This window comes from Vulpes vulpes, chromosome 2 (assembly GCF_048418805.1).
Source record: "Vulpes vulpes isolate BD-2025 chromosome 2, VulVul3, whole genome shotgun sequence".
Classification (NCBI taxonomy): Eukaryota; Metazoa; Chordata; class Mammalia; order Carnivora; family Canidae; genus Vulpes; species Vulpes vulpes.
Genome location: NC_132781.1, coordinates 30541404 through 30685582, shown reverse-complemented (window position 1 = coordinate 30685582; position 144179 = coordinate 30541404). Strand labels below are relative to the sequence as shown.

Below are 144179 nucleotides of genomic sequence, written 5' to 3'. Positions count from 1 at the left end.
TTCCCTATGGATTTTCCTGTTCTGGACGTTTCATACAAATGGAATGATATAATACATTATCCTTTGTGACTGACTTCTGTTACTTAACATAATGTTTTCCAGGTTCGTCCATGCTGTAGCACCTATAGTTCACTTCACTTTATTGTTGAATATATGCCATGATGCCATTGTGTGGATCTCTTCATCTCTTTTTATTGTTTAATATTATTATTCCATTGTGTCGTTATACCATATAATTTTAATTATTCATTCATCACTTATCAAAAATGTGGATTGTTTCCTTTATTTGGTTATTATGAATAATGCTGCTATCAACATTCACGTACAAGATATTTTGAACCTTCATACCTCTTGGGGAGATCTTATGGTGATCTTAACTGCTATCAACATTCATGTACAAGTTATGTGTGAACCTTCATATCTCTTGGGGAGATCTTCTGGTAATGTTAACTCCATGTTTAACCTTTTGAGGAACTACAGACGTTCCCAAAGTGGATGCACCATTTTAAAGTCCCTTGACAGGATATGAAGATCTGATTTCTTTCCATTCTACCAATACTTGTAATTGTCTTTTTCATTATAGCCATTCTAGTGGTCATCAGGCAGTACTTCACTGTGGTTTCGATTTGCATTTTCCCAATGGCTAATGATGTTCAGCTTCTTTTATGTGCTAATTGGATATTTGTATATCTTCTCTGGGTAAATGTCTATTCAGATCAATTTCTATTTTTAATTGGTTTTTATGTATCTTTATAATTGAGTTGGAGATAGTCTTTATATTTTTTAGATATAATCTCCTATCATATACATGACTTGCAAAGACTCCTTCCCATTCTATGGGTTATCTTTTCACTTTCTTGATGGTGTTCTTTGAAGCAGAAAATGTATTGTTTTGATGAAGTCTAGTTTATCTATTTTTCCTTTTGTTGCTTATGCTTCTCATGTCAAATCCAACATTATGAAGATTTTTCCTATATTGTCTTCTAAGCATTTTATAGTTTTAGCTCCTACATTTATTCTTGGATCTATTTTGAAATAATTTTTATATAAGTTGTGACACTGGAGTAGTCCAACTTCATTCTTTTGTATGTGGATAGCCAGTTGCTCCAGCACCGTTTGTTGATAAGGTCATACCTCCCCCATTGAATTTTTTGGTACTGCTTGTGGAAAATAAGTTGATCATAAATGAGTTTTATTTCTGATTCTTGATACTAGTCCACTGATCTACATGTTAATCTCATGCCAGTACCACACTGTCTTGGATCAATGTTGATTTGTAGTAAGTTTTGAAATCAGAAACTATGAATCTTCCAAACTTTTCCTTCTGTTTCAAGATTGTTTTTCCATAAATAAGATCATATCACCTGCAAATAAAGACAGTTTTATGTCTTCCTTTCCAAACTGGATGCCCTCTATTTCTTTTTCTTACCTAACTGCCCTGACCAGAACCTCCAGTACAATTTCTCAATAGAGGCTGCAAGAGCAGATAACCTTGTCTTAGGCTGGATCTTAGAGGAAAAGCTTTTAGCCCTTCATCATTAAGAATGATGTTCACTGTGGGTTGTTCACAGATGCTCTCTTTCAGGTTGAGGAAGTCTCCTATTCCTAGTTTGATGAATGTTTTTATCATAAAGGGTGTTATTGTTATTACACAAAAATGCAGCTGTTCTCTCCTTTCCCTTTTTTCCTCTCTTCTTTCCCTCTTTTGATTTCTTTCCAGAGCCTGGTAGGACACCAGGATGACATCAGGGAAGCGGAAACCATAGGCTGCTGTGCATCCATTCCCCGAAGTGCTCTATGAGCAAGCATCTGCCACCTCCTCCCTCCTGTCTGCACTCCTGACCTAGATAGGTGCCCTTGTTGTTCTGGCACAAGTTGCTTCCCTTCCACTTTGGCCTGCTTTGCTGGCCCACTGCGTTCTGATTCTAGGTGACTGGCTTCCTGTCACTCTTCTTCAGGGTTCAGATCCCTGTCTACCTCATTACAGGTGTCCTAGACTACTTTGGCAGCCAATCGTATTTGGAAAGCTAAAGGCTATTTTCCAGGCAGTAGAATTTCCTTTTTATTCCATACCACTTTGATTCCATGAATATATCATGAGAACTTTTTAATGCCAAGTATTGAGCTTGTTTGATCCTAATATTAACAATAACTCCATCATGTTGTTTTTACTTTGCTCCCACTTTACAGAACAGAAAGCTGAGGCTCCATGTGGCCGGCCAATTTGTCTGAGGTTACATACATAGTAAGTGGCAGAGCCAGAATTTGATGACATTTCTGTCTGGGTGGAGCAAAAGAGAGGAACATGCATCTAGTTGTAATGGCTAAGACAAAACTCAGGGCATTAGTTGCCATATTGGAATAGCTAGGAACTAGGAAAGTGGTACACCTCATTCCAAATACAAGGCTTCTGTTGCTCCTGTGTGCCAACATGTCCAGACTTATCTTGCAAAAACATATGCCCACCCATCCAAGACACGCTGAACCACATCATGCTATCTCTACTGCTGCACCTTCCATATGCTATTATCTCTGCCTCAAAAACACTCTCTTTTACTCAACTGCCAACATTTAGATGCCTGACTAATTTCTATTCATACTTCAAGACCCAATACAAGAATCACTTTCCCTGGGAACTCCTTCTGATCCACACCAGACTGTGTTTTGTTATATCCCATACATACCTTTGCTATAGACTCACCACCTTTTCCTCTCTCCCCCTCAACAAATTACCAGTAAACCATGAGCACCTTCAAGGTGGGGCCATGGTTAGTTCTCTTCTGTCTCCCAGGAGAGTTCCTGGCCCTATGTTTTTTCAAATAACTAACTGAATCTTAAGGATGAGCCCCTATAAACAGATGCCATCTCTGGTAGAAGGTTTAAAGCATCTCTCAATAAACCAACCCAAATAAATGAATATTTGGGACTTTTTGTTCTCTTCTATTATGGAGAATCTGATTCTTAAAACAAGGGTTCAGGCCTATGAAATTTGAACCTAAAACAGTAAAACCACCTTCCCACTTTGCAAATACAACTCACAGTCACCAGATCACCAAGAGGAAGACCTCAGAAAAGAGGATAATAGAGGAGGATATAAAGGTTCTCACTTTAAGAACAGAACAAGATCACTCTCATGTTCTTAGGCACTTCTCAATACCTAGGGATCCACTGTCAGAGCCAGAGATCGCTTTCAGATTAAATGGTACAAGCCATCCATTTCTTCAGCTTCTAAACAAAATGAGAATTTTATTTCTGACTCAAGTCAGCTCAGGGAAAAGATGCCAGCTACAAGGTGTTTAGGGGGGCTCTCTGTGGCAACTCTGAGAGCAAAGCTTTAATGTGCCACCTTTTACTTTCTCTCTAAGAGAAAACTGTGAGGTCAGGCCCAAGATGACAATGCCAAACAGCTCCCAAAAGGCTCTTGATATTATTCCTTGCCAAATTCCCCTCAAGCCCTGGCACATCTTGGGCTAAAGGCACACATGTTATTTTCATTTAGGCATGAATGCTGAAGCATGGGGTATTTTTTTTTTTTCTGGGCTTTCTGTTAACTGTCTACAAAATGTGGTTTTAAGATATATTACCCCTGGTCATTTATCTAACAGACCATACTGCGATCTGTAAGCTCCATCCTTCTTGCAGCTTTCACATTCTATTAAAATGGGATCTTTTACCAGGAAATTTACTTAGACAGGGGAGTTCATTTGAGGTTGAAACTGTAAAGTGGCCAATTATCTCTCCGCCATTGGGTGCATACGATCTTTACCCCAAGCTTTGGAAATAAAGACAACATTTAGCAAACGTTCTGCTCCAAAGCTAATGTTTTGGAAAGAATAACAGCATGTTGGGAATAAATTACATGGTCTTTAGTGCATTTTAGTGTTATTGCCTGTTAACACACAGTGTGGTGTGCCAACTCATGAGAGAACTCCAGTCTTCTAAGGAATCGATTTCTGAATTGTTGAGTTTATGGTGTCCGAGTGATATCGTTGAACAGACTGGGAGTACAGGAGACCATGTCTGTGCAATCTGACCTAGGGGAAGCTATGAATCATAGGTTGTCCTTCCGTCTGATAATATCCAGACCATCAGCACACTCTGGGTAATGACATTTGAGGCTTTTCATCCAGAACTATCCAGTTTCCTACTTCATGGGTTATACTGATCCTAGGACCAGGTAATCTAATATACCTAATATAAGTAACAATTTAACTTTACTCAAAGTCCTACTAGGTAGAAGGTCTTTGCCAGCCTCTGTGGAAGAACAGCAGGATGCTTAACTAGATCTTTGATTCCATTTATATGTAATGTCCTGGATAGGCAAACTCAGAGAGGCAAAAAGTACACTCCTGGTTTCCCAGAGCTGGGAGGACGGGGCCTTGGGGAAAGCTGGCTTAAAGGATGTGGGGTTTCTTTCTAGAGGTACTGAAAAAATTAACTGTGGCAAGCGTTGCCCAAATCTGGGAATATACTAAAAACCTGTGAACTGTACACTTTAAATGGGCAAATTGTATAGTATTTGAATGATACCTTTAAAGCTGTTACAATAAAACAAACAAACAAACAACACTTGCCCTCACAAAAAGAAGAAAGACATTAATACCAGTTAGGAAACTAAAGACAGGTGCCACAGAGTGCTAAGGAAGATCCAAAACTGCTTACTTTCTTCCACCTTTGGAGGATTTTCCTTTTCCAGGGACCATCACAATCTCTCTTGGTGCATGTTTAGGTTCAGGGGGTAGGAGAGAAGGCCTTAGAGAAGAAGAGAGCTTCTGATAACTGAACAGAAATGAAACCCATGAGAGCACAGCAAAAGATGTCCTGGCCACAGAAACATCAGTCTTGGGCCTCTCAGTGGAGTCCCTATGCAACTCACTACCTCCCTCATAGTTGATCACAAGCAAGGTATTTTATTTAAAGGGGAAAAGAGAGAAGGGTGATTTTATGTCAGGCTGAGAGGTAGCTCCTGTTACTTGAGGCCTCTCCATTCTAAAGACAACTTCCAGAAGAGCACTATCCCCAACCCCATTTAGCTTCCCATGTTCCTGGGGCAAAGGGCTCTGGCATCAGGGCTGTGCACAAAGTAGATCAACCGGAACTAGTCCTGTAGTGACTTGTAAGCTAAAATATTGCTCCGTGAACAGATGAACAAACCTATTTTCCAGGCCATGCAAACGATCATGGAAGTTCTTCAGACAGAAGAAGAGAGTATATTTCATGCTATATGATTTACCTTTTATTGGAATAAGCTTACTGTATTGAAAAAGAGCCATCACCACCTTCACCTTCACTGAAGTGGCTGGCCCCTCTCTGCCACCATTTTTTCTTTGTTTGTTTATTCCCCTGATTTTCAATATTTACTAAAAAGCAAATAGGTCAAATATTTGACATATGTAATTCCAAGTATTTTTAAAGGTGACCCTTTTTAAACTAATTGAAATATTCTAAATGACAAATTGCTTTCATGGGTCACATTAAACTGCCAAGCAACATGGCATGTGAGTACTTTAAAGAAACGTTCATCAAGAGATTTTTCTACAGGAGTGTGGACGTGCATTCCACGTTTGGGTTCCTCACTAACCAGGGACCGCTGCTTCCTCACTCTGACAATAAAGACCCGTCACCATTTCTTGCTGTTCTTGGTCTCTACCTATCTTGTAGCTGGAACAAAGACTGGGCTGAGGGTGGAGTTCAAGAGATGGTGCACCACAGGCAGAGAACTCATTCTTTCCTCTCCTCTGGGAAGGGCCTGCAACTGGGTAATGGTCCTGTCAGTTCCGTACTGGAGTTCTTCAAAGCTTGTGGGGCAAACTCAGCTGCGTGGTGTGTTGCCACCCTTGCTCTTCGGATCCCCATTTCCCTGGAAGAACCAAGGAGAGAGAGCTCTCTTTTCCAGTGCAGTCCACCAGCCTCCTTCCATGACAACACAAGCATTGGCTTTGGGATGTTGCCAAGTTTCTCATGTGGGACTTGAACCCTTGGCCTCCCACCCCAAAGTAATGATGCTACCAGCCGAGTGACACAGGCCTATTTCCTGAGTCAATGGACTGAACAGGTCCAAAGGTATGCAAGGCATTTCTCTCCCCCTGGCCTCACCCAGCCTTGGCATGGCTGCTGGCATCGCCAGAGCTGTCCTCCCCCGTGAGCAGTTGCTGGGCCACCGCCAAGCTTCCACAGAGCTGTTTGTCAGCTCATTAGTGCATTTCTTTGCTTTCAGATTTCCTAACTTGAAAATAACTAGAATAAAAACTCACTTTAATGAATGGTTTTGATCCTTTTTCCCTTCTCCCCTCTTCTCCTACCTAACAGCTGTTTTACTTTTAATGGGAGCCATAACTACATGGCAGGGCAAACAACTTAACATTTCCCTCGATTTTCAGGCCTTCATCCCCTAGAAAAGTTGTGAATCCACTCATACTCTAGAATGGAGATAAAAATATCAGGATATCAATGAAAAGAAGACAGGAAAATAGGCTTTTGTCCTGCAGACACTGAGTTAGCTTCTGATAACTGTGTTTAAGAAATATGGGACAACATGGAGAAACACTCTCTTTTACCATTACAGTCACATAAAAATGGACGATATATGTGGAAAGCCTAACAAGGAATAGAAAGACAGAAAGCAGAATATCAATATTCTTCTGTTGTTGTTTTATTATTATTTAGATAATGTGTATTTATTATTTATTTGTTTAATTTATTTTTAAGCAGTCTTCTTGGCCAGCATGGAGCCCAAGCAGGGCCCGAACTCACAGCCCTGAGTTCAAGAACTGAGGTGAGATCAAGAGTTGAACATTTAACCAATTGTGCCACCCTGGTGCCCCATGTCTTTTATTTTTAATGAAGGGTAAAGGAAAACAGCATAACAAGTAATACAGACACACGAATTAACCTTGCTCCTTTAGTCTGGTGTATTAATAACTGGATATAAAACTAATCCTCAATCTGCCATTTCTCTTCTTTCAATCCCTTTCTCCCTTGCCAGGCATAACTCTGTTTTCAATCACTCTGGTAGTAGTTGCCGCTCCCAGATTCAGTGGCTACCTATTCCTCTCATGCAAAGAAGTGATAACTCCCATGGCTGCAAAGGACACATGACTGACTCTCTTCCAGAAGAGGTGTCTGAGAGCTCTTACTAAACAAAGGTCCATCTCATATCTCAGTGACAGAGGTGTGGATCCCAAAAGCCTTGGCAAGGCATCTACATCTCATTCCCAGTTTACTCCTAATAATGTGGAGTGAGAACTTACTGACACAGGTAACTGGCTTGGGCGTCTGAAACTGCAGGCCAGGTAAGATCGCACCTCATTATCTCCACTGTTTGCCTCATGGTCTGTCTGCAATTTTCCTAAACCACCTTTAAGACATGGAGGTAAGAGTTGTTAATTGCAACTTGAATGGAGTCCATTGGCAATGCTGTCAGTCTGACTTATTTTTTTTTTAAGACTTTATTTATTTGTGTGTGTGTGTGTGTGTGTGTGTGAGAGAGAGAGAGAGAGAGAGAGAGAGAGAGAGGCAGAGGGAGAAGCAGGCTTCATCCAGGGAGCCCGACATGGGACTCGATCCCGGTCTCCAGGATCAGGCCCTGGGCTGAAGGCAGCACTAAACCGCTGAGCCACCCAGGCTGCCCCTATTTTTTTTTTAAGTGCTTATCTCATACTTTCTCATGAAAATCCTGGGCAGGGGCAGAATCCAACCCACTATTCCTATGTTGTACATTTACATGTAGCTATTATAACAAGCTATAGAGACAAATGCCTAGGCTCAAATCTTAGTGCTATCATTTTTTAATCTGGACTAATGATTTAACATCCTTGAGCATCTTCCTCCTTCTCTGTAACGTGGGGGAAATACTGGTGTCTACTTCATAGGATTGTCATGAGGATGAAATGAAATGGTGCTTGTAAAGTGTTCCCATGGTACCTACCCCACAGTGAGAACTCAATAAATGTTAGTAGTGATGGCTATTAGTGTCATCTTCATTATACTCACCCTCCATTCTTCACTTTATTCACCTCAAAGTGAGCTAGAAGTACCTCAATGTAGCAGCAAGAGCACAGACACTGGAGATCCACAGAAAATAGATCTCTTCCATTCTACTCAATGAGTAATGACCTTTGACAAGTTACTTTGCACATCTGAATCTGCTGCCACATCGGTAAATTCAGATAGTGACACTCACCCCCACAGGGCTACTGGGAAGATCCAATGTAATAAGATACAGGAAATATTGTGATGCATACTAAGTGCCCAGTAAATAATGGCTGAATCAGGACTTAGGTTTAGGTCACTTACCCTGCTTAGCCCTTTTTAGCTTAGGTTTGCAACTAAAGAAGGCATCCCACTCTCCTCAATGCCGCTTCCAGCAAAGAGCAGGACAGGGAGCCAAAGCATTAGCAAACTTTTGGCAGGCACTGGGCAAGGAGTGTGATCACAAGACCACCGTGCAGAACTTTGACAACTGAATGTGCAAATTATGCTATTCAAGCTGGAATATCACCCAAGTGTGTTTTGGAACCACAGTGACCACATCCCAGCTGGACTGGGGAAGTGAAGCTGTCCAGCCAAGGACTTTATTATTTTTATTTAAAAGTGTGAATCATCAGAAAAGCAACCCTCTCCAGCCAGGTGCTGTGTTCAGATTCCATATAACATCTACTTCTTTGGCAGCTGGGCAAGAAAAAGTGCCTATGAGAATTGTTCTGGGAAGGTTTCAGAGGTCAATATCTTAATGGTTCAACCAAGGTAACTTTGGAAATATCAGTTAAACTCTCTAGGACTCAGTTTCCTCATGTGTAAAATAAGATAACAGGACTAAATAAGATGTGTGAAAAATGCTTAAAAGGGAGCATCGTACATAGTTTAAGTGACGGACATGTATTTGCTATAATGATAATGATTATTGAACTAAAGCATTTGGGACTTTCCAAAGGCATCACATTCTCACCTCTGCTTCATAAGCTTATATTTTTTTTGTAGAAAAGACTTTGTAAAAGACAAATGAAATGATAATACAGAGCTGTCTGAATATATGATAAACTGAACAAGATCCCTATTGTCTGGGTGGCTGGGAATAATTCTGTGTTGGAGAAAAGCTTAGAGCTGAGCCTTGCAGGAAATTTATGGATCAAAGTCATGGACAGGAGGGAAAGAGCATTATATGAAGGGCAAATAGCTTCATAAAAACTGTCCAGCTTTCCCTGATGTCTTCAAAGAACTCTGGCAGCTTGATTGTAACTCCACCCACAAAAAGGAAAGATCCATAGTTTTCAGTTTGCTTAAACTTGATTTCACCCACTTCATGCATCAACCCTTGCTTTCACTCTCCTGACTTCTCAGCTACTAACTGCCATAGCCTAGCTACTGTTGTAACCTGGTGTTGACTGTTAGGGCAAAACATGGTTTGGTCATTAAGTTTTTTTACTCCAATTTCCCTCCTGACTATGGTTTCCTCTAGCAGACTCAGGGAATAATTCCTGCAGGTGGCTCCATGTGTCTGGAATCCAAATATTATATCCACAGGAAGCCCCTCTCATAAGCAGATTGTGGGTAAGCTGTCATGCTTGAGGGACAATAAGTAGATCAAACCCACTCCTGCAATCAAGTTAGTAGAAGGTAATAAAAGTTTGTTAGAGTCATACTCAATGAAGGAACTTCCTAGAAGCACAGATCATTCAATATTGCCCCCTTACCCCTCCCTCACCCTCTACAGCCCACTACCCCTTGTTGTGACAGTGGATGTGAAACCAGAGCTCTGGATTTCACAGATGAGTAGATTGTCACATATTCCCAGAGCTCTTCCCTGATAGCTCTCAGGTAAGTTCTACCCTTGGTTTGTACAGTGGTTCCAGCACTTAACTACGACTTTGCTTTCCACTTTGGGTAGTGTCATCTCTTTGCTAACTGGAAGGTAAATTTCTAGGTAGCAACAGTTTCATTGTTTTTTGTTTTTATGCTTCTAGAAAGCTAAACTCTGCACTTGGTGTATATGGGGAAAACACACACACACACACACACACACACACATACACACACACTACAAGAACAATAAAACTGAAACCAAAAACACTCTGAAGTTCTCTGATTTTAAAAAATAGCATGAACTCAAAAGTTGTAGGTTCTAGCTCTGGCTGCACAGCCTGCTAGCTAAGACATCGGGGTATATTACACAATTTTCTAAACTTCTTTCCACATCTACCAAATAGAGATTATAAGACTAGTCTTGTTTACCCTAAGGAGAATCAGAGTACCAAGAGGTAACAGATATAAAATAATACCTAAAGAATCTTTTCAAATAAAGGAAAAATAAGACTGAACTCAATCTCAATTTATAAAAAGTTCAGTTTTGTTTGTTTAAGGTAAAAGAAAAAAGAATTTTATGGGAGGAGGAGGGGGAAAACATGAAAAGGATAGCCACTGTTTTGAGGACTAAAAGAGAAGAATTCTACTGTTATTTTTTTCATGTCAGAATTCTATTTTCTTGTTTAGAGATAGAAAAGGAAAGAAGGTACAATATTATTTTGTAGTGTTTTTAACCCAAGATTAAAGGAGAATAGTGATGCAGCATTCAGAGTTGGCTGGGGTTCTGCTCCTTTTGTATCACCTAGATGTTTCTTAGACACTGCTGCTCATCAGGTACTGAAGGGAAATATGTTGGAGCAGTTGCCTGATATTGAATTGGCTGAAGTCCATTACTTCTAGCTGACTTCTTAGAAACTATACATTAAATGTGCCAGAGGAAAATGTGCACTCCTTTGTTCTCTCTGATGAAGTGTAAGCTTTGGCTCCTTCTAAGACTGACCTATCAGGTTCTTTGTTTATTCCTTCTCTTCAGACATCTCCTTTAGGACATTTTATTCCCCATTACTGGTGGCAGAACTAAGGTCCAGTGCAATGCTGATGAAAGCTTTGGACAGAGAGAAAAGATTGCAATTTGCTGGCTAACATGAGTGATTTGGAATAATGTGCTGATATCCAAAGTCTGTGAGTCTTGGGTTAACACGATTCTCTAACTGTCATTTGTACTCCTCATAATTAGGATAGGGCATAAGGAGTCTAGTGGCCAGTGCAGAAAACTGAACCACAAGCCAGTGAGTGCCTGTTTCTCATCAGACTTTTCTAGGCCTTCAAGGTTAAGCCACTTGATTTTTGCAACAATGCCTAAGACACATATTGTTACCTCCTTTTTTTAGGATGAGTAAACTCATGTTAAATAATTTGCTTAAAACCACATGGCTGGTAAGTGGTAGGGAGTGCTTCTCAGAGGTGAAGTTAATCCAAATTCCCGTAGAAGTGAGATGCATCACCTAAGGAGTAGGAAGGGCATTTTATGTGTGAGATTTGGCAATACCTAGGTGAAAGAGCTTGCACCAGAAGACAAAAGACTTAAATTCCAAAATGTGTTCTAACACTTACTGGCTGTGCAACCTTAAACAACTCACTTCACAACCAGGTTTTTAGTTCTTTACCTCATACTAGAACATAGGAAATTCTAATAAATTATAGTTACCATCATCATCTTCATCATCATCAAAACATTATTCTTACCAATACTAGAATTATCATTATCACTAATATCTACTTACTCTTTAGCATTTTAGGAGGATATAAAATAGTAGTTGTAAAAATATCTTGTACAAATAAAACTAGAAGCAAGTTAAAAGTGTTAGAATTTATTTTAAATCAGGAAAGTGAAAAAATATAATTTTCAAATATAGTAAATTAAATGCAAGGTAATTGCTGTGCACTTCACAACTGTCTTGATTCTAGTCTTTTTTTTTTTAAGATTTTTATTTATTTATTCATGAGAGTCACAGAGAGGAGGCAGAGACATAGGCAGAGGGAGAGGCAGGCTCCCTGCAGGGAGCTTGATGTGGGACTCGATCCCAGGACCCAGGATCATGACCCAAGCCAAAGGCAGACACTCAACCACTGAGCCACCCAGGTGCCCCCTGGTTCTAGTCTTAGCCAGAGTCTTAATTCTTAACAATGCTGAAAGATTTAAAATGAAAAAACAAATACATTTCACGTATCTCTCCAGGCCATCATATTTGCATTTATAAAGGTCAGTAATATCTATTCTTCAGTTCACTGTTAACTTCATGTGGAAGTTTTAACAGGTTCAGTTAAATTTCCTATAGGGCATTTCATTAAAAAAAGGAGGTTTTCTTAAATGTATGATTAGGGAGAAAAACAATAAGGATCCAAGGATACTTTCTATGGCCAGAGGAGATGGGAGGGGAAGAAGACAGCCCATCTCCAACTAAAATTGTCCATATGTTTCTGATACATATCACTCTTGCCAAGCCCCATGTGAAAAAGGCATAGAAGCTAAGACACCCAAAATGCTGATGACCAGTTCCTGCCAATAGAAATCTGTGAATTTTATTAGTCCTATAAATATTTCTGAGTGTTTAGGCACTGATGAACAATTAACAGCTGCTGTTAAACTTGGTGGTTTCTAAGTAGCAACCATGGTGGTGATGCTGATGATAAAAAATCACCATAACCCATCAGCATGATTTTATCACTTTAGGATTACACTATTGTTCAGCACTCATTTTTGTAGACTCCATTACGGCCTAACTCCTACATCAAAGGAAAACTCTGGAAATCAAGAGAAGACTGCCACCATCAAAATCACTATCCCCCTCATAGCTATTTTTCACATGTTCTGATATACTTTGTTTTCTTATAGATGTATATAAATTTCATGGAATTGATAAGTAAATTGAAACTCATGTCATCTCATTTCTATCCTTCTCTACCAGATGACATACAGATAATATAAATTGTGCCACCAGATAAACTGCTAAGAGAAATCTAAGTATTTCACTTCTATGTTTAAAAATCTATAGAAGTCTCCTCTTGCTTACAAAGTAAAGTAATAGCTCACTGGTTGAGTGTATAATCCAATTCTAATGGAAAATTTCATACTTATTTCTCCTTATTGACACAAGTACTCTAATCTTTTTCATGGTAACACATCTACCCTATTCTTGCATTCTGAAAGTCTCTCCTGTTTTCTTTGTTCATGCTATTACTTCTTTCTAAAATTCCCTCTCCTATTTACCATCTGCTTGTTTAACTCCTACTTATTCTTATCCTTTCTTAAACTTCTCTGGGCAGAATTAGTTCCTCCTTCCTCTGGATCTCCAAAATGCTTTTTAAAAATCTTTAACAGAGCACACAGCACTTTTTGTCAATATGTTTTTGTTTACACATATGTCTAGGAGATCATTCCAAGCAATAACTATGCCCTCACTCAATGTATAAGGCTTAGCAGGTGCTTAATTAATAAATGTTAAAAGAATAAATACAGTAGGCAACCTCTCTTTATTTTTGGAAAGTTTGGTTATTTCCCTTTAGTCATTAATTAAACAAATACATTTTTAAAAACATCTATTATGTGTTAGTCATTGAGCAACAACCATGACAGAAATCTGCCAAAGCATCACACTGTATCTAAAGCAACAGGAACCAAGTGAGAACCACTTTAAGTAGCTTTTATGCAAACATTTTAATCTGTCATGCTCCCTTCCATGGATGAGGGAACTATAAACGAAGTATTTGGCTCTCAGAGTTATGGCACAATTCTTGGCTCACTTTGATAAATATTGATCTTGTATAAATTACTCAGGAGAGGCAGTCGATGGTTCTCTGAGCAACACACACAACCCCCACTCCCCTTTATGCAAAGACATAAATCATTTATGAATAGAGCCCCACATGCTCTATGAATAAGTCCCTTGGATTCCAAGATGACTGATACTCAAGTATTTTTCTCATTTGAGTGGAGACCTAAATTTAAGCAAGCAGTCAGACTACATGAAGTTACAATGCCCTTTTGTTCACTGTAAGGTGAGAGATGCATAATAGGCTTTCAAGGGTAAACATCATATGTTTTAAAATAAACACCATTAAATGCGACTGCACATTTGTGCCTCTAATAAAGCTGATTGTGAGGGGATAGCTCTTTAGAAATATCTCATGTTACGTTCATTCAATTTTAAGTTTTAGTCACTGGTGGAAAGAGGAGGTTTAGTGCATGTATGTGTGTGGAATTGTAGAGAATTCGTTTTGACTACAGCTGAATCCAAGCCTTTGGTTTCATCTGGAAAGCTGTGAATAGCACAATAAGGGGTCTGTGTGTGGTGAGGAGTCATTAAAGTAAAGAACCAAAGGGCAGCAAACATTGGTTTTCAGGGATTCTTGTGGTAAGATTAATAATGAGAGTGTTTAACCTCGAGGGACTTTATCATTAAAGAGACAGGAGGGAGGATAAAGAGACATAGTGACAAATAGCTTCTGGTCTCTTGGCAGGAGCTAGAATTTGTCATCAGAGCTCACACAATAGGTCAGAATGCTGAAACATCTCCAGAACAATAAAGAAATGTGACTTATGTCTTTTGGTACCTTTATTTGTGTGACTTTCCCCACCTTGAATGTTTTTTGCCCTCCAAATCTAGCTTTTACACATTCTATGCATTGCTGTCAGTTTCTCTCACAATTTAAACTGCAGATAACCTATGACACAAGAGATCCCATTTTAAGCAATTGATGGACAGAAAATCTTTAATGAGTACTCAGAAACATATATTCAAGAAAGATTATTGCATTACTGTTTATGGGGGAGAATATGGAAAGTCATCTAAGTAAGTGCCAACAGAAGAAGATTGGTTAAAAAAACTATGAAAGATTATTGCATTACTGTTTATGGGGGAGAATATGGAAAGTCATCTAAGTAAGTGCCAACAGAAGAAGATTGGTTAAAAAAACTATGAAACATTCCTACAAAAGAATGAAATGCAGCAGTTACAAATGCAGGAGGTGAATATAAATGTACTGGATACCAGGTTGCCCAAGTTGTACTGAAGTTAAAAAAAAAAAAAAAAAAGAAAGGAGTATGCATAACAGTGTTTACTGTTTACAGTGTGATTGCTTTCAAACAAGTAAAGCCATATATATATATATATATATATATATATATACACACACACACACACACACACACACACACACAGAGATATGGTTTATGATGGTTATGTCTTAGGAATGTAATTAGAGTAAGAAAGGGTGAATTTTTGCTTGTTATGTTAAATATATCTATATTAGTTGAATTAATTAAAATGTGGGGATCCCTGGGTGGCTCAGTGGTTTAACACCTGCCTTCAACCCAGGGTGTGGTCCTGGAGACCCGGGATTGAGTCCCGCATGGGGCTCCCTGCATGGAGCCTGCTTCTCCCTCTGTGTCTCTGCCTCTCTCTCTCTCTCTGTCTCTCATGAATAAATAAATTTCAAAAAAATCTTTTAAATGCATAAAGGTTATTCCTTGGTTTGCTTTTGATAATAACATATTTTTTTTTAAAAAAATTAGTTGTCTTTCAAATCTAAGCTCAAGTATCAACTTATCTAGGAGTTAATTCTACCACTTCTGCAATGCAGTAGGATTTTGTACCAAATTTGTGACATTTGCTGCACACTTTGCAGCATTATGGATAGTATACTTAATTTGATAGCAGAGGTTTAAATCAATTGTGCTACTTTCTAGTGGTAGTGTAATCTTGGGAAATCATATAACTTCTAAGCCTAAATTTTCCTTTCTGCACAATGAGAAAAACAATATTATGCCCACAGGAATCTCTAGGAGTTGCAAAATAAGAGGCATTAATATACTATACACTGCATATTTTATTAATATACAACAAGAGACATTGTATGCTAATTTTGTGCATCAATGTCAACTCCAATAAGAACTGGGACCACTATGCCCATTGGTTCACATAATGCATACACAATGAGAAACTATTGTGTGTCAAACACTGGGCTAAGTTCTAGGAATACAATGAACAAGAAAGGCGGTATCTCCTCCCATGAAATGTAGTTAAGAAATCACACAAATAATCAGACAATCACCAGACAGTGCAACAAATGTTATGATAGGCGATTCAAGAAACTCTTTCTGCAGGAAGTAGTATTGTCGACTGATATCTGGAGGATGACTAAGCTTAGCAGTCAGAAAGGGTGGAGAGGATCTGAAGAGTGTGTCCAGGAGAGAGGGCAGAAAAGTGAGAACATGAGCTATGTTCCGCAAGCTGGCACTTAAAGGGTGAGAAGAGAGGAATATATATGAGATGCAGTCTCACACACACATGACATGCCTCCTTGCCTTCTGGGAGTGCTCCTCACTCTCCAGAATACTCAGTGAGGGCAAACAATATGTTTGAATTTAGAATTTAAATATCTTCAAAAGCAAGTAACTCGGCAGCTGCTAGAGGATACAGGATCTGAGACTCAAAAGAACAGCATAATCTCAGTACTTACCCAGAAACCAGGCAGACGCCTCCAGAAGACATGAATCTAATCAACCTTCTTCAAAGCGACATCACAGGACTGAAGAAATATTCTAAAGTATAGGTAATCTGGGAGATGCAGGGGATGGTAGGGTGAAAGGGATGGGGAAATGAATGTTTATTTATTTGGGGTGGGAGATAATCAGGGAATGGTTAGATATATCAATTCAGCATACCCTTGGTGCAATTAAGGGTAAAGTGTCGGGGATCCCTGGGTGGCACAATGGTTTAGTGCCTGCCTTAGGCCCAGGGCGCGATCCTGGAGACTCAGGATCGAATCCCACGTCGGGCTCCCAGTGCATGGAGCCTGCTTCTCCCTCTGCCTGTGTCTCTGCCTCTCTCTCATCTCTCTCTGTGTGACTATCATAAATAAATAAATAAATAAATAAATAAATAAATAAATAAATAAGGGTAAAGTGTCATAGAGAGGGGATGTATAAGCCTCCAAATCCTAGGTGCTTAAAAATTAAGAGCTTCTGACTATACAGAAAGCACTGGCATTAAGACAAATACCTCAAATAAAAAAGTATACCGTATGAAGACAAAGAATCATAGGATTTCAGGGCTCAAACAGGTTTCTGAAGTGACCTGGCTATCTCTTTTGTTTCATAGAAATAAACTGAGACCCAGGGATGATGAATTCTAGTCATTCATCCACGTAGGCACCCATGAATGATCTCTCACATGCGCAAAAAGAGTGCACCCAGTCTTACAGGCAGGGAACTGAAAGATGGAAGAGCTGTGTTTCTCTGGCTACATAGCCATTAATATAGTAAGCTCTCTAAGATAGTTTGAGAAATGACATGATACAGTAGAAACATCAAGAGTAAAGGACACAGTACTGAACTTGTTCTTAAAGGAAGTATAGGGTTTTCACAGGTTTGAATGGGAAGATACTGCAGACAGAGCAATCAGGACACACAGACAGTAACATAAACATACTAAGTCAAGACAGGAATTGACAACAAAGCATTTACAAAACAGCAGCAATTTCAGGCCACCTGGTCAGGATATGAATGGCACTTCCTTAACATCAATCCCACACCTGAACAAGAAGGAAAGTGCAGGTGATGGATACATTCAAATCTTCTGATCCCATATTTGCTAACCCAAAGCATCCAGTAGTGCATTATGGATTTGAGTTACGATAAATTTTATTTTCCAAAGGGCAAAGGAAGAAAAAGGCATGGATGGGTATTAACTACTTAATTCAGATTGTAAGGAAGGAAATAATGGTATGTGCAAGGTAGATGACTGAAAGACATGGTAGAAATGGGGCAGGAAGCATCTTAAATATGCTGAGTGTTTATGGACATAATTTTAGTTCGTTTTCACAACAGCAAGGGGTATGAACATGATTAACTCCATTTTAGGGATGAGAAAAATCAAGGCTCAGAGACATTAAGAGACTTGCTGGGAGCACAAAGCCAATAGGTGCTACATTCGGTTTGAGTCCTACCTAGTCCGTCAGCAATGCAAGTGTTCTTTCTATTACATGATAACTTCTCCCAAGAGCCCTGGGGGGGGGGGGGAGGCTGTGGTGTCCTGAATTATGTAAAAAGTAAAGCAATGTAAAGAATTTTAACAAGGGCTGTGTACAATTCCATGGCTGAAGACAATAAAAGAAATAGAGCTTGTGAAGGATAGGCAAGTTTTCCTTCAACAATTTATCATAAAAATTTTCAAACATACAGAAAGTTCTAAGTGAACACTCATCAGACCACCACCTAGACTCTGCAAATAACACTACACCATTTTTGCTTTATCAAGATTCATTTTTTTAAAGAAGTCAAAGTCTGGCTATACAATCACTGGCAATTATAATAATGTCTACAAATGATTATAAAACCATGGTCAAGAACCATGTTTCTTCATTTAACTCAGAATAACAAAGCTTAGCTCTTGGCACAGAGCTGGCCCTTGATAAATCTTTACTGAATAAAGGGATATCATAATCCCAGTGAGTAAAAACGGGCTTCAGTTAAAGAAGCTAGTTTAGAATGCTCTCAGATAAATGAATAATGGAGGAGAAAATGTTCTATAGATGGAAGGAGTCACTATTCACTGGGCTTCAATATATCAAAGGAATATCATTTGGTAAAGGTGAGAATAAGTTGAAGCTAGTTTTCTGTCTCCCAACACACACTGCAATAGGATGTGGAGCTTAAAACTAACATGGTAAAACTCATGAGAGATAAGTGTGAAGCCTTTCATTTTGGCGGAGGATCAATTACACAAGTAGAGGCTGGGGCAATTGCTGCTTGATACAGTTGATATATTACAATTTGAAAGGAGGGTGGAAAGGGAACTGATTATTATGAGACAATAGTGTAAATATGTGGTACGAGAAAAAAAGGTCTCCCAGACTCAGACGGCATGGGAGGAAGCACAGAATATAAGAAGTAATAGTTTAACTTTACTCTGAATATTCTACTCAACACTGGGAGCCACAGGAGTGCATTCAATCAACAGGTCTACAGGAATAGAGGCAGTGGTTTTGGTGAGAAGGGGGTCAGAAAATTATTATGGAATCAGTAAAGGAATCAGGGATATAAAGGACAGCATGGTATCCATAGTTAACACCCTGCTGTATGTCATATAGCGGGTTGTTAAAGGAGTGGATCCTGGGAGTTCCCATCCCAAGGACAAATGCTTTTTCTTTTCATTGTGCCTACGTAGATGATGGATGTTGGCTGAGCCTGTCGTGGTGGTCATTTGGAAGTCTATGTAAATCGAGCCATCACACTGTATACCTTAAACTTGTATGGTGATGTATATCCATTGTTTCCCCAAAAAGCTGAGGGAAAAAAAAACTTGGGATGTTTAGACTAAGGAGGACAGAATAAGGGAGAATATGATCATGATCTTCAAGCAGAGCCAACAGAAAAGGAAGTAGAGCTAATGGTCTCAGATGGCAGCTAAGCTGACTGACTACATATATACACACATTTATGGATATAAAATATACATAGTCATAGTTTATATTTTTATTTTATTTTATTTAAGATTTCACCCATTTATTCACAAGAGATACACACACACATACACACACACACAGAGAGAGAGAGAGAGAGAGAGAGAGAGAGGCTGAAAAACAAGCAGAGGGAGAAGCAGGCTCCATGCAGGGAGCCCGATGTGGGACTCGATCTGGGGACTCCAGGATCACACCCTGCACCGAAGGCAGGTGCTAAACCGCTGAGCCACCCAGGGATCCCCTATCTTTTTAAATACATAAAATATACATGCAGAAATACAAACATCAGAATTAAAACATAAGGATTCAAACATAAAGATTATTATGTTTCATGGTCCAAAAGCAAAGAGAAAACAGAAGAGATAAAATGCAAAGAAAGCTGGAGATCAGGCCTCACAGGAAGAAAGCATGTCAAGGATAGGGACACAAAAGGATATCCCACATTCAGAGGTAATCTGCCTCTGATATTTCCCATGACAACAGGAGAGCAGCCAGGTGGATTAACCACCACCTACCCCCCACCACCCTCTATACACACACACCCCAGAAATGGAGGAATCTGCCTCAAGATTCAATGGTGGGAGCTTGAGACAGACATACAACTAGCTCCCAGGTGCTGCTGCTGCAGGAAACCATGTGATGTCACCACAAGTCTTACCACTCTCATTGGAAACTGGTAGAGAGAGGACCAATAGCTACGGATCACACACTGCCTCTCCAGCAAGCAGAAAGCTGAATTTGAAATCTCAACTACAAAGAGGAACATAAAATAAAGAAACACTAAATATCCATGAAAAGTTTAGAGCATAAAAGTAGGCAATAAATTCATAAAATAAAACTCACACCTGATGGGATGCCTGGGTGGCTCAGTGGTTGAAAGTCAACCTTCGGCTCAAGGCGTGATCCTGGGTCTGGGGATCGACTCCCAAATCCAGCTCCCTGAGAGGAGTCTGCCTCTCCCTCTGTCTATGTCTCTGCCTCTCTCTCTGTGTCTCTCATGAATAAATAAATAAAATCTTAAAAAAATAAAATAAAATGAAAAATAAAACTTACACCTCAAGAACAGAGTTAATGGGGGCAATTAGAACTGGCTTATGGAGGAAGACTAGATAAGCTCTTCATTATTTCCAGGAGGAAAGCTAAGGCCAGTAGATGAAACTACCAGGAAGTTGGACTTCAGCAGAGTGTGAAATAAGAACTTTTCAAAAAAGTATGTTAATCCAACAATGAACCTCAATAAAGCACACACTGCTTTCACCCTGACTGCATCCTATATTACATCTTTCTCACATGCTTAAAGGCATAGAAAAATGCTTTATGAAAACAGAGCAACTTAGCTTAAAAAAATGGTTAGCCAACAGACTAAAATTAACTGGCCCTGATTCCAGAGAACAGGAATAAATAACCTATAATCACTGGGCCTGGAAAATAGTCGCCTACAATAAATATTTGTTGAATAAATGTAAGCACTAAAAGACAAATACATGTCCATCTTCTTCAAACAGGAACAAGGCGGGTATTGTCTGAATTTTCATTCTACCAGAACGTCAACAAATAAATACATAATATAAATGTTAAGTGGTCATAACTTCCATGAATAAACATATAAATGCATGAGGGGACAAAGAATTAAGTGTGATTAATATTGTTTCACTTGTTTTGTTTTGCAGCTGAGAGATTACTTCAAGGAGACATTTGAGCAGAGGCCTACATAAAGTGAAGCAGTGTATTAGTTATCTGTTGCGTGTAACAAATTACCCCAGAACTAACTGCCTTAAAATGAAACCTTTGCTATCTCGATGTTTCAGATGCCTGCACTGGTGCATGGGTTCAGCTGGTTCCAGTGTCCCTGGCTCAGCATCTCCTGCCAGGCTGCAAACAGGATGTCCTCTGGGACTGCAGTCATTGCAAAGCCCAACAGGGAGGGATCGGCTTCCAGTCTCACTCAGATGGTTGTTGGCAGGACTCAGTTTCTCCTCAGTTGTTGGAATGACTGTCTCCGTTCAGACTGGCTGTTGGCCAAGAGTCCACCTGCAGTTCTTTGTCACACCAGTCTCACCATAGGCCAGCTCACACATGGCAACTTGCTTCATTAGAACAAGTACGCCAGGAGAGCCAGAGAGAATTAAGCAAGGATGAGGTCACAGTCTTTTATAACCTAATGTCTATATGACATCCCATCACTGCTGTTACTCTTCAGAGAAAGCCTCTTCTATTCTAGTCCATTCTTTAGAAGCTAGTCATTAGGTCCAGCTCACATATGGGGAGGGGGGGAGGACTACATAAAGGTGTTACTATCAGGAGTTGGGGGCCACTGAGAGCCATGTCAGAAAGCTGCCTACCATTGGGAGAGTACTGTATACAAATCTGGGGGGACAGCATTCCAGATGTTGGGAATATCAATGCAAAGACCATAGCAGTTTTGAGGTACAGAAATGGGGCTGGACTGAAATCAGGAAAAGGAATTGGAGCTTGAAAAGTAGGCAGGGGCCTGATCCTGGGTCACTTGGAACTGTTCAGGTCCTGTTAGTTTGAATTTGATTAGGAGCAGTGAAGACAATTCCTTGGAAGGATTTGAGCAGAAGAGGCTAAACTAACCTTTCTTTAAGAAACTGGAATGATAGTAAATGGCACAGTCTATTCATTTACTTGGTTTGATCTACTTTTAATGACCTTCCTAAGGGGAAGCTGGCAATTAAATCCTTGTCAGTTGTTCTCTATATTAAAAAGTTTTATTGGTTCCTACCACCCTGAATCTGATAAGCTAGTGATCTATAAGGAAGTGATGCAAAATGATAGATTTGTTAGCATGTGGGTACCCTATGTTGCATTTGGGGAAGAAGGCTCACTAATTTATTATTATTATCATTATCATTTATTATGATTTTGTCATCATTCACTGCAATCAAATGAGCTTGTCTCATCACAACCTCAAGCAAAAGTCAGGGAACCACAGGGATTTGGATGGAAGGGAAGGTGATCCTGACTGTGTATGTGGAGCCACCAGGGAAGTTCATCCATAGCCCAGGGATGTGCAGGGAATGGAGGGGCTACTTCCTCCCAGAGAACCAACACACTTAAATTGCTAATTCCTTCTCCCTAGGCATCTGGGTCAGTTAATCCCAGCCCAGGGCCACCAGCTGAGCTCTTCCCTGGCCAAGCTGCCCTGCTTTGAAATTCTCCCCCAGGCCACCTCGCCCAATGATGTCAGCAGGGGTGAGCGCCCTGCTGGCCCTCCCCTCTCACAAGATGATGTGCAAGGGGAAATGGACACTGTCTATGCTCAGGAAACATCTGGTCGATCCGCTAGTCCTCAAGCGGGTCTCTGGCTGTTCTGTAAATTAGGGGAACAGAATAGGATGGGAAGACATGGAGCTTCAGTGATTAGCCAACCTCGACAGCAAGTTACAAGCTGAAAGGAGATGTGAGGAAACGGCCTCCCTGGCAGGCCCTCTCCAGGGACCCAGCACCACTGCCACACGGTCACATTTCCCAGCTTGTAATGGAAAACAAAGGCTGTTTACAAGAGCTTAAAGTAGCTGGAATGGGAACAGGAGCCAAGCGGTATAGTGGAGGGTGAGCTTCTACTTGGAAGCTTTCAGTGCAGTAATTATTCAGTACCAGGCCTGAAGGGCAGGCTCCTGATGAGGACTATTACTCTCTCTCCCGTGGAAAATGAAACACCACATTCACTGGTAAGCAGAATCCATGACCACGTAAAAACAGATCCAGCCCCTCGTTAGCTGTTTGACATAAAACAAAACTTGCTGTATGTCCTCCCTGAGCTCTAAGTACCCTTTTTGTCCTGCTTGGTATCCACTGGCTTTTTCTCGGTTTATGAACCACTAGAGACAAATCAGGTAAGATAGATAGGAGAAAATGGACTTGGTGTGCTGCCCTCTCTCCCACCGACCTCCCTACCTGTCCCTGGGGGAATACAGGTTTTCTGAACCTTCAGGATTCTGGCCTGCAAATGAAAAGCTCTTCTCTTCTCCTTCTGCTTTGCTTGCTGCCTCTCTCCCCTCCCCCAGTTAAATCAGTAAGACCTTTCCCGTCTGGGTTTTCAGATAGTATAAGTCTTCAAGAGAGTCGAATCAAAATGCATAGCAAAAAAGGAATTTTTTTTTTTAATTCTAGTACAAAGGAAAAACCAAGAAACCCTGAAAGACAAAGTAATTCTAGCTTTAAAACATTTCTAAAACTTCATTTGTTCTCAAAGTTCACTCTTCTGTGAGAATTAGGTGGAACACAGGATTGAGCGTACCCTTTTTGGTGCCCATCTTTCTGACATAGCGCTCAAACTGAGATCATGGGGCTTTAGGATTGTCGCTCCACCATGGAGTCATCCGTTCCTTCAGCAGATAGTTTTAATAGTTTTTGTGTTCTACATATGGAGAATATAGTTAGGAACAAGACAAGGTTCCATGCTCTCTCAGTCTTCATACATGAACAACGAGGAAATGACCTCATGTGTGCAAAGTGCTAAGCTTGTGCCTGACATTTCATAAGTGGCCGATAAATGCTGGCTATTCTTGGTTACCCCCAATTGCCCCTATCTGTCTGTTCCTCTCTCCAGCATGTGCTTTGCCTCAAAATATCCCTTCTGTCTGTGAAGACAATCCTTCCTAATTTCTGTCCAAATTCAAGATTTACCATAAGAAACTGGCTCACAGGATTATATGGGCTGAGATGTCCCAAGAACATTTGAGAGACTACTTTAAGTAGACCTATCATAAAATAGTTATTGAGGAAAAGCTCATTTATAGACTTTTGTCTTACATATATCTTACATAATTTACTTGGACATAACAATTATATTTAGATTACTCGGAAAACTTCTAGAGACATTAAATAGCTGGCCATCTAAAATTGCCTTCTGACAAATTCTGTCACAGAATTTGATGTGAACGTAACATAAGCTTATGTGACTTTTAGTAAACTGAGGAAGAATAAAAGTATTATATTTAATACTGGGAACTCTCAAGATCTCCCTGTTTCAATTAAACCAATAAACCTAAATTAGCTTTTATTTACTGAGGACTATCTAGATCATGTGAACTTGCCAAATATTTGGGTTAGTTTCTGTATCAGAGGATATTTATATAATGCTTATTTGTCTTTTAGCCAATATATAGAACACTTCATCGATTAACTTGTCAGGTGAAAAATACAACCACCCTCCAATCCAGCAATTACACTACTAGGTAATTACCCAAAGGGATACATGCACCCTGATGTTTGTAGCACCGTTATCTACAATCGCCAAATTTTGGAAATAGCCCAAGTGTCCCCGACTGATGAATGGATAAAGAAGATGTGATGTCTATATTTTAAATGGAATACTATTCAGCTATAAAAAAGAATGAAATTTTCCCATTTGCAATGACATGGATAGGGCTACAGAGTATCATGCTAAGCAAAATAAATCATAGAAAGATAAGTATTTCACTCATCTGTGGAATTTAAGAAACAAATTGAGCAGAGGGGAGAAAAAGAGAGGCAAGCTAAAAAACAGACTCAGCTATAGAGGACAAACTAATGGTTACCAGATGAGGAGGGATGTGGGGTGATGGGGAACTAGGTGATGGGGATGGAGGAGCACACTGGTTGTGATGAGCACTGGGTGTCCTGTGGAAGTGTTGGATCACTGTACTGTATACCTGAAACTAATATTACACTGCATATTAATAGGCATTTAAATAAAAATTTCAAGAAAACTAATTTTGGCAATACTAGTCAAAGGTAGGGAAAAAAAACCCAATGTATCTAGAGCATACATATATTACTATACCTAAATATACAGTTTGAACAGATCTCACTGCTTTCATTTTAAAATTTTAGTTATGAGGGGTGGCCTGGGTGGGTCCGATGGTTATGCTCTCCGCTCAGTTCATGAACCCGGAGTCCCAGGATCCAATGTGTTTACTGGTAGATGGAATAAATTTACCTACTCAGATACCTTTTAAGGTTTGTGAAAGAGACTTTAAAGATATTTCATAGACCTATTGTGCAAAATATCCTTTTCTTTTGTCCTCTCCTTGTAAAAATTACCTTGGTTCCTGGGAAAGGCTACCTAAAATACTTACATCACAATAGGCACAGAGACAAATCCAAGTTCCATGGAGAAGAACTCCTGTTCCTTCAGTCCAGATCTTAGATACCCTCTGCAAACCTTCCAGATGAATAGAGGAGGTTTGGGGACTGGTAAACCACATGAAAGGACTTTGAATAGTTTTCAGACCACATTTCTGTTCTTTTAAAGATTCGATTTATAAGGTATGCACAACTGCTTCTAATTCCTCAAAGAATTGAGCTGTAACCCCAAAAGATATGGAGACCACTCCTCCCATCCAACTACCTTATCCTGTTTGCATCTTCATAGCAGGGAAAGGACCTTCACTAGGTGAGAGTCAAAAGATTCCCCTGTTCTAGATTCAGAGCTGTGTGTCTTTGGAATGTTTTAGTAAATCCTTCCACAAAAGTTCCAGAATGTTTGTCTCTCTTTTTTGGGTCCACAGTATCATTTAGCTTAGGGAGAAAGCCTAGGACAAATTTCCTGTCAGGCGCTGAATATCAGCTTCCACTTTGGCCAAGGTCTCACCATAGAACTTCTCAAGAAAGAAGATAAGTAAAAAAGAAATCCTTTTGAGTATCTTGTCAAGTTTCAGCCTCGGACAGGCAGCAAATATTCCCAGCAGTAATGAGCAACCCCATAGGGACAAGAGGCAAAGATACTACCCCACTCCCCAAGATCCACTCCCAAAAGAAAGACATTTGCAACTTCCCTGACGTTGGAAACAGTCTCTAGGATGCCAGGCAGAAACGGAGAACCACCTACGTTTCTGCACAAGCGATACTGTGGGAGCCAACCCGGCCCTTGCCAAGCCACGTTCTCAGGACACGGAATGAGACAACCAAGAAGGCCAAAGCCATTCTTGGGAAGGGAAGGAATCGACCACCCAAGAGCACCCAAGGGCACCTTCACTAGTCACAATTCAAAGACCCTATCCTTACAAACATTTTCTTTGCCTACTCATCTGAATCTAGAAAAGTGGGGTAATGTGAAATCCTGCCCTTTTCTCTCACCCAGGCACCACACACACAGACGAAAATGGGAGCCCTACCTTTGGTAAGAATTGTTAGCTTCCAGAGGCTTGTGCTAGTTCTCGCAGGATGCCATCCGCAGGCTCTGGGCTGAGTGGGGTGTCCCAGCGGGTCTCATGCTGGCCACCAGGAATCTGACATGGAGGAAAAGTCGTTTCCCTCGACCCTTTATGGTGAGTGCTTGGCCCAGGGCTCCGGGTATTGGATGAGCTTCGGAGGGTGAGGAGCTCTCCGGGGGGGCCGCAGCAGCTCAGCCTGGCCCGCTGGGTGGGCCTCGCGCATCCCGCTCACCGCAGGCCTCTCCCTGGCCCGGGGCTTGCCCGGCCTCTCGGGTTTCTAGGCCCGACCCAGGGCGCGCCCTCGGTTAGGAAACTGCACCCGGTCGCCCCACCAGCACCTGGTCGGTTCTAAACGGAACCAGCCCGTCCCGGTCGGGTCGGGCTTCTAGGCCAGACCCCCGGCTCCAGCCCGGCTGGTTTCCGAGGCGGACCCAGAACCGCTCCTGTTCCAAGAGGGACAGAGGCCAGCGCTCGCCCGCCCGGCCCCTCCGGCGGCCGCTTCTCGGCCCGACCTCCCTGCCGGCCCTGCTAGTTTCTAAGTCAGGCCCAGGCGGGCTCCGGCCGGCATCTGGACTCCATCTGGACAGAGAAATGCTCGAGTCGAGTCTGAAAGCGCCTCCCACGAAGCTGCAGAGCCAGGATCCCAGCGCGACTCCCAACCCAGAGGCAGCAGGAAAGCTGTGGGCTCAGGGGGCGCCCCAGGTCGGTGCGCCCCAGGTCGGTGCGCTGGCGGCCCCTGCCCCTGGCGGCTGCGGAGGCTCTCCCTTCCTTTCCTCTTGGGACACCTAGACTCTCACGACATACACTGAGGCAAAACTCGATTCAACTTGGGCAGCATCCAATCCAACAGGTAGAAGGGAGCTCTGAGGAGCTGTGCAATATCAAAGACGTTGGCAGTGACTGGACAACAAAACGGGTTGGTTATTGCAAGGTCACTTTGCTTTAGGGATGGCAGGCGCTTATGAGGCAAGTGAGGTATCATGTGCTGATCGGGTGATTCCTGGCTGGAGAGGTTTCAGTTCATTTCCCAGAAGTGTGTGATTAAGTCAATTTTGTTGTTGTTGTTGTTGTTTTGTTTTGTTTGTTTGTTTTGTTTTTTTGGTGAGTGGGGTTGAGCATTAGCAATTCCATTGGGACGTTTTGTCTTAAGAGCGATTTGCCGAAAAGCTCCTGAAATACTACAGATTTTCCTTTCCTACGCCGGTGATCACCTCGTCCACTTACCATGAACTGTGCATGTATGGGATGCCCTCTCTGGACTAATTCCCTAGTGGAAGAAACTGTTCTACCTTTGTGAACTCTGCTGCCTAACACTGAACCTGACTTCTGTTAATGCCACTTAGTTGTTCCATCATTATATCCCATGAAATGGACTACATACAATGTGTATCCATGCTGACACCTACGAAAATATGCATAAAAAATATGCAATATAAATAATTTTTCTGAAGCCCTTCATTCTTGTTAGTTCTAAATTCTAAGAACCTAAACAATATCTCTGTCTTCTCAAGACAAAAATAAGTTTCTTTGTAGTTGGGGAAGAATGTGGAAAAAGCAACTTTGGGAAAGCAGACCTGCTTACGTTTTTTGGGCCTTTCCTTTTTCTCTCCCACTTCTGGATCCTGAAATGGTTCTGCTCCTGTGGGCTGCATGACACAGCCCATTGGAGGGTATGTTGTACACCAGCAGGCAATGTGCATGCATATTCCTTGCTTTTTTTCTGTTTAGACTTCAAAGGTTGATGCTCCATTTGGAAACTAGATTGGAGTGTGGGCTACTCTGCCAGTTACCTAATGGTGAAGAGGATTCCAACTGACAAGGCTGGACCCCGTGGACGTACTCTTCTTTCACCATGGAGAGAACCCATGATGGTGTTGGAGGGACTGTTAGAGATGGTGAAGGAAGAGCCATGAGGGGAAAATGAGCAGCTGGTGAGAAGGAATAAACTCATCAAGTCACTGCTGATTTTAGGTCAGCCTAATATCCTACAAAGCTTATTGGTGATCTGAGTATAAAGTCTAAAATCATAGCTCTCACAATCCCCCGTGGCCTGACTGCCTACTTCTTCAGCCACATGTGAGATGTTTTTCCTTCCAGCCCATTGCTTCAGCCATACTGGCTTTGGTAGTTCCTCACAGGTGACTGGTTCTCCTGCTGGAGGAGCTTAATGCAAATGGTTCCTTCCATGCAGAACAGTTTTCTTCTCCAACCTTCTCGCAGCCAACTACAACATGTGCTTCCCTGACCCCTCAAACTTGGTTAGTGCCCCCGTTTTTACATCTGGCACCCTTTACTTGCCCTTTGTCAAAACTCAGTCTTTCAACAGCCTGCCCACTGCTTCTTCACTAGACCATAAGCTGACACTAAATCTATGTCATTCATTGCAGGAATATCATTCATTGTGGTCTGTCCCCTTGCCAGGTGGACAACAGACCCAAGATATATCCATTAGTGAATGCATGTCTCAAAGCTTTTAAGGATAATTCCCTCAGCTGACTGGTTGGTGCTACCAGAAACATGAGAACTGAATTGGTTCTTTTGGTTTGTCTCTTCCAGATCCATCCATATGGGAAGTAGGAGGTTTGAAGGGCAGCATTGTAGACAGGGACTCTGGGTGAGGAATTTCAGCCAGGGTGCCAGGGGTAGGCCAGGACTCTCAGTGTGAAATAGGAACATTTTCAAGGGAAGCAACTCTTTGCTGGAATCCTTCAATTCCAATATGGTCAATAACTTTTCATTGTTATGCAGTGTGAATAACTCACCTGTGGAAAAAATGTAACTCCAACAGTAGTGCTACTTTTTTCATTAAAATCCTGAAATCCTGGGGCGCCTAGGTAGCTCAGTTGGTTAAGTGCCCAACTATTGATTTTGGCTCAGGTCATGATCTCAGGGTCCTAAGATGGAGCCCTGTATCAGGCTCTGCTCTGGGCGTGGAGCCTACTTAAGATTCTCTCTCTCTCCTCCCTTTGCCCCTCCCTCCTGCTCACATGCCTTCTCCGGGGGGCGGGGGGGGGGGGAAGACTAATAAAAAATAAAATAAAATATTGAAATCCTGACTAATCTCAACTGAACTCAGTCCACACTATGCCATTTCTATAACATCAAAACATAACCCAGAAATACACCAGATATGCCATCCCTTAACAAACAGAGGACTAATGAGAACCAGACAAATCTAGAACCCTTCTTCCCCCCAAAAATGATGATTTGGGAAATAATTTGGCCTGAATTAAATTACTAAATAGTACTAGTTATCATTTAATGTAATCAAATTAAGCCCCCATACCAGGATGGGTTTTACCTTCAGGTGTCATTTGGCCCATCTTCTCTAAATTATTGAGTACCTACTATTGAGTACATTCCTTTGAGTACCTACTATATAGTCCCCCAGTAATCAAAGGGAAATAACTCTTCCAATCCACAGAGATCTTAGTATGTGGAAGAGACAGACATGGAAAAAAATAAGTGTTAACCAGAGCGCTACAGGAAGGACATTTACAACTTTCAAATTCCAAATGACACCCCTAGCCCTTGTGGAGAGGCATACACTGAGGAATCAGGTGCACCCTCTAAAGCACCAGTTCTACATATTCTGCACCTCTGACATTTACCAATCGGCTCACAGGTTTTGTTTCCCACATAACCTTGTATTTTAATGCTGTGTAGACTGTCTTCTCCAAATTAGCACACAGAAATGCCAAAGAGTCAAAACTCTACTAATTATTGCAAACTTTCTGACTTTTTCTGTAACTATTTTTCCTAGAAACTCTGCAAAAGTAGTGATTTCAGAGTTCTTAGCAAATTATCAAAGGCTGTTGAAAGATATGGGTTGCATGACACCAACTGAATTTGATTCTCTACTCAAAAACTATAATTGTAGTGCTTGTGTTTCAGTGACTCTATACTTAAATTTTCAACTTGATCCTCTATTACAAGACACATTTAGATTTCATTTATCTAAAATTAAATGCCAGCTATATTACCAATAATGATATTTTAATGGTAAATTTATGAGGCATTCACTTATTTGTCTAAGTCTATCCATAAGACCACAATGACTGAGGAAGGGACTGACACATCATTGAGAGAAAAGTCATAGGATGGTTATAGGATCTACTGGAAAGAAATGCTATCTTCTTTGACTCAGCATGAGTCTGGAAAGGTATAGGTCTACCTTTTGCTGTCAGCAGTAATCCCGTCACCAGACACAGCCCAGCACCAAAGATAACCTGAAAAAGAATATACCCAAATTCTTTTTTTTTTAAATAAATTAATTTTTATTGGTGTTCAATTTACCAACATACAGAATAACACCCAGTGCTCATCCCATCGTGTCCCCCTCAGTGCCTGTCACCCATTCACCCCCACCCCCCACCCTCCTCCCCTTCCACCACCCCTAGTTCGTTTCCCCGAGTTAGGAGTCTTTATGTTCTGTCTCCCTTCCTGATATTTCCCAACATTTCTTTTCCCTTCCTTTATATTCCCTTTCACTATTATTTATATTCCCCAAATGAATGAGGACATACACTGTTTGTCCTTCTCCGATTGACTTACTGCACTCAGCATAATACCCTCCAGTTCCATCCACATTGAAGCAAATGGTGGGTATTTGTCGTTTCTAATGGCTGAGTAATATTCCATTGTATACATAGACCACATCTTCTTTATCCATTCACCTTTAGATGGACACCGAGGCTCCTTCCACAGTTTGGCTATTGTGGACATTGCTGCTAGAAACATCGGGGTGCATATACCCAAATTCTAATGTCAGTTTGAGCACCTGTATCAACCCTAACGTGAAGCCACTCTATACCTGGTCTTGCATATAAATGCACCTAAAATCCTTTTTTATACTCCAGGTCATTAGTCAGGTTGGATGTGCCTTGCAAATGTTGACACCTAACTGATTCAACCTCACAAAAAGAACATGGTAGGAAGAAAGCTGCAAACAAGACAAATATAAGTCACTCAGTATTTATTGGTATCAATCTATTTTCCCAGAGAGCAAACATACAGTCTGAGATCTCCCATTTAAATAAATCCTCTGCTTCTGTTTTCACATCCTGAATTTCTATGACCTCTAATCAAGGTTCAGTACCATAACACTGTGGTTAAAATGTTTCCCTGAGATCATGAAGGCTGTGCCTTTAGCCACAGATCATCCTGGTTTACCAAAATTCAGGAGAAAACAAGGAATTGGAAGTCTTTTGGTGGTCGAAGAGGCAGGCAACTTAGGTTGTATTCCTGAGGAAAAGGTGGAGAGTCGGTCAATCCACTAGTATTTCCTTGGCTGTGAACTATATCTGTTCAGTATCTCTAAACATTCTAGAAGGTAATTCATTTTATTGCATAGAAAGACACTTTATCACAGTGCTGTGTGCAGAGCATCTTGACTTTTGCTAACTTCCAGAGCCATCGTGATGCCTCAGTTTCCCATAAAATGCAGAATAAGCAAGGTATGTGTAGCCTCTCCCCTGGGGCATGTGGGAAACAGAAATCTAGACATGGATGATGAGAAAAAAGTGGTTATCACATTAAGTGCTTAGGCCTGTACTAGTTTTCAGAATGGTGTGAAATCAAAACAGGTCATGATCTTCCACAAGTAGGAAAGGAAGAGAGACTTACTGCATTATCACCTCACGCTGCAGCCAAATCAATACACCAAAGCGTAAGGCAAATGGACTTCAGTCCATATCATCCAGTTTGTTGCCCTGAGACTCCACTCTGAAGGGGATGGGGCTCCCAGCAGCTCCTCCTGAGCTGCAAGAAGTCACATTCTGGGAAGGAGCCAGCTCCCCGGGATCAGTTGCTCCTGCATTGTTGTCGTTCCTCCACCCACCCATCCCACTGAAATGGCACAATGGAATGATTGTGTTCTCTACTGAGGACTTCCCTTTTTAAAAATAAACAAGCAAGAGTTTCCCTATTTTGACCCATATTCAACAGTGGAAGAAGGCAGCCAGTCCCGGGGTGGGGAGACTGGGAAAGGAAGCCCGGTGTCAGGCAAACACACTCAGGGAGGAAATACTGGATAGCTTGCAGGTCTCCGAAAATGGAAAGTAAAAGGAAAGCAGAGCTTCAGGTGGCTTTAGCACTTCCAGAGAAATCATTCCATGAACATACAATCCCCATTCTTAGGTTCTCCTCTTGTACATCTGACAGGCATTGGCCATGTTATTCAAGAAGACAGGAACACTACCCTGCAAAGCAAAGGAGAACTGTTACTTCTATGTCCTCATAGACATTACTCTTGATTCCTTGGGATAGGGCAGAGGTAAACAAAGAAGGTTTTGAGAATTATAAATATGACAATAGGGCCCCTGTCCAATTTCTACAGAAACGGCCACAGACAATGTCAAAAGATCGAAGGCACAGGTGAGACTAGATAGCTGTGGATGCTGTTGTATATCTTGGCTTTGCTAGTAAAAACCAAAGATGCTTCTGAGACACTATTTTTTTAAAAGAAAAAACACAGGAAATGGGATTGGGTTGGGTTGTGGGATTCTAACCCAGATATCAGAGAAAGAACTTCTTTTACAGAATTAGGAAACAGTGAGGATGTAGAGCAAAGGACACACTAGTTATTCCTTAGTGCTTAGCACTGTGCAAGGCTTTCCCCAGACACTGCATTATTTTCACTACTCTACAGGGTCAGTAATACTCTCATTCAGAGAAAGGAAGAAATCAACAGCTTCCCTAAAATATGCAGACAGAAGCAGGGCCAGGATTCAAAGTCACATGTGTTTGACTCAAAGCCTGTGTGCTCTGCACTCTCCCAGGGAATGTGCCGAGACCTCCCACCAGTATACGGGACTCAAAGCACTGAATGGTTCTCATAGAGCCAGGTTCTCCGGCAGGACAGTCTCTAAAGATCAGGACACCTCCGTAGTTCCCTCTCCTTGCAGAGAAACAACAGTAACAAAACTGGAGGCTTCAGGCTTGGACATGTCTGGTGGTTTCTCAAGCCAGGCTGGCCTGTCCTACTCTATAAGCAGACCCAGGGCTCAAAGGCACCATTTTTCCTACAAGGATCAGGCTATTGTCTGGAGGATCCAGAGACTGATCCTGTCAGGGTCTTACTACCAAGCAGTGTCTGACATTCCAGCTAAGGATTCTTCTTTTGTCCCAGCCCCCACATCCTGGGTGTTGGCAACGTCAGTCCTAATTGTAGTCACTCAACCAAGCTGCTTCATAAAAGAGCCTCATTAGGCCTGAGACATGGCATCTCCTCAGCCTGACAGCCCTGTGGGCTAAGTCAACATTTGTCAAACACACTTCCCCCATCTGCCTCCTGGGATCTCACCTTGGCGACCCAGTTAATGAGCCAGGACGGAATTAGGCCACCCGGGTTATCGAAGTAATACATGAAAACTAGAGGGGAAAGAAAGGACAATTCAAGAGAAGGAAAAATGTTAGAAAAACAACTACAAACTCTGCAAACGTCCCGGCCCCGCACCTTCCTTCGTCAGGCAGAAAGCGAGGAGGGAGGAAACACAGGATTCCAGAGGATTCTTGTGTCTTCCCTTCCAGAATATAAATGTTTATATAAATATATTTATGAAAACATAGTCACAGGCATATTTTGCTGCTACTAACTAAATGCCTGGCAAGTGTTAGATACTTGGATATAGTCTCTCACTTAATTATTTTTCATTAATTATCTTAACAGTCCAAAGGATTTGGTAAAATTAAACCCCCACTTATAAATGACAACATGGAGACTCAGAGCAGTTAGTGGCATGTCCACGGTGACAGATCTGAAAAGCATCAGAATTAGGGTTCAGATTTTGCCTCACATGCAACTCAAGGCCACACTGATTCCAGTACAGCAAGTGGCTGTGTGCCACCACTCTGTTCACAGCTTTTCTCTGTGCAGGCTGGAACTCAAGGCAGGCAGGAGCTTCATCCTCAGAGTCAGTTCTGCCAGCCCTCTTGCCCACCCCTATGCACAAGGCCCTATGTACGTATCTCAAGTACTAGCCTGTACTGGATTTCTAAACCTTCTGGTTTGATTTCCTCTGGACAATGCAAGAGCTAAGAATGGGTTGAGTCAGATTTCAATACCCATCATGCATTCAAGTAAGTTTTGGGGGGTTAACTGAGCCTCTCCCCAGGTTTTGCGCTCTTGTTTGTTTTATACCTATGCCCATTATCTGACCTCAGGTAATAAGCATCATGTATTTTACAAGCCACACAATCAGCATGGCCTTCATAGAGTGGCCCTGCCCAGTATGCCATCATGGACCCTGCCTTTACCTTTGCTCCCCTTCTTGCCATCACTCTCGATTGCCAGGCTCTGCTTGTACTGATTCACCCGGACCACACCAGACCTCTCAGCAATCTGAGGCACAAAGGTGCTCTGGGCCAGGATCACGTGGATCTTACTCCCGTTCAAGTCCAGGTCTCGCCGCTGTCGGATATACACGTACTATATTGCCAGTCAAGGCGTGATATCAATGCCAGCATTTCAGATGGGTGGAATGAAACCTCGCAAGCCAGAAGCAATGTGAGATGATTCTATTTCTCCCCCCCTGGCATTTGCCCCCTTATACTGTTCCTTCACTTCCCTGTCCTGTCTCCCTGGGTGCATACCAAGATTGTGCCCCATACTACTTGATATTCTCATTTGACAGCACGCATTATCTACTTATAAATGATTCCTTGACGTTTTCAATTATACAACGAAAGGACTCTTCCCTTCTCTGAGAAGGCACTATGAGATAGAGGATGGATCGCTCATCAGCGGTGTGATTCTGCATTAGTTACTCAAACTTCCTGAAGCTAGGTTTCCCTCTGTAGGAAAAGGGAATCACATTGCCCAGCAGGCAGGTTTGCTCACAGCACTGGAGAAAGACTGGGGCAGAATAAGTTCTCCATAAACGTTGGGGTCATTCCACTCTGTCCTGTCCTCCTGCAAAGCGCTAGTTAGTGACGCCTATGCACGTAGGATCTTCAAGCAATGTTACTTATACCTAGTGGTCAGAGGAAGAATAATGAATACCTGAATATTTAGTACCCAGATGTCCTCACTCTGGGTTAACACTAGTTAACCACCAAGAATAACAAAGCCATTTCATCTCTGTAAACACTCACAGAACACTCACTAATGTCTAAGGTACCATTCTAGGGAAGATAATGTAATCCTAATAAACAGTGAAAGTTACCAATTTTTAAGCCCTTCCCATGAGCCTTACATATAGCATCACTTTTGATCCTGAAAAGGTCCTTGTGAGTTTGGTGTCATTATCCCCAGCCTACAGATGACAATTTTGAGACTCAGAAGTAAAGGAACTTGCCAAAGATCCCATAGCTCAACTGGAACCTGACTGCAAACCCAGATCTGCCTCCAAAACCTAATTAGACTTTCATAGCTGCTCAGGCATCAACAGAATTTTAGGTTTCACACTGAAGTAATTCAAAGCCTAAACAAACAAAAAAATCTCTAAGTATAAGGTAATATACTCATTGTAACAGCAACAACCATAGCCCCATGCCACCTCAGAGTTTCTACAGCACCCACAAGGGTCCCAGCCATCATTCAGGCAGGCACTCTGCAGGATGGGCTATTGTCCCCATGCTCTATGGACTGACAAGTAAAGTTCTTAAATGTTTTGGTGTGGAGAAATTGTGTTGCTTTGGCTCTGGCTTTCCTCCCCCAAGCCTTTTACTTTTTCCTCACAGCAGAAATTGTCCCACTGTCTCCTAAAACTTCCTCATGTCATGTGATAGATATCACCTGACATTCCATTGAGGAAAAACCAACCTGATACGTTGACTAAAACTTGGCAGAGGTCTTTAAAGGGTTGGAAGTTCCAGTGTGCCATAGAGCCTATGATCAGAGAACCACTAGTTCACTGAGGCCCAGAGAAGTGAAGGGACTTTTCCAAAGACACACAATAAATGAGAGTATGAGCCCACATTCAATCTGGGATCTCTGGCTCCAAATGAATGGTCTTTTCAACTACACTATTCTCTGTTCTCTAAAATTTAACCCCTAGTGGAGAGACATGCATATAGAAAGATTAAGAAACTCATTATGTGCTTGCATGCTATTGGAAAACCAATTAAATAGAACTTCAAGTACCCCAAGTGTCTATTCCTAGGACCTATCCCACAATGTCACAGTGAGGTCAGAGAGATGGTATCATGCCCTGGTCAAGGGCAACATCTCTGGAAACAGATGGACCTGGGTCCTGAACCTGCTCCTACCAGCCACTCTTGTGTGAACCAGAACAAAGTTCTGGACTCCTCTTTGCCTCAGTTTCCTTGACTGTGAAATGAGGATGATGGTACTTACTTTGCACAGCTGCTAGAAGGATCGGGAAAAACCATATAAAATCTAAGCGATTATGTAATCCACAATTTGTTGAAGTGCATACCATATGTGTACAAACTACCTAGCAGTATGTGAGCAAGTAATAAACCCTTATGGAGTTTTTTTTATTATCTGAGGCCAAAGAAAGCACATAGACACAAAAACACACACAAACAATATACATAAAATACAGCCACATGTCCTTCATTTTCTAGAGAATAATTATTTAGGAACATACAGATTTATACAATGTTAAAGATAGACAAGATCCCGGTGACCATTCAATTCAGTGGTTCCCCAAAATATTTTTTTAAATTGACAAGACCATTGGTTGACAGTATCTTCTATGGAAATTCGGTGTGTAACACACTCAGGTACTGTGACTGAAGAGGACAGTGAAGGGGTGGAAATCTCACCTGTCAGTCATCCTGCCCCCATCCTGCCTGTCCTCAAATTTCTATGCCCCTTCCTAGGATAGTCCTAAAAGGGCTTTTTAGAACCTTTGAGGCACAGCTAACTCCCCCTGCCCTGCATCCCATTCAACTGCTTTAATGATAAAGGAGGCAAATGAGGTGAAGAAACATGCACCCACATTCACAGACAACAGTCAAGGAAGGATCACTCTGGGGTCAATAAAATGGGAAGGGATATGGGGAAAGCTGGAAAGTAGGGGCCTGAATTCCAGTCCCCACTCTGCCTCTAATCATCTGTACATATGCCTTCATCATTTTACTTCTTAGAGCCAACTTCCATTCTAGACTGAGGGAATGTATCAAACACTCTTTATAAAAAGTTCTTTCCAAGTTCCCTATCCTATGGCCCAATAATTTCAAGCCTTAGAAAACTTCTCAGGAAACTCTGAGCTGCCCTCCAATGACCACAATCACAAGGCTCCACATGGTCAGGTGCAGACATCACACTCTGAGGTCTCCAAAAGCCACACAAGAAGCAACAGGCTTCTTGATCCTGGAGACCCAGGATCGAATCCCACATCGGGCTCCCTGCATAGAGCCTGCTTCTCCTTCTACCTGGGTCTCTGCCTCTCTTTCTCTCTCTCTCTCATGAATAAATAATCTTAAAAAAAAAAAAAAAGAAGCAACAGTTTTAGCAAATGCTTCCACAAGAATCAAGGACAACTGTCCACACAGGCTGGGCATACCACCATTGGGTGATGGCCAAGGGGCACAGAAACGCTAGGAAAACCAAGTAGAAAGGATACGTCTCGGTTGGACATGGGAAAAGGGTACTTCACTTGCCAGTAGACCACAGTATCTCCGTTGTGTTCCAATTGGTAGAGTTCTAGAGAGAACAAAAGAAGTTAATGTATCTGGAAGCTTCCTGGCCACCAATTGAGAAGAAGCCTCAGTCTGATGACCTCTAAGGACATGATAAAGCACTAGCTCATAAGGCAAAGATTCAAAAAAAAAAAAAATCATGCAGATTTATTAATGTTGAAAGCTTGTTCCCCAGGACACACTCTGGTAGACATAAAAACATGGTGAAATATAAGCTAACTCAACAAAATATGTGGATTGTGTAGCACAAACAAGATTCTCAAGTAGAACACAATGAAACAAAATCAGGTTCCAAAAATAAATGTTCAGGTTTTTAAATCAGGGCAACCACCAGATGTCACTAGAGTACCAAATGTTTTGAGACCTCTCTGGATTTCTTGACCTATTACAGCTTGCCTGGGACTCAATCACCCAGTCTAGTGTGTTCAGCTGGGAAATGAATTCTATTCCATCATTCTTAATTTTCATATTCTCTGGCTGGATAACGCAAAGGAATTCAATGACATGCACACCTTGTGACACTGAGCTGCGCAGTACCCTCCGTACTAACCATTTAGAGAAGGAGCCATGCCAAGGCTGCTGATGTAACCACGAGAGCCCCTTGAAGAGATGCTTAATGTATTATTTAATGTATGTAATGTAAGGGAAAATGAACTATTTAATTCAGCTTTGGAAACAAAATCTATTAAAAGCAGACTATGGATTAAAGAGCTTGCCAACACATGGTGCCATGAAAGGCTAAAGATAGCCCTTGAAGGTAAGGGAAGAAGTGGACATGTTACCTTTTCATGCCCAACATCACCTCCTCCTTCCTGAACCAACAATCTCAATTCTCCGTCAGGGTATCATCCTTCCCCTGCTCCTTGACTATGTGGTTTCAGCACAACTGACTCAGCATTGATTTCAGGGCTGGCAAAAATGAGCAAGACATGGCCTTAGTGATTTGTTCAGGGATGGTTCATCTGGACAGGCTCTTACCTGTCACTCTAACACATTCAGGCCAAAAATGGTGGAGTAAAGACTCTCAGGTATATCATATGTAACACAGAATATCTAGAAGGACCAGGGCACCTGTGTAGCTCATTTGGGCATCTGACTCTAGATTTCATCTTGATCTTGGATTCGGGACCAAGCCCCATGTTAGGATCCACACTCAGTGCAGAACCTGCTTGAGATTCTCTCCCCTTCCTTTTCCCTCCCTCCCTAATCCTCTCCCAATTGTGCACACTCTCGCTCTCTCACTAAAATTAAATTAAAATCCTAAAAAAAAAAAAAAGAGCATCTAGAAGCACCAGAGTTAGACTTAGAACCTCAGAATTGTTCCAGAGAAGCCAAACTATTGCTGCTACTGTACTAGACACTATAGTGTGAATGGCTGATGCCACATACCAAATATCAGAAGTTCTGCAACTGTCTATCCCATAGTCAGATACCTTAGCCCTATCATCACCAGAAAACCTATTGTGCACGCTGCCTGCTTGCTCATGGTGTTCTCTCTCAAACTGAAGCTGTACGTTGTCTTACTGGCAACGTCTATATTGCATCACTGAACTATGGCTGCTAAAGAGACTGAAGCAGAGAACCTTCTCCCTTGCATGGCTGAGCATCACAATTCACTCTAGATAGGAAGGGCATTTAAAAACACTGAGAGACCAAACCATGACAAACATCCATAGGGTGCCATGACAGCAAACTGTGGGACTCCTGCGGCCATGACTAGGAAAGTAGAATGCTCATTCCTGTTCCTGTGGGGTTATTTACATGGCTAGACTAGAAGCCTGGATCTTCTGGTGGCCGTCCCCCCAGGACATAAGATTCTGCCTCAGAATTAGGTCAACTCAGAAGAAAACTTGAGTCAGGATGGAGAAAGTAAGCATTAGATGCAGCTGTTCTGGAAGTCAGAAACCCCTGGACTTTTCAATGCCATGAACCAATGAACTCTTTTTCCTTTTCTTCACATTGGCGTTTGTTAACTTCTTACTGTATGTAGCCAAGAGTCCTGACTCTAGCAAAAGTCTTTCAGAGTTTACATGCGCCTTGGCTAGCTCTGCAGTTCTAGTGCACTGTGACTGTCAGAGGCCACTCCCAGTTCTAAGTGACAGGAGGATCACCTATTTCGTGCCTTTCATAGCTGTCCACTGTTTTTAGGGTAAAATCCAAGCACTGTAGCCTGGTGGCTAGACTGGGCTGTAGGGATCTGGACATACCCCCCTCCCTAGCTCTAGATTCTGCTATACCGACAAGCCAATAAAACAAAATCGCTCAGTTTTTGAACATGCCATGCTGTTTCATGCCTTCCTTGCTTTACTCATGCTGTTTTCTGGGCCTCAGATGGCCTCAAACAACTCACCCCCTCACCCTCCCACTCTCTCACCCATAACCATTCTTATGTATTTTTGTGTTTTCCATTCTTGTTGTTTATAAAACTTGATTCAACTTCCAAGATACAACTTGGATCAGAACAAGATTTTCATTTTAAAATATCATTTATGAATTGTTAAAAGATGATGTCCATGGGCACCTGTCCAGTGTCTACCATGCAGCGCAATCCTCAGACAGCCACCATGCCAAGGACCAACAAGGTTGCCTCACTATCCAGAATCTATAGGTTAATTCCTGCCCCAAAAGACACTTGTGGATGAGTGCCCACATTTTCCATTTGAGGAGATGTTGACTTTTTCTGCCCCACTGGCTCTTGGGCTGTTGCCCCAAGTGTACTACTTTTATTTTTTATCCCTTTTTGCACAAAGGGGAATACAAACTTTTTTTGAATGTAGCAGGATATTGGAAGGTAACCAGTGATATTTAAATTTGTTGGCACATAAGTGATTGAACTTTCGATGAGAATACCCCATGGGCACTCTTCAACTCTGATTCCACGAGAAGACAGAGGGTAAAGGAACTCAAAGAAATCCGAGGTCCCTCCAGTTATAAGACAGCCAGTTCCCAGACAGATTTCATAATGCTGGGGTTTCTGGTACAGGTAAGGCCTTCGTTTAATTCTGCTCTGAAGCCAGTGCTGGTTACAGGTCTGATACGTCCTCCAGGAAACCCTCTATGATAGATATATGGGATGACGACAAACTTACAAGTGAGAACAAAGTAGCCCCTGGAGCAAATTGGAGAGTGGCATTTGAAAGCATGCAAAGAACCACAAGGGCATGTTTCAGCCCAGCACTTATGACTTCCATACAAAATTAAAAATAAAACATAATATAGTAGAGATTAAACCCCTTGTTTTCTATGCGCTAGATAAATAAGAATATGTATTATTTTCTAGAGATGATTAAAAGGTGATTAATAATATCTGTCACTCACCTTCAATATATTCATCCCATTGTTTTCTGTAGTCTAAGTCCATATAGACATCTGCAAGTACATTCGGCAGACAATTGTCCAGAACACCATAGACCTTATACTCACAAAGTCCAGTCTGCTATAAAAACAGAATAGGCAGAAACAACCTATTGATTGTCAAATTGAGGGACAGCTGGATCACACAGCATATGAAAAACAGCTATTCATGCAACACCATTATTCACTACCATATTAACACAATGATGAAAAAAACAGATGAGGCCCCTGCTCTCATGAGTCTTATATTCACTTATAGACATTGGTGGTGATAATGGCTATAAATGCTACCTAGGTAATCTGAATAAGATATATAAGGAAAGTTTTATAATTAGTAGTGCCTAGTTTGAAGGAGAGGGGTTCCTATATAATCAGGTGGTCAGAAAAGGCCTGTATGAGGGATAACCTTTATCAGAACATTCTATTCTAAATATCAGAATGAGCTGATCATGAGAAGATAAGGAAAACTCATTCCTGGTAGAGGAAAGACCCTCAGGGTGATGAACTGGCATGCTCAAAGAACAGATTGCCATGGGTCCAGAGAACTGTGGATGGGGAGAGTGGTATGGGCTGAAATCAGAGAGGTAGTGGGGCCAAATTCCAAAGGGCTTTATAAACCAGGGTAAGGGATAAGAATTTTGACTACTATGGAAAACCCAAGAGTGACTTTAAATAAGGAAATAATAAATAAAATGATGATTCTTGCTGCTTGATAGAGAGTAGTTCGTAAGGGAACAAGGAGATGGATTTGAAAACCAATGCAGTAGTCCAGATAAGAGATGACAGGGATTTGAACAAGGAGGTGACAGTAGTGATGGAGAGAAGCCCAGTGATTTAAGGATATATTTAGCAGTAATGTCAACAGGAAGTGCTGACAGATTGCCTGTGGGTAAAGAGAAACCAAAGAACTGCCTCTTAGAACCTCTGCTTGAACAACTAGGTAAATGAGAGCTTCATACTCTAAGACAGAGGAATGTTGGGAAGAGGTGATTTGTGGGTTGTAGGAAAGTTAGGAGTTCTCCTTTTGAGTTTGAGATGCTTATACACATCCAAGTGGGAGAATTCAGGGGACAGGTTGCTATTTTAGATACCCACAGGGGATAATGAAATCCAACATACTGTTTTATCAATTCCAAGACAGAATTTTTCAACAACTACTTCTTTTAACTTAAGATCCAGTATGTAAGGGAAGAAACAGCACCTTCAAATCACATTAGTCCCCATTATTCATAAAAAAAGACCATTTCCAGATTCCGAAGAATAAGAGATTTCCCTCTTTTTCTCTTTTTCCCCACATGAGTCCATATCTTTGTTTTTGTGAGGGTTCTGTGCTGGGGTTGGCGATGCTACACATTTTATTTTCTGTATAATGGCAACTAAAAATTCCCTTCCCTTACTAAAGGCTCTACTATTAAGATTAAACCAAAGGTGGGTCACCTGGGTTGTCTGGCAATTGGGCATCTGCCTTAGTTCTAGGATCGCTAGGTTCTAGGATCCTGTCCCAGGTCAGGCTCCCTGCTCAATAGGGAACCTGCTTCTTCCTCTCCCTTCCTCACTTGTGCATGCGCTCTCTTTCTCAGAAATAAATAAATAAAATCTCTAAAAAAAAAATAGTTTTTAAATAAAAAAAAATTAAACTAAAGGCTTTTAGCTTAATTTCCTGCAAGAGTGAACAAACAAAACAAAACAATGCCTTCAGATTGACACATTATTCCATGTGCTAAAGCAATTTTACTGGCTAATCGAACATGAACAAAGTTATCCTTTTAAACCCCACGCCAAGGACTTATGTGAAGTCAAGAAGTAAACATGGTGATACTTTCTAGAGACCTTGAGGCTGCAAGACCTAGATTCCTGGTTCAGAGAGCATAACCCAAAGAAAAACGCATCTTAGTTTAAGAATCTCACATGTATGTTAAAGCACCTGGTAAGAAATGGAAGATGAACTGAAACTGAATTCATAAAGTTCTTCCAGGGCTAAAAAGTATGTGACTTTACACCAAGGGTTTCCAACCAGCAAATAACAAACTAGTAGAAGATCTGAACCCGTCTCGAGCTGTGCCGTGGATACCCCAAAGGAAGGGCAGACTGTCAGGAGAAACATCTACCTTGTATTCCCTCCCCTCACACATATGGGAAGATAGTGAGGGTTTATACATACCCATTTATTTACTAATCAACTGTGGAAGAGAGACTGTTAGTTCCTTTTCAAACATATTGGGGCCCCATTTTCTGTAAACACTGAGCAAGAGGGATAATTATGCACTGAGATAATGATTCAGCTTACATCATGTACCTTTGGTTATCTGGATAAATTAAGACAAACTGTTTCCTTAAACTGGTTCCCTTTCCCTTCTGAATTTAGTTACTGCCCTTAGTGACCTCAGGCCTATACATATCACAGAAAAGAAAAACAGAAAGCCCCCTTAGGAAGAGAAAAATAGAATGATGTGATTTACGTGAATACAGAAGAATGAACTATTGTTACAACTTCCTTCAAACACTCCCTTCATGGCAGAACTGAAAAATGCCAAGACTCCAGGGGAACAAAATGCTTGGTAACATATCCCTCGTCTATCAATAAAATGTTCAAGTAATCAACAGCCTGCCCAAATTCTGGGGATCAAGGCACTTTTATACCCATTATTTCTTTGCATTATTTCTCTCTAAAAAGAATCTCAACAAACATATTTTTGTCTTTTTAAAAATAAAGTTAATTTATTTATAATTGTAGAAACAATATTCATAATAGGACAAATGGAAAATGCCAAAAAAAGATTAAGATAAATAAAAATGGCACATAACTCCATAATCCACAAGGATCTATTTTAATATTTGATATATTTAAGTACATAAATTCTTCTATATGTTACAAAATGGGAATAGCATGGCTTAAACAACTTGTATTCTTATTTTTAACAAGATATAAAGAGGTCACACCTAGTTTAATTCTTATTGTAAGTTACACATTTCCAATATTTTAAAAATATAAATATTGCTGGAATAATCTATTATTTCATATGGACCAAGTTGGTCCATAATTCTCAGTCTTTCATTATGAAAGCTTCCTTAGAGATAAATTTTAGGGTACAGCGTATTACCATTTTAAGATTCTTTATGCTTTTTATAAGACTTTAAGAAGTTAACACCAATTTATACTCTTGCCAGTAGCACAGGAGCAGCTCATCAAGATTAGGTACCATTGTTTCTAGAAACTATTTGATAGGAAAAAGCATGAAACTTAACTTGATTGGGGAGAATTTTTTATTACTGACGTGTAAGATCTCTTTAAAATCAGAAATATGAACTCTCTGTATATATGTTTCTAAAATTCCTAGTACTTCAATAGATGATTCCAAATAGGTGGTGACTGGCTCAAGAGGGGATTGGCTCCCTAAAGCTCCTCCAGAAAACTATTTCTAACAATGTCTTCATTTCTTTATATGCTGTAAAACATGGTGTGTACTTTTCTAAAGCTCCACTTTAAAATAAAGTAAAAAAATTATCAGTAGTAGAGAATGAATCTTGTATAGAATACAATGACCAGGAGAAACAAAGATTTGGTATAGCATACAGTACCTTTTTTCTTGCTAAGAGAACCTCTGTAGCAATGTACACAGAGAACTTTGCTGGTCTCCTAGGCAGTTTGAATATGGATGTTTGGAGCTGCAGCAGCTATTTTGTGACAAACATGAGGAGAAAGAGTAAAAGGACCCAAGCCTTTTACCGGCATCATCCATTAATCTGCTATACCTCTGCCAGCAACTACTGACCTCTGCCCTACTTGTTAAGTGAGAAAAATAAACTTGTCTTTGAGTCACTGTTAGGACAGTTTCCTATTACTTGCCCCTAAAAGCAATCTTAATTGATACTTAATCATTCCCAACAGTGATTTTACTTGAGTCCTATGATCTGGGAAAACAGTGAAAATTCAAAAACTCCCTTCTCCTTTGTGCTCTAGAAAAGAGATTCTTGCCAAGAACCACCATTCCCCATGTGACTTAAAGACTCACAAATGCTGCCCTTGTTTACCTGTGACAAAGACACAGACCCTCCGAATTTCCCTTTCAGTGCCTCATAAATGATCAGCTGCATGACTTGCCCACAGATCAATTGGAACAAAATGCTTGTAAACCAAACTTGTTAAGATTCTCTTCTACTTCCAGGCCCCTAAACGTTGGCCCACCATTGGCCTGAGCCACCATCCAGCCCCTCCTGAAAACAGACTGGCCCCAGGGTAAAATATTCTCTGACCTACTATCCAGTCATGCCACCTTTCATCTCAATTGCCCATACTGTCTCTCGCCTTGTTTACTTGTCTCTAAAAAAGAAAAACTCTTTTTTGCCTAATTCCTGAGACACTCACAGATCTTATGGTCCAAGTGTTCTCCTTATCACAATAATCTCCCCCCTCACTCTGCAATATTCCTTTTGAATAAAAGTCTCTCCTTACTAAGTCCAGATTTGTTTTTATTTGGCACTCTTACTCAAAAGTAGAATAGCAGACTGCCAGAAGAGTGCTGGTAAGACTTAGGAGCAAGTAAATGCATTAAACCAGTAGAGAAGTACAGAAGCATTGCTAAAATGCACTGTCCGGGAAGAGAGGTAAGAGATAATAGCCACATTAAATAGAAGTATATTTAATTTTGCATATTTACAACTCCATGTATTCTGTTACAGAAATTGCTACCTCCTTCCTGAAGTCAGAAAAAAATTATAATTACCAAAAAATTATCATAAATTGTATTACAAAAACTTATAAACTTGCTAGGACCCACTGTATCCTTGGCCTTCAGAAGAAATCAGGTGTAGACCTATTCTTGACTTTTCAGCTTAAAACAGGCTTCCCTTGGTGATCTGGCAGTGGTCGCTGCACAGCTGTGTATTCAGTACTTGAAATTTTCCAATCACTTTGACCTGCTATAAATTATTTTATTAATACTAGTAATTGTTCAGCTTCCAGTTTTATATTCATTACCTCACGTAATCTTGTTAACACAGCCCTGTGATAGAGATGGGGATGTTAGTTTTACCTCCATCTTTATGGGAAGAAATGATGCTCACACAGGCTAAATTACTTGCCTGAGTACCAAAGCCAGAAAGAGGGTGACTTGGGCCCTTCTACTTCCCACAATGTCTCCTTTTAGCTCTACCTTTGCATATTTTCCCCACACCACTGTTCTAAACCATAATCAAATGACTAAGGTAAGAAGACCCAACACATAGGATCCTAGGGCCAGAAGGGGCCTTAGACCTTTATGTAAAAGATATCAGTGACTTGCCAAAAGCCCCACTGATGACACTGTTGGTGGCAAAGCCTGGATAGGAACCTGTTTCTTCTGGTCCCCAAGCCAGTGCCCCTATCCTGCATCATCAGGATGGACCTTCCGCTCAGATGCTCCCCTGAGGTCCTAAGCGTGGTGTGTTTGTCCAACAGGCCTCCAACTAACCAGAGGAGGTATGTTTTAGAGGCCACTTCTATAGGGATTCAGATCCAGACCAGAGGAAAGGCAGAAATGGAAAAGGATGAATAATACAACTTCCAATGATTAGTGCTTTGCTGTCTTTCCATACAGTATTCCAAAGAATCATCTCACAAACCAGAAAATACCCCCTGGAGGTTACAGCATGGGCTCAAAGTCACAACCCAGTAGGGTCTAAGCTCTTCTACCTGCTAGCCTTTCTTTCCACAGCTGCAAAGTGGGTTGAATAAGAGTGTGTACTTAAGGGGATGATTGTGAGGAATAAATGAGATCATCCACCATGGTGCCAATCAGATATTAGATATCACTTTCATTAATAAGGTAGATATGATGATCCCCTTTTTCCAGATAAAGAACTGAGGATCAGAACTGTAACATAACATACATTTTTTAAGAGAAACTAACATCTATGGAGTACCTGACGTAAACCGGGGACTATGCTTAGTGATTAATAACTTGCAATAATCCTGTGAAGTTAGCATATCATTATCTCCACTTTTTTATAAATGAAGAAATGGAGGGTGGAGGCATGATTGGGCAATTTCCTACTGATACCACTAATTTTCAAGATGTTCTATTGTACTGGCTCACTTGTCTAAACATCAGATTGTTATATTTCTCAGCAAAGTTGATTCAAATGCACAAAAGAACTTGACATGGTATTTTCAATTGCATTCACAGGGCTAACATATTTTGAGAAACACTACTGCCAATAGAACACCTACTGGTCCTATATAAGATAAATTCTGTAAGAGCTCATGTGTTTATATATAAGAAATGTCAACATGTCATCATGTTTGCATTTGACAGTTGCAGCACCCCCAGAAGACTAATCCTTTACCTGTCCCTGGGAGACATCTATAACTGTCCCCGAAAGGATTTGGATCACTCAGTCTCTGCAATTGATGATGTCATCTGCACTGACATCACTAACTATAACAGCCTTGATGAATCATATTTGTCTACTCCTGCAGTGCACCTTTGAGTGTGTGCTGAATTTTCTCAGCCTCTTACATAACAGCTCATTCCTATTCCTCAGTGGGGACAGGAAGCCTCCTGAATCTATGACTGTGGAAGCTGACCAACTCCAGCCTTTCTATGGCAAGTGACAGACTCCAATGGTATGAAATGTAAGCATCTTTAACACAAAGGCATCAACTCTAATGACAGGAATCAAAGCTACAGCTGCCACTGGGAATGGTTACCAAGATGGTATGACAAAAGGTAGTTGAATAATATTTTATGTCACTCTCAGAAAACATAGCAGGCTTAATGCCTAATGATTACAGATAGCTAGATAAAATAATGACGATAGTTAATACTTGCTGAGTGCTTACTGAATACCAGACACTGGACTAATATTAGATTACCCCACATAATCCACACAATGACAATATGACATACAGAGCATCAGTGAACCCATTTTTCAGACAAGGAAACAGACAAAGGAGTTTTGAGGAATTTCTGGAAAAGGCAAGTCAACTGAGACAGGAAGAAGATTTGTGGATGTTTGGGACTGAGAATAGAAACAGGGAACAAGTGTAAATAGCCAAGAAGTTTCTTTTGGGTGTATCACCAATGTTCCGAAACTAGACTGCATGAAGGCTGCACAACTCCATAAATGTATAAAATTTATGAATGGTACACTTATGATATGCAAATATTATGCTATACAAATGCTACCTCAATAAAGTAGTTAAAATAAAAAAAAAAAGGTGTGAAACTCACCTAAAGTCATGTAGCTCATGATCACAGAACCTGGCCTTGAAGCCAGTAATCTGTGGCCTGCCTCCAAAATGTCGCTGACCTCTCCAAACATCATTGGATAAATAAAAACCTGTTGAAGTGCATATAATTATAGGGAGGGTAAGCATATAATTTATCATTCCAGCCAGAATACTTTTGAGAGTGAAAGGGACGTGATAAGAATTTTCACCAGGACAACAGGTAGAAACCAGGCCCCTCGTGAGTATACTGGATGGGATATATATACTCAACTATGGCTCACAACAAAAACCATTTTCTTTACTGAGTGCTTCAAAATGTATCCTCTCATTGGATCCACGTGCAAATTTGTCAGGACAGGAATTATCTCCAGTTTGTAGATGAGGAAACAGAAAACCCAGCTAGGGTCTCAGGCTCAAAAGTCCTAAAATCATAGAGCAGCTAGGCATCAAAAAGACACTTTAGACTGGGAGTTGCCAAATTTGTCATGCTGGTTATCTTTGAACAGTCCATAGGCTAAAGATTGCTTTTACTTTTCTAGGTGGTTTTATAAGCACCACATAGTATCTTCCATTTTGAAACTTGGCCCACAAAGCGTCAAATATTTACTAGTTGGCCCTTTAGAGAAACAGTCTGGTGATTCCCGCTTGAGACCACTGCCACCACCACTTCCAAAACATACCACTTAGGGCAATTCTGAATTGCTACAGAGACTTATTGCAATGACACATGAGAGAGGAAGCTTTGTGTCCTGGGATTCATATTTATATCCCTTCTTCAGTCACGTGGTGTTTACCATATAGGCTCAGCTCACCCTTCATTTTGTTTTTAAAGATTTTATTTATTTATTTATGAGAAACACACACAGAGAGAGAAGCAGAAACATAGGCACAGGGAGAAGCAGGTTCCCTGCAGGAAGCCTGATGCGGGACTTGAACCCAAAGCCCTGGGATCATGACCTGAGCCAAAGGCAGATACTCAATCACTAAGCCATCCAGGGGCCCTTCAGACCACCCTTCAAAGTAAATCTGCCAATCTGAAGCACACCATACCAGATAAATACCAAAAGCCTTAAATGTATCCTATTCAAACTCAGAAAAGAAAAAGAGAAAATCGACCTCCAGAGTAACCATAAATGTGGATTACACCAGGCATCTCATTAGAAACAATTCATATGAAGAGAGAGTGGAGTAAAATATATAATATGTTGAAAGAAAAAAGCCACCAACCAGGAATTCCATATCCAGTGAAACTGTCCTTCAAAAGGGAAGGAGAAATAATAGTTTTTCAGACAAATAAAAACTGAAGAAATTCATCAGCAGAGACCTAAGCTATGGAAGAAATGTTAAAAGATGTTCAAACAGAGAAAAAAATGATATAGGTCAGGAAGATCTACATAACATAAAAAGGGCTGTTTCATTGTCTTAAAGCTTCTCAAGGGTATGAACTCTGTCTTATTCATTAGGTATCACCAGGGCTTACGTAGTGACAGGCACACGATAAGTCCTACAGACTGCTTGAATGAGTACATGAACAAATATTTTGCAGTTTTCTTTCCATTAACCCAAAGGTAGCTATAGAAAGGTGTTTTTCCTAAAGTAAATGGCAAGATGAGGTTGTTAGGTCTATCTCTAAGCTTTTCTGGGTCTTAAACGCACATTAAAAGCCACAGGCTAACATTCAAAGATTCATAGTTGCACAGATTCTCCTTTTCTTACAAGAATATACTCATTTGAAGGATGAAACAGCCTCACAAAATAATGTCAGGGGACAGTGAGCTTGGGAAGTAACACACTATTCCCATTGGAGGGCCCACGAGAATTCTCTTTCCACACAGAGGTGGTAGGCACTGATGTCAACAGCAGGCTGGAATGCCACGCAGAACCCATATTCCACTCAGCATTGTTCCAAGTGCAGCCCCTGGCTCATCCTGGTACTGTTACGGTATTGTATCCAAGAATCTCAAATGCCCAATCCTTGCTGACAAGTCATTTAGCCTCTCTAAGGGCCCCCTAGCCCAATGAAAATTGGGGTTTTGCTTTATTAATAGTCACCTCCCGTGATCCCCATGTAGGAATTTAGTAGAGACAGAGTGAGGGCATGAAGCATGGCTTATACCTAGAGACAGAAGTGGAGATTCCTACTCACCCCTCTCTCCTCATTCCCCCCAACTTAATTCTTGGAACCAACATTCCATCCAGCCTCACAACACATGCATATCCTGAGAGGGAAGAGAGAAGGAGAAGACCTGAGGCTCTAATGTATCCATCCAGTTGTGTGCTCAAGAAGATGGAAAAGGAGCAACAGAGAGCATGAGCTGGACATCATAAGAGCTGGCGTCCGTCTGTAGAAGGTAGAAGAGTGGCATACATGGGTGCTCAGGATTCAGATATAGTGGCCCTGACCACTAGTAAAACATGGCTTGATAAGTGCCCCAGGTTCAATAATTGTTCTATCACTCATGTTGGTAACTACCCCTCCCTCAGCAGAGAGGCAGAAGGATGAGAGAAGGGGGCAGAACAGTCCTGTATCTGAAGTGAAGACACTGATGATGCAAATCGAATTATGATCTCACCTGTGGGATTGCTAGTGGAACTATTCATCTACTGAGGTACATCTGTTTTTGTGTGAGTTAAATCTCTGTCTCCTTCCTAAAACCAAACTTCCTCTTTCCTCAGCCTGGCAAAAGTGCAATTTCTTACAAGTGCAATACTTTTGTATTTCAGTAGGTGCACAACATTGAAAAGAACAGTCCCTAAGAAGAACTGCCTGCTCCTCACCAAGCTCAATGATTACAAGACCCTATTATAAGGCACAATACAGGCAGTCCCTTCTCACAGTGCCAGACATTCATTTTAAAATGGTATGAGCTCAAGGCAAACCAGATCATCTCAGACTACTATTTACCTAGTCTAAATGAGGATAGTTCCCCAATGACCCTAATGAACTTGGGCTTTGAAAACCCTCTCTGGTACATTCCTCCTCCAGAAACTTGCATGATGCCACCTAGCCCTTCATTTCTATGTCCGCTCAAATGTTACCTCTGCAGAGGGGCTCTCCAGCTTCCCTTATCTAAACATACCACATCACCCCTGGCCACCACTGCCATACCCTTTCTCTATCCCTTCATCCCATTTTACTTTCTTCAGAGCATTTTTCACCCAACATCTCATTATATACTATGGATTTATTCTCATCAGGGAATGTCATTCATTCTTCAGAACTCATTCACTTTTGAAACAGTAGGTGCATCTTCCTGTTCATGGCTTATCTCGAGTGCCTTTGAGGGCGACAGCACATGGGAGGCATTTGATGAATATTCCCTGGATGAAAAAATGAATGACAGTGGACAGAATGGAGATTTTAACCCAGGACTATGTGCCTCCAAAACCCAAGTTCTTGCCATAATACCAGTGGCAGCTCTGGGCTAGTTTTCCTTACTCTCCAGAAAGAGAAAGTAGTTCTTGCCTTGAAGCAAGCTGTATATTTGGCGCCGAGCTTATCGAAGCTGGTTCATGTCTAGTTACTAGTTATGAGGTTTTGTGTGGCTCACTTCACAAGTCTGGGTCATATTTTCATCTGAAAAACAGGAAAATAATCTTGTCCCTACCCATCTTCCAGACTGGTTTACAGGCATAAAAGAAACTGATATTGGACAGCATTTTGTAAGTTAAATCACCATGTAAAGGTAAGTTATTAACATTACTACCTTCAGAGGAAAAAGAGAAGAGAGAATGGAAACAGAGCAGTCAAAGGAAGTAAAAAGAAGTGAACAGAAAAGATGATGGAATTGGCCAGAATGGTTTCAGAGACACTTTCAAAGGCCAAAAATTCTGTGATTTAATAGGAAAAAGGAAATTAAAAAGTATCAAAATACTGTATATTAAAAGTGGCAATCTGTCCAAGAACATGATTCAGGATTATTTATCTACTAAAAAAAAGTTGACCCATTTTTTAATTTTAAAATGTAATTTGTTACAGTGGAGAACTCAAATGCCTCTATACTTCCTTCAACTTATTCGAAACAGGCAATGATAGATCTTCATCAGAGCTCATGATGGACCAACATAAATGACTATATAAATCCAGATGTTGGGGCAGCCCCGGTGGCTTAGTGGTTTAACACCACCTTCAACCCAGGAGACCTGGGCACCCGGGATCAAGTCCCATGTCAGGCTCCATGGATCCTGCCTCTCCCTCTGCCTGTGTCTCTCTCTCTCTCTATCTCTATCTCTCTCTATGTCTCTCATGAAAAAATAAATAAAATCTTTTAAATCAATCAATCAATCAATCAATCAATCAATCCAGTTCTTGGACTGGCTTTATAATGATAGGGATATTCACCTAGAAAATATGCTCCTTACCCAAGTCATGGTAAAGACTCTGATAGAGGATCCCTTTCTGGATGCCTGGGTGGCTCAGTGGCTGAGATCTGCCTTTGGCTCAGGTCATGATCCTGGGGTCCTGAGATTGAGTCCTGCATTGGGCTCCCCACAGGGAGCCTCCTTCTCCTTCTGCCTATGTCTCTGCCTCTCTGTGTCTGTCATGAATAAATAAATAAAATCTTTACAAAAAAAAAAAAAGGAGGGTCCCTTTCATAGATGCACTACATGTAAACTTACTGCTGCAAAGTTCAAGCAATCCAAGAAGACTTACCAAATAACCTGTCTCAGTTTCCCTTTGTGGGTCTTACAGATGCCAAGAAAAATCAGACAGAGGTGGGGACTCATCTTCTTTACATGGTATTAAGATATAGGATGAATGAAGCAGATGTTGATAGGTAAGGCAAAAGCCTTAATGCAGCACCTTTTTAAGTTATGTGGATCAATGGGACATCCCAGTGGCCCTTCAACAGGAAAGGGTCCACTCTGATTACACAAGTTGTTGGAGTTTCAAAAGCCAGAAAGCAAAGACTGCAAAAAGACACCTCACCTAGACTCACCTGCAGCAATGGTCAGGTAGATTTTCAAGATGAACATTTTCAGAGGGGCCATTGTCTTCTGGTCTGACCCTCAGTTGGGAACCTGGGGACCCAAGGCCATATGCACTCATGGGTAAAGGGTTTGGGAGGGTGGAAGAAAAGATACATAACAGTCACATGCAGGATGAATTGAACACCACTGGCCGACAAAACAGATCAAGGGCTTTGGGGCAGATAGTTGCAGGTCTACTCAGAGAGTGGGACAAGATGAGTTCACTCTTGATAAGGTGTGGTATTCAGATGAAAAGATTTACTAACTAGAAATTCAAGGGATTTTCCTTCCAGGAGGAAGGTAAAACATGGGAGTCAACCTGGAAAGAAAATGAGGCTTCAACAAATAATGCTGGAAATAATACCGGAAAAAGCTAGAACCCAATAAGAATTCTAAGAAAGGGTTCATACCCTGACCCTCCTAAGAAAGGGTTCATACCCTGACCCAAGAGGGCCTCTTGACATTTTAATACAGATGAACATCAAAGGGGCTTGGATGGTCCTGCATCCTAGCTGCTGAGGCTCAAGGGTACACCTACTGGAATCCCATGGCCCTTTAAACTTAGAGAGGTTATCTGGGAGCACCTGTAATTTACATCAGTGTACCATGACTGCCTTCCTCCCTATGACAGGTTGAAATAAGACAATAGTGTGGTTAGTACGGGTGGAAACTATTCTGAAGACCACTCATGTCCTCCCCAGCAGAGGGAAATGGGCCTGCTACATAACACTACACGATGGAAACAATACTCAGTACAAAGCCAGTCACTGTCTCAGCTCACAGGCACAGAGCACAAAAGCACAGGTTCACTGGAGAGGTACAGGGTAGAGTGGTCCAGCTTGGCTAGAGGACAGGACAGGGGGTATGCAGAGGAGTCGTGGGAGATAAAGCTAGAAATGGAAGTTGGGACCAAACCAGTTCAGCACACAGGACAAACAAATTATGACAACACAACTTACAATTTTTCAACTTTACAAAGGCACAAAAGCAATAGGCATTCAGTAGAAACTGTACTTTGAATTTTGATCTTTCCCTGGGCTAGTGATACGTGGTACAGTACATTCCCCTGATGCTGGGCAGGGCAGGGAGCCACAGGGCAAATAACTGATACGCTTATTACTATTCTGCACCCAAATGATCATTCTCTTTTTCATTTTTAGTAAACCACCCAATAAATTACATGATGTTCAACAAGTTAGTATTAAACGCACTTAGTGTTAGATGATTTTGCCCAACTGTCGGCTGATGAAACCATTCTGAGTGCAGTGAAGATCAGGGAGGCTAAGCTATGACATTCAGTAGGTGAGGTGTATTAAAGGCATTCGTGACTTATGATATTTTTGACTTATGATAGGGTTATCAGGATATAAACCCACGATAAGTTGGGAAACATCTGTAGCCTGCCCAGCAGCATCTGCCTTCCTTCAGAGAGGGAATGCAGGAGCCTATTGTTGGCACAGGTCTGGAAGTGCACAGGGGAGCTCTGATCCCAATTCAAACCTTCAGCTATCAACTTAACCTTTCCCCATACTCACTTTCACATAGGTAAAAAGGTGATAATTACAGTATCTTACATTAAGACTGACATGAGACTAATAGACATTTATCCAAAGGATAAAAAAGTGCTGACTGGAAGGGGCACATGCAGCCCCATATTCCTAGAAGCATTATCCACAATAGCCAAAATATGGAAAGAGTCCAAATGTCCATCGACTGATGAATGGACAAAAAGATGTGGGGTGTGTGTGTGTGTATGGGTGTGTGTATACGGATTATTACTCAAGCATCAAAAAGAATGAAATCTTGCCATGTGCAACAATGTGGATGGAACTAGAGGGTATTATGCTAAGCAAAATAAGTCAGAGAAAGACCTATATTATGATTTCACTCATGTAGAATTTAAGACACAAGACAGATGAACAAAGGGGAGGGAAAGAAAAAATAAGATAAAAACAGAGGGAGGCAAACCATAAGAGATTCTATAATTGAGAGAACAAACTGAAGTTTGTTAAAGGGGTTAGTAGGGGTGGAAACTATTCTGGACTACTGTGTGTGGGGATGGGCTTAATAACTGACGGGTATTAAGGAGGGCACTTGGGAAGAGCACTGGGTGCCCTATGAGTGATGAAGCACTACTCCTGAAACCAACACTACACTATGTGTTACCAACTTGAATTTATTTATTTACTTATTCATTCATTCATTCATTCATTCATTCATTCTTGAATTTAAATAAAATAAAATATAAAAAACAAAACTGGCATGAGGGTTGAGTAAATCAGCGCCTGTGAAGCACTTGTACAGTGCCTGGCATATAAGGCATGCAATGTGTGCGCTATGACACTAGTTATTTTTAACATTAATCTGCAACCGACAGTGCCACTGAAAGGAGAGGGATAAGACCAAAGCCTCCCGTTCAGGTGTTTGATCAGACTGTAACATGTAGTAAGGAAGGGCTCAGAGAGGTGGAAGGCCAGGAGGCCAGTTAAAGAGGTCACTGCAATTCTAGGTGAGAGGTGCCACCCAAAGTAACAACCAACTAACAAAACTTGGCAAACGCCTGGATGTGGCTGGTAAGGAAAAATGGAACAGAGAGAAGAATAAAGGATTTTGTCTGAAATAATGTCCATTCTTGCACAGAGACAACATTTGAAACCTCACTGAGAAATTATTTCTGCCTCTTCTGGGCTGTGAGCTTCCTGTTCATCTTGTCACACCCAGGGGCCCTGCCACACACAGGTTGTGAGTGCCTCCCTACTCTACAGTATAATACTCTGGTCCTCTGCCACGAAACCCTGATTTCACGTACTGTGCCTAACGGTGACCTTTTAACCTGTGTGCCATGCAGCTGCTATCACACAGTGTAGATGATGACAGACTTTAGGGGCAACGCAATCCGTCCACTTGGGTAGCTACCTGGTTCCAGGAGCACCTGGAAACTTGCTAATAACTTAGAGAGTGGGGGGAGGAATGGAGTTGGTTATCTTTCTGCCTAAAGCTTTGGACTAAATTAGTAAGTAAATTACAAAGGGGGCATCCTAGAAAAGAAGCCCGAGCCTGAGATGATAGTAGCTCCCTTCTCAGGCTCTCCACTCCATGCTCACGCTATCATCCTGCAACCCCAGTCTCTGAAAAGTCCAGTCTCCTTTCCACTTGTATGCAAATCCTAAGGTTCTCCCCACCCCACCAACACACACACACATACAAGTGGCACCCACCAGGAGGGGGATCTACGTCCCTTGCAAGCAAGTGCATAGGGCCAAGACTCAGCCTACCCAAGTTTTAACCCTATTCTCAACTGCCAACAAACCACTGCCACTAGGGGCCTCAGACCTGAAGCTGAATTCCAATTGCTTCTCAAAGCATGGGCTAAGTCAGCTGCAGGCACTGCTCCTGTCTTGCTTCTCCCAGCTCCACAAGGCCAACTATGACCCAACTACCAAGGCCACAGGCAGCATTCCCCTAGGGAGTTTGGCCCTGTTGAGTAACAGCCCCAGGTCTTCCAGCCATACAGCTGCTACCTCATCCAGGCGCCTGTAGACGCAGATGCCTTGGGCCTCCACCATCAGCTCCCAGTTGGCCCCGACCAGCTGGAACCGCTGCAGCTCCATGCAGACCTCCCAGAACTGGCCATCGGAGAAGCTACCACCAGCCGCACCCTCCATCCTTCCACAGCCACCACACTTCTGCCTGGGGAGGAGGCAGCCCCCTCCGTGAGTTTGGGGGCGGGCCTAGAGGGTGTCCAGTGTGATTGGCAGGGAACTGAGGAGTGATAGGGCCCTGAAGGACTAATGGAAGGTGTGGCTACGGGGGTGGGGGTGGGGGTGGGGGTGGGGTGGGAGGGCCCAGAGACATAGGCGGGGCTGAGCAAGAGAAGGCGGGGATAGAAATAAATAAAACCAGAAAAAAACGACTTGATCTGGGGTAAGATGGAGGGACTGGGAAACTGAGGAGGCATCTAGACAGAAGGAAAATGTTAAAAACTAATACGATCTCAGAAACCTCTCTGTAGCCCATCTCATACTCCTCCCCACCCCCATATCTTCCAAACCTGCTTGGGTGTCGCTCCTTTACCGTCTCTACAGAATGCTGGAGAAAACTCTGAGGCCAGGGGTCCTCTGGGGAGGAGAGATGGACAGCACAGGTATGCCTGATAATCTCAGGAGTCAGATACAAGAAGTGAAAGCTATTCCAGTGCCATTTCTATTCTCTTATGAGTTTAAAAATATTGTTCGAAGAGGCCCCTGGGTGGTTCAGTGGTTGAACATCTGCCTTCAGCTTAGGTTGAAGTTCCCCAGGGAACCTGCAGGGAGCTTTTCCCTCTGCCTATGTCTTTGCCTCTTTGTGTGTGTCTCTCATGAATGAATAAATAAGAACTTTTTAAAAAATTATTGCAAGAAGGGGTCCATGGCACAAAAAGGATTAAATAACCTAATCCATAATGCATCTATAAGGTAATTTACCACACTGGAGGGTGAAGGATGAACTGAATGGGTCACGATTTCTACCCAGGATTTCTGCATTTTGCATAATTTAGATCTCTGAGCAACTCGAAGATCATCTGATTCCCGCAGGTCCTTTGGGTATTACTTTCTGTCCTACCAGCACACTATCTTTGGTTTTGAATAAAGTAGGTAGTTTAAACAATGTAACACTACATGGGTGCCAATAAATTACAAAATCTCGTATTTCCTAGTCTGTAAAATGGGCTAAATATCATGCAACCAGTTAGAATTGAGGAAGTGACTACATAAAATAAACAGAACATGTTTGTACATGTTTGAGCAATGCCTATCAAAGTAAATAAATGTTCAGTAAAAAATTTCCACTTATTTTACATTATTATATTGAAATGTATCTCCTTCTAAACTTAGAGACTTGAAATGGATGGCAAACTCTAGGTTCATACCAATTTCCAAGAAGAGAAATAAGATCAGATATGGCAGCACAGATAAGTTACTGTTTAATTCAATTCAATGCTGGTTCTGTTCTGTTTTATGAGGAACGGAAGAGGGATGTGGTATTTTCCTAGACTAAATGCACAAGAGATCAGAGACATACTTTACTACTGTTTTTATAATGCTCTTTAAGTCCTCTCTTCTTTATACAAACTGTATTATGTTTCAAATTCAATTGCTTGGGGGCAGCCTGGGTGGCTCAGTATATGGTGCTGCCTTCAGCCCAGGGCCTGATCCTGGAGACCTGGCATCCAGAGAGTCCCATAGTATACACAATGATGAATTTAGGGGAAAGGGAAGCATTTTTTTTTTGTTTTATTCCTTCAACTTTTCTGCACATTTAAAATTATTCAAAATGGAAATTCTGAGAAAACCCAGCTACATATGTTTATAGGAGAAATAACTACAATATAATTACACAGAAAAGGTAGAGGTAAAAGTATGGAAAACATACACTAGTAAACCTAAACAAAAGGGAGCTTGTGGGGCTCTAAAATATCAGACAAAATTGAGTTTAAGGCAAGAAAAAAATTAATAGGAGTTCATGAGTTAATGATAAAGGACAGAACTCTTCAGGAATTCTGAGTGCTTAAATTTATATTCATTTCATAACACAATCTCAAACATGTAAAGCAAAAAGTGGCATTAGTACAAGAAGGAATCAAATTCACAATCACAGTAGAATATTTTAAGGTTCTTTTCTAGGTAATTAATTAAGCAGACAAAAAACTGGCAAAGAGATGGAAGACTGGCATACAACTCATATGCTTGATCTAAATGACATTTATAGAACCCCATACCCAATAAACAGAACACACATATTATTTGTGAAACTATTATTAACTATTCACCAAAATTGATGACCTGCAAAGAATAGAGGATATTTCAACAAACACTTAAGAATATGTATCATTCTTGGGGTGCCTCAGTGGCTCACTTAGTTAAGTATCTGACTCTTGGTTTTGGCTCAAGTCATGATCTCAGGGTCATGAGATCAGGTCCCAGAATCACTCAGCACAGAGTGGGCTTGAGTTTCTCTTCTGCCCCTCCCCCCTCTCATCATGCCAGGACAGGTAGTCTCTTTTAAAAAAAAAAACAAAAAACCCAAAGTATATATCATTCTCTGTTGACACTGCAAAATCTAAAGGAAGAAGAAAAGAAAACACAGCCAGTCCCTGCCCCCATATATTTGAAAACTAAACAAACAAAACAAATACATGCCTATTTTAGGAACCTAGCCAGCAATTAAGGCCCTGCATCAAATTACTTTCTGCTTAAAACACCTGGAGAAGGGTTCCTGTTTTCTGTCCATACTCTTATGTGAGATCTTATTCACAGATTAGGATATTTTATATTTTAAAGAACCATTTCTATCAATTCAAACTATAATCAATGAAATTTAAACAAAAATCCGTTGAGTGTTCAAGGGTTGAACATACCAATTCTAAACTTCACAGGAAAGGTTTAGGAATCAAGCAATTTGAAAAAGCAGGAAGGCAAATTTTTAAGTTGTGCCTTATTAGATATTAGGATCCAAAATTTAAAAAAATACTGTGGAGTGCCTGGGTGACTCAGTCAGTTGGGCATCTGACTCTTGCTTTAAGCTCAAGCCATGATCTCAGGGTCCTGAGATTGAGCCCTATGAATGGTTCCACTCTCAGTGGGGAGTCTGCTTGATATTCTCTCTCTTTCTCTCCCTCTCCCTCTGCCCTTCTCCCCCTGCCTTGCTCATGAGCTCTCTCTCTCTCTCAAAAGAAATAAATCTTTAAAAATAAATAAGGAAAATATTGTGATACTGACTCAGATCTAGGAACAATAAATAACTGATGAAGCAATTTTCCCTGTAGAATCAAATCCATATGCATACTGAAACTTAGCATGTGAAAAATAACAGACAGTTTAAAAAACAGTATTGGAAAGGCACCTGGGTGACTCAGCCCACTTAAATGTCTGCCTCTTGGTTTCCACTTAGGTCATGAACTCATAGGCCTTGGGATCTAAGCCCAGATTGAGGCTCCCCTCTCAGTGGGGGGTCTGCTTCAAGAGTCTCTCCCTCTGGCCCTCTCCCTGCTCACGCTCTTCCTGCACTCTCTCCCTTGAAATAAATATATCAATCTTTTAAAAATAGTATTGGAGGTGCTATATGGTGACAGATGGTTAGTAGCTACACCCATGCTGAATAGACCATAATGTAATAATGCCTTGGAAAATCACTATGCTGTACAACTTAAAACTAATTTAACATTGTGTGTCAACTATACTTCAATAACAGAAAATGGAAGAGAAAAAATACATACTGCTAGACTACAAAAAAAAAAAAATATATATATATATAAGGATGCCTGGGTGGCTCAGTGGTTGAGCGCCTGCTTCAGCCCAGGCTGTGATCCTTGAGTCCTAGGATTGAGTCCCACATCGGGCTCCCTGCATGGAACCTGCTTCTCCCTCTGCCTGTGTCTCTGCCTTGCTCTCTCTCTGTGTCTCTCATAAATAAATAAATAAAATCTTTAAAATATGCATATATATATTACATATTATACATACATACATATATCCACTCTGAATTTTAATAGCCTAACTCTGCAGTTGTTCTTCACCCTATGGCTCACAATCCAACATCCACAGCACCACACCAACGAAACACTGGGAGCTTTGAAAACCCTGATGCCCAGGCTGAAGACCATGTCAATTAAATCAGGACCTCTGGGGGGAGGGACTTAAAAACAAGTATTTTTAAAGCTTTCCAGAAGTATCCAATGTCCAGGGCAAGTTGCTAATCACAAATTATCATCATAACAGTTCAAGTGATGTCAATACTTGCACCTAATCCAACACGTTACATCTATTTGGTATTATAAACACACAGACAGTAGGAGACATGACTGAAATACTTTACAAGTATAAGACACTTTACAAAATAAAAAGTAATTTCACATCTCATTTCATCTGCTCATTTACCCCATGACTCACGACCCTGTTTTGTAGAAAAAGCTGAAGCTCAGAAAGCTGAGTGCTCTGTCTGATACGATACAATCAAGACATGGAAAACTGAATGCCAAATGTGGATTCGGGCCTCTGTAACAACCGTACCCCAAAACGTAGAGAGTTCTTCTGTAGTCTTGCAGAGGCTGTGTGTGTGTGTGTTAAATTATCAGCCAAAATATATAGATGGGGCATCTGAAACTCAGAGGTGGTGTACGATTTGCTCCAGGTCACACAGTTTAGACTTGAATTCTTACGTCTCCTATGCTGAACTGACAGAGCAGGAAAAATATAAGCATATAATACTTTCCCTCACTTACTGGCCATTAAAGCCCCTTTCCCCACCCCTTGATCATATCATGGGCAAATCTCAGACCCCTATGTCCACTCAGGTTCACAAAGCGTGGTTCAGTCTGATGCAGTGAAGCTTTGAATAAATTTGGCCCTGCCTTTCTCCTCCCTTCCCTCCAGTATAGCTCTTTCCAATGGCTCTAGGTTCCTTAGTGGGGAGTTGGGCTGTGGTCTGCTCCTTCATTCTGGGGATACAACCTCCTCTTCCTGTGTCTCTTCTACTCCAATATACAGGGACTGGGGAGAAAGATTCAGGGAAGGTGGTAAGGAGTCTTTTACTTGACTGGGGCCATGTGCTGCCCACTGTGGGCAGTTATGCCCATTGTGAAGTAAGAGTCCACATGCTGGCTTCATTACAGTGCATTTGTGCATTCTTTAAGAGGCTCTGACCAGCAGTGTGACCCTTTCCCACTGCCTACTTCAGCCCCTACACTTGGCATAAATCAGTTCTTACACTGGGTTCCCCCGCCCAGCTGCCAACCCTTTTAAATATTGTTTGGGGTTGAATTGTGTGCCCCCCAACCCAAAGTCGTAAGCCCTGATCAAGAATGTAACCTTATTTGGAAATAAAGTATTTGCAAATGTAATCAAGTCACAAGGAAGTCATTAGAGTGGGTCCTAATCCAATGACTGGTGACCTTAGAAGGGGAATTTGGAAACAGACACTAAGAGAGACCACCATATGAAGACACAGAAGGAAGATGGCCATGTGAAGATGAGAATCCGAGCTGGGAGACATGCTGCCACAAGCTAAAGAACATGTTGGGCTACCAAAAGCTGGGACGGGCAAGGAAGGATCCTTCCCTAGAAATTTCACGGGGAGCATAGCTGCTTTTCTGACATCTCGATTTTGGATGGCTAGCCTCCAGAAGTATGACACAATAAATTTCGATTGTTTTAGGCCATCTGGTTTGTGGTAAATTGTTACAGCAGCTCTAGGACTCTAACACAGACTCTACTAGCAAAATGGTCCAAGTCCAGCTACCAGTTCCTTTCTTCCATAGGAAACTCCTACCTGTCTGTCTCCCTAATCAGTTGTATAAAAAATCTAATACACCAATTGTATAATACACTAATTTTCTGTGACCGCCTACTATCACAGCCTGCTCCAAAAGGTCTCCTGCCTTCAATATTTCCAAATGAGAAGTAAATAAAAGAGGGCATACTCACTTCCTTCCTCAAATTTCCTGGCATAAAAGTCAGCCTCTATGAAGAACGACCCCATTGTGCTTAGCTCTCTAGATAGCATCAGAGTGGTCCTATAAGATCTGCAGTTTAACAAACATCAACCTAGTGTCACTTAAGTCCTATGCTATATCCTGTCCAGCAAAATCAGTGTTCGCCCTCTATATGCCAAACAGATGGCTAATGCTATGCTTAGATCATCTTTGTTTTTCTTGCCATTTTAATCCTCTGTAGATGGTTGGTTACCTTCACCTTCATGAGACATTCAACTTTTTAAGATGGGGGAGTGGAAGGAAATGAAATAAGTCTCCCAGAGTCACTGTTTCTGGAAGATCTGCTCTAGGTATGGGCTTGTTTATGCATCTACAACTGCCCACCCTTTACACTCACATACATCTGTCTTTCTTGGCATCTGTCCATGTGCCACAGGAGGCCTTGTGAAGCTATCCTTGGACTCATTCCCCTCCTGAGCAGAGAGAGCACCTTCCACCTATTCCACATCCAGTGACCCCATTGACACTGTTCTCTCTGTGCTTACCAAGCCACAAAAAGCTCCTCAGACTATGAGACCAGACACACTGGGTTCAAATTCCACCTCTGCTGTGTGGCCAACTGTGTGACCTCTGGCCAGTTGCCTCACCTTTCTGAAGCTCAGTTTCCTCCTCTTTCACACTGCCATGATCCCACCTTATGGGGTTATAGTGAGGGCCACCATGACTGTAAAGCACCTCGTACAAGGTAGGGAATCAATTATGGTATTTCTCTTCTTCCTTCCTCACCACCGTCCTGGTACCCTATGAGTGCAGCGGAGAGATAAGAACTAGGCCAGCAATTTTAAGTGATGCTCTGTGAAGAGACAAGGCTTGTGGACAAACACAGGGAGAGGTGGAATAAAATGTGGTCTCTGAGATTGTGTGAATATGTGTTAGGGAAGGTGGTGTCATATATTTTTTAAAGTCCAATTACATTGTTCCAAGGAAGTTTCATAAACAAAAGCAGAAATATTGTAGGCACAGAGGTTTAGGATTCAATATGAAGAGATGCATTATTTTCACAGTAGTTAAGGAGTAGATTTTTTTTTTTTACCTTCCTCTGGTAATTCAGAAACTTACCCAGATGTTACCTCCATTCCAGAGACTGCCAGGTTATGTTAGGCTATAAGGCTATGACACTGTCTTTGCAGCACAAATATGAGTCTTTGCCTTCCCTTGGCAGCCAGGTGTTAAATCATCACTAGATGAAAATAATATCTAACATTCATTTTTTATGACCTTAGCAAACCATTCACCTATGAGTCTTCCTTTTGCTTCTCTGTATCAAGCACACATTTACTAAACACAAAATAAAAGCAGCCTTAAGTTTGACTCACTCTTATTTGCACTGACTTGGAGAATTACACAATTTGTCAAAGAAAGGAATGGCCATTCCTCAACTTACAAGCAACAGGCTTCATGCTGGGCTCTGAGAGCTCACATTTAACCCTGTCCTCCGAATGGATAAAAAGGTAAGTATCTAATACTCTCTGTACTTGACTAAGAGTCATCAACATGGACCTTTTTTATCTTTTTCTGAAACCAATATAAAAAAGGGGAACACTAAAAAAATGTAAGCACTTGTGAGGATGTAGACCGCTTTCTTGAGGTAACCACCATCTGGTTCTCTAAACAAATTCTTGTTCAATTATTTTTCACTTTCACTGTGAATGCTGCCCTGCCCTCCCACTTCCAAATTCAATTGTACACCCAAGTGAGATTTTTTTTTTCCCCAAGGAAGCATTAGAGAGGAATGAAAGAAAATGTAGAAATACTGATAATGGGCTGGCAATAATAGGAAATCAAGTATTACTTTCAGTACAACAAGGAATCTGGAGCAGCAGATGTCAGGATGAACCCCAGAGGGAATTTAATGGGGCCTTGAGTTAGTCTGAGAATTTTCACAGCATTCCTAGCTCCAACACCTTGACTTCCTTCAGGGAACTGGCATAAAGACAAAATTCAGACCTGCCTATCTCTACAATCAGGGACCAAATGACATTAAGAATGTCTAACAGCTGATAAATGTTGACACCAAAAGCTTCCCTCTCTACCATGAAGTAACTCCCAGTATAGATTATTGCAGCTTGAAACTTGGACCTTAGGAACTTGTACTGATGCTTCATAGGACTGTCAGGTGAGCTGGGAATGGAGCAGGAGCTAGCCTGAGACATGCACACTGAGATGAGACAAGGGATAGCTCCAGAGCTACTGGAGGTCACATCATGCCCAGTGTCCATGGGGCTTTACTTGTCTCCATCTTCATTTTCAGAATGGCTGTACCAGCAAGTTGCATCTAGTCAGCAAAGGCCGGAAGTAGACTGGTGGATACTGACAGGTCTAAATGTCAGTGGGCACACTCTCTAGGGTCTTATCCAAAGCGAGAGAACCAGATCTAAATAATGGGGTCACTAGAGCTAGGGTCTCCAGAATCTGGACTAGTGAACTACACAACTAAACTGACTGGACTAAGGAAAGGGCATCAAAACTGTAGTTCTAGTATGTGGACTGAGTGAATGAATATAGAGAAATAAGTTAGTGAAGGGGGCTATACTCCAGACTTACCTGATTCCTTGTGGCCATTAGTATTGCCAGTAGATCTCAGATGTAATTAGTAAAGAGCAGTGTGGGAGCCCCTCAGTCACCTGGAGTCATTGAATCTTCAGTCTGAGCATAACATAATACCAGCCTGGGAGGGGAGTCATGCTGTATTACCCATTTCCATCAGGAATAGCTCAGGGAGCTGAGCTTGAGGTTGGGGAGCATCAGCAGAACCAGCTGTGACCAGCTGGATCAACATGTCCACAACGGCTACCATACAGGAGCTCCCTTGATAACTGCCAGAATTGGAATCCACTAAAAAATAACAATTCTTACCACAACGAATTAAAATATGACAGTGAAGTGCAGAAATGGAAGGAAGGGGAGATTGGAAACCATCCTTTTGTCTTGAAGCAAAAATCCAAGGCTACCGGTGACTTCTCTCATGAGCTCATTTATATTTTTACTTTCAAATTTTGCTTCCTCAGTGAATAAAAAATATCTGCTGATTAGAAGGCAAGCAGAGAAAAAAAAGAGGTATTTATGGAGAAAGCTTTAACTTCATATTGTTTTAAATATTTCCCAGTCTCTCCGTTTTACTCCGGGGGGCGGGGGCGGGGGGAATTTTAAAGGATGAGTTTTGTTGCTTCTTCCTTTTACAAAATTTAACATTGGGCATAATTCATCACGTTAATGGTAAAGACAACATTTTCTCAGGTAATACTGAAAGTCAATGTTAAAATTTATGATGAAAATGGAATAGATATTTGTAGTACTAGGGTAAAATATCCAGTGGGGTATCATAGCTATTTATGGGAAGGAAAATTAAATTCTATCCCTCTCTGTCCAACTCTGCAACTGACTTTTAAACTTTGGTTATTTAACATTATATTTCACAAATACTATGGTATTTTATCCATTAGGATGAGAAATCCAGGAGAGCAGGGAATTTCATCTGTTTTATTTACTACTGTCTTTCTAGTGCATAGAGTAAGTAATAAATATTGTTAATCAACAAATTATTTCAGGGACTATGAGAAAAACTACGATGGACACATTACATTTGCTTATCCACAGCCCTATCCCCATTTCGGTGTTTCAACAAGGGCTCAGCTGTTCCCAGGACTTCATCTGCACCTTCCTCTTCCTTCCAACCTATCATGTTGGGTTTACCAACAACCAAAGAAGTGCTCTCTGACTGTGCTCATTCCACATGGCTCTCCTCTGACTCTAAAGAATCCAGTGGAAAAGTCAAAAGATGAGAGTGAGGCCACAATATTCCTGGGAACACTTCAGAATGCACAGGACCAGGGGCTGTGAATGGTCACAGGGCACATTTCCCCTTCCAGCTTCTGCTCTTGATCACAAACAGCAGAATGAAAGGATATGCTGTTTCCCTTTAGGACCTGAGTTGTTACCTCAGTGATTCTCACTCTCTTCCTAAAAAACCTGCTAGCATAGCCATGCTCATGGTTAATACCCTCAGGAAATATTTCCATTGACAAGGGGTGCCATTGTGCTACTTCCCATAAAAGGGTAATCATGCCCGTGGCTTCTTTTGGACTTGGATCCTTGCAAGTTTTTCAGTCACCTTTGTCCAAGAAGAAAGGGCACAGTCAAGGTGTAGAGTCTGCCAAACTCAGTCAAATATCCTGAAATGTGTTCCAACATTTGGAATTTGACAAGATTCCCAAGGACATCTGGCTTTGGTCCCCCTTCTCCCTTAATTACTGAGCCCAAACAGAAAATGTAATCCATCTACTTCAGAGTCATTTTCCCAAAACTCATCCAAATTTTCCTTAGTAAGCCTATTAGATGTCTTTGTCTTCGTGGGCCTAACACCTTCCTTCTCACGTTTTATTTCTTGGAACTAGGAAGCAGACAGAGCCAAGGGCAACAGGGCTCCATTTCAAACACAAGACACAATCTATAAAATCAGGTGCTGGCGGTGGAGGGTCAAGAGTCTCACTCCCAGAATTACAGCTGTGATGCCTCTGAGGGGGAACTAAGGGAGTCTCTAGGACAAATGTACCCTTGGAAGGACAGAGAACACAACTAAGGATAGATTCTCTCCAACCCACATTCAGTAGCACCCGGGGCCAACGCCTTACCACAGTTCACGGTGACAAATGCAGAAGCAGAGATTTCACTAACTCCTGCTGTTTGGTGGTGGTCATATGGCGAACACTGGACTTGGAACACAAGAAAGCCTGCAAGATCCACCTAAGACCTTTTCATATGGCCCTGAATCTCAAAGTAAGACAAAAATGGGTCAAAGTCCTAACTCCTAATAAACCACTTACTAGTTTTGTGTCCTTGGGCAAGTTCCCTAATATCTCTGAACTCGTGTTTTCCTGCTGTAAATAAAGATTATAAAACTTCCCTTACATATTTGTTATAACAGGTAAGATTATAAAGCTTATTAGCACAGTGCCTGGCATTGGAAAGTACTCAGTGACAGCTATTTGTTTTGTCATTTTGATTTTTATAATAATTTTTTTGAGATAGAATTCACATACTACACAATTTATGCATTGAAAGTATACACTTCAATAACTTTTCATATATTCACAAAGTTACACGACCATCACCAAAGTCAACGTTAGAACGTTTTATCACCACCAAAGTAAACTCCATTCCATTAGAAGTCATTCACAGTTCCCCCTAAACCTAGGCAACCACTCATCTCTTCTTTTCCCTATGGATTTTCCTGTTCTGGACATTTCATACAAATGGAATGATATAATACATTATCCTTTGTGACTGACTTCTGTTACTTAACATAATGTTTTCCAGGTTCGTCCATGCTGTAGCACCTATAGTTCACTTCACTTTATTGTTGAATATATGCCATGATGCCACTGTGTGGATCTCCTCATCTCTTTTTATTGTTTAATATTATTATTCCATTGTGTCGATATACCACATTTTAATTATTCATTCATCACTTATAAAAAATGTGGATTATTTCCTTTATTTGGTTATTATGAATAATGCTGCTATCAACATTCACGTACAAGTTATGTGTGAAGCTTCATACCTCTTGGGGAGATCTTATGGTGACGCTACCTCCATGTTTAACCTCTTAAGGAACTGCAGATGTTTCCAAAGCGAATGCACCATTTTAAAGTTCGTTTGATAGCATATGAGGATCTGATTTCTTTCCAATCTCCCAATACTTATGTTTGTCTTTTTCATTACAGCCATTCTAGTGGGCATGAAGTGGTACTTCACTGTGGGTTCGATTTTTATTTTCGCAATGGCTAATGATGTTCAGCTTCTTTTATGTGCTTATTGGACATTTGTATGTCTTCTTTGGGTAAACACCTATTCAGATCCATTTTTATTTTAATTGCTTTTTTGTCTCTTTATTACTGAGTTGGCAATATTTATATATTTCAGATATAAGCCTCTTATCAGATATATGATATGTAAACAGTCCTCCCCATTCTGTGGGTATCTTTTCACTTTCTTGATGCTATCCTTTGAGGCAGAAAATTTATTGTTTTGATGAAGTCTAGTTTATCTATTTTTCCTTTTGTTGATTATGCTTCTCATGTCAAATCCAACATTATGAAGATTTTCCCTATAAAGTCTTCTAAGCATTTTATAGTTTTAGCTCCTACATTTAGTCTTGGATCTATTTTGAAATAATTTTTATATATGTTGTGACACTGGAATAGTCCAACTTCATTCTTTTGTATGTGGATAGCCAGTTGTCCCAGCACCATTTGTTGATGAGGTTAACTTCCACACTGAATTTTTGGTAATGCCTGTGGAAAATAAGTTGATTATAAATGAGAACTTTCATTTCTGATTCTTTTTTTTTAATTTTTATTTTTTTATTTTTTGTTTTTTCATTTCTGATTTTTGATACTAATCCACTGATCTACATGTTTATCCTCATGCCAGTACCACACTGTCTTGATCAATGTTGATTTGTAGTAAGTTTTGAAATCAGAAACTATGAATCTTACAACCTTTTCCTTCTGTTTCAAGATTGTTTTTCCATAAATAAGATTACATCACCTGCAAATACAGTTTTATGTCTTCTTTTCCAAACTGGATGCCCTCTATTTCTTTTTCTTACCTAACTGCCCTGACCAGAACCTCCAGTACAATTTCTCAATAGAGGCAAAAAGAGCAGACAACCTTGTCTTAGGCTGGATCTTAGAGGAAAAGCTTTTAGCCCTTCATCATTAAGAATGATGTTCACTGTGGGTTGTTCACGGATGCTCTCTTCCAGGTTGAGAAAGTCTCCTATTCTAGTTTGTTGAATGTTTTTATCATAAGGTTGTTATTGTTATTACACAAAAATGCAGCTGTTCTCTCCTTTCCCTTTTTTCCTCTCTTCTTTCGCTTTTATGATTTCTTTCCAGAGCCTGGTAGGACACCAGGATGACATCAGGGAAGCGGAAACCATGGGCTGCTCTGCATCCATTCCCCGAAGTGCTCTATGAGCAAGCATCTGCCACCTTCTCCCTCCTGTCTGCACTCCTGACCTAGATAGGTGCTTTTGTTGTTCTGGCACAAGTTGCTTCCCTTCCACTTTGGCCTGCTTTGCTGGCCCACTGCATTCTGATTCTAGGTGACCGGCTTCCTGTCACTCTTCTTCAGGGTTCAGATCCCTGTCTACCTCATTATAGGTGTCCTAGACTACTTTGGCAGCCAATCGTATTTGGAAAGCTAAAGGCTATTTTCCAGGCAGTAGAATTTCCTTTTTATTCCATACCAGTTTGATTCCATGATTATATCACGACAACTTTTTAATGCCAAGTATTGAGCTTGTTTGATCCTAATATTAATAATAACTCCATCATGTTGTTTTTACTTTGCTCCCACTTTACAGAACAGAAAGCTGAGGCTCCATGGGGCCGGCCAATTTGTCTGAGGTTACATACATAGTAAGTGGCAGAGCCAGAATTTGATGACATTTCTGTCTGGGTGGAGCAAAAGAGAGGAACATGCATCTAGTTGTAATGGCTAAGACAAAACTCAGGGCATTAGTTGCCATATTGGAATAGCTAAGAACTAGGAAAGTGGTACACCTCATTCCAAATACAAGGCTTCTGTTGCTCCTGTGTGCCAACATGTCCAGACTTATCTTGCAAAAACATATGCCCACCCATCCCAGACACGCTGTACCACATCATGCTATCTCTACTGCTGCACCTTCCATATGCTATTATCTCTGCCTCAAAAACACTCTCTTTTACTCAACTGCCAACTTTTAGATGCCTAATTTCTATTCATACTTCAAGACCCAATAGAAGAATCACTTTCCCTGGGAACTCCTTCTGATCCACACCAGACTGTGTTTTGTTATATCCCATACATACCTTTGCTATAGACTCACCACCTTTACCTCTCTCCCCCTCAACAAATTACCAGTAAACCATGAGCACCTTCAAGGTGGGGCCATGGTTAGTTCTCTTCTGTCTCCCAGTAAAGTTCCTGGCCCTATGTTTTTTCAAATAACTAACTGAATCTTAAGGATGAGCCCCTATAAACAGATGCCATCTCTGGTAGAAAGTTTAAAGCATCTCTCAGTAAACCAACCCAAATAAATGAATATTTGGGACTTTTTGTTCTCTTCTATTATGGAGAATCTGATTCTTAAAACAAGAGGTTCAGGCCTATGAAATTTGAACCTAAATCAGTAAAACCACCTTTGCACTCTGCAAAATACAACTCAAAGTCACCGGATCACCAAGAGACAGACCTCAGGAAAGAGAATAATAGAGGAGGAAATGAAGATTCTCACTTTAAATACAAAAAAGATCACCCTCATATTCTTAACACGTAGGGATCCACTGTCAGAGCCAGAGATCGCTTTTAGATTAAATGGTACAAGCCATCCATTTCTTCAGCTTCTAAACAAAATGAGAATTTTATTTCTGACTCAAGTCAGCTCAGGGAAAAGATACCAGCTACAAGGTGTTTAGGGGGGCTCTCTGTGGCAACTCTCAGAGCAAAGCTTTAACGTGCCAGCTTTTGTTTTCTTCTCTAAGAGAAAGCTGTGAAGTCAGGCCCAAGATGACAATGCCAAACAGCTCCCAAAACGTTCTTGGTCTTAATATTTAACAATTTCCCCTCAAACCCTGGCACATCATGGGTTGAAGATACACATTATTTTCATTTAGACAAGAATTCTGAAGTACTGGGTATTTTTGGGAGGGCTTTCTGTTAAATGTTAAAGAAAACATGGTTTTAAGATATATTACCCCTGGTCATTTATCTAACTGACCATACTGCGATCTGTAAGCTCCATCCTTCTTGCAGCTTTCACATTCTACTAAAATGGGATCTTCTACCAGGAAATTTACTCAGACAGGGGAGTTAATTTGAGGTTGAAACTGTAAAGTGGCCAATTATCTCTCCGCCATTGGGTGTATACAATCTTTACCCCAAGCTTTGGAAATAAAGACAAAATTTAGCAAATATTCTTTCCTCAAAGCTAATGAGTTAAAAAGAATAACAGATAACAGTATATTGGGAAAAAATTACATGGTCTTTAGTGCATTTTAGTGTTATTGCCTGTTAACACACAGTGTGGTGTGCCAACTCATGAGAGAACTCCAGTCTTCTAAGGAATCGATTTCTGAATTGTTGAGTTTATGGTGTCCGAGTGATATCGTTGAACAGACTGGGAGTACAGGAGACCATGTCTGTGCAATCTGACCTAGGGGAAGCTATGAATCATAGGTTGTCCTTCCGTCTGATAATATCCAGACCATCAGCACACTCTGGGTAATGACATTTGAGGCTTTTCATCCAGAACTATCCAGTTTCCTACTTCATGGGTTATACTGATCCTAGGACCAGGTAATCTAATATACCTAATATAAGTAACAATTTAACTTTACTCAAAGTCCTACTAGGTAGAAGGTCTTTGCCAGCCTCTGTGGAAGAACAGCAGGATGCTTAACTAGATCTTTGATTCCATTTATATGTAATGTCCTGGATAGGCAAACTCAAGAGAGGGAAAAAGTACACTCCTGGTTTCCAAGAGCTGGATGGAAGGAGGCTTCGGGAAAGCTGGCTTAAAGGATGTGGGGTTTCTTTCTAGAGGTACTGAAAAATTAATTGTGGCTAGGCTTGCCCAAATCTGGGAATATACTAAAAACCTGTGAACTGTACACTCTAAATGGGCAAATTATTTGAATGATACCTTTAAAGCTGTTACAATAAAACAAACAAACAAACAACACTTGCCCTCACAAAAAGAAGAAAGACATTAATACCAGTTAGAAACTAAAGACAGGTGCCACAGAATGCTAAGGAAGATCCAAAACTGCTTACTTTCTTCCACCTTTGGAGGATTTTCCTTTTCCAGGGACCATCACAATCTCTCTTGGTGTATGTTTAGGTTCAGGAGAGATGGCTTTAGAGGAGAAGAGAGCTTCTGATAACTGAACAGAAATGAAACCCATGGGACAGTTCGGGTGGCTCAGTGGTTTAGCGCCACCTTCAGCCCAGGGTGTGATCCCGGAGACCTGGGATTGAGTCCCACTTCCCACGTGGGGCTCCCTGCATGGAAGCCTGCTTCTCCCTCTGCCTGTGTCTCTGTCTCTCTCTCTCTCTCAGTCTTCATGAATAAATTAAAAAATATATTTAAAAAAAAGAAAAAAAAGAAGTGAAACCCATGAGAGCACAGCAAAAGATGTCCTGGCCACAGAAACATCAGTCTTGGGCCTCTCAGTGGAGTCCCTATGCAACTCACTACCTCCCTCACAGCTGATCACAAGCAAGGTATTTTATTTAAAGGGGAAAAGAGAGAAGGGTGATTTTATGTCAGGCTGAGAGGTAGCTCCTGTTACTTGAGGCCTCTCCATTCTAAAGACAACTTCCAGAAGAGCACTATCCCCAACCCCATTTAGCTTCCCATGTTCCTGGGGCAAAGGGCTCTGGCATCAGGGCTGTGCACAAAGTAGATCAACCGGAACTAGTCCTGTAGTGACTTGTAAGCTAAAATATTGCTCCGTGAACAGATGAACAAACCTATTTTCCAGGCCATGCAAACGATCATGGAAGTTCTTCAGACAGAAGAAGAGAGTATATTTCATGCTATATGATTTACCTTTTATTGGTAATAAGCTTACTGTATTGAAAAAGAGCCATCACCACCTTCACCTTCACTGAAGTGGCTGGCCCCTCTCTGCCACCATTTTTTCTTTGTTTGTTTATTCCCCTGATTTTCAATATTTACTAAAAAGCAAATCGGTCAGGTATATTTGACATACATAATTCCAAGCATTTTTAAAGGTGATCCTTTTTAAACTAATTGAAATATTCTAAATGACAAATTGCTTTCATAGGTCACATTAAAAGGTCAAATAGGTCACATAGGTCACATGCCAAGCAACATGGCATGTGAGTACTTTAAAGAAACGTTCATCAAGAGATTTTTCTACAGGAGTGTGGACGTGCATTCCACGTTTGGGTTCCTCACTAACCAGGGACCGCTGCTTCCTCACTCTGACAATAAAGACCCGTCACCATTCCTTGGTGTTCTTGGTCTCTACCTATCTTGTAGCTGGAACAAAGACTGGGCTGAGGGTGGAGTTCAAGAGATGGTGCACCACAGGCAGAGAACTCATTCTTTCCTCTCCTCTGGGAAGGGCCTGCAACTGGGTAATGGTCCTGTCAGTTCCGTACTGGAGTTCTTCAAAGCTTGTGGGGCAAACTCAGCTGCGTGGTGTGTTGCCACCCTTGCTCTTCGGATCCCCATTTCCCTGGAAGAACCAAGGAGAGAGAGCTCTCTTTTCCAGTGCAGTCCACCAGCCTCCTTCCATGACAACACAAGCATTGGCTTTGGGATGTTGCCAAGTTTCTCATGTGGGACTTGAACCCTTGGCCTCCCACCCCAAAGTAATGATGCTACCAGCCGAGTGACACAGGTCTATTTCCTGAGTCAATGGACTGAACAGGTCCAAAGGTATGCAAGGCATTTCTCTCCCCCTGGCCTCACCCAGCCTTGGCATGGCTGCTGGCATCGCCAGAGCTGTCCTCCCCCATGAGCAGTTGCTGGGCCACCGCCAAGCTTCCACAGAGCTGTTTGTCAGCTCATTAGTGCATTTCTTTGCTTTCAGATTTCCTAACTTGAAAATAACTAGAATAAAAACTCACTTTAATGAATGGTTTTGATCCTTTTTCCCTTCTCCCCTCTTCTCCTACCTAACAGCTGTTTTACTTTTAATGGGAGCCATAACTACATGGCAGGGCAAACAACTTAACATTTCCCTCGATTTTCAGGCCTTCACCCCCTAGAAAAGTTGTGAATCCACTCATACTCTAGAATGGAGATAAAAATATCAGGATATCAATGAAAAGAAGACAGGAAAATAGGCTTTTGTCCTGCACACACTGAGTTAGCTTCTGATAACTGTTTTTAAGAAATATGGGACAACATGGAGAAACACTCTCTTCTACCTTTACAGTCACATAACAATGGTAGCTATATGGGGTAAGATTAGCAAGAAGTATAAAAACCTAAAATAGAATGTCAATATTCTTTCATCCTCGTTATAATACTGTTTAAATAATGTCTCTTCTTAGGGAATTAGTCACTTATTAAAATGTAATGACATTCCTATTACAGGAGTCCCAGAAGATGAACTGAGAGAAAAAGGTGTGGAAGGTTTTTTGAACAAATTATAACTGAAAACTTCCTTAATCTGGGGAAGGATACAGACATCAAAATTCAAGAAACCTGGAGAATTCCCTTTAATTTCAACAAAAGCCAACCATTGGTAAAGCATATCACAGTCAAATTCAAAAAACACAAGATAATAAAAGAATTTGAAACTAGGAAGGGAAAAAAGTCCTTAACCTACAAGGGAAGACAGATCAGGTTCATAGATCTGTCCACAGAAACTTGGCAGGCTAAGAAGGAGTGGAAGGAAATATTCAACGTGCTGAATGGGAAAAATATGCAGCCAAGAATTCTTTATCCATTAAGGCTGTCATTAGAAATAGAAGGAAAGATAAAATGTTTCCCAGACAAACAAAAACTAAGGGAGTTTGTGACTACTAAAGCAGCCCTGCAATAAATTTTAAGGTAGACTCTTTGAGTGGGAAAAAAAAAAAAAAGAAAAGACTAAAAGCAACAAAGACTGGAAAGGATCAGATATCACCAGAAACACTACTCTGCAGGTAACACCATGGCACTAAATTCAGATCTTTCAATATCACTCTGAATGTAAATGAACTAAATGCTCCAATCAAAAGACACAGGGCAGGGTACCGGAATGGAAAAAAAAAAACAAAAACAAAAAACGAAGACTCATTGATATGTTGTTACAAGAGACTCATTTTTTATCTTAAGACACCTACAAATTGAAAGTGAAGAGAGGGAGAAACATCTATCATGCTAATGGACATCTAAAGAAAGCTGGAATAGCCATACTTATATCAGACCAACTAGATTTTAAAACAAAGACTGTAACAAGAGATGAAGAAAGGCATTATATCATAATTAAGGGGGCTATCCATCAAGAAGACCTAACAATTGTAAATATTTATGCACCCAATTTGGGAGCACTCAAATATGTAAATCAACTAATAATAAACATAAGGGATCTCACTGATAATAATACAGTAGTAGTAGAGGACTTTATCACACCATTTTGACAATGGACAGATCAGCTAAGCAGAAAATCAACAAGGAAACAGTGGCTTTGAATGACACATTGGATCAGATGAACTTAATAGACATATTCAGAGCATTTCATCCTAAAGCAGCAGAATACACATTCTTTTCAAGCACACATGGAATACTATCCAGAATAGATCACATACTGGGTACAATTCAGGCCTCACCCAGTACAAAAAGATTGAGATCATACCATTCATATTTTCAGATCACAATGCTATGAAACTTTAAGTCAAGCACTAGAAAAAATTTGGAAAAACCACAAATACATGGAGGTTAAAGAATATCCCACTAAATAATGAATGGAATAACCAGGAAATTAAAAAAGAAATTTAAAAAATACATGGAAGCAAATGGAAATGAAAATTTGACTGTCTAAAACCTTTGTAATGCAGTAAAGGCAGTCATAAGAGCAATACAGGCCTACCTCAAAAGCAAGAAAAGTCTCAAATACACAACCTAACCTTATACCTAAAGGGCCTAGAAAAGGAACACCAAATAAAACCTAAAGCCAGCAAAGGGGAAACAATAAAGATTAGGGTAGAAATAAATGATACAGAAACAAAAACCCCAATAGAATGGATTAATCAAACTAAGAGCTGATTCTTTGAAAAAATTAATAAAACTGATAAACTCCTAGCCAGACTTAGCAAAAACAAAAGAAAAATGCCCCAAATAGATAAAACCATAAAGAGCATAGATCACAACCAACACAACAGAAATACAACTATAAGAAAATACTATGAAAAATTATATGCCAACAAATTAGGCAATCTGGAAGAAATGGATGCATTCCTAGAGACATATAAACTACCAAAACTAAAAGAAGAAGAAAGAGAAAATTGGAACAGATCTATAACCACCAAAGAAATTGAATCAGTAATCAAAAATCTCCTAACAAACCAAAGTCCAGGATTGGATGGATTCCCAGGAGAACTCTACCAGACATTCAAAGAGTTAATTATTCTATTCTCCTCAAACTGTTCCAAAAAATAGAAATGCAAGGAAAACTTCGGAACTTATTCTACAAAGCCAGCATTAACTTGATTCCAAAACCAAAGACCCCTCTAAAAAGAAGAATTACAGGCCAATATCCCTGATGAACATGGACACAAAACTTCTGAATAAAATGCTAGCCAATTGAATTAAACAGTACAATAAAATAATTATTCATCACAGACAAGTGGAATTTATTCCTGGGCTGCAGCAGTAGTTCAACATTCACAAATCAATCAACATGATATACCACATTAATAAAAGGAGGGATATGAACCATAATGACAGAAGGGGGAAGGGCCAAGATGGCAGAAAAGTAGGGTACCTCTTGCTGTCTGATCCCTTGAATTTAGCTAGATAACTATCAAATCATTTGAATGCTCTTTAATTCAACCTGAGGTGTAAGAAAAGAATTGCTGGAATTCTTCAAGTTAGAAAAGCAACCACGCACATTCTGCAAGGTAGGAGGTGCGGTGAAGTGAATCTAAAGTGATACATTAGAAGATAAACAATAAAGGGGAGGGAGCCTCCAAAAGCTGGCACCAGAAAGTGATATAGCCCCAGAGGGCAAAATCATAACCCATAGAAATCTGCGCCAGTGAAAAGCATTCTTGCCTGAAAGATGCTCAGGTGGTAAATCGGGGCAATATGAGTTAGGGTAAATATACCTAATATATAGGATTTTATATATTATATTCTTATATGGATAAAATTACCCAATATAATCGGGTAAATATGAGTTAGGACAGTGTGGTCTCAGGATCCCTGGAGTCACAGAAAGAATGTGGTTGCCTGAGCTGCTAAGAGTTCCCAAGCATTGGAGCAGGGATACTGGTTACTTTCAGCGAGCCCAGGAGGGGGTTCTCAGCTTGATTCACCATAAACCTCAGGCCATGGCCTGATTGGGTGACCATTCTCCAGGTGGGGACCCTCCACCTTCCCCTGGGAGGGGCAGAGCAGGTGTGTGCACAATCCAGCGACCACTCTCCTGCTGCGGCCCTGCAAAGTGCAGAAACAGGGGACCCTCTGCCTTCCCCCAGGGAAGATCAGTGCAGGCACTCACTGCAAGAGTCTACAGAGTTTGGCACACACAAAAGTGAAGACTGCTTATCCCCGAGGGTTTACTGAAGAGAGGGGATCACAGTACTTCAGCTCTGGGGCTGGAGATCAGGTGCAGCCTTTTTTATTTTGACTCTCTAAAGAGGTGTAAAAAGCCTTCAGGGAATAAAAGCCACACAGAGCAACCAAAAACAGCTTACTCTGAGCCTGGCCCATGGCAAGGGGTGGTGCAACTCTGCCCAGGCAAAAACTCCTGAGAATCTGAGCAGCAGACGCCTCCCCCAGAAGACAAACAGGAAGAACAGTTGAACAGCAAGTTTACAGACCACACAGAACTGTAAAACTCCAGTGTTAGGGGAAAATAGTATATAGTATTTGAGGGTTTTTTTTTTTTTTCTCAGTTTATCTTTCAGTTTAAAATTTTCCTTTTTTTTCTTTTTTCCTTTTTCAACTAGTTTCTTACTTTATCAACTCTTTAAGTCTTTTTTTAAAAATTTCATTTTTTACATTTACATTTTATAGATATATTCTACATTTTTGGCTTCCTTTCACTCTATTCAATTTTATTTTTGCACATATATAAATTTGCTTTCTCTACAATTTTGAGATTTAGTGTCTCAGAGACAAAATACACTCAGAGACCAAAATACACTCAGGATCAAGTGAATCACACTGTTTTGTCCATCCTATGAGATTATATTTTCTCTTCCTCCCCACTCTTTTTCCTCTTTCCCCATTTTGTTTTCTTCTTTTTCATTCTCTTTCTCTCCCCCTCTCTCTCTCTCTCTCTCTTTTTTTCTGGTTTCTGACCTCTTCGGATTTGTCTAGTGTGTATTTTGCTTGGGTTGTGGTTGATACTTTTGATAGTACTCACTGGCTCATTCATTCTTCTCTGGGCAAAATAACTAAAAGGAAGAATTTACAGCAAAGAAGAACCAGAAGTAATACTTTCTGTCACAGATATAATCAATATGGATATAAGTAAAATGTTAGAGATGGCATTCAGGATAACAATTACAAAGTTACTAGTTGGGCTTGAAAAAAGCATAAAAGACACTAGAGAATCTCTTTAGTGCAGAAATGAGATCTAATCAGGCCAAAATTAAAAATGCTCTGAGATACAGTCTAAATTGTATGCTCTAACAGTTAGGGTAAATGAGGCAGAAGAGTGAGTAACTGACATAAAAGACAAGTTGATGGAAAGGAAGAAAGCTGATGAAAAGAGAAAAACAACTAATGGACCATGACGGGAAGTTCTGAGAAATCAGTGATGCCATAAAACACAACAATATCAAAATTATTGGAGTACTTGAGGGAAAAGAAAGGGGGGGGGTCAGAAGGTATATTTGAGCAAATCATAACTAAGAATTTCCCTAATCTGGGGAAGGAAACAGGTATTCATGTAAAAGAGATAGAGCCCCTCCCAAGATCAATAAAAATAGATCAACACCCAGACATATAATAGTGAAGTTTGCAAATTTCAGAGAGAAAGAAAAAATCATGAAACAGCTAGAGACAAGAGATTTCTAATATACAAGGGTAGGAACATTAGACTGGCATCAGACCTACCCATAGAGACTTGGCAATCCAGAAAGGGCTGTCATGATATACACAGGGTACTAAATGAGAAAAACAAGCAGGCAAGAATACTTTATCCAGCAGGGCTGTCATTCAGAATGGAAGGAGAGATAAAGAACTTCCAGGACAGAAAGAAACTGAAAGAATATGTGACCACCAAGCCAGCCCTGCAAGAAATATTAAAGGCAATCCTATAAGCAAAGAGAGAACTCAAGAGCAACATAAACCAGAAAGAAACAGCGACTTTACAGATATACAATGGCACTAAGTTCATATTGTCCAGTACTTACTATGAATGTAAATGAGCTAAAATGCTCTGATCAAAAGACACAGGGTATTATATTGGATAAAAAAGCAAGACCCATCCATATGTTGTCTACAAGAGACTCATTTTAGACCCAAAGATGTCTTCAGACTGAAAGTGAGGGAGTGGAAAACCATTTATCATGCTAATTGACCTCAAAAGAAAGCTAGCATAGTAATATTCATATCAGACAAATTGATTTTAGACCATAGACTGTAGTAAGAGATGAAGAGGAAAAAAAGAGAGAGAGATGAAGAGGGATGCTATATCTTATTTAAAGGGTTTATCCAACAAGAAGATATAACAACTATAAATATTTATTCCCCTATCTTTGGAGCAGCCAATTATATCAATCAAGTACTAACCAAATTAAAGAAACACATTGATAATAATATAATAATAAGGGACTTTAACACCCCCACTCACTGCAATGGACAAATCATCTAAGCAGAAGATCAACAAGGAAACAGGGCTTTGAATGATATATTGGACCAGATGGACTTCACAGATATATACAGAGCATTCCATCTTAAAGCAACAGAATATGCATTCTTCTCAAGCACACATGGAACATTCTTCAGAATAAATCACATGCTGGGTCACAAATCAGGTTTCAACCAGTACCATAAGATTGGGATCACTCCCTGCATATTTTCTACCACAGTGCTTTGAAACAGGACCTCAATCACAAGAGGAAATTTAGAAAGAACTCAAATATCTGGAGGTTAAAGAAAATCCTACTAAAGAATGAATGTGTCAACCACGAAATCAAAGAATAAATTTGAATATTCATGGAAATTAATGAAAATGAAAACACAAGTATTCAAAACCTTTGTGAGAAGGCAAAGGTGGTCCTAAGGGGGGAGTGCATTGCATAACAGCCCTCTTTCAAAAACTTAGAAAAATTTCAAATACACAAGCTAACCCTACACCTAAAGGAGCTGGAGAAAAAACAGCAGATAAAACCTAAACCAAGCAGGAGAAGAGAAATAATAAAGACTAGAGCAGAAATCAATGTAATAGAAACCAGAAGAACAGTAGAACAGATCAACAAAACTAGAAGCTGGTTATTCAAAAGAATTAAAAAGATGGATAAATCCCTAGTCAGACTTATCAAAAATAAAAGAGAAAGGCTCGAATTGATAAAATCATGAATAAAAGAAGAGAGACCACAACCAACACCAAGGAAATTTGAACAATTTTAAGAACATATTATGAGCAACTATATGCCAAGAAATTACACAATCTGGAAGAAAATGGGTGCATTCCTAGAAACTTATAAACTACCAAACTGAAACAAGAAATAAAAAATCTAAACAGACGCACAACCAACAAGGAAATTAAATCAGTAATAAAAAACTTCCCAAAAAATAAGAGTTCAGGGCCAGATGGCTTCCCAGGGGAATTCTACCAAACATTAAAAGAATGAATACCTATTCTTCCAAAGCTTTTTCAAAAAATGTAAGGAAAACTTCCAAACCCTATGAGGCCAGCATTACCTTGATACCAAAACCAAAGTCCCATCAAAAGGGAAAATTATAGACCAATATCCCTGATGAACATAGATGCAAAAATTCTTACCAAGACACTAGCCGATAGGATCCAACATTATATTAAAAGGATTATTCACCATGACCAAGTGGTATTTATTCCTGGGCTGCAAGGTGGTTCAACATTCACAAATCAATCAGCACGACACATTACATTAATAAAAGAAAGGACAAGAACCATATGATCCTTTCAATTGAGGTAGAGAAAGCATTTGACAAAATATTGCATCCTTTCTTGATTAAAACTCTTCATGGTGTAGTGATAGAGGGAACATACCTCAATGTCATAAAAGCTATATATGAAAAGCCCACAATGAATATCATTCTCAATGGGGAAAAACTGATGGATTTTCTCCTAAGATCAGGAACACAACAGGGATGTCCACTCTCACCACTGCTATTCAACATAGTACTAGAAGTCCTAGACTCAGCAATCAGGCAACAAAATAAATAAATAAATAAAATAAAAGGCATTCAAATTGGCAAAGAAGAAGTCAAACTCTCCCTCTTTGCAGATGACATGATACTGTACATAGAAAACCCAAAAGACTCCACCCCAAGATTGCTAGAACTCATACAGCAATTGAGCAGTGTGGCAGGATACAAAATCAATGGACAGAAATCAGTTGCATTTCTTTACACTAACAATGAGCCTGAAGATAGAGAAATTAGGGATCAATCCCATTTACAATTGCACCAAAACCATAAGATACCTAGGAATAAACTTAATAACCAAAGAGATAAAGGATCTAAATAATAATCTAATCTAAAAACTACAGAATATTTATGAAGGAAATTGAAGACACAAAGAAATGGAAAGCTATTCCATGCTCATGGATTGGAAGAACAAATACTGTTAAAATGTCTATGCTACCTAAAGCAATCTACACATTCAATCCAATCAAAATACCATCAACATTTTTCACACAGCCGAAACAAATAATCATAAAAATTTTATGGAACCAGAAAAGACCTCAAATAGCCAGAGAAATATTGAAAAAGAAAACCAAAGCTGGTAGCATCACAAAGCCAGACTTCAAGCTATATTACGAAGCTGTAATCCTCAAGACAGTATGGTACTGGCACAAAAACAGACACATAGATCAATGGAACAGAATGGAGAACCCAGAAATGGGCCCTCAGCTCTATGGTAAACTCCTCTTTGACAAAAAAGGAAAGGATATCCAATGGAAACAAAGACGATCTCTTCAATAAATGGTGCTGGTAAAATGGGATAGCCATGTGTAGAAGAATGAAACTGCACCATGTTCTTACACCATATACAAAAATAAATTCAAAAAGGATGAAAAACCTTGATGTAAGACAGAAATCCATCAAAATCCTAGAAGATAACACCTTGGCCACAGCAATTTCTTGTTAGACATGTCTAACATGTCTAACAAAGGCAAGGGAAACAAAAGCAAAAATCTTGGGACTTTATCAAGATAAAAAGCTTCTGAACAGCAAAGGAAACAGTCAACAAAACTAAAAGGCAACCTAAAAATGAGAGAAGATATTTGCAAATAACACATCAGATAAAGGGATAGTATCCAAAATCTATAAAGAACTTATCAAACTCAACACCCAAAGATCAAAGAATCCAGCCAAGAAATGGGCAGAAGACATGAACAGACATTTCTCCAAAAAAGACATACACATGGCCAACAGACACATGAAAAAATGCTCCACAGCACTTGTCATCAGGAAAATACAAATCAAAACCACAATGAGACACCACCTTACACCAGTCAGAATGGCTAAAATTAACAAAACAGGAAACAACAAATGTTGGCAAAAATGCAGAGAAAGGTGAATCCTCTTACACTGTTGGTGGGAATGGAAACTGGTGCAGCCACTCTGGAAAACAGTTGGAGGTTCCTCAAGATGTTAAAAATAGAGCTACCCTATAATCCAGCAATTGCACTACTAGGTATTTACTCCAAAGATATAAATGTATTGATCTAAAGAGGCACCTGGATGCACCCCAATGTTTATGGCAGCAATGTCCACAATAGCCAAACTGTGGAAAGAGCTGAGATGTCCATTGACAGATGAATGGATAAAGATATGGTACACACACACACACACACACACACACACGTCTTTGACAAACACTAAGGAATATCCAATGGAAAAAATACAGTCTCTTCAACAAATGGTGTTGGGAAAACTAGACAGCAACATGCAGAAGAATAAAACTAGACTGCTCTGTTATACCATACACAAAAATAAATTCAAAATGAATGAAAGACCTAAATGTAAAACAGGAAACCATCAAAATCATAGAGGACAGGCAGAAACCTCTTTGTCCTTGGCCTTAGCAACTTCTTATTAGATACATTCAGAGACAAGGGAAACAAAAGCAAAAATGAACTATTGGGATTTCATCAAGGTAGAAAGCTTCTGCACAGTAAAGGAAACAATCAACGAAACTAAAAGGCAGCCTATGGAATGGGCGAAGACATCTGCAAATGACATATCTGAAAAAGGGTTAGTATTCAAAATCTGTAAAGAACTTATCAAACTCAACTGCCCTGCCACCCTCCTCCCCCGCCAAAAAAATAATCCAGTTAAGAAATGGCAGAAAACGTGAGTCGACACTTTTCCAAAGAAGACATACAAATGACTTACATACACACGAAAAGACGTTCAATATCACTAATCACCAGGGAAATAGAAGCCAAAACCACAATGTGATACCACCTATCACTTGTAACAATAGCTAATATTAACAACACAAGAAACGACAGGTGTTGACAAGGATGTGGATAAAGAGGAACCTTCTTGCACTGTTGGTGGGAATGCAAACTGCTGCAGCCACTCTGGAGAACAGTTTGGAGGTTCCTCAAAAAGCTAAAAATACACCCTAAGATCCAGCAATTGCACTACCGGGTATTCACTCAAAGAATACAAAAATGCAAATTTGAAGGAGTACCTGCACTGCAATGTCTATAGCAGCATTATCAACAATAGCCAAACTATGCTGAAAGCCCAAATTATCACTGACTGATGAATGGATAAAAAAAGATGTTGGATATATACAGAATGGAATATTATCAGCCATCAAAAAGAATGAAATCATGCCATTTGTAATGCCATGGATGGAGATAGAGTGTATTATGCTAAGTGAAACAAGTCAGTCAGAGAAAGATAAATACCATGTGGCCTCACTCATATGTGGAACTTAAGAAAACAGATAAACATATGGGAAGGAGGTTAAAGAAAAAAAGGGGAGAGGGAAACAAGTCATAAGGGACTCTTAATGATAGAGAAAAAACTGAGGGTTGAAGGAGGGAGGTGGGTAGAGGATGGGCTAGATGGGTGGTGGGTATTAAAAAGGGCATTTGTGATGAGCACTGGTGTTGTATGTAAGTGATGAATGATTGAATTATACTTCAGAAACCAATTATTGCACTGTACATTAAATAACTAAAATTTAAGTTCAAAAACATGAACAGGGACTATTATGTTCATAATTTACTTCATAGATACAGAATAAAAAATTATTCTACATCAAGTAATGTGATAAGCTCTAGGGATACAACAGTGAACAAGATAGATGGTATTTCCTTCCACATGAAATGTAGTTAAGAAATTACACAAATAATCAGACAATCACCAAACAGTGCGACAAGTGTTGTAATAGGCGATTCAAGAAACGCTTTCTGTGGGAAGTAGTACTGTCCACTGAGACGTGGAGGATGAATAAGCTTAGCAGTCGAGAGCATGAAAAGGATTTGAAGAGTGTGTCCAGTAGAGAGAGCAGAGAAGTAAGAACAAGAACTATGTCCAGTGTGCTGCATTTAAAAGGTGAGGAAAGAGGATACACTGGCGTGGTGGTCTCCCGAATACCTAACATGCCTCCTTGTCTTTCCTGAGTGCTACTCAGAATACTCAGGCTTTGTGGGGGCACAAAGCCAATAGGTGCATTATTACTCTAGAATAATCAGAAGGGGCTCACAATATCTTAGAATTTAGAACTTCTATATCTTCCAAGCAACTAACTCAGCAGCTGCTAGAGGATAAAAGACCTGAGACTCGAAGAAACACTATTATCTTAGTATTTACATAGAAACCCAGCAGACTCCTTGAGGAAATACGAGTCTACTTAACCTTATTCAGAGCTGCATCACAGGACTGAAGGAATAGTCTAAACTGGGTAATCAGGGAGATGCAGGGGATGGAAGGGTGAAAGGGATGGGGAGATGCATATTTGTTTATTTGGGGTGGGAGATAATCAGGGACTGGTTAGATATATCAATTCAGCATACCCTTGGTGCAATTAAAGGTAAAGTGTCATAGAGAGGGGATGTATAAGACTCCAAATCCTAGGTGCTTAAAAATTAAGAAGCTTCTGACTATACAGAAAGCACTGGCATTAAGACAAATACCTGAAATAAAAAAGTATACCGTATGAAGACAAAGAATCATAGGATTTCAGGGCTCAAACAGGCTTCTGAACTGACCTCTTTTGTTTCATAGAAATAAACTGAGACCCAGGGATGATGAATTCTAGTCATTCATCCACGTAGGCACCCATGAATGATCTCTCACATGCGCCTAAAGAGTGCACCCAGTCTTACAGGCATGGAACTGAAAGATGGAAGAGCTGTGTTTCTCTGGCTACATAGCCATTAATATAGTAAGCTCTCTAAGATAGTTTGAGAAATGACATGATACAGTAGAAACATCAAGAGTAAAGGACACAGTACTGAACCTGTTCTTAAAGGAAGTATAGGGTTTTCACAGGTTTGAATGGGAAGATACTGCAGACAGAGCAATCAGGACACACAGACAGTAACATAAACATACTAAGTCAAGACAGGAATTGACAACAAAGCATTTACAAAACAGCAGCAATTTCAGGCCACCTGGTCAGGATATGAATGGCACTTCCTTAACATCAACCCCACACCTGAACAAGAAGGAAAGTGAAGGTGATGGATACATTCAAATCTTCTGATCCCATATTTGCTAACCCAAAGCATCCAGTAGTGCATTATGGATTTGAGTTACGATAAATTTTATTTTCCAAAGGGCAAAGGAAGAAAAAGGCATGGATGGGTATTAACTACTTAATTCAGATTGTAAGGAAGGAAATAATGGTATGTGCAAGGTAGATAAGTGAAAGACGTGGTAGAAATGGGGCAGGATGCATCTTAAATATGGTGTTTATGGACATAATTTTAGTTCGTTTTCACAACAGCAAGGGGTATGAACATGATTAACTCCATTTTAGGGATGAGAAAAATCAAGGCTCAGAGACATTAAGAGACTTGCTGGGCACAAAGCCAATAGGTGCTACATTCGGTTTGAGTCCTACCTAGTCCGTCAGCAATGCAAGTGTTCTTTCTATTACATGATAACTTCTCCCAAGAGCCCTGGGGTGGGGAAGGCTGTGGTGTCCTGAATTATGTAAAAAGTAAAGCAATGTAAAGAATTTTAACAAGGGTACACAAGTGTGTACAATTCCATGGCTGAAGACAATAAAAGAAATAGAGCTTGTGAAGGATAGGCAAGTTTTCCTTCAACAATTTATCATGAAAATTTTCAAACATACAGAAAAGTTCTAAGTGAACACTCATCAGACCACCACCTAGATTCTGCAAATAACACTACACCATTTTTGCTTTATCAAGATTCATTTTTGTAAAGAAGTCAAAGTCTGGCTATACAATCACTGGCAATTATAATAAGTCTACAAATGATTATAAAACCATGGTCAAGAACCATGTTTCTTCACTTAACTCAGAATAACAAAGCTTGGCTCTTGGCACAGAGCTGGCCCTTGATAAATCTTTACTGAATAAAGGGATACCATAATCCCAGTGAGTAAAAACAGGCTTCAGTTAAAGAAGCTAGTTTGTTTGTTTGTTTGTTTGTTTGTTTGTTTGTTTATTTATTTATTTATTTATTTATTTATTTATTTATTTATTTATAGAAGCTAGTTTAGAATGCTTTCGGATAAATGAATAATGGAGGCGAAAATGTTCTGTAGATGGAAGGAGTCACTATTCACTGGGCTTCAATATATATATGAAAGGAGTATCATTTGGTAAAGGCAAGAATAAGTTGAAGCTAGTTTTCTGTCTCCCAACACACACTGCAACAGGATGTGGAGCTTAAAACTAACATGGTAAAACTCATGAGAGATAAGTGTGAAGCCTTTCATTTTGGCGGAGGATCAATTACACAAGTAGAGGCTGGGGCAACTGCTGCTTGATACAGTTGATATATTACAATTTGAAAGGAGGGTGGAAAGGGAACTGATTATTATGAGCCAATAGTGTAAATATGTGGTACGAGAAAAAAAGGTCTCCCAGACTCAGACGGCATGGGAGGAAGCACAGAATATAAGAAGTAATAGTTTAACTTTACTCTGAATATTCTACTCAACACTGGGAGCCACAGGAGTGCATTCAATCAACAGGTCTACAGGAATAGAGGCAGTGGTTTTGGTGAGAAGGGGGTCAGAAAATTATTATGGAATCAGTAAAGGAATCAGGGATATAAAGTACAGCATGGTATCCATAGTTAACACCCTGCTGTATGTCATACAGCGGGTTGTTAAAGGTGTGGATCCTGGGAGTTCCCATCCCAAGGACAAATGCTTTTTCTTTTTATTGTGCCTACGTAGATGATGGATGTTGGCTGAGCCTGTCGTGGTGGTCATTTGGAAGTCTATGTAAATCGAGCCATCACACTGTATACCTTAAACTTGTATGGTGATGTATATCCGTTGTTTCCCCAAAAAGCTGAGGGAAAAAAAAACTTGGGATGTTTAGACTAAGGAGGACAGAATAAGGGAGAATATGATCATGATCTTCAAGCAGAGCCAACAGAAAAGGAAGTAGAGCTAATGGTCTCAGATGGCAGCTAAGCTGACTGACTACATATATACACACATTTATGGATATAAAATATACATAGTCATAGTTTATATTTTTATTTTATTTTATTTAAGATTTCACCCATTTATTCACAAGAGATACACACACACATACACACACACAGAGAGAGAGAGAGAGAGAGAGAGAGAGAGAGAGAGGCTGAAAAACAAGCAGAGGGAGAAGCAGGCTCCATGCAGGGAGCCAGATGTGGGACTCGATCTGGGGACTCCAGGATCACACCCTGCACCGAAGGCAGGTGCTAAACCGCTGAGCCACCCAGGGATCCCCTATCTTTTTAAATACATAAAATATACATGCAGAAATACAAACATCAGAATTAAAACATAAGGATTCAAACATAAAGATTATTATGTTTCATGGTCCAAAAGCAAAGAGAAAACAGAAGAGATAAAATGCAAAGAAAGCTGGAGATCAGGCCTCACAGGAAGAAAGCATGTCAAGGATAGGGACACAAAAGGATATCCCACATTCAGAGGTAATCTGCCTCTGATATTTCCCATGACAACAGGAGAGCAGCCAGGCGGATTAACCACCACCTACCCCCCACCACCCTCTATACACACACACCCCAGAAATGGAGGAATCTGCCTCAAGATTCAATGGTGGGAGCTTGAGACAGACACACAACTAGCTCCCGGGTACTGCTGCTGCAGGAGACCATGTGATGTCACCACAAGTCTTACCACTCTCATTGGAAACTGGTAGAGAGAGGGCCAATAGCTACGGATCACACACTGCCTCTCCAGCAAGCAGAAAGCTGAATTTGAAATCTCAACTACAAAGAGGAACATAAAATAAAGAAACACTAAATATCCATGAAAAGTTTAGAGCATAAAAGGAGGCAATAAATTCATAAAATAAAACTTACACCTGATGGGATGCTTGGGTGGCTCAGTGGTTGAAAGTCAACCTTCGGCTCAAGGCGTGATCCTGGGTCTGGGGATCGACTCCCGCATCCAGCTCCCTGAGAGGAGTCTGCCTCTCCCTCTGTCTATGTCTCTGCCTCTCTCTCTGTGTCTCTCATGAATAAATAAATAAAATCTTAAAAAAATAAAATAAAATGAAAAATAAAACTTACACCTCAAGAACAGAGTTAATGGGGGCAATTAGAACTGGCTTATGGAGGAAGACTAAATAAGCTCTTCATTATTTCCAGGAGGAATGCTAAGGCCAGTAGATGAAACTACCAGGGAGTTGGACTTCAGCAGAGTGTGAAATAAGAACTTTTCAAAAAAGTATGTTAATCCAACAATGAACCTCAATAAAGCACACACTGCTTTCACCCTGACTGCACCCTATATTACATCTTTCTCACATGCTTAAAGGCATAGAAAAATGCCTTATGAAAACAGAGCAACTTAGCTTAAAAAAATGGTTAGCCAACAGACTAAAATTAACTGGCCCTGATTCCAGAGAACAGGAATATATAACCTATAATCACTGGGCCTGGAAAATAGTCGCCTACAATAAATATTTGTTGAATAAATGTAAGCACTAAAAGACAAATACATGTCCATCTTCTTCAAACAGGAACAAGGCGGGTATTGTCTGAATTTTCATTCTACCAGAAAAGTCAACAAATAAGTACATAATATAAATGTTAAGTGGTCATAACTTCCATGAATAAACATACAAATGCATGAGGGGACAAAGAATTAAGTGTGATTAATATTGTTTCACTTGTTTTGTTTTGCAGCTGAGAGACTACTTCAAGGAGACATTTGAGCAGAGGCCTACATAAAGTGAAGCAGTGTATTAGTTATCTGTTGCGTGTAACAAATTACCCCAGAACTAACGGCCTTAAAATGAAACCTTTGCTATCTCGATGTTTCAGATGCCTGCACCGGTGCATGGGTTCAGCTGGTTCCAGTGTCCCTGGCTCAGCATCTCCTGCCAGGCTGCAAACAGGATGTCCTCTGGGACTGCAGTCATTGCAAAGCCCAACAGGGAGGGATCGGCTTCCAGTCTCACTCAGATGGTTGTTGGCAGGACTCAGTTTCTCCTCAGTTGTTGGAATGACTGTCTCCGTTCAGACTGGCTGTTGGCCAAGAGTCCACCTTCAGTTCTTTGTCACACCAGTCTCACCATAGGCCAGCTCACACATGGCAACTTGCTTCATTAGAACAAGTACGCCAGGAGAGCCAGAGAGAACTAAGCAAGGATGAGGTCACAGTCTTTTATAACCTAATGTCTATATGACATCCCATCACTGCTGTTACTCTTCAGAGAAAGCCTCTTCTATTCTAGTCCATTCTTTAGAAGCTAGTCATTAGGTCCAGCTCACCTATGGGGAGGGGGGAGGACTACATAAAGGTGTTACTATCAGGAGTTGGGGGCCACTGAGAGCCATGTCAGAAAGCTGCCTACCATTGGGAGAGCACTGTATACAAATCTGGGGCGGGGTGTACAGCATTCCAGATGTTGGGAATATCAATGCAAAGACCATAGCAATTTTGAGGTACAGAAACGAGGCTGGGGAGAAATCAGGAATAGGAAGTGGAGCTAGAAAAGTAGGCACGGGCCCGATCCTGGGTCACATGGAACTGTTCAGGTCCTGGTAGTTTTGTTTTTTTTTTTTTTAAGATTTATTCATTTATTTATGATAGACATGGGGGCGGGGCAGAGACACAGGAGGAGGGAGAAGCAGGCTCCATGCAGGGAACCTGACGTGGGACTCGATCCTGGGACTCCAGGATCGCGCCCTGGGCCCAACGCAGGCGCCAAACCACTGGGCCACCCAGGGATCCCTAGGTCCTGGTAGCTTGGATTTGATTAGGAGCAGTGAAGACAATTCCTTGGAAGGATTTGAGCAGAGGTTAAACTAACCTTTCTTTTATAAAACTGGAGTGATAGTAAATGGCACAGTCTATTCATTTACTTGGTTTGATCTACTTTTAATGACCTTCCAAAGGGGAAGCTGGCAATTAAATCCATGTCAGTTATTCTCTATATTAAAAAGTTTTATTGGTTCCTACCACCCTGAATCTGACAAGCTAGTGATCTAAAGGAAGTGATGCAAAATGATAGATTTGTTAGCATTTGGGGAAGAAGGCTCACTAATTTATTATTATTATCATTATCATTTATTATGATTTTGTCATCATTCACTGCAATCAAATGTACATCACATGTACATCACAACCTCAAGCAAAAGTCAGGCAACCACAGGGATTTGGAAGGAAGTGAAGGTGATCCTGACTGTGTATGTGGAGCCACCAGGGAAGTTCATCCATAGCCCAGGGATGTGCAGGGAATGGAGGGGCTACTTCCTCCCAGAGAACCAACACACTTCAATTGCTAATTCCTTCTCCCTAGGCATCTGGGTCAGTTAATCCCAGCCCAGCACCACCAGCTGAGCTCTTCCCTGGCCAAGCTGCCCCTCTTTGAAATTCTCCCCCAGGCCACCTCGCCCAATGATGTCAGCAGGGGTGAGAGCCCTGCTGGCCCTCCCCTCTCACAAGATGATGTGCAAGGGGAAATGGACACTGTCTGTGCTCAGGAAACATCTGGTCGATCCGCTAGTCCTCAAGCGGGTCTCTGGCTGTTCTGTAAATTAGAGGAACAGAATAGGATGGGAAGACATGGAGCTTCAGTGATTGGCCAACCTCGACATCAAGTTACAAGCTGAAAGGAGATGTGAGGAAACGGCCTCCCTGGCAGGCCCTCTCCAGGGACCCAGCACCACTGCCACACGGTCACATTTCCCAGCTTGTAATGGAAAACAAAGGCTGTTTACAAGAGCTTAAAGTAGCTGGAATGGGAACAGGAGCCAAGCGGTATAGTGGAGGGTGAGCTTCTACTTGGAAGCTTTCAGCAGTGCAGTAATTATTCAGTACCAGGCCTGAAGGGCAGGCTCCTGATGAGGACTATTACTCTCTCTCCCGTGGAAAATGAAACACCACATTCACTGGTAAGCAGAATCCATGACCACGTAAAAACAGATCCAGCCCCTCGTTAGCTGTTTGACATAAAACAAAACTTGCTGTATGTCCTCCCTGAGCTCTAAGTACCCTTTTTGTCCTGCTTGGTATTCACTGGCTTTTTCTCGGTTGATGAACCACTAGAGAAAAATGAGGTAAGATAGATAGGAGAAAATGGACTTGGTGTGCTGCCCTCTCCCCCACCGACCTCCCTACCTGTCCCTGGGGGAATACAGGTTTTCTGAACCTTCAGGATTCTGGCCTGCAAATGAAAAGCTCTTCTCTTCTCCTTCTGCTTTGCCTGCTGCCTCTCTCCCCTCCCCCAGTTAAATCAGTAAGACCTTTCTTGTCTGGGTTTTCAGATAGTATAAGTCTTCAAGAGAGTCGAATCAAAATGCATAGCAAACAATGAATTTTTTTTTTAATTCTAAGTACAAAGGAAAAACCAAGAAACCCTGAAAGACAAAGTAATTCTAGCTTTAAAACATTTCTAAAACTTCATTTGTTCTCAAAGTTCACTCTTCCGTGAGAATTAGGTGGAACATAGGATTGAGCGTACCCTTTTTTGGTGCCCATCTTTCTGACATAGCGCTCAAACTGAGATCATGGGGCTTTAGGATTGTCGCTCCACCATGGAGTCATCCGTTCCTTCAGCAGATAGTTTTAATAGTTTTTGTGTTCTACATATGGAGAATATAGTTAGGAACAAGACAAGGTTCCATGCTCTCTCAGTCTTCATACATGAACAACGAGGAAATGACCTCATGTGTGCAAAGTGCTAAGCTTGTGCCTGACATTTCATAAGTGGCCGATAAATGCTGGCTATTCTTGGTTACCCCCAATTGCCCCTATCTGTCTGTTCCTCTCTCCAGCATGTGCTTTGCCTCAAAATATCCCTTCTGTCTGTGAAGACAATCCTTCCTAATTTCTGTCCAAATTCAAGATTTACCATAAGAAACTGGCTCACAGGATTATATGGGCTGAGATGTCCCAAGAACATTTGAGAGACTACTTTAAAGTAGATCTATCATAAAATAGTTATTGAGGAAAAGCTCACGTATAGACTTTTGTCTTACAAATATCTTACATAATTTACTTGGACATAACAATTATATTTAGATTACTCGGAAAACTTCTAGAGACATTAAATAGCTGGCCCTCTAAAATTGCCTTCTGACAAATTCTGTCACAGAATTTGATGTGAACGTAACATAAGCTTATTTGACTTTTAGTAAACTGAGGAAGAATAAAAGTATTATATTTAATACTGGGAACTCTCAAGATCTCCCTGTTTCAATTAAACCAATAAACCTAAATTAGCTTTTATTTACTGAGGACTATCCTAGATCATGTGAACTTGCCAAATATTTGGGTTAGTTTCTGTATCAGAGGATATTTATATAATGCTTATTTGTCTTTTAGCCAATATATAGAACACTTCATCGATTAACTTGTCAGGTGAAAAATACAACCACCCTCCAATCCAGCAATTACACTACTAGGTAATTACCCAAAGGGATACATGCACCCTGATGTTTGTAGCACCGTTATCTACAATCGCCAAATTTTGGAAATAGCCCAAGTGTCCCCGACTGATGAATGGATAAAGATGATGTATATATTTTAAATGGAATATTACTCAGCCATAAAAAATGAAATTTTCCCATTTGCAACGACATCAATAGGGCTACAGTTTATCATGCTATGCAAAATAAGTCAGAGAAAGATAAATACTGTATTTCACTCATATGTGGAATTTTAAAAAAAAATTGAGCAGAGGGGAGAAAAAGAGAGGCAAGCTACAAAACAGACTCAGCTATAGAGGACAAACTAATGGGTATCAGATGAGGAGGGATGTGAGGTGATGGGGGAACTAGGTGATGGGGATGGAGGAGCACACTGGTTGTGATGAACACTGGGTGTCCTGTGGAGGTGTTGTATCACTGTACTGTATGCCTGAAGCTCACATTACACTGCATGTTAATAGGAATTTATTAAAAGTTTTAAGAAAACTAAATTTGGCAATACCAGTCAAAGGTAGGGAAAAAAAACCCAATGTATCTAGAGCATACATATATTACTATACCTAAATATACAGTTTAAACAGATCTCACAGCTTTCATTTAAAAATTTTAGTCATGAGTGGTGGCCTGGGTGGCTCCGATGGTTATGCTCTCTGCCCAGTTCATGAACCTGGAGTCCCAGGATCCAATGTGCTTATAGGCAGATGGAATAAATTTACCTACTCAGATACCTTTTAAGGTTTGTGAAAGAGACTTTAAAGATTTTTCATAGACCCACTGTGTAAAAAATCCTTTTCTTTTTTCCTCTCCTTGTAAGAATTACCTTGGTTCCTGGGAAAGGCTACCTAAAACACTTACATCACAATAGGCACAGAGACAAATCCAAGTTCCATGGAGAACTCCTGTTCCCTCAGTCCAGATCTTAGATACCGTCTGCAAGCCTTTCCAGATGAATAGAGGTTGGGGACTGGAAAACCACATAAATAGACTGAATTGTTTTCAAAACCACATTTCTGTTCTTTTAAACATTCAATTTATAAGATATGCACAACTGCTTCTAATTCCTCAAAGAATTGAGCTGTAACCCCAAAAGATATGGAGACCACTCCTCCCATCCAACTACCTTATCCTCAGTTTGCATCTTCATAGCAGGGAAAGGACCTTCACTAGGTGAGAGTCAAAAGATTCCCCTGTTCTAGATTCAGAGCTGTGTGTCTTTGGAATGTTTTAGTAAATCCTTCCACAAAAGTTCCAGAATGTTTGTCTCTCTTTTTTGGGTCCACAGTATCATTTAGCTTAGGGAGAAAGCCTAGGACAAATTTCCTGTCAGGCGCTGAATATCAGCTTCCACTTTGGCCAAGGTCTGGCCATAGAACTTCTTAAGAAAGAAGATAAGTAAAAAAGAAATCCTTTTGACTATCTTGTCAAGTTTCAACCTTGGACAGGCATAAATATTCCCAGTAGTAATGAGCAACCCCATAGGGACAAGAGGCAAAGATACTACCCCACTCTCCAAGATCCCAGCCATCCCAAAAGAAAGACATTTGCAACTTCCCTGACGTTGGAAACAGTCGCTAGGATGCAGGCAGAAACGGAGAACCACCTACGTTTCTGCACAGCAGTATTGTGGGCGCCAACCCGGCCGTTGCCAAGCCATGTTCCCAGGACACAGAATGAGACAACCAAGAAGGCCAAAGATATCCCTGGGAGGGGAAGGGACTGACCACCCAGGAGCACCCAAGGGCACCTTCACCAGTCACAATTCAAAGACCCTATCCTTACATTTTGCCTACTCATCTGAATCTAGAAAAGTGGGGTAACATGAAATCCTGCCCTTTTCTCTCACCCAGGCACCACACACACAGACGAAAATGGGAGCCCTATTTGGTAAGAATTGTTAGCTTCCAGAGGCTTGTGCTAGTTCTCGCAGGATGCCATCCGCAGGCTCTAGGGTGAGTGGGGTGTCCCAGTGGGTCTCATGCTGGCCACCAGGAATCTTACATGGAGGAAAAGTCATTTCCCTCGACCCTTTATGGTGAGTGCTTGGCTCCAGGACTCTATACTTAAATTTTCAACTTGATCCTCTATTACACGACACATTTAGATTTCATTTATCTAAAATTAATTGCCAGCTACATTACCATTAAAATATAATGCCAGCTACATTATTGTTAAAATATAATGATATTTTAATGGTAAATTTATGAGGTATTCACTTATTTGCCTAAGTCTATCCATAGGACCACAATGACTGAGGAAGGGACCGATATATCGTTGAGAGAAAAGTCATAGGATGGTGTGGAATCTATTGGAAAGAAACGCTTTCTTCTTTGACTCAGCATGAGTCTGGAAAGGTATAGGTCTACCTTTTGCTGTCAGCAGTAATCCCGTCACCAGACACAGCCCAGCATCAAAGATAACCTGAAAAAGAATATACTCAAATTCTAATTTCAGTTTGAGCACCTGTATCAACCCTAACGTGAAGCCATTCTATACCTGGTCTTGCATATAAATGCACCTAAAATCCTTTTTTATACTCCAGGTCATTAGTCAGGTTGGATGTGCCTTGCAAACGTTGACACCTGATTCAACTTCACAAAAGGAACATGGTAGGAAGAAAGCTGCAAACAAGACAAATGTAAGTCACTCGGTATTTATTGGTATCAATCTATTTTCCCAGAGAGCAAACATACAGTCTGAGATCGCCCGTTTTAATAAATCCTCTGCTTCTGTTTTCACATCCTGAATTTCTATGACCTCTAATCAAGGTTCAGTACCATAACACTGTGGTTAAAATGTTTCCCTGAGATCATGAAGGCTGTGCCTTTAGCCACAGATCATCCTGGCTTACCAAAATTCAGGAGAAAACAAGAAATTGGAAGTCTTTTGGTGGTCGAAGAGGCAGGCAACTTAGGTTGTATTCCTGAGGAAAAGGTGGAGAGTTGATCAATCCACTAATTAATATTTCCTTCGCTGTGAACTATATCTGTTCAATATCTCTAAACATTCTAGAAGGTAATTCATTTTATTGCATAGAAAGACACTTTATCACAGTGCTGTGTGCAGAGCATCTTGACTTTTGCTAACTTCCAGAGCCATCGTGATGCCTCAGTTTCCCATAAAATGCAGAATAAGCAAGGTATGCGCAGCCTCTCCCCTGGGGCATGTGGGAAACAGAAATCTAGACATGGATGATGAGAAAAAAGTGGTTATCACATTAAGTGCTTAGGCCTGTACTAGTTTTCAGAATGGTTTGAAATCAAAACAGGTCATGATCTTCCACAAGTAGGATCAGGAGAGAGACTTACTGCATTATCACCTCACACTGCAGCCAAATCAATACACCAAAGCATAAGGCAAATGGACTTCAGTCCATATCATCCAGTCTTGTTGCCCTGAGACTCCACTCTGAAGGGGATGGGGCTCCCAGCAGGCCCTCCTGAGCTGCAAGAAGTCACATTCTGGGAAGGAGCCAGCTCCCGGGATCCCCGGGATGCATTGTTATCGTTCCTCCACCCACCCATCCCGCTGAAATGGCACAATGGAATGACTGTGTTCTCTACTGAGGACTTCCCTTTTTAAAAATAAACAAGCAAGAGTTTCCCTATTCTGACCCATATTCAACAGTGGAAGAAGGCAGCCAGTCCTGGGGTGGGGAGACTGGGAAAGGAAGCCCGGTGTCAGGCAAACACACTCAGGGATGATGTGCAGGAGAGCATGCAGCTCTCTGAAGATGGCAGAGTGAAAGGAAAGCTGAGCATCGGTGGCCTGTGGCATTCCCAGAGAAACCATTCCATTGACACACAATTGACTTCCTTAGGTTTTCTTGAGGTAGTTTTGACAGGCTTTCCCCATATCTTTCAGGAAGTTAGGAACACCACTCTGCAAAGCAAAGGAGAACTGTCACTTCTGTGTCCTCATGAACATTACTCTTGATTCCTTGGGATAGGACAAAGGTAAGCAAAATGGTTTTTGTGATACCCATGATATCCAGGCCCCTGTCCGATTTCTACAGAAATGGCCACAGACAATGTCAAAAGGTCAAAGGCACAGGTGAGACTAGATAGCAGTGGATGCTGTTGTATATCTTGGCTTTGCTAGTAAAAACCAAAGATTCTTCTGAGACACTATTTTTTGAAAAGAAAAAACACAGGAAATGGGATTGGGTTGGGTTGTGGGATTCTAACCCAGGAATCAGACAAAGGACTTCTTTTACACAATCAGTACATAGTGAGGATGTGGAGCAAAGGACAGACTATGTTATTCCTTAGTGCTGAGCACTGTGCAAGGCTTTCCCCAGACACCGCATTATTTACCACTACTCTACAGGGTCAGTAATACTCATTTTGAGAAGGGAAGAAATCAACAGCTTACCTAAAATATACAGACAGAAGCAGGGCCAGGATTCAAAGTCATATGTATTTGACTCCAAACCTGTGTGCTCTGCACTCTCCCAGGGAATGTGCCGAGACCTCCCACCAGTATACAGGACTCCCACAAAGCACTGAATGGTTCTCATAGAGCCATTCAGAGCCATAGAGAGGTTCTTTGGCAGGACAGTCTCTAACGATCAGGCCACCACTGTGGTTCTCTCTCCTTACAGAGAAACGCCAGTAACAAAACTGCAGGCTTCAGGCGTGGACATGTCTGGTGGTCTCTTGAGCCAGGCTGGCCCGTCCTACTCTATAAGCAGATGCAGGGCTCAAAGGCACCATTTTTCCTACAAAGATCAGGCTATTGTCTGGAGGATCCAGAGACTGATCCTGTCAGGGTCTTACTACCAAGCAGTGTCTGACATTCCAGCTAAGGATTCTTCTTTTGTCCCAGCCCCCACATCTTGGGTGTTGGCAACCTCAGTCCTAACTGTAGTCACTCAACCAAGCTGCTTCATAAAAGAGCCTCATTAGGCCTGAGACATGGCATCTCCTCAGCCTGACAGCCCTGTGGGCTAAGTCAACATTTGTCAAACACACTCCCCCCATCTGCCTCCTGGGATCTCACCTTGGCGACCCAGTTAATGAGCCAGGACGGAATTTGGCCACCCGGGTTATCGAAGTAATACATGAAAACTAGAGGGGAAAGAAAGGACAATTGAAAAGGAAAAATGTTAGAAAGACACTACAAACTCTGCAAACGTCCTCGCCTCCTTCTTTCTTCAGGTCCAGGAAGCAAGGAGGGAGGAAATACAGGATTCCGGAGTATTTCCATCCTCTGCCTTGCCTCCCAGAATATATATATGAACACTTATGAAAACATAGTCACAGGCATATTTTGCTGCTACTAACTAAATGCCTGGCAAGTGTTAGATACTTGGATATAGTCTCTCACTTAATTATTTTTCATTAATTATCTTAACAGTCCAAAGGATTTGGTAAAATTAAACCCCCACTTATAAATGACAACATGGAGACTCAGAGCAGTTAGTGGCATGTCCACGGTGACAGATCTGAAAAGCATCAGAATTAGGGTTCAGATTTTGCCTCACATGATTCCAGTACAGCAAGTGGCTGTGTGCCACCACTCTGTTCACAGCTTTTCTCTGTGCAGGCTGGAACTCAAGGCAGGCAGGAGCTTCATCCTCAGAGTCAGTCCTGCCAGCACTCTTGGCCTCCCCTATGCGCAAGGCCCTATGTATGTATCTCAAGTACTAGCCTGTACTGGATTTCTAAACCTTCTGGTTTGATTTCCTCTGGACAATGCAAGAGCCAAAAATGGGTTGAGTCAGATTTCAATACCCATCATGCATTCAAGTAAGTTTTGGGGGGTTAACTGAGCCTCTCCCCAGGTTTTGCGCTCTTGTTTATTTTATACCCATGCCCATTATCTGACCTCAGGTAATAAGCATCATGTATTTTACAAGCCACACAATCAGCATGGCCTTCATAGAGTGGCCCTGCCCAGTATGCCATCATGGACCCTGCCTTTACCTTTGCTCCCCTTCTTGCCATCACTCTCGATTGCCAGGCTCTGCTTGTACTGATTCACCCGGACCACACCAGACCTCTCAGCAATCTGAGGCACAGAGGTGCTCTGAGCCAGGATCACGTGGATCTTCCTCCCGTCCAAGTCCAGGTCTCGTCGCTGCCGGATGTAGATGTACTATACTGCCAGTCAAGGCATGATATCAATGCCAGCATTTCAGATGGGTGGAATGAAATCCCGCAAGCCAGAAGAAATGTGAGATAATTCTATTCCTCCCCTTGGCATTTGCCCCCTTATACTGTTCCTTCACTTCCCTGTCCTGTCTCCCTGGGTGCATACCAAGATTGTGCCTCATACTACTTGATATTCTCATTTGATAGCACGCATTATCTACTTATGAATGATTCCCTGATATTTTCAATTATACAACGAAAGGACTCTTCCCTTCTCTGAGAAGGCACTATGAGATAGAGGATGGATCGCTCATCAGCAGTGTGATTCTGCATTAGTTACTCAAACTTCCTGAAGCTAGGTTTCCCTCTGTAGGAAAAGGGAATCACATTGCCCAGCAGGCAGGTTTGCTCACAGCACTGGAGAAAGACTGGGGCAGAATAAGTTCTCCATAAACGTTGGGGTCATTCCACTCTGTCCTGTCCTCCCCCAAAGCGCTAGTTAGTGACGCCTATGCACGTAGGATCTTCAAGCAATGTTACTTATACCTAGTGGTCAGAGGAAGAATAATGAATACCTGAATATTTAGTACCCAGATGTCCTCACTCTGGGTTAACACTAGTCAACCACCAAGAATAACAAAGCCATTTCATCTCTGTAAACACTCACAGAACACTCTCTATGTCTAGGTACTATTCTAGGGAAGATAATGTAATCCTAATAAACAGTGAAAGTTACCAATTTTGAAGCCCTTCCCATGCGTCTTACATATAGCATCACTTTTGATCCTGAAAAGGTCCCTGTGAGTTTGGTGTCATTATCCCCAGCCTACAGATGACAATTTTGAGACTCAGAAGTAAAGGAACTTGCCAAAGATCCCATAGCTCAACTGGAACCTGACTGCAAACCCAGATCTGCCTCCAAAACCTAATTAGACTTTCATAGCTGCTCAGGCATCAACAGAATTTTAGGTTTCACACTGAAGTAATTCAAAGCCTAAACAAACAAAAAAATCTCTAAGTATAAGGTAATATACTCATTGTAACAGCAACAACCATAGCCCCATGCCACCTCAGAGTTTCAACAGCACCCACAAGGGTCCCAGCCATCATTCAGGCAGGCACTCTGCAGGATGGGCTATTGTCCCCATGCTCTATGGACTGACAAGTAAAGTTCTTAAATGTTTTGGTGTGGAGAAATTGTTAAATTTCTTAAATGTTTTGGTGTGGAGAAATTGGCTCTGGCTTTCCTCCCCCAAGCCTTTTACTTTTTCCTCACAGCAGAAATTGTCCCACTGTCTCCTAAAACTTGCTCATCTCATATGATAGATATCACCTGACATTCCATTGAGGAAAAACCAACCTGATAGGTTGACTAAAACTTGGCAGAGGTCTTCAAAGGGTTGGAAGTTCCAGTGTGCCATAGAGCCTATGATCAGAGAACCACTAGTTCACTGAGGCCCAGAGAAGTGAAGGGACTTTTCCAAAGACACACAATAAATGAGAGTATGAGCTCACATTCAATCTGGGATCTCTGGCTCCAAATGAATGGTCTTTTCCACTACACTATTCTCTGTTCTCTAAAATTTAACCCCTAGTGTAGAGACATACATATAGAATCAATCATTATGTGCTTGCGTGGTATTGGAAAACCAATTAAATAGAACTTCAAGTACCTCAAGTGTCTACTCCTAGACCCTACCCCACAATGTCACCATGAGGTCAGAGAGATGGGATCATGCCCTGGTCTAGGTCAACTTCTCTGGAATACAAGGACCTGGGTCCCGAACCTGCCCCTATCAGCCACTCTTGTGTGAACCAGAACAAAGTTCTGACTCCTCTTTGCCTCAGTTTCCTTGACTGTGAAATAAGGATGATGGTACTTACGTTGCACAGCTGCTGGAAGGATCAGGAAAAACCATATAAAATCTAAGCGATTATGTAATCCACAATATGTTGAAGCACATACCATATGTGTACAAACTACCTAGCAGTATGTGAGCAAGAAATAAACTCTTATGGAATTTATAATCTATTTCAGGCCATAGAAAGCACATAGACTTAGACACAAACACACACAGAAACAACATACATAAAAGTGACATGTCCTTCTCTTTCTAGAAAATAATTATTTAGGAACATACAGATTTATATAATATTAAAGAGAGAAAGACCCTGGTGATCATTCAATTCATGGGTTCCAAATAGTTTTTTTTTTTTTTTTTTTTTACATTGACAAGACCATGTTTTGACAGGATCTTCTATGGAAATTTAGTACATAATACACTCAGGTGCTGTGATTGAAGAGGAGAGTGAAGGAGTGGAAGTCTCACCTGTCAGTCATCCTGCCCTCACCCTGCCTGTCTTTCAAATTTCTAACCCCTTCCTAGGAAAGCAAAGTAGAAAGGATACGTCTCGGTTGGACATGGGAAAAGGGTACTTCACTTGCCAGTAGACCACGGTTTCTCCATTGCATTCCTTTTCATATAGTTCTACGGAGAACAAAAGAAGTTAATGTATCTGGAAGCTGCCTGGCCACCAACCGACAAGAAGTCTCAGTCTGATGACCTCTAAGGACATGATAAACCACTAGCTCATAAGGCACAGCCCAAAAACAAACAAAAAAATCAGACAGACTTATTAACGTTGAAAGCTTGTTCCCCAGGACACACTCTGGTAGACATAAAAACATGGTGAAATATAAACTAACTCAACAAAACATGTGGATTGTGTAGCACAAGCAAGATTCTCAAGTAGAACACAATGAAACAAAATCAGGTTCCAAAAATAAATGTTCAAGTTTTTAAATCAGGGCAACCACCAGATGTCACTAGAGTATCAAATGTTTTGAGACCTCTCTGGATTTCTTGACCTATTACAGCTTGCCTGGGACTCAATCACACAGTCTAGTGTGTTCAGCTGGGAAATGAATGTTCCAGTGAGGACAGTGTCTTGCCTAAACAGCTAGGAAGTGGCATAACTGTGGCTTGCCTTAACGGTCTTGCTTATCTCTTGTTTCCCTACATCCTACCACAGCTACAATGACCAGAATTCCTTAATATTCCATCATTTTATTGTGTGCAAAGAGCAACTGACTCTGGCTGGATAAAACAAAGGAATTCAATGACATGCACACCCTCCTGAGCTGTGCAGTACCCTCCGTACTAACCATTTAGAGAAGGCCACGCCAAGGCTGCTGATGTAACCACGAGAGCCCCTTGAAGAGATGCTTAATGTATTATTTAATGTATGTAATGTAAGGGAAAATGAATTATTTAATTCAGCTTTGGAAACAAAATCTATTAAAAGCAGACTATGGATTAAAGAGCTTGCCAACACATGGTGCCATGAGAGGCTAAAGATAGCCCTTGAGAGTAAGGGAAGAAGTGGACATGTTACCTTTCCATACTCAACATCTCCTCCCCCTTCCTGGACCAAAAATCTCAATTCTCCTTCAGGGTATCATCCTTCCCCTGCTCCTTGACTATGTGGTTTAAGCACGACTGAATCAGCATTGATTTCAGGGCTGGCAAAAATGAGCAAGACATGGCCTTAGTGATTTGTTCAGGGATGGTTCATCTGGACAGGGTCTTACCTGTCACTCTAACACATTCAGGCCAAAAATGGTGGAGTAAAGACTCTCAGGTATATCAGATACATCACAGAATATCTAGAAGGACCAGGGCACCTGTGTAGCTCATTTGGGCGTCTGACTCTAGATTTCATCTTGATCTTGGGAGTCGTGGAACCAAGCCCTATGTTAGGATCCACACTCAGTGCAGAACCTGCTTGAGATTCTCTCCCCTTCCTTTTCCCTCCCTCCCTATTCCTCTCCCAATTGTGCACTCTCTCTCGCTCTCTCCCTAAAATTAAATTAAAATCCTAAAAAAAAAAAAAAAAAAAAGAGTAACTAAAAGCACCAGAGTTAGACTTAGAACCTCAGAATTGTTCCAGAGAAGCCAAACTACTGGAAGCTGCTACAGAGAAGCTGCTACTGGACTAGACACTATAGTGTGAATGGCTGATGCCACGTACCAAACATCAGAGGTTCTGCAACTGTCTCTCCCATAGTCAGATACCTTAGCCCTATCATCACCAGAAAACCTATTGTGCACGCTGCCTGCTTGCTCATGGTGTTCTCTCTCAAACTGAAGCTGTACGTTGTCTTACTGGCAACGTCTATATTGCATCACTGAACTATGGCTGCTAAAGAGACTGAAGCAGAGAACCTTCTCCCTTGCATGGCTGAGCATCACAATTCACTCTAGATAGGAAGGGCATTTAAAAACACTGAGAGACCAAACCATGACAAACATCCATAGGGTGCCATGACAGCAAACTGTGGGACTCCTGCGGCCATGACTAGGAAAGTGGAATGCTCATTCCTGTTCCTGTGGGGTTATTTACATGGCTAGACTAGAAGCCTGGATCTTCTGGTGGCTGTCCCCCCAGGACATAAGATTCTGCCTCAGAATTAGGTCAACTCAGAAGAAAACTGAGTCAGGATGGAAAAAATAAGCATTAGATGCAGCTGTCCTAGAAGTCAGAAACCCCTGGACTTTTCAAAGCAATGAACCAATGAACTCTTTTTCTTTTACTTCATACTGGCATTTGTTAACTTCTTACTGTATGCGGCCAAGAGTCCTGACTCTAGCAAAAGTCTTTCAGAGTTTACATGCGCCTTGGCTAGCTCTGCAGTTCTAGTGCACTGTGACTGAGTGGCAGAGGCCACTCCCAGTTCTAAGTGACAGGAGAATCACCTATTTCATGCCTTTCATAGCTGTCCACTGTTTTTAGGGTAAAATCTAAGCACTGTAGCCTGGTGCTAGGCTGGATGTAGAGATCTGGACATACCCCCATCCCTAGCTCTAGAGTCTGCTACACCGACAAGCCAATAAAACGAAACCACTCAGTTTTTGAACATGCCATGCTATTTCATGCCTTCCTTGCTCTACTCATGCTGTTTTCTGGGCCTCAGATGGCCTCAAACAACTCATCCCCTCACCCTCCCACCTTCTCACCCATATGCATTCTTATGTTTTTTTGTGTTTTCCATTCTTAATGTTTGTAAAACTTGATTCAACTTCCAAAACGCAACTTGGACACCGCGTGCTCCAGGAAACCCTCTGTGATAGATATATGGGATAATGACAAACTTACCTTGAGAACAAAGTGGCCCCTGGAGCAAATTGGAGAGTGGAATCTAAAAGCATGCAGAGAACCACAAGGGCATGTTTCAGCCCAGCACTTATGACTTCCATACAAAATTAAAAATAAAACATAATATAGTAGAGATTAAACCTGATGCTTTCTATTGGCTAGAATGGCAGTAGATTCTACTTTCCTCATGATTTTTAAAAAATATAAGATGTCACTCACCTTTAACATATTGGTCCCACTGTTTTCTGTAGTCTAAGTCCATATAGACATCCGCAAGTACATCCGGCAGACAATTGTCCAGAACACCAAAGACCTTATACTCATAAAGTCCAGTTTGCTATAAAAACAGAACAGGCAGAAACAATGTATTGATTGTCAAATTGAGGGACAGCTGGATCACACAGCATATGAAAAACAGCTATTCATGCAAAACCATTATAGACTACCTCCTCTGTGGTTTTGGTGATACAATGATGAAAAAGCAGATGAGGCCCCTGTGCTCATGGGTCTTATATTCACTTACATTGTGGTAGTGGCTATAAATGCTATCTAGGTAATCTGAATTAGATATATAAAGCAAATTTTGTAATTAGTGATGCCTGGTTTGAAGGGGAAAGGTTCCTATATAATCAAGGTGGTCAGGAACGCGTGTATGAGGAATAACCTTTATCATAACATCTTATTCTTAATATTAGAAGGAGCCAGCCATGGAAATTAAGGAAAACTCATTCCTGGTAGGAGTAAGGTCCTCAGATTGGTGAACTTGCATGCTTGAAGAACAGAAAGTTATGGGGTCCAGAGTATTGTTCATGGGGGGAGAGTAGTAGTTGCTGAGGTTAGAGAAGTAGTGGGAGCTAGACTCGAAAGGGCTTTGTAACCCAGGGTAAAGGCTAAGGATTTTGTTATAACTACTAAGGAAACCCAATGAGTGACTTTAAACGAGAGAATAATAAATAAAAAGATGATTCTTGCTCCTTTTAGAAAACAGATCATAAAGGAGATGGACCTGAAGACCAAAGCAGGAACAAGGAGATGGACCTGAAGACCAATGCAGTGGTCCAGCTAAGAGATGATGAGGATTTGAACAAGGAAGTGACAGTAGTGATGGAGAGAAATTCAGTGATTTAGGGATATATTTAGCAGTAATGTCAGCAGGAAATGCTGACAGATTGCCTATGGGTAAAGAGAAAGCAAAGAATTACATCTAGAACCTCTGCCTGAAGAACTAGGTAATTGCTCATTGCTCTAAGAGAGTGAAACATTGGAAGAGGTGATGTGTGTGCTGTGGGGATATTAAGAGTTCAGTTTTGATTTGAGATGCTTATTAAACATCTCAGTGGTAGTGTCATATAGGCAGCTAGAATTTGGGGGACAGGTTACTATTTTAAATATCCATGAGGCATAAGGAAACCCAACAGATTGTATCAATTCCAAGAAAGAATTTTACAGCAACTTCTTTTTTAAGGACTTTGTGTATAAAGGAAGAAACTGCAGCTTCAAATCACATTAGTTCCCTTTACTCAGAAAAAAGACCATTTCTAGATTCAAAAGTATAAGAGAGTTCCAGTTTTTTCAGGTGAGGCCATATCCTCCTCTGTGAGGGTTCTGGGCTGGAGTTGGCCATGCTACACATTTCACTTTCTGTATAATGGTAACTAGCAATTCCTGATTTTCTCCTTGCATAAACTCTCTCTTATTAATATTTTTTAATTTTTTTCTCTCTTATTAAGATTAAACCAAAGGCTGTTAACTTAATTTCCATGCGAAAGCAAAACAAAAATGATGCTTTTAGAATGACACATTCATCATGTGCTAAAGCAATGTTACTGGCTAATCGAACATGAACAAAGTTATCCTTTTAAACCCCATGCCAAAGACTTATGTGAAGTCAAGAAGTAAACATGGTGATACTTTCTAGAGACCTTGAGGCTGCAAGGATCCTTGCTAACAGAGCATAACCCAGAGAAAAACACATCTTAGTTTAAGAATCTCATATGTATGTTAAAGCACCTGGTAAGAAATGGAAGATGAAACTGAAACTGAATTCATAAAGTTCTTCCAGGGCTAAAAAGTATGTGACTTTATACCAAGGGTTTCCAACTAGCAAATGACAAACTAGTAGATCTGAACCCGTCCCGAGCTGTGCCGTGGATACCCCAAAGGAAGGGCAGACTGTCAGGAGAAACATCTATGGGAGGATAGTGAGGGTTTATACATACCCATTTATTTACTAATCAACTGTGGAAGAGAGACTCTTAGTTCCTTGTTCAAATATATTGGGGCCCCATTTTCTGTAAACACTGACTGAGCAAGGGGGATAATTATGCATTGAGATAATGATTCAACTTACATGATGTACCTTTGGTTATCTGGATAAATTAAGACAAACTGTTTCCTTAAACTGGTTCCCTTTCCCCTCTGAATTTAGTTACTGCCCTTAGTGACCTCAGGCCTATACATATCACAGAAAAGAAAAACAGAAAGCCCCCTTAGGAAGAGAAAAATAGAATGATGTGATTTACGTGAATACAGAAGAATGAACTATTGTTACAACTTCCTTCAAACACTCCCTTCATGGCAGAACTGAAAAATGCCAAGACTCCAGGGGAACAAAATGCTTGGTAACATATCCCTCGTCTATCAATAAAATGTTCAAGTAATCAACAGCCTGCCCAAATTCTGGGATCAAGGCACTTTTATACCCATTAGTTTTTACTAAAAAGGATCTCCACAAACATACATTTTTTGTCTTTTAAAAAAAATAAAGTGAATTTTTATAATTGTAGAAATAATATTCATAATATAAGAATTGGAACGTGCCAAAGAGAGAATAAGGAAAGTAAAAATGGCACATTAACTCCATAATCCACAAGAACTTATTTTAATATTTGACATATTTAAATGCATAAATACTTCTACATGTGACAAAATAGGAATAATATGGTTTAAACAACTTGTCTTCTTATTTTTAACAAGCTATATAGAGATCACACCTAATTTAATTCTCCTCATAAGTCACACATTTCCAATATTTTTAAAATATAAATATTGCTGGAAAAATCTATTATTTCATATGGACCAAGTTCTAGAATTCTCATTTTTCATTAGGAAAGCTTCCTTAGGGCCAGCCCGGGTGGCGCAGCAGTTTGGCGCCGCCTGCAGCCCCGGGTGTGATCCTGGAGACCTGGGATCGAGTTGCACATCAGGCTTCTGCATGGAGCCTACTTCTCCCTCTGCCTGTGTCTCTGCCTCTCTCTTTCATTCTGAATAAAAAAAATAAATATATCTTTATAAAAAAAAAAAAAGGAAAGGTTCCTTAAAAGAGATAAATTTTAGGGTAGAGGGTATTACCATTTTAAGGTTCTATATGCTTCTTTATATGAGCCTTTAAGAAGTTGGTACCAATTTATACACTTGCCAGTAGCACAGGAGCATCAATCACATCAAGACTGGGTACCATGTTTCTACAAACTATTTGATAGGAAAAAGCATGAAATTTAGCTTGATTTGGGAGAAGTTTTTATTACTGATATATAAGATCACCTTAAAATCAGAAATATAAACTCTCTGTATATATGTTTCTAAAATTACTAGTACTTCAATAGATGATTCTAAATAGGTGGTGATTGGCTCAAGAGGGGATTGGCTCCCTAAAGCTCCTCCAGAAAACTATTTCTAACAATGTCTCCATTTCTTTATATGGTGTGTTCTTTTCTAAAGCTCCACTTATAAATAAAATAAAAAATTATTAATAGAGAATGAGTAAATATCCTGTAAGGAATACAATGACCAGGAGAAACAAAGATTTGGTATAGCATACAGTACCTTCTTTCTTGCTAAGAGAACCCCTCTAGCAATGTACACAGAGATCTTTGCTGGTCTCCTAGGCAGTTTGAATATGGATGTTTGGAGCTGCAGCAGCTATTTTGTAACAAACATGAGGAGAAAGAGTAAAAGGTCAAGCCTTTTACGGCATCATTCATTATCTGCTATGGCATCATTCATTATCTGCTATACCTCTGCCAGCAACTACTGACCTCTGCCCTACTTGTTAAGTGAGAAAAATAAACTTGTCTTTGAGTCACTGTTAGGACAGTTTCCTATTACTTGCCCCTAAAAGCAATCTTAATTGATACTTAATCATTCCCAACAGTGATTTTACTTGAGTCCTATGATCTGGGAAAACAGTGGAAGTTCAGAAACTCCCTTCTAACTTTGAGCTCCAGAAAAGAGCTACTTGCAAAGAACCACACCATTCCCCACGTGACTTAGAGTAAAGACTCACAAATGCTGCCCTTGTTTACCTGTGACAAAGACACAGACCCTCCGAATTTCCCTTTCAGTGCCTCATAAATGATCAGCTGAACGACTTGTCCCACAGATCAATTGGAACAAAATGCTTGTAAACCAAACTTGTTAAGATTCTCTCCTACTTCCAGGCCCCTAAACGTTGGCCCACCGTTGGCCTGAGCCACCATCCAGCCCCTCCTGAAAACAGACTGGCCCCAGGGTAAAATATTCTCTGACCTACTATCCAGTCATGCCACCTTTCATCTCAATTGCCCATACTGTCTCTCGCCTTATTTACTTGTCTCTAAAAAAGAAAAACTCTTTTTTGCCTAATTCCTGAGACACTCACAGATCTTATGGTCCAAGTGTTCTCCTTATCACAATAATCTCCCCCCTCACTCTGTAATATTCCTTTGGAATAAAAGTCTCTCCTTACCAAGTCCAGATTTGTTTTTATTTGGCACTCTTACTCAAAAGTAGAATAACAGACTGCCAGAAGAGTGCTGGTAAGTCTTAGGAGCAAGTAAATGCATTAAACCAGTAGAGAAGTACAGAAGCATTGCTAAAATGCACTGTCCGGGAAGAGAGGTAAGAGATAATAGCCACATTAAATAGAAGTATATTTAATTTTGCATATTTACAACTCCATGTATTCTGTTACAGAAAGTGCTACCTCCTTCCCCAAGTCAGAAAAAATTATAATTACCAAAAATCATCATAAATTATATTACAAAAACTTATAAACTTGCTAGGACCCACTGTATCCTTGGCCTTCAGAAGAAATCAGATGTAGACCTATTCTTGACTTTTCAGCTTAAAACAGGCTTCCCTTGGTGATCTAGTGGTGGTCACTGCAACAGATGTATATTTGGTACTTGAAATTTTCCAATCACTTTGACTTGCTATAAATTACTTTACTAATACTAGTAATTGTTCAGCTTCCAGTTTTATGTTCATTATCTCACATAATCTAGTTAACACAGCCCTGTGATAGAGATGGGGATGTTAGTTTTACCTCCATCTTTATGGGAAGAAATGATCCTCACACAGGCTAAATTACTTGCCTGAGTCCCATAGGCAATGAATCGGATTTGTCTACTCCTACAAATGCTGAGTGTGTGCTGAATTTTCTTAGCCTGTCACAGAAGAGCTCTTTCCTACTTCTCAGGGGGGAGAGGAAGCCTCCTGAATCTATGACTAGAGAATCTGACCAACTCCAGCAACTCTGTGGCAAGTGACAGACTCCAATGGTATGAAGTGTAAGCATCTTTCACCCAAGAGCATCAATTGTAATGACAGGAATCAAAGCTACAGCTGCCACTGGGAAGGGTGGTACCAAGATGGTATGAGAAAAGGCAGTTCAAAATCTAATCTAATATTTAGATCACTCACAGAAAAACTGGCAGGTTTAATGCCTAATGATTACAGATAGCTAGATAAAATAATGATGATAGTTGATACTTGCTGCGTGCTTACTGAATACCAGACACTGAGGTGATACTGGCTTACTCCTACACATAATCCACACAATGGTAATATGATGTATAGAGCTTTGGTGAACCCATCTTTCAGACAAGGAAACAGCCTTAAAGTAGTTCTGAGGAATCTCTGGAAAAGGCAAGTCTACAAAGACAGGAAGCAGATTTGTGGATGTCTGGGACTGGGAATGTGAACAGGGGATGTCTCTAAATGGCCAAGAAGTTTCTTTTGGGTGTAACACCAATGTTTCAAAACTAGACTGCATGAAGTTGCACAGCTCCATAAATTTACTAAAATTCATTTAACAGTACACCTATGATGAGCAAATTTTATGCTATGTGAATGCTACCTCAATAAGCAGTTAAAATAAAAAAATAGGCTGTGAAACTCACCTAAAGTCACCCAGCTCATAATCACAGAACCTGGCCTTGAAGCCAGTAATCTGTGGCCTGCCTCCAAAATGTCGCTGACCTCTCCAAACATATCATTGGATAAATAATAACCTGTTGAAGTGCATATAGTTATGGTGGGGTAAGCATATAATTTATCATTCCAGCCAGAATACTTTTGAGAGTGAAAGAGATGTGATAAGAATTTTCACCAGGACAACAGGTTGAAACCAGGCCCCTCGTGAGTATACTGGATGGGATATATATACTCAACTATGGCTCACAACAAAAACCATTTTCTTTACTGAGTGCTTCAAAATGTATCCTCTCATTGGATCCTCGTGCAAATTTGTCAGGACAGGAATTATCTCCAGTTTGTAGATGAGGAAACAGAAAACCCAGCTAGGGTCTCAGGCTCAAAAGTCCTAAAATCACAGAGCAGCTAGGCATCAAAAAGATACTTTAGACTGGGAGTCGACAAATTTGTCACGCTGGTTATCTTTGAACAGTCCATAGGCTAAGGATTGTTTTTACTTTTCTAAGTGGTTCTATAAGCACCACATAGTATCTTCCATTTTGAAACTTGGCCCACAAAGCGTCAAATATTTACTAATTGGCCCTTTAGAGAAACAGTCTGGTGATTCCTGCTTGAGACCACTGCCACCACCATATCCAAAAATTCCACTTAGGGCAATTCTGAATTGCTACAGAGACTTACTGCAATGACACATAAGAGAGGAAGCTTTGTGTGATGAGATTCATATTTATATCCCTTCTTCAGTCACGTGGTGTTTACCATATAGGCTCAGACCACCCTTCTTTTTTTTTTTTAAAGATTTTATTTATTTATTTATTTATGAGAGACACAGAGAGGGAGAAGCAGAAACATAGGCAGAGGGAGAAGCAGGTTCCCTGCAGGGAGCCTGATGTGAGACTGGATCCCAAAGCCCTGGGATCACGACCTGAGGCAAAGGGAGACACTCAATCACTAAGCCATCCAGGTGCCCTTCAGACCACCCTTCAAAGTAAATCTGCCAATCTGAAGCACACCATACCAGATAAATACCAAAAGCCTTAAATATATCCTATTCAAACTCAGAAATGAAAAAGAGAAAATCGACCTCTAGAGTAACCATAAATGTGGATTACACCAGGCATCTCATTAGAAACAATTCATATGAAGAGAGAATGGAGTAAAATATATAATATGTTGAAAGAAAAAAGCCACCAACCAGGAATTCCATATCCAGTGAAACTGTCCTTCAAAAGGGAAGGAGAAATAATAGTTTTTCAGACAAATAAAAACTGAAGAAATTCATCAGCAGAGACCTAAGCTCTGGAAGAAATGTTAAAACATTTTCAAACAGAGAAAAAAATGATATAGGTCAGGAAGATCTACATAACATAAAAAGGGCTGTTTTATTGTCTTAAAGCTTCTCAAAGGTATGAGCTCTGTCTTATTCATTAGGTATCACCAGGGCTTACGTAGTGACAGGCACACGATAAGTCCTACAGACTGCTTGAATGAGTACATGAACAAATATTTTGCAGTTTTCTTTCCATTAACCCAAAGGTAGCTATAGAAAGGTGTTTTTCCTAAAGTAAATGGCAAGATGAGGTTGTTAGGTCTATCTCTAAGCTTTTCTGGGTCTTAAATGCACATTAAAAGGCCCAAGCTAACATTCAAAGATTCATAGTTGCACAGATTCTCCTTTTCTTACAAGAATATATTCATTTGAAGGATGAAACAGCCTCACAAAATAATGTCAGGGGACAGTGAGCTTGGGAAGTAACTCACTATTCCCATTGGAGGGCCCACGAGAATTCTCTTTCCACACAGAGGTGGTAGGCACTGATGCCAACAGCAGGCTGGAATGCCATGCAGAACCCATATTCCACTCAGCATTGTTCCAAGTGCAGCCCCTGGCTCACCCTGGTACTGTTACGGTATTGTATCCAAGAATCTCAAATGCCCAATCCTTGCTGACAAGTCATTTAGCCTCTCAAAGGGCCCGCTAGCCCAATGAAAATTGGGGTTTTGCTTTATTAATAGTCACCTCCCGTGATCCCCATGTAGGAATTTAGTAGAGACAGAGTGAGGGCATGAAGCATGGCTTATACCTAGAGACAGAAGTGGAGACTCCTACTCACCCCTCTCTCCTCATTCCCCCCAACTTAATTCTTGGAACCAACATTCCATCCAGCCTCACAACACATGCATATCCTGAAAGAGAGGAGGAGAAGACCTGAGGCTCTAATGTATCCATCCAGTTGTGTGCTCAGGAAGATGGAAAAGGAGCAACAGAGAGCATGAGCTGGACATCATAAGAGCTGGCGTCCGTCTGTAGAAGGTAGAAGAGTGCCATACATGGGTGCTCAGGATTCAGATATAGTGGCCCTGACCACTAGTAAAACATGGCTTGATAAGTGCCCCAGGTTCAATAATTGTTCTATCACTCATGTTGGTAACTACCCCTCCCTCAGCAGAGAGGCAGAAGGATGAGAGAAGGGGGCAGAACAGTCCTGTATCTGGAAATGATGGCATTCATGATGAAATTGATTATGATCTCACCTGTGGGGGTGGTACTGGAAACTTTTTATGCATTGAGGTACATCTATTCTTGTGGGAGTTAAATTTGTGGTTCCCTCCTAAAGGCCAAACTTTCTCTTAGCCCAGCCTGGCTAAAAAGAATTTTCCTTAGAATGCCAGGCTTTTTATAGTTCAGTAGGTGCACAGCACTGAAAAGAACAGTCCCTGGAAAAGAACTGTCTGCTCCTCACCAAACTCTTTGATTGGAAGACCCTATTAAAGGTCAAAAGGCACTAAACAGGCAGTTCCTTCACCCTGTGCCAGACATTCAGATTTAAATATGTTAAGAAGTCTATCCATTAACCAGATCACCTGAGACTACTATTTACCTGGTCTACATTGAGGATGGGAAGCTCTGCAGGAAGGTTTCATAATGTCTATTGGCATGCCACAGGGTCTATTGGCATAGTAACACAGCCCAGAGCTCCAACAAGACCTGACTGTAGATCACTGGAAATGCTTTTGTAAGGGACCCGTGGCCCTTCTCTACCAGGGGCGTTTTAGTGCTGCTCAGAAGTTAACACTCACTCCCAAGTGGCCACTAAGTTAAAAATCCGTAGGAGTCTTCAAATGGTCATTTCTTTTGTCTTACAATATTCTTTTTTTCTCACTCTTACCTTCAGTTTCTACTGCTTCTCTAGGGTACTCCTCTCCTCTCAGCGTCAAAACTCCTGCCCTTCCTTCATCCCTTAGCACCATGCTGGACACTCCCCAAACATTGGTGATATTCACAGTCCCTGGACTGGTAACCTCAGTATCACATGGTAACCGGTTAGAAATAAAATGCAGGGATCCCTGGGTGGCGCAGCAGTTTGGCGCCTGCCTTTGGCCCAGGGCGCGATCCTGGAGACCCGGGATCGAATCCCACGTCAGGCTCCCGGTGCATGGAGCCTGCTTCTCCCTCTGCCTGTGTCTCTGCCTCTCTCTCTCTCTCTCTCTCTCTCTGTGACTATCATAAATTAAAAAAAAAAAAAAAAAGAAAGAAATAAAATGTAAACTAGAAGAAAAAAGAAATATAAGGCAAACTTTCTTGCCCCACACCGTTCCACTGAATCAGAAACTGAAAGTGGGGTCTTGATTCTGAATTTTAATAGGCCCTGTGGGTGACTCTGATGCATGCTTAAGTTTGAGTACCACACTGCCATATATCATTTCATTTGATGATTGTTGAGAGATCAATATCATCCTGAAAGGTAATTATCGTCCTTCGAAAAAATGAGTGGGAAATATCAGAAAGGGAGACAGACCATGAAAGACTCCTAACTCTGGCAAACGAACTAGGGGTGGTGGAAGGGGAGGTGGATGGGGGGTAGGGGTGACTGGGTGACGGGCACTGAGGTGGGCACTTGATGGGATGAGCACTGGGTGTTATTCTATATGTTGGCAAATTGAACACCAATAAAAAATAAATTTATAAAAAAAATTATTGTCCTTCAAAAGAAGCTGAGATTTCATTAAAAAAAAAAAAAAAAGTAACTGTACCAACCTGCTAATGAGTAGGACCTGGCCCCTGGCTACTCTCCACCCTACCTTTACCCCAATCCTGTATGCTGGCTCTTCCTGGATATAAGGCAAGCTCAGCCTGGCTCAGGGACTTAGCACTCAGTCTTCTGTCTACTGCCATGATTTAAAACCCAGCATGTCCTTTTGAATCTCATAGGAAGCTTTACCATTAAAAGCAAAAAGGCCGACAACAAATCATTTTATTATGAAGCATTTCAAACACACACAAAAGTAAAGAAAACAGATCAACCCCTAAATGAAGGAGGGTTTTTCAAAAGGACTGCCCAAACACATCTCCAGATTGATTAAAATTGGGATTCCGGGTGGGGCCTGGTCATATCTTGTCCTGTCTTTAGAGCTCCCCAGGTGATTCTAACGTGCATGAGCTTTGAAAACCCTCTCTGGTACATTCCTCCTCCAGAAACTTGCATGATGCCACCTCGCACTTCATTTCTATCTCCGCTCAAATGTTACCTCTGCAGAGGGGCTCTCCAGCTTCCCTTATCTAAAACATACCACATCACCCCTGGCCACCACTGCCATACCCTTTCTCTATCCCTTCATCCCACTTTACTTTCTTCAGAGCATTTTTCACACAACATCTCATTATATACTATGGATTTATTCTCATCAGGGAATGTCATTCATTCTTCAAGAACTCATTCACTTTTGAAACAGTGGGTGCATCTTCCTGTTCACGGCTTACCCCGAGTGCCTGTGAGGGTGACAGCACACGGGAGGCATTTGATGAATATTCCCTGGATGAAAAAATGAATGACAGTGGACAGAATGGAGATTTTAACCCAGGACTATGTGCCTCCAAAACCCAAGTTCTTGCCATAATACCAGTGGCAGCTCTGGTATATATAGTTTTCCTTACTCTCCAGAAAGAGAAAGTAGTTCTTGCCTTGAAGCAAGCTGTATATTTGGTGCCGAGCTTATTGAAGCTGGTTCATGTCTAGTTACTAGTTATGAGGTTTTGTGTGGCTCACTTCACAAGTCTGGGTCATATTTCCATCTGAAAAATAGGAAAATAATCTTGTCCCTACCCATCTTCCAGACTGGTTTTCAGGCATAAAAGAAACTGATATTGGACAGCATTTTGTAAGTTAAATCACCATGTAAAGGTAAGTTATTAACATTACTACCTTCAGAGGAAAAAGAGAAGAGAGAATGGAAACAGAGCAGTCAAAGGAAGTAAAAAGAAGTGAACAGAAAAGATGATGGTATTGGCCAGGATGGTTTCAGAAAAACTTTCAAAGTCCAAAAATTCTGTGATTTAATAGAAAAAAGGAAATGAAAAAGTATCAAAATACTGTGGCAATCTGTCCAAGAACATGATTCAGGATTATTTATCTACTAAAAAAAAAGTTGAAAATATTTTTCAAATTTTAAAATATAATTTGTTACAGTGGAGAACTCAAATGCCTCTATACTTACTTCAATCTTTTCAAAATATGTAATAATAGATCATCATCAGAGCTCGTGATGGACCAACAGAAATGACTGTATACAATCCAGATGTTGGACTGGCTTTATCATGATAGGGATATTCACCTAGAAAATATGATCCTTACCGGAGTCATGGTAAAGACTCTGATAGAGGATCCCTTTCTGGATGCCTGGGTGGCTCAGTGGCTGAGCATCTGCCTTTGGCTCAGGTCATGATCTCGGGGTCCTGGGATTGAGTCCTGCATTGGGCTCCCCCGCAGGGAGCCTCCTTCTCCTTCTACCTATGTCTCTGCCTCTCTGTGTCTGTCATGAATAAATAAATAAAATCTTTACCAAAAAAAAAAAAAAAAAAAAAGAGGGTCCCTTTCACAGGTGCACTACATGTAAACTTACTGCTGCAAAGTTCAAGCAATCCAAGACTTATCAGATAACCTGCCTCAGTTTCCCTTTCTTACAGATGCCAAGAAAAATCAGACAGAGGTGGGGACTCATCTCAAAGAGAGGAAATATTAATATGGTATTAAATAGGATGAATGAAGCAGATGTTGATAGGCTTAAGGAAAAAGCCTTAATGTAGCACCTTTGAAAGTTATGTGGATCAATGGGACCTCCCAGTGGCCCTTCAACAGGAAAGGGTCCACTCTGATTACACCAGTTGTTGGAGTTTCAAAAGCCAGAAAGCAAAGACTGCAAAAAGACACCTCACCTAGACTCACCTGCAGTAATGGTCAGGTAGATTATCAAGATGAACATTTTCAGAGGAGCCATTGTCTTCTGGTCTGACCCTCAGTTGGGGACCTGGGGACCCAAGGCCATATGCACTCGTGGGTAAAGGGTTTGTGTGGGTGGAAGAAAAGATACATAACAGTCACATGCAGGGTGAATTGAACACCACTGGCCCACAAAACAGATCAAGGGCTGTGAGGAAGATAGGTGCAGGTCTACTCAGAGAGTGGGGCAAAATGAGTTCACTTTTGATAAGGTGGGGTATTCAGATGAAAAGATTTACTAACTAGAAATTCGAGGGACTTCCCTTCCAGGAGGAAGGTAAAACATGGGAGTCAACCTGGAAAGAAAATGAGGCTTCAACAAATAATGCTGGAAATAATACCGGAAAAAGCTAAAACCCAGTAAGAGTTCCTAGGAAAGGGCTCATACCCTGACCCAAGAGGGCCTCTTGACATTTTAATACAGATGAACATCAAAGGGGCTTGGATGGTCCTGCATCCTAGCTGCTGAGGCTCAAGGGTACACCTACTGGAATCCCATGGCCCTTTAAACTTAGAGAGGTTATCTGGGAGCACCTGTAATTTACATCAGTGTACCATGACTGCCTTCCTCCCTATGACAGGTTGAAATAAGACAATAGTGTGGTTAGTACAGGTGGAAACTATTCTGAAGACCACTCATGTCCTCCCCAGCAGAGGGAAATGGGCCTGCTACATAACACTACACGATGGAAACAATACTCAGTACAAAGCCAGTCACTGTCTCAGCTCACAGGCACAGAGCACAAAAGCACAGGTTCACTGGAGAGGTACAGGGTAGAGTGGTCCGGCTTGGCTAGAGGACAGGACAGGGGGTACGCAGAGGAGTCGTGGGAGATAAAGCTAGAAATGGAAGTTGGGACCAAACCAGTTCACACAGGATAAACAACTTATGACAACACAACTTACAATTTTTCAACTTTACAAAGGGCACAAAATCAATAGGCATTCAGTAGAAACTGTATTTTGAATTTTGATCTTTCCCTGGGCTAGTGATACATGGCACAGTACGTTCCCCTGATGCTGGGCAGGGCAAGGAGCCACAGGGCAAATAACTGATACGCTTATTACTATTCTGCACCCAAATGATCATTCTCTTTTTCATTTTTAGTAAACCACCCAATAAATTACATGATGTTCAACACGTTAGTTTAATACTAACGTGTTAGTGTTAGATGATTTTGCCCAACTGTCAGCTGATGAAACCATTCTGAGCACAGTGAAGATCAGGGAGGCTAAGCTATGACGTTCAGTAGGTGAGGTGTATTAAAGGCATTCGTGACTTATGATATTTTCAACTTATGATGGGGTTACCAGGATATAAACCCACCATAAGTTGGGAAACATCTGGAGCCTGCCCAGCAGCATCTGCCTTCCTTCAGAGAGGGAATGCAGGAGCCTATTGTTGGCACAGGTCTGGAAGTACACAGGGGAGCTCTGATCCCAACTCAAACCTTCAGCAATCAACTTAACCTTTCCCCATATTCACTTTCATATAGGTAAAAAGGTGATAATTACAGTATCTTACATTAAGACTGACATGAGACTAATAGAAATTTATCCAAAGGATAAAAAAGTGCTGACTGGAAGGGGCACATGCAGCCCTATATTCCTAGCAGCATTATCCACAATAGCCAAAATATGGAAAGAGTCCAAATGTCCATCGACTGATGAATGGACAAAAAAGATGTGGGGTGTGTGTGTGTGTGTGGCTGTGTGTATACGGACTATTACTCAAGCATCAAAAAGAATGAAATCTTGCCATGTGCAACAATGTGGATGGAACTAGACGGTTATGCTAAGCAAAATAAGTCAGAGAAAGACCTATATCATGATTTCACTCATGTAGAATTTAAGACACAAGACAGATGAACAAAGGGGAAGGAAGGAAAAATAAGATAAAAACAGAGGGAGGCAAACCATAAGAGATTCTATAATTGAGAGAACAAACTGAAGTTTGCTAAAGGGGAAGTGGGTGGGGAGATGGGCTTAATGACTGACTGGTATTAAGGAGGGCACTTGGGAAGAGCACTGGGTGCTATATGAGTGATGAAGCACTACTCCTGGAGTTGGTCATCTTTCTGCCAATACTACACTGTGTGTTACCAACTTGAATTAATTAATTAATTTATTTATTTATTTATTTATTTATTTTTGGATTTAAATAAAATAAAAATATAAAAAACAAGACTGGCATAAGGGTTGAGTAAATCAGTGCCTGTGAAGCACTTGTACAGTGCCTGGCATATAAGGCATGCAATGTGTGCGCTATGACACTAGCTATTTTTAACATTAATCTGCAACCGACAGTGCCACTGAAAGGAGAGGGATAAGACCAAAGCCTCCCGTTCAGGTGTTTGATCAGACTGTAACATGTAGAAAGGAAGGGCTCAGAGAGGTGGAAGGCCCAGAGGCCAGTTAAAGAGGTCACTGCAATTCTAGGTGAGAGGTGCCACCCAAAGTAACAACCAACTAAGGAAACTTGGCAAACGCCTGGATGTGGCTGGTAAGGAAAAATGGAACAGTCAGAGAGAAGAATAAAGGATTTTGTCTGAAATAATGTCCATTCTTGCACAGAGACAACATTTGAAACCTCACTGAGAAATTATTTCTGCCTCTTCTGGGCTGTGAGCTTCCTGTTCATCTTGTCACACCCAGGGGCCCTGCCACACACAGGTTGTGAGTGCCTCCCTACTCTACAGTATAATACTCTGGTCCTCTGCCAGGAAACCCTGATTTCACTTACTGTGACCTTTTAACCTGTGTGTCATGCAGCTGCTATCACACAGTGTAGATGATGACAGACCTCGGATTGCAACGCAATCCATCCACTTGGGTAGCTACCTGGTTCCAGGAGCACCTGGAGACTTGCTAATAACTTAGAAGGGGGGAGGAGGAATGGAGTTGGTCATCTTTCTGCCTAAAGCTTTGGACTAAATTAGTAAGTGCACCTTACAAAGGGGGCAGCCTGGAAAAGAAGCCAGGAGACTGAGCTGATAGTAGCTCCCTTCTCGGGCACAGCACTCCGCACTCGCGCTATCATCCTGCACCCCCAGACTCTGAAAAGTCCAGTCTCCTTTCCACCTGTATGCAAACCCTGAGGTCCTCCCCACCCCGCCAGCACACACACATACAAGTGGCACCCACCAGGAGGGGGATGCACGTCCCTTGCAGGCAAGTGCACAGGGCCAAGTTTTAACCCTATCCCTAAGTGCCAACAAACCACTGCCACCGGGGGCTCAGAGCTGCAGCTGAATGCCCAGGAGCTCCCAACGGCAGGGGGTCAAGTCGGTAGGAGGCTCTCCCCGCGCTCGCTCCTCCCAGCTCCGCGTGACCCGCTCAGGCCCCGACTTCCGCGGTCGCAGCCCCGCACCTCCCGGGGCCCGGTCCTGGCGGGCCAGCCGCTACCTGGTCCAGCAGCCCGTAGATGCTGATGCCCAGGGCCTCCAGCAGCAGCTCCCAGCTGGCCCCGGGCAGCGCCGGCCGCCGGAGCTCCGCGCAGGCCTCCCGGAACTGGTCCTCGGAGAAGCCGCCGCCCGCAGGCTCCATCCTCTCACAGCCCGGCCGCGCCAGCCCCGCGGGCGCTGGGGGCGGGCTAGAGGCTGCCCGGCGTGATTGGCAGGGACCGGGGCGGCGGGGAACTGAGCTAAGCGCGGCGGCCCGGGAAGGCTGGAGGGAGGCGTGGCCAGGGGGCGGGGGCGGGGCCGGGGCGGGGCCGGGGGCGGGGCGGGCTCAGAGACCTGGGCGGGGCGGAGCCGGGGCAGGCCGGGATGGAGAAAGGTAAAATCAGAAAAAAAAAATTGGACTTGATCTGGGGGAAGATGGAGGGACTGGGAAAGTGAGGAGGCTTCTATACACAGAAGGAAAATGGAATAAACCAACGTCCTCTCAGAAGCCTCTCTGTAGCCCATCTCATACTCCTCCCCACCCCCATATCCTCCAAACCTGCTTGGGTGCCCCTCCTTTACCTCCCCTACAGAATGCTGGAGAAAACTGAGGCCAGGGGTCCTCTGGGGAGGAGAGATGGACAGCACGGGTATGCTTGATAATCTCAGGGCTCAGATGCTAGAACTTAAAACCATTCCAGTGTCATTTCTATTCCTTCTCTTATGCGTTTAAAAACATTATCCTAGGGCAGCCTGGGGGGCTCAGCGGTTTAGCGCCGCCTTCAGCCCAGGGCATGATGCTGGAGACCCGGGATCGAGTCCCACGTCCGGCTCCCTGCACGGAGCCTGCTTCTCCCTCTGCTTGTGTCTGCCTCTCTGTCTCTCTCTCATAAATAAATAAGTAAAATATATATTTAAAAATTATCCAAGAAGGGGTCCGTGGCACAGACAGGATTAAATAACCCAATCCATACTGGATTAGGTAATTTGCCACCTTGGACGGTGAAAGATCCATCTAAAACGGTTCATGGTTTCCACCCAGGATTTCCGCATTTTGCATAATTTAAATCTCTGAGCAACTCAAAGATCTTCTGTTCCCTCAGGTCCTTTGGGTATTACTTTCTGTCCTATCAGCACACTTTATTTGGCTTTGAATAAGTAGGTAGTTTAAACGATGCGACACCACATGGATGCCAATGAACTCTGAAATCCCATATTTCCTAATCTGTAAAATGGGATAAACATTGTGCAACCATTGAGAACTGAGGAGGTGACTACATAAAATAAACACAGAACATGTTTGCACATGTTTGGGCAATGCCTATCAAAGTAAATAAATGTTCAATGAAAAATTTCTACTTATTTTACATTACTATATTGAAATGTTTCTCTTTAAAGACTTGAAATGGACGGCAAACTGTAGGTTCATGCCAATTTCCAAGAAGAGAAATAAAATCAGATGGGGCAGCACAGATACGTTACTGTTTAACTCCATTCAGTGCTGGTTCTGTTCTGTTTTATGAGGATGGGGAGAGGGATGTGGTATTTTCCTAGACTAAATGCACAAGAGATCAGAGACATACTTTACTACTGTTTTTATAATGCCCTTTAAGTCCTCTCTTCTTTTTTATTTTTTTAAAATTTTTAACTTTTTAAATAAATTTATTTTTTATTGCTTTTCAATTTGCCAACATATAGAATAAAACCCAGTGCTCATCCCGTCATGTACTCACCTCAGTGCCCTTCACCCATTCACCCCCAACCCCCGCCCAGCTCCCCTACCACCACCCCTACCTAGTTCGTATCCCAGAGTTAGGAGTTTTTATGTTCTGTCTCCCTTTCTGATATTTCCCAGTCATTTTTTCTCCTTTCCCCTTTTTTCCCTTTCATTATTTTTTATATTCCCCAAATGAATGAGACCATATAATGTTTGCCCTCTGATTGACTTATTTCACTCAGCATAATACCCTCCAGTTCCATCCACGTCGAAGCAAATGGTGGGTATTTGTCGTTTCTAATGGCTGAGTAATATTCCATTGTATACATAAACCACATCGTATTTATCCATTCATCTTTCGATGGACACCGAGGCTCCTTCCACAGTTTGGCTATTGTGGACATTGCTGCTAGAAACATCGGGGTGCAGGTGTCCCGGTGTTTCACTGCATCTGTATCTTTGGGGTATCACCATCTGTATCACCAGCATCTGTATCACCAGCATCTGTATCCCCAGCAGTGCAGTTGCTGGGTTGCAGGGCAGATCAATTTTTAACTCTTTGAGGAACCTCCACACAGTTTTCCAGAGTGGCTGCACCAGTTCACATTCCCACCAACAGTGTAAGAGGGTTCCCTTTTCTCCGCATCCTCTCCAACATTTGTGGTTTCCTGCCTTGTTAATTTTCCCCATTCTCACTGGTGTGAGGTGGTATCTCATTGTGGTTTTTTGATTTGTATTTCCCTGATGGCAAGTGATGCAGAGCATTTTCTCATGTGCGTGTTGGCCATGTCTATGTCTTCCTCTGGGAGATTTCTCTTCATGTCTTTTGCCCATTTCATGATTGGATTGTTTGTTTCTTTGCTGTTGAGTTTAATTGTTCTTTATAGATCTTGGAAACTAGCCCTTTGTCTGATATGTCATTTGCAAATATCTTCTCCCATTCTGTAGGTTGTCTTTGAGTTTTGTTGATGGTATCTTTTGCTTTGCAAAAGCTTCTTATCTTGATGAAGTCCCAATAGTTCATTTTTGCTTTTGTTTCTCTTGCCTCATTGGATGAATCTTGCAAGAAGTTACTGTGGCCGAGTTCAAAAAGGGTGTTGCCTGTGTTCTCCTCTAGGATTTTGATGGAATCTTGTCTCACATTAAGATCTTTCATCCATTTTGAGTTTATCTTTGTGTATGGTGCAAGAAAGTGGTTTAGTTTCATTCTTCTGCATGTGCTGTCCAGTTTTCCCAGCACCATTTATTGAAGAGACTGTCTTTTTTTCCAGTGGATAGTCTTTCCTCCTTTGTCGAATATTAGTTGACCATAAAGTTGAGGGTCCACTTCTGGATTCTCTATTCTGTTCCATTGATCTATGTGTCTGTTTTTGTGCCAGTACCACACTGTCTTGATGACCACAGCTTTGTAGTCTCTTCTTTATACAAACTGTATTATGTTTCAAATTAAATTGCTTGGGGGCAGCCTGGGTGGCTCAGTGGTATAGCCCAGGGCCTGATCCTGGAGACCTGGGATCTAGAGAGTCCCATGTCAGGCTCCCTGCATGGAGCCTGCTTCTCCCTCTGCCTGTGTCTCTGCCTCTCTCCTCTCTCTCTCTCTCTGTGTATGTGTGTGTGTGTCTCATGAATAAATAAATAAAATCTTTTAAAAAATAAATAAAATTCAATTTCTTTAAAAAAGCAATTTCACCGGTTAAGAACTATTTTCAAATAGCTTTAAGGAATCCCATTATAAAGGTGTGCTTTGATGAAGCTGAACCTGTATCACTACGTAACAATAGATTAATGAAAACAACAGGAGAGTGTAAATGACACTGTGCAATATATGAGATATAGGCCAGAAATTCAAATTGCACATGCAACATATATGTTTGTAAGTGTGTTTACCTACTAAACTCAGAAAGTCAATACACATATATTTGGGTAGGTTGAGCTCTATACCCATGTTTACTTTATTATAGTTAATGAAGGAAAGAATCCTGCCAGCAAATAGCTTTTATTTTGTGCAACCCCAGAGACTAGAAAAGACTTGAGAGAGGGCTAGATCGGCCTGTTCTCCTTTAGCACTTGTCTATTTTAATAGACCATCCCATTGCCTTTGTGAAAACGCTCTCTAGAGGAACTTCAACAAACATGACAGCTGATGTTCCTGGCCTCAAACATGGAAAGCCTGGGCAAAATATACCAAAAATAGTCTTAAATATATGGTTCAGGTGAAAATAAAGAGTAGATAGCAGATTTCAGAAAGGAAAGAGAGAATGAAAGCCACAGACCCAAGCACACTGGATATCTTTAGAAGGGATTGAATACCCCCCACCTGCCTCCCTGAAGCCTTGTTTCTCATGGGGAAACTTCCTTCCTTTAGAGTAATACTCTTGGCCTCAATCATGGACTCCCTCCTTCTCATGAGAAGAGGGGTGATTTAAATGGCTAATGAGTTTGAGAAAAGGAACTACTAGGCATGTCTGGATCAACCCCTTCTGGCCTCTCCGTTCTAGCACCTCTCTATTGTAGAAAATGTGCATTCTCACCTGCCCTAGGTTATATTGTACTCTAGAGTGAAGGCTGTGCTCCTAGAAATGAGACTTTCCCATGCTGTCTGTGCCTGGAGAGCAAGTTTGGTTACAGGCAGAGTGTTTTAATTCTTCTGTTGCCTCTGTTTCTATAAACTGCTTCATTGCAATAAAGGTGAAATAAATGCTCATTTCTGTGGTCAGACTTCCACATCTGTCTAAATGGATTCAGAACATATGTGGGAAAGAGAGGAATAACGTATTTGGAGCTTCCTAAGTTCCAAACAGACAGAGGCTCCAGTGGCAGGATCTGGGGTCTGATACTCACACAGGGACTCAAGATGTGGCACTCAGCCACAGGCGGTGGGAGATTGGCTGGGGGAACCGTCATAAAGCATGGATCCCTTGGGGTGGCTGAGCAACTCGATTGGTTAAGTGTCCAACTCTTGGTTTCAGTTCAGGTCATGATGTCAGGGTCCTGAGATCAGGCCCCGAGTCGGGCTCCACAGGCTCAGGGTGTGGAGTCTCCTTGAGATTCTCTCACTCCCTCTCCTGTCTCTCTCCTCCTCCCTCGCTTCCTCTAAAGAAAATGAAAAATAAAGCTTGTATCCCTGAAGATCTGCTCCTTCCATTCCCAGGAAACCAGAAAGTCCCCAGCCTGTACACCACAGAGCCCTCAAGGAAGCTCATGCTCCCTGAAGTCTTAAGTAAAAAGAAATAAAAAGACAACTGGGAGAAACTAAATCCCAAGCATATGCCAGAGATGGGACCTAAATTCATGTTACCATGTATAGGAGTCATAAAGAGATCAATTAATGCCAAATCTGATTCAGGACCATTGAAACCTCTGAAATCCTGCTGGAATCAGAGTTAGGGAAACTTTCACAACTAGGACACATGGAATTACCTAGGAGATAACACCCACAGAAGATGCATATACAATAAGTGAGTTACGAAGATCTGAGCAAACAACCCTCCACATGAGAGAGTTAGCAGATGTGCAAACAGGACTATCAGAACCATGGAACTACAGTTAACAACAGGCCAATATGAGTAATTTTCAATATGCATTTCTGACATTTAATGAAAGCAAAAAATGTCTAGAGATGGAACACTAAGAAAAAAAAGAATTTTAAAAAGAACCTTCTGCAAATGAAAAATACAATAGTCGCTAAAATTAGAATATTAAAAGAGAGGTAAAATTGTTCAAGAGAAATAAAAGGATAAGAAGGTGGCTATGACATAATGCTGTAGAAAGCAACATGGAGGTAGAAAGAAACGGAAAACATGGGGGCACCTGGCTGGCTCAGTCCAAGGAGCATATGACTCCTGACCTCTGGTTTGTGAGTTCGATCCCCAAGTTGTATATAGAGATTACTTAAATTAAAATTTTAAATAAATTAATTAATTTAATTAAATCACAATGAGGTGGGCAGCCCCAGTGGCTCAGCGGTTTAGCGCTCCCTGCAGCTCTGGGTGTGATCCTGGAGACCAGAATCGAGTCCCATGTGAGGCTCCCTGCATGGAGCCTACTTCTCCCTCTGCCTGTGTCTCTGCCTCTCTCTCTCTCTGTGTGTGTGTCTCTATGAACAAATAAATTAAAAATCTTAAAAAAAAAAAGATTTATAAATAAATAAATAAATAAATAAATAAATAAATAAATAAATGAAAAAATCACAGTGAGGTACTAGTATGCACCCCTCAGAATGACTAAAACTCAAGAGATTGATCAAAACAAGTATTGGCAAGAATGCAGAAGAAATAGAACTCTCATACATTGCTGGAGGAATAGACATGATACAAGCATTTTGGAAAACTGAGTTTCTTTAAAATTTACAGGGCACTTGGGTGGCACAGCCAGTTAAGTACCTGACTCTCATTTTAGGCTCATGTCGTGATCTCAGGATTGTGAGATTGAGCCCTGCATTGGGCTCCAAACTTGGTAGGGAGTCTGCCTGAGATTCCCTCACTCCCTCTCTCTTTGCTCCTCCCTCCAATCCTCTCTTTTTCTCTCTCTAAAATAAATAAATAAATAAATAAATAAATAAATAAATAAATAAATAAATGAATCTTTAAAAATAAATTAAAGTTAAACTTAACCACCATACAATCTGCCAGTCCATTCCTTTCCTTGGGTATATACCCAAGAGAAAAATAACAGTGTTGTCCAAAAAAGACTACTACACAAATGTTCATAGCAGTTTAATTTGTAATAACCAAAACTATAGAAATAGAAAATAGAAAAAAGTCCAAATGTCCTTCAGTGATTGAACTTATAGAACACATTGTAATGTATCCATGAATCCAACTCAGCAATAAAATGTCAAATAATTGAAATGTGTGTATTTGATTGTGCATGTATGTAATGTTATATATATGTATATATATATAAATTATATATAAATATGATATATATTACAAATTCACAACCAATGGAACATTTTAAGGATCTTTTCTAGAAACCCATTAAGCAGACAAAAAAATCAGCAAAGATATGGAAAACTAGCATATAATTCATATTCTTTTTTTATATAATTTATATTCTTGATCTAAAGGACGTTTGTAAAACCCCATATCCAATAAACAGAGCACACAGACTATTTGCAAACTCCATTAAACATTCATTAAAGTTGATGATCCTATAAGCCACAGAGGATATTTTTAACAAACACTAAATAATGTATATCATTCTCTGATGACAATGCAAAAGCAAATAAAAAGGAAAAAATAACTAATCCCTGCCCCATTATATTTGAAAATTAAACAAACAAAACAAATACATACTTTTTCTAGAACCTAGCCTGCAATTAAGCCCCTGCATCAAATTCTTTCTGTTTAAAATACCTTGAAGAATTGTTGTTTTTGTCCTTAGTCTGGCATGATATCTTATTCATTGACTAGGATATTTAATATTTTAAAGAAGACAATTTCTATCAATTTAAACGATAAATCCAGTGAAATTCAAACAAAGATCCATTAAGAGTATTCGAGGAACTTAGCAAATCAATACTAAACTTCACAGGAAAGGTATAGGTATCAAGCAACTTGAAAAAGTAGGGAAGTAACATTTTAATGTGTGGTTGGGAGGAAACCTGCCCTATCAGATCTGAGGATCAATATAAAGATACTGACACAGGGGGGATCCCTGGGTGGCTCAGCGGTTTAGCGCCTGCCTTCTGCCCAGGGTGTGATCCTGGAGTCCCGGCACCGAGTCCCACATCAGGCTCCCTGCATGGAGCCTGCTTCTCCCTCTGCCTGTGTCCTTGCCCCTCTCTCTCTGTGTCTCTCATGAATAAATAAATAAAATCTTTTTAAAAAAATCCTCTCTCCCCCTCTCCCTCTGCCCCAAAGATTTCTTAAAAACATAAAATAGCACAAATGATGAAAGAAAAGATGAACTGATCTATAGCAGAAAGCAAAAATTACTGCTCAACTATATACTATAAATAAATCAAAACCCAACACAGATTGGTAGAAGACATTTGTTACACAGATAACAATAGATCAATATTGATTATATACATGGAATTCCTATAAATCATCAAGTAAAACCCACATAATGCAATTGAAAATATGAACAGGGAAAAAAATCCAAATGGCACATAAATACATGTAAAATTGTTTAACATCCATAGTAACCTGGGAGAAGCAAAATAAATCCTACCATTTCATTTCTATTAAATTGTCGAAAGCTTAAATATTAGATGTTGGTAAATATACAAGGAAATGAAAGCTCAGACATAAAATGCTCTAGTTAAAATAAATGGTAGTTTGAAAAACACTTGAAAAGACCTATGAAAATTGAGTATCCACATACTACCTGGTCTACCCATACTACCTGAAAAGTTTGAAAAACACTTGAAAAGACCTATGAAAATTGAGTATCCACATACTACCCCACATTGGTGAGTGTATACCTGAGAGAACCACTGGTATTATGTAAAGATACACATTATTCTAGTGGCAAACAATTGGAAACAACAGAAAATATTCGCCAGAGAATAAATTGTGGTATATTCATCATATAACTTTTGAAGTAAAAAAATAACCTATTTGTATATCATGGATAAATCTTGAAAACACTCTTGAATGAAGAAAGTAAGTTGCAGAAGGATGTACAGAATAAGATACTTTATAGTGTTTAGTCTGAAAACTTCCCAATGTGAATGGGAAGGATTCAGGTTAACTTCAAAAGTAGCTGTATCATTTTATTTCTTTAAAAAATTATGATGCAAATAAGGCACAATATTAACATATATACGAGGTCATGAGTGTTTTATTATTCTCTACACTTTTCTATATATTTGAAATTTGTATAATGTAAAAAAATTAAAGAAATAATTCTAATAAAGATATAATACTACTTAAAAATAGCAGAAGAAAAAGAAAAGCACTATTCTGGAATACCATGTAAAATGAATGAATGAATAATCAATGTTCACAAATGCCTAACTTTGCACAGAGAAGAAATATGGATAATTTGCTATGATTGATCAGTATTGGTGTGTGTGTGTGTGTGTGTGTGTGTGTGTGTGTGTGTGTGTGTTTAACTGGGGGACTAAAGTATATCTATCTTTATTTACTAGGAAAAGCTGCCAGGTACCAAGAAACTGAGAAGCGAATGAACTATATGGTATCATGGATAAAACAAATGGGTAAAGATCAGAACTTCTCACCTTCCACAGTGATGTTTTTCACCGTATAGAACTAATTTGGTCTGTGGATCCCCCAGACAGAGTCATGGGCACAAAAACTAGCTTTGCAATCAAAAGATCGGGGTCCCAGGCACTTTCAGAACCAGGCAGATCGCTTTAATTTTTTAAACTTATTTACTTAACAGTGATATAAAAATACCTATCTCAGAGATTTGCTGAGAGGATTACACAAATAATACAAACAAAAGCACTCTGTAACGTGAAAGTGGACCCTTACGGAATGCATTCTCTCAATAGTTATTGCTAAATTCTATGGCTGAGTTGAATTTAATCTGTCTCAGTGGTGGTCCAAATCAGTTTACTTCTTTTCTGTTTGACTTCTACTGTTGAATGTTTGCTCCCACTAAAATGCTCAAGAGTTTTGCCTTTCTAGGGCAGTGGAGAAGCAGAGGATGATGACACTATTACTGGGCTCCAAAGCTTATAAAATAACAACCTGTAAGTCGCTTAATAATAGCTTAAGCCTGCTGAGTACTCATTATGAGCCAGGAACTATGCTAAGTGTTTTCATTTAATCCTTGCAATACCACTCTGAAATCAGTTCCATTATGATCTCCAGGTTTTACATGAAGAAACTGAAGGTTAGATAAATAAAGTAACTTGGCCAAGGACACATGGGTAGGTCAAAGGAAGAGAGTTGATGCTGGTAGCTGGTTCTATTGGGTTCTAGAGCCTACTTTCTCATACCTGCATCACCTACTATCAACATAGGATCTATAGACATGAACAGTGAAAGTAGCTGCTAACTCAATTATATCTGTAAGAGTTTTCACTCTTAAAAGACTTTTTATGAACCATTCTAGCCATAAAACTATATAATTTAATAGAAGAAATGGATTTAAATATTGCCTTTAATTTGTTCTCATTTATGTATTCACATACTCACTTCTTCGATAAATACTGATCATCAGTAAATATTTCTCCAACAAATTAGTACATTAATAGATAAAAGAACAAATTAAAGGCAATATCTGAATCTTCCTTAAGTATGAGCTTTTACGCTTTTATGGCCATAACAGCAATTGTGTGTTCATGAACACACGAACAATTAATTTGAGAAATTATTTTATGCACGTGTGATACATTATCTAGCCCACCACTTTACTTTATGGAACCAGTACCATACTGTCTTGGTGACTAGAGCTTTATGATATGGCTTGAAGTCTGGAACTGTGATGCCTCCAGCTTTGTTTTTCTCTTTTCAAGATTGTTTGGCTATTCAGGGTCTTCTGTGGCACCCCTTTTATTTTATGAGAGAATTAGAACAAGAGAATGAAGGCACAAAGAGACAATACCTTGGATAACCCCCTGGTTATTCAGTTAGCCAAACCATGTTTCCCAGGTCCATATAGACTAAAAGTTCCTAGTCCACTTAGCTTGCTAATATAAGGAAAATAAGACATATATACAGGTGTTAAGAAAGATGAGTTTATAGTTTTGCCTATTGGGACATATACTATAAGTGAGCTTTTAACTGATAGTTCAGAGATGCCTGGGTGGCTCAATGATTGAGCACCTGACTTTGGCTCAGGGCGTGATCCCGGGGTCCCTCATCGGGCTCCCTACATGGAGCCTGCTTCTCCCTCTGCCTGTGTCTCTGCTACTCTCTCTCTCTCTGTGTGTGTCTCTCAGGAATAAATAAACAAAATCTTTTTTAAAAAAAACTGACAGTTCAGAAAACCAGTTGTCTGAATTCTGGAAGAGATCAGAGAATAAAGTCATCAACCACCTTCCCTCCAGTAAAGGGATTCCAGAGATGAGCTGGAAGTATTGTATTTCTAAATCCCTTCCGCTGCCCTGACTAATCACTGCAGGGGATCCGAGTTCAGCGCTAGGGCATTTCAGACAAAAGTTTAGGGTTTCACTTGAGCTGTGGTCCCCAGACTGCACTCTGACACTCATCGGCATACACACACTGGCTGCCCTTTTCTTTCTGTACACCTGGAGTCCTCTCTCAGAGGGCAGGACTCAAGTCTGGGTCAGAAGCCTAGCTGTCTTCTCCAGGAACATAGACTAAGTCCTCCATGCATTCTGCTGACTTAGGTTAGGCCAGTTCCATCTGGGCAAAGGACTCATTCGGGTCGCCTCTCCTTGCTGCCATCTCCCTACGGTTGCGTGCCCATCACCTCTGTATGGAGGTCTGAAAATTTACACATATTCTGCTCTCTTTCCTTCAAATCCTGTGTACAATTAGTCAACAGTTTTGCTATTTATACTTTGCACATGGCTTAGGTTTGTTCCCTTCTTTCTGTCTGCGTTGCCTACTGTCACCGAAGCCACCATCACTGTTCCCCTGCCTGCCTAGTGCACCTTTCAATCAGTCGGTACGAAGTCCACTCCCCCCACGGAGAGACAGTGCTGTATCACAATTCTGTGTCCACTGCTCCTGTCACTCCTCTCCTGACAACCGGCCACTGGCTTCACTTTGTACAAAACAACATTGAGAGCTCTCACCCTAGCTTACAACATCCAGTAGCATCTCACTGGCCCTTTCTGTGTGCCCTGTCCCCATCGTCCCCATTCTCCCCTCACTGCCCTCCAGCTTGCCATCCCCTAGTGTTTGGGGTCAGGCCACCTGTTCCCCCAGCTTCTGTCTCAGCCACCCTCCCCACACTCCTCCCTCATTCCCACCTTTCAGGTATCAGTCAGAACCTTTTTTCCATAGACTCTTCTTCTCCAGCTTCTTTCATGTGCTATCTCAGCCTTTGCTTTTTGTTTTTTCTCCTGTACAAAATTGCTTTCCAGGGGCGCCTGGGCGGCTTACTCAGTTGATTTCGGCTCAGGTCATGGGATAGATGGAGCCCCATGTTGGGCTCCCTGCTGGGCATGGAGCCTGCTTAAGATTCTCTCTCTTCCCCTCATTCTGCCCCTCCTTCTTCCCTATTAAAAAAAAAAATTATTTCCACTTGTGATTGGACCTGCATCCCAGGGGGAGCAGGAGGAAAACAAAAGGTAAACAAATAAATACTAATTCCTTTCTAGCACCGATCTTGATCTGTAATTAGCTGAGTACCTGTCTCCTCCATCAGAATGCATAAGCTCAACATCTAGACCTGTCCATCCCTCTCACCACCGTGTCCCCAGTTATTAGCCCACACCTGGTATATAAACATCTGTTGAGTGTTAATAGAATGCTGATGTGCATTCTGATATTCATTATTATATAATATACATATATTCAATTATCATATATGTTCATATATTCAATATCAGAATATATACACACATATATATGAATTGTATGTGTATATATTTTGTTGATCTTCCTACATATGTGTACATATATATGAATGTATATGTATAACCCAGCCACCATACTAAATGCTTTTGTTAGTTCCATTAGTTTTTAAGTTGTTCTCAGTTTTCTATATTGACAATCATATTGCCGAGGAAAAAAAGGATAAATTCACCATAACTTTTCCAATAGCTATACCAATAATTTTCCATTCTCATGTTATTAAATGGACTGGAACAGTGGTTTCCAAATGCCCAAGGAGACACCTCTGGCTCCATCATGGGAAGGAAGGCAAACTAGCAGCTTAGAGTTCTAGTCCTCCAACCCTGTTTCACAAACAAGAGCTGAGCTTTTGTTGGTTTTCTTTTTTGGAGCTCTGGAAACAAGTTTATGGGGGGAAATTTTAAACTACACCTTTACTGTTCTTGAGCTCTTAATATTGGTTAATCCTCAAAGTTCTGAGGGCACCTAGGTGGCTCAGTTGGTTAAGCATCTGCATTTGGCTCAGGTCATGATCCCAGGATCCTGGAATAGAGCCCCACATGGGGCTTCCTGCTCTGCAGGGAGCCTGCATCTCCCTGCCTCTGCCTCCTAATCTCTCTCTCTCTCTCTCTCTCATAAATAAATAAGTAAATAAGTAAGTAAGTAAATAAATAAATAAATAAATAAATAAATAAGATCTAAAAAAAAAATCCTCAAAGTCCTGTAAATTTTGAAGATTGGCACTTAGTATTAGGGGGAATTCTTTGACTTATATTTCTCTCTGCAATACATATTGTATTTCTCCATTCTTATGGGAAGTTTGATTTGTCTTTTATGTTCAAGAGCTTTGAAAAAAAAAAAAAAAGAGCTTTGCCTGGTTATGCCTAGGCATGTGTTCCATTCAACTTTCAGTGAACCATTCTTACACTTCAAACTTAAATGTTTATTTAGGAGAAACATTTCTTCTGTTGCTTTTATTTTTCTTGTGTTCTCGTGATTCCAATTCCTGTTATGGAATTCCTACTTCACACAAACTACATCTTCCAGACTCCTTAATTTCCTATCTTTTTCTCTTATTATTTTCAATTATTTATTATTTCTTAAGAAATAGTCTTAAGAAAACTCTCAAGTTTATCTTCAGTTTCACTAACCGACTCTTCTCAGTATGAGAGGACATTCATTCCTTTACTGGGAGTTGATCATAGCAAATATATTTCTAATTTTCACTGGTCTTTCCAGACTTCTGATTTTTTTCTTGTTCATGCTGTCAACTCCTATTTTGGAGATGAAATATCTTCTTAAATTTTATTGAGAAAAAGACTTAAAACCTTTTTAAAATGTTCACTTTATGATAAATATATTTTATATAATGATAAATTTATTGCTTATGACAAATATATCTTAATACAATTTAGCAGAAAAGCAGAAGCAGTGCAGGAAATGGAAACAGGCAGTAGAAATACTTGACAATACAGTATATTGAGATCTTGGGCACTGGGATATCATTTCTAGCCCCTAATATTAATTATGAAGCATTATCAATTTTTGCTTTAGCTTCTAACACATCTTCATGGAGAACATGGGGCGTAAGAGTAAAATTTTTAAAAACCCAGCAATCGAAACAGCTGAAATCAGACTGTTTACCTCATAAATACATAAAGGTATTATGGGACATCTTCCCAATGGAACACTATGTAGCCACCTCATGGGCCATTTTATCGACATGGAAAGATGTTTGTCATAAACAGTGCTAAAAGCAAGTGTGTAAAAATCACATACAGCATAATCCTATCGTTGTAAGAAAGATAACGCACATCTTATGTAGAGAAAATAGAATAAAGATACAGCAAAATGTTGACAGTTCTATTGAAGGTAGAGTTAACATTTAATTTTTATTTTCTATTTATACTTATCCCTATTTAACTTTTACATCATGAGTAAGTTTCCCTGGTGTTACTAAAAAGGAAAAAAGAAGACATCATGATTCTTTAAAACGGTAATTTGTGTATAAGGACTTTCAGTCGCGGGCTAAGGCACATTGTGATCCTTTTGTTCAAAAGTTAAATTTGCTAATGCAATACAGACCTGCAGTCGGCAGAGGGCGCAGAGGAGTAAGAGAAGGAAGCGAGGTGAAAGCTGGTGTGTATGTAGCTGGTTTTATGGTTTCATAACCTAAAGGTTATTTTGATATTCTTTTCACTCATGTATCCAAGAAAATTCCAAAGGATCATAGACACATAATTGCACTTTGGCAACCCACTTATATTGCGAAATGTCTGGCATTTATGTTATCTGGAGAGTCAAACGTACTCTGAGTGGGTAAAGGGAATTAAAAATAATGAGTGTCTATTTTATGCCAGGCACTGACGCATACTTTGTATGCTGTAGTCTCCTATGCAAAATGTATTTTGATAAATTTCATCAGACATTGTAGACGGATTAACACAAACCCTTGATAAGGTTTTAATTTTTTCAAAAGTTCACAAAGTCTGGAGATACAAAATCTCACAGCTACAGACCACTTTAAAGCTTATTAAACACTTGCAGCTTTATATTTCACTTTATGCAATATCCTGTGAAATAGATCATGTTTTTAAAGACGAAGAAACAAACAGGTTAAGTGGTTTATGGGATGTGGTGGCAAAGTTAGAGGTTCTCCCCATCGGGTCTGTGAGTCTGGGCATTCTGATTTGACTGTGCTGTTTCTCTAATAATCTAGATATCCTCAGACATAATTAACACCTTGGCTCCACTGAAGAACCAAATAATATGAGTAATTGTTAATAACAATGCAAATCAAAGAATTTTAGTCTTTCTCCTTTTTTTTTTTTTAACAGGATTTGACATTATAATACCCATCTCTGGTTCTTGAATTAATTAATCTAGGTTTGGTGGGTTTCAACATACTAATTTAGAGACAGGCATTCAAAATGTGAAAAATAAAAATAAATGTGGTGAGATTATGTCCTGTTTTTGTTGTTGTTGTTGTTGTTGTTTTGTTTTTGAGCAACAGTGCTCTTCCTTTTAAGAAACAATCAAGGCTATGGATGATGATAGTCTTTTTTTTTTTTCTCCTGTACTAGTTTAGCAAAACCAAAGTTTGAAATCCTATGTCAGTCTCTCTCCACCCACTGGACTGGTTTACTCATCTGAGTCCCCAAGGAAGCACCATTGTTGATCAGCAATGAGCAATCCTAGACTCTCAGGCTGCATCAGGCTGCCAAGTTTCTTAATTAATAAAGCCATTCATGAGCTCCTCAGGTAAACGAATAGACAGGTGCGTTTGTATTGCAAGTTTTCCAAAATTCTTGAATAGAAACATTTTAGTGGCTAATGAGCACTGCACATTTTCTCAACAGCTGGCTTCTTACAAACAAATCCTGGTAATCTGCCCGAGAAGTTTTTAAAGAAAGTTGTAAGAAAGAAAATGGAGGAATAGGATAGAGCTATTTTCAATTTGCATGGAAAAAACTGTCCCTTGGGGGTGAAAAAAACAAACCCCTGTTCATCCCTCTAAACCATGTGCTACTGTAGACATAGATGCACAGAGCTCACTACTTTAAAAACATCTGTCCCTCTTTCAGATGAGACATCCCCAAACCCCGTATTGAAAGGAAATTCATATTTTAAGCCTAAAGAGAGGTTCATGAAGTATAGGAAAAGACAGAAAATAAAGATTAGTTGGGATGCATTAAGAAAGCAAAAGAATGATTCATATTGACTTTTTGAGATAGTAAGAAGCTGCAAAGAAAATAGTAATGAGTGAGTCCCTTAATCTGTTCAGGTTTCACTGTTCCCAAGTTGAAAATGAAAGAGCTAGACTAGATGATTTTCACGCCGCCCCCCCCCCCCCCACTTGCAGCCTAAAAGATACGAGTCTGGCACTTTCTGACTCATTTGGGTAGATTTTTACAATCTGTCAGTGCTTTTGTAGCCTTCATGTTCAGGGCATGAAATGGTTAATGGAAAGCCCTGGCCAGCTGCTGCTGGAGGGGAGTTGATGGTGGCAGAGTCCACATTTCCCTGCAATGGGGGTCCTTGTCAGCTGAATTCAATCTGGAAACTAATTCCTTCTGCTAAAAGGAGGGAGCGAGATATATAAACCAGCCACAATGCTGGGAGAACACAGAAGCCACAGTGATGGAATGCCCAGAATGTAAAAGGAAGTCATAAAGTAGGTAAACAGAGAGAGAGAGGCCATTCTCGAAGAAAATGAGATAACCAGAGAGGCGTTTCATAGGATGTATTGGAGGGGAAAAAGTCATCCTTCAGAGTGGATGAGTCTCCCTACTAACACTGTGAATTCTGAGCAGTTGCAGATGCGAAACCTGTTTAATTTCCTATCACCGAAAGGTCAACATACCAGGAAGCAGCCATCCCAGCACAAAGCAGAAAAGAGCCAGAACCAAATGAGGGAAACCAGAGTACAGAGATGCTACCTGATTTGTCCACAGTCACAACATTTTAGGCAATAGAGCTGACCCAGATAAGCTAAAATGTAGGTCTTCTAACACCTAGTACCTCAAAGCTTTTCTATGGAAGAAATATGTTTTAACGCCTACTGTGTGCATCAGGTCCTATGCTTTGGCACAGGGGTCAGGATGATAAATTTTGTATAGCCCCTGCACTTGAACTCTCAGACTCCTGGAGGAGATAGACAAGCAAAACAGTGACTTACCACATAATTTGGTGAGGGCTATATGTAAGTAGAGCAGTGTTTTCAATCAGGAACAATTTTGCCCCCAAGGGACACTTGGCAATGTCCAAAGACATGTTTGGTTTGCCCCTTGAGGGTTGCTACTGGCGTCTAGTGGGTAGAGGCGAGGGAGGCTGCTACACCTCTTAAAATGAGCAGGTCAGCTTCTCCACAAAAAAAAAAAAAAAAAAAAAAAAAATCATCCAGCCCCAAAGTCAAACATGCCCAGCCTAAGAGACCCTGGCTTTGAGCAGGATGGGGACACCATAGAAGGGAACTGAAGCCTACCTAATCTGAAGATGGAGGAGGACTTACCAGTGAAGGGGATACTTGAGGTGGTCAGAAAAGATGAGTACACATCATCTTGAGTCTCTAAGAGTAGGAATCAGCAAGTCATGAGGAACATGAAAAAAAAAAAAGTATTGTAGTTGTGATGTATAATATGATCCAAGCTGGAGCTGAGGCTGGGGTGGAAGGAGCCAGCTCATGGTGGGGGGCTTTGTGTGTCACAGTGAGGTTCCAAACTTTCAATGAAGAGAAACCATTTATGGGCTTTATCCAGAGGAGCAGCACGGTTAGGCTCAAATACTCAATGGCTTGTTATATTGGTGTCAAGCAGAGGACCTCAAACTTCATTTGGGACACGTATTTAAAAATGCAGATTCCTGGACCTTTCAAAGACACATACATTCACATACACACACATGCATACCAAATATCCTGAGGCTGTAATGCAATAGGTCTGGGCAGGAAACCAGAAACCTGTATTTTTGACAAGTACCCTGTGCAGTTTTGGTGCCGGAAGTCCAAATCCTTGCTGGTGCACAGAATATACTTGATGGTGATAAGCCTGTGATCCCAGCACAAAGAAAATAAAAAAGGAATGTTAGAAAGAGAGGGATATATAAGGCTATTCTTTTCTCTGGTCTAATCCATAAACGTGAGAATGTGAACTAGGAGCATTAGGAAATCCACTGGGTCAAGGCAAGTGTCCACACCGAATGGCACAGCTGCTCTTTCTGGATCCTGGGGCGGGCGGTAGAGCTGGGAGGGGGGCAGGGTGGAGAAGCACGAAGGAATTATGCTCTCCATGTGACACCCTTTTGGCAGCTTCTGGAGAGGCCGGTTGCTTCTACAAAACCTGTCAAAATTCTCTGTCCCAGAGCCTGATTGGTAGAGCGGCCCCTGCTTCCTGTTCCCAGAAAGACTCACCCTTAGGCTTTCCTATGCGTCCAGCAGCTCCTGTGTCTTGTCACATAAAACCGTGAACCCAGGTCTCCGGCTCCGGTCATAGTATGTCAGTGACAGCAGAGTAAGTCTCCCCAAGTGGGAAATTCTGACCCCTGCTGCTTGACTTCCAAATTCAATGTACTATTTATCTTGTTATTGATCTCCTTGGACACCCCACACTCCCTACTGCACTGGCTTTGGGTCAGCAAGAGTGGAAATTAGCGTGTGATTGCAGCAAACCTAGAATTAATTTCTGATTGGAGCTGAAGAAAACCTTTGCACTGCGGTCAGCCTCTGAGCCAGATGTCTGTGACTCTCGTCACTGGGAAATACATGAATATATCCACAGTAAGAGGTCAGCGGCTTTGCTGACAGATGCTGAACCACGCACTATTATTATTTTTTTTTTTTTTAAGAAGCTTCCTACAGCTGTTCTGGTAGCTTGGATAGTCATGTTAGCTGTTTCTCCAAGCTGTCTTATCTAAGTTCTCAGATATTATAAGCCCAAATAGGATTTTTAAAAATAGGATAAAGGGAAAGAATAGTAAAAGATCTACAGACGGGACCCTGAGCTCCAACAGATGGGACTCTGAAAAAGAGGAAAGAAGATTCAAATCCAAATTTCCTGCTCATGGCTGTTTTCATTGCACAACCAGAGCGGAGAGTCAGAGATGTTAATTTTGCTGTGGAAGCCATCCAAAACCTTACCCTGTGACCCCAGGAAAAAAGATCAAGTCAAACTGGAGCTATAAAGAAAGTTTTCCAAACTAAGTTTAATTTAGAAAATAAATACCAAGAAATAAGGGGAGAGAGCTTCTTCTGAGACTTCTGGGCCCATCAAACTGGAAGTCATCCAAAGTTATCAATGGCAGATTTACCAACCAAGTACAAGTGGCCAGTTGTAGTTGAAAGTGAACTTGGGTGCCCCTCAGTATACCAATAGAAGAAACATTGTGTTCTTGTTCTTGGGCCATGCACTGTCTTGGGCTCATTAGTTTTACCAAGCTTTACAATTGCTTTTACAAAGACAATGATGCCTGTTTCCTGTATAGTTTATTTAAGTAAACAAAAAGGAGACAGCAAGGTACTATCTCCTCTCTGAAGCAAAGCTTTAAAATTTTTATCTAAAGAAAGAAAGCAAGAGATCTGTTCTCTGCATTGTTCCATAAGATAAGCTTATAAGATAAATAGTTCTATTTTGAACGAAGTCCAGCTAGGCAAATGGTTCCCTTTCCCACTACCCACCCACGTTGTGGATATCAGATTGTAAGTGGATAAAAATGTTTTCAAACAGTTTCTTGAGCTGGCCCTACTCTCAATCAGTGGGCCACTATGTAGTTTCTATGGGAAGGTGATTGCGTGTTTCTTCTGGCAAAATAATCATTTCAAAACCCAAGAGTTTATTTTGGACTAAGTATAAACTCCTTGTGAGTAACAGAAAGTGTGCACATCAACTGAACACAGAGACAATATTGCTTGGGATTAAAAGGTAAAATCTGGAGTCAAACAGGCCTTGATTCTAGCCCTGGACTCTACCATTTTCCAAATGGTGACTTCCCAAGGCGAGTCTCTTAATCTCTTCTTTTGTATGATGGGACTATTTCTAGCATCTACCTCCTGGATTATTTGTGAGTATTAAATGAAATAATAAATCCATAAAAGGTATATAGTATAAAGTAAGTGTTCAGTAAATACTTATGTTTATTATTAGGTGAAGTCTGTGGCTGGATCAACATGGTACCTACCATCCAAAGAATATTGAAAAAAATTCCAGTAGTATTTGAATAATTAAAGTGCTTAACACTAAATATCTGATCACTTTGAAATAATCCATTTGAATAATGTTCTGAGTTTCTAAGTCTATATCTGTTTCACTGTACCATCATTTATTTATTTGTTCATTTATTTGGCAAAGATTTTTGAGCACACACAATTGTTGATACTATCCTTGAGGATGTAGGAGACTTTCTAGTCAACAAGATCCTGGTAAACCCCAATATGAAAGCTTGCTTACATTGCATGAGGACCAAACATGACATTTCTAAAGAAATCTACAGGGGAGGGAAGCCTGGGTGGCTCAGAGGTTTAGCACAGCCTTCGGCCCAGGGTGTGATCTCAGAGTCCCAGGATCAAGTCCCATGGAGCCTGCTTCCCCCTCTGCCTGTGTCTCTGCCTCTCTCTCTGTGTGTTTCTCATGAGTAAATAAATAAAATCTTAAAAAAAAAAAAAAAAAAAAGAAAAAGAAAAAGAAAAGAAATCCACAGGGGACTTGGACTACTTTTTTTTTTTTTTTTAAGCATTGGCTCAGGGGGAACATAAAATTAGTTCTTGGAAAGACAAAGGCTGTTCTCCACCTGTGATATGGGAATATTGGAACTTACTTATATACTCTTCTATATGAGTAGTCTCTTGCTTGGAGTAACGATCAATGCAGGAGAAAACACTTTCATTCCTGGAAGACATCTATGGGGTGCTTTTCTATGTTGCACATTTGTTTATGTCCTTGTTTTCACAAAGTTTAAAATTGAACTTTAAAATTGAATTAATATGTTCTTTACATACAGTCAGTATAACCAAAAGCTCGATTGAAATTCTTAAAATATTGACTCTCTTGTTCTATGAAAAAAGTTAGCAAAGTCAAGTCATCTGTGTATATGGTATACATGTCAACAATTGTGTGTATATGTATGGAATGAAGTAAATTACAAATTCTCTCATAATTTTAGAGGAGAATTTACCTGTTAGCTCATAAGGACCTTATTTGGCAAATCAGACAATAGTTCATGAATTAGTAGGCCAGCAATAATGCCACTTTCTCCAGCATTTGCCTCTCCACTGGAGGAGTGGCCAGCTATGCTAACAAAATTAAGCATACATTCTCTACCCTATACCTGTTCCGTTCCTTATCCTGGCCTTCTATTTCTTTTTTTTAAAGATTTTATTTATTTATTTAAGAGAGAGAGCACATGAGAGAGTGGCAGAGGGAGAGGGAGACACAGGCTCCCAACTGAGCAGGGAGCTTGACACAGAACTCAATCCCATGACCCTGGGATCATTACCTGAGCTAAAGGCAGACTCTTAGCCAACTGAGCCACCCACGCTCCCTTTGGCCTTCTATTTCTGATGACAGTATTGCCAAGCAATTAATTACGTAGACCTTAAAACCTTACAATTCCCTCTCCCTTGACAATCTCCCCTACAGAAAATTCATTGTCAAGTTCTACTGACTCTGCCAATTATAGTGTCTTCAGACCTGCACACATTTCCTAATATCAGGCCCCTAGCACCTTCACCTGGACAGTCACAGGGGTTTCCTAACTAGTGTCCCAGTCATCTTCTCTGGCTTCCGGTTTTTATTTTCCACATTGCATCTCACACTCTCATGCCAGGCCACTTGTGATCATGCAGAGAGCTAACCATGCCATTCTTCTCAAAAAAATACATTGTTTTCAGGATACAGTCCCAACTTGACATTGAGGCAATAATCCCACCATAAACCCTCTCCAGTCTTATTTGGAATGCTCTCTGTCTGTCCCACACATTCTACAAATCATCCACACAGGCTACTCAGAGCTCTCTGTAGAAGACTCACACTTTTCTGAACTATGTTCATATGCATCCTTCCACCTAGAATCACCTTGTCTCCTTCCCCACTTATAATACTCTCAATGTCTGCCTACCATCAAGCTTTCCCTCTCACCTACACCAGACTGACTTAATTTTCCCTGGACTTCCCATAGCAGGTTGTTATTCCCTCTAGTAAGCTGATTACTCACATAGGTTGTCCTGTGGCTTTCCTGTCCTGGACTATGAGTTCCCTGAGAGCAGACACCATACTTTGTATTCTGGTTTGTATCTTCTCAACTAGAGCATTAAGCAAATCCCTGGCACCTGAAAAGAACATAGTGGAACTTAAATGTTCATGAAAGCATGGTGGCCTGGGTGACTTCTGAAATGTCCCTACTGCCATGGCATCTGGCACAAACTCCTCTGGTACCAGGCCCATGTCTCAAACCTTCCCAAACCTGCTTAGTAACATAGCTCGATTTCAAAACCCAGATGCATATGAGGCAACACACATGGTTTCATCATCCTAGAAGCAATAGGTGCCCCTTCTCAAAATCCTTTCCCAAAACTAAACCTGGTGAGACTATATCTTCCCAAACCCAAGAAAATGGGACTTCCTCTAATGTTAGGAAGAAGGACTCCTGGGTGGCTCAGCAGTTGAGCGTCTGCCTTCCGCTCAGGGTGTGATCCCAGGATCTAGGATCAAGTCCACATCAGGCTCCCTGTGGGGGGCCTGCTCCCTCTGCCTGTGTCTCTGCCTCTCTCTTTCTCTGTCTCTCTCATGAATAAATAAATACATCTTTTTAAACATAAAAAAGTTAAAAAAATAAATAAATAAGTTAGGAATAGACATGCAACCTAATAAATAATACCAAGCAACAGAGTTCTCATAGCACAACATGGGAGAAAGCAGCACTTGGGCTTGAATCCTGGATTTGCCTCTCTCCCTAGTAGTAGATCCTGGGCAAGTACTTAACCTTTCTGAGTTTCAGTTTCTACATCAATGAAATGAAAATATGAACACCTGAGATCGGGTCTGTGTTCTGGGTAGTACACACTAGACACCAGGCAAGTGTTAACGTGCTCCTCCCCTCTTCACTGAGAGTGTTGTGTGGGACAGCTCAGAATGAAGGTGTCCAGGCTCTGGCCTTAAACCTGGGAACAGTGATTCCTGAACCTCTGCTTCTATCTCCATTTTTCCTTTCAATACTCACATGGATTTAATGAGTTGTTGGTAG

The 144179-nt window shown here is 40.9% G+C and overlaps 2 protein-coding genes across 21 annotated transcripts; both read right to left on the bottom strand.

Moving 5' to 3' along the window:
- Positions 1-31449: 31449 nt before the first annotated feature.
- LOC112917896 (phosphatidylcholine transfer protein-like) lies at positions 31450-97794 on the bottom strand. Of its 17 annotated transcripts, XM_072747520.1 has the most exons (10): positions 96675-96799; positions 96545-96599; positions 96058-96174; positions 53604-53685; positions 48665-48773; positions 41418-41535; positions 38024-38103; positions 34746-34917; positions 33793-33860; positions 31450-32689 (listed from the first exon to the last, which is right to left on the bottom strand). In XM_072747520.1, the coding sequence occupies exons 6-10, from the start codon at positions 41458-41460 to the stop codon at positions 32624-32626; spliced, it is 429 nt and encodes a 142-aa protein (XP_072603621.1). In that variant the 5' UTR covers positions 41461-41535; positions 48665-48773; positions 53604-53685; positions 96058-96174; positions 96545-96599; positions 96675-96799; the 3' UTR covers positions 31450-32623. The 17 variants fall into 17 exon arrangements, with proteins under 17 accessions (XP_072603621.1, XP_072603630.1, XP_072603622.1 ...); XM_072747529.1 differs by lacking the exon at positions 96058-96174 and having other exon boundaries at positions 96697-96728; XM_072747521.1 differs by lacking the exon at positions 96058-96174 and having other exon boundaries at positions 96675-96706.
- LOC112917895 (phosphatidylcholine transfer protein) lies at positions 68148-121581 on the bottom strand. 4 transcript variants are annotated; one of them, XR_011999711.1, is made up of 9 exons: positions 121309-121575; positions 105650-105767; positions 102683-102762; positions 100106-100277; positions 99180-99247; positions 97030-98060; positions 96675-96799; positions 96058-96599; positions 68148-69456 (listed from the first exon to the last, which is right to left on the bottom strand). XR_011999711.1 is itself a non-coding variant. In XM_072747534.1 (7 exons), exons 3-7 carry the CDS (start codon positions 105690-105692, stop codon positions 97995-97997), a joined length of 429 nt encoding a protein of 142 aa, XP_072603635.1. In that variant the 5' UTR covers positions 105693-105767; positions 117850-117931; positions 121309-121486; the 3' UTR covers positions 96816-97994. The 4 variants fall into 4 exon arrangements, 3 of the variants coding, with proteins under 3 accessions (XP_072603635.1, XP_025851764.1, XP_025851765.1); XM_072747534.1 differs by lacking the exons at positions 68148-69456; positions 96058-96599; positions 96675-96799 and adding an exon at positions 117850-117931 and having other exon boundaries at positions 96816-98060; positions 121309-121486; XM_025995979.2 differs by lacking the exons at positions 68148-69456; positions 96058-96599; positions 96675-96799 and having other exon boundaries at positions 96816-98060; positions 121309-121581.
- Positions 121582-144179: the final 22598 nt, after the last annotated feature.

Coding starts and splice junctions, on each gene's coding strand:
- LOC112917896 (XM_072747517.1), bottom strand. CDS start 57,299: ATGGAGGGTGCGGCTGGTGGTAGCTTCTCCGATGGCCAGTTCTGGGAG. Junction 41,536..57,155: donor TCTACAGGCGCCTGGATGAG/GTAGCAGCTGTA, acceptor CTGTTTTTATAG/CAGACTGGACTTTGTGAGTA. Junction 32,690..33,792: donor TCATTAACTGGGTCGCCAAG/GTGAGATCCCAG, acceptor TTTGCTTTGCAG/GGTAGTGTTCCTGTCTTCTT.
- LOC112917895 (XM_025995979.2), bottom strand. CDS start 121,449: ATGGAGCCTGCGGGCGGCGGCTTCTCCGAGGACCAGTTCCGGGAGGCC. Junction 99,248..100,105: donor TGGCAAGAAGGGGAGCAAAG/GTAAAGGCAGGG, acceptor TTTCCCCTCTAG/TTTTCATGTATTACTTCGAT. Junction 98,061..99,179: donor TCATTAACTGGGTCGCCAAG/GTGAGATCCCAG, acceptor TTTGCTTTGCAG/AGTGGTGTTCCTAACTTCCT.